The sequence below is a fragment of the Mustela nivalis genome (genome assembly GCF_964662115.1).
Source record: "Mustela nivalis genome assembly, chromosome: 10".
Lineage (NCBI taxonomy): Eukaryota > Metazoa > Chordata > Mammalia > Carnivora > Mustelidae > Mustela > Mustela nivalis.
In genome coordinates, this window is record NC_139029.1 from 45,408,333 (window position 1) to 45,552,511 (window position 144,179).

At 42.4% G+C, this 144,179-nt stretch overlaps 2 protein-coding genes and 3 long non-coding RNA genes across 8 annotated transcripts; 1 reads left to right on the top strand and 4 right to left on the bottom strand.

Annotated features, from left to right (window-relative positions):
- Nucleotides 1-18,725: 18,725 nt before the first annotated feature.
- Nucleotides 18,726-20,565, bottom strand: TACSTD2 (tumor associated calcium signal transducer 2). The gene has a single exon (XM_082688126.1). The coding sequence runs from the start codon at nucleotides 20,424-20,426 to the stop codon at nucleotides 19,455-19,457; it is 972 nt and encodes a 323-aa protein (XP_082544252.1). The 5' UTR covers nucleotides 20,427-20,565; the 3' UTR covers nucleotides 18,726-19,454.
- Nucleotides 20,566-36,488: 15,923 nt separating this feature from the next.
- Nucleotides 36,489-63,671, bottom strand: LOC309843027. The gene is made up of 3 exons (XR_014299907.1): nucleotides 63,586-63,671; nucleotides 41,503-41,645; nucleotides 36,489-37,104 (listed from the first exon to the last, which is right to left on the bottom strand). It is a non-coding gene; the product is annotated as an uncharacterized lncRNA (long non-coding RNA).
- A 3,765-nt stretch (nucleotides 63,672-67,436) lies between these two features.
- MYSM1 (Myb like, SWIRM and MPN domains 1) lies at nucleotides 67,437-108,241 on the bottom strand. 4 transcript variants are annotated; one of them, XM_082688128.1, is made up of 21 exons: nucleotides 108,022-108,241; nucleotides 103,297-103,372; nucleotides 101,706-101,776; nucleotides 99,822-99,899; nucleotides 99,706-99,729; nucleotides 98,535-98,613; nucleotides 95,777-95,875; nucleotides 92,701-93,461; nucleotides 87,888-88,018; nucleotides 86,677-86,780; nucleotides 85,050-85,127; nucleotides 83,137-83,222; nucleotides 79,962-80,016; nucleotides 79,570-79,620; nucleotides 78,785-78,859; nucleotides 77,979-78,167; nucleotides 76,915-77,047; nucleotides 71,916-72,021; nucleotides 71,681-71,735; nucleotides 70,516-70,679; nucleotides 67,437-67,928 (listed from the first exon to the last, which is right to left on the bottom strand). In XM_082688128.1, exons 1-21 carry the CDS (start codon nucleotides 108,156-108,158, stop codon nucleotides 67,784-67,786), a joined length of 2,697 nt encoding a protein of 898 aa, XP_082544254.1. In that variant the 5' UTR covers nucleotides 108,159-108,241; the 3' UTR covers nucleotides 67,437-67,783. The 4 variants fall into 4 exon arrangements, with proteins under 4 accessions (XP_082544254.1, XP_082544253.1, XP_082544255.1 ...); XM_082688127.1 differs by having other exon boundaries at nucleotides 71,681-71,738; nucleotides 108,022-108,240; XM_082688129.1 differs by lacking the exon at nucleotides 70,516-70,679 and having other exon boundaries at nucleotides 71,681-71,738; nucleotides 108,022-108,239.
- LOC309843029 lies at nucleotides 108,204-114,696 on the top strand. The gene is made up of 3 exons (XR_014299908.1): nucleotides 108,204-108,429; nucleotides 110,822-110,935; nucleotides 114,396-114,696. It is a non-coding gene; the product is annotated as an uncharacterized lncRNA (long non-coding RNA).
- Nucleotides 114,697-132,082: 17,386 nt separating this feature from the next.
- Nucleotides 132,083-140,525, bottom strand: LOC309843209. The gene is made up of 2 exons (XR_014300008.1): nucleotides 140,291-140,525; nucleotides 132,083-133,216 (listed from the first exon to the last, which is right to left on the bottom strand). It is a non-coding gene; the product is annotated as an uncharacterized lncRNA (long non-coding RNA).
- Nucleotides 140,526-144,179: the final 3,654 nt, after the last annotated feature.

Consider the following 144,179-nt stretch of genomic DNA (forward strand, 5'->3'; position numbering starts at 1 on the left):
AAAAAAATACTTATCCAGCACCAAGTGTGTTCTAGGTGCCAGGGGTGCAGCAGTGAACAAGAGAAGGACGTGACTTTCACGGAGCTTGTATACAGAGTGAGGAGATCTAGGCAGTGAGCAAGCGAACAAGGAAATAAACACGGTATGATTCTATATTTGTTAGATTGATATTCTGTGCACGATGAAAAACATCCTAAAAGATGTAAACACTAAGGACACCTTTAGAGGATTATAAGGTTTTACAAGATTATAGGCACTATTTTCTTTAGCCTTGCTTATTTGTGTTTTCTAATTTGCCTTTTACTTTGAAGGAACTATCCTGGCAGATCCCTGATCACTGATTCCCTGAAAACAGAAGTGGCAGGTCCCTGAATCTTCATGGGCTTTTCTGAAGGGCATGTGTCTGACCAAGGGTTGCAATGTGCTAGCTATCTCCGGCCCAACATGCCTGAGGAGCACACTGCTATCAGTGTAACAGATGGGGTGGGGCTCTCTGTGATGTCCAGGTGGTTCCTATCCTTTTGGACTGTATTATGACAGATCACCAAGATGGCACAGTGACTATCATCAGGTCAACTACATGGTTAAGTCCACAGTCAATAAACTGTTCTTTTGGTTTCTGAAGCGGCCAGACTGGCAAATTAAATGGAGATATAACAGGACAACTACTCTGTATACTTTAGGGTTATTTTTTCCTAAGATTTTATTTATTTATTTGACAGACAGAGATCACAAGTAGGCAGAGAGGCAGGCGGGGGGGTGGGCAGAAGCAGGTCCCCTGCCAAGCAGAGAGCCCAATGCAGGGCCCAATCCCAGGACCCCAGGATCACCGAAGGCAGAGGCTTTAACCCACTGAGCCACCCAGGCACCCCTCCTTTAGATCTTTAATGGTGGCATTAATCTCTACCATCATCCTCCTGTCCCCTTGGGTGAAATATTGGTTTTGCTTTATTAGCTCATCTTGGTAGGGAGGGGACAGTTTTAGTGGCTTTCCTTGGTCTTCCCCAGCATGAGTACTCAAGGCCAAGGACCTAATGTGGAGCTTGCTCTCAATATATCATCCCAATAATATACTCAGGGACTGAGGAAAGACCAGTGTATGGGTCTGTGCTCCCATGGACTCATCATAAGCTAGATATCATTCAGGACTCTGCTTACCACGGACCCCCGTAATTACAGAGGGACCATGATAACACTTCAGGTTTCTGGCTAATGAGATCCTTTCAGACCCTGCAAAATTTCTGGGTATTTTTCTTTCCCCAACATACAGCTAGCCATGAAAATGGTCACAGTCCACAGAGTAATCATTGTAGTAGATATTTGTTTCCGTGTTGTGGCGTCCTTCCTAAAGACCCAGCCACCTCTTCAGTTGATGGGTTCTGTGGTTTTGGTCTGAAGATTGACTCAGATCTGAGAACTGAGCAAGAAGCATGACTTTTTTTTATTAGGGCAACCACCTTCAGACTCCTGCTCCCCCATTCTTGCCTTCTTCTGATTATAGATATTAAGCAGCACCCTGCTAGCTGCCCATCTAGTTTTCCCCTAGGCCCACCTTATACTATTAAATACCTTCAGAGCCCCTGAGGATCTGATTCCCTGCGCAGCCTCTCTTAGCTTGGCAGTTTTTCTGGTAATTACAGCCTCCAGGCTTCTGGTGGTGAAGGCCATCACCTGGCTTCTGTGGCCCCAGGATGCTGTCATTACCAACCAAGATATTACCAACCCCGGCCCTATGACTAATTCTCTTCCCATCATCCCTGGCCTGCAGAAAAGAACCCCCTCTGAACTTCTTCGTAATGCTGGTACTTCTCTCACTAGTGCATTTCCCATTGCCATTGTGGATGGTCTGTCCTTTGGACCTCCCGTGGAGCATACCCATCTGTCTGGTCTTCTGGCTCCACAAGAAATCCTTCCAGCAGGCCCACTTCTCTCAGGACCTTCTTTTATTCCTCAACAGTCTGCTAGGACAATTCAGCAGCCTTCCTCCCTAGAGACTTCCCTTGGCAAAGACTGATATAATCTGCCTCATCCAAAATATGCTTTCTCCCCAGGAATAGCATGCATCCAGTGACTTGTTAATTTAGGGGATACAAAGGCCTAGCCCCTGTGCCTCAGTTGAGGACACCACTACAAGGTCACCGCGCTTCCAGAACTCTCCATAGGATTGGCTGAGAAGCACCATTTCTCCCTCTGCCCAGTCCTCTGCCCCTCAATTGTGGGTGTTGTCCCTGAGGACCCCTCCATCGCATCCCCAACAACTCTGCACACAGAGACTTATCTCAGAGGCTGCTTCCAGGGAACCCAACCCAGGATAACTCAGTTTTTTCCAGAGGTAGAAGCTGCCTGGATACAGAGAGACTTTCATCTACACCTCCCAGAGGAAGTACCAGAAGCTGAATCCTCAGTTAAAGAGAGAGTAACTGAAGAATTGTGAAGCTCAGCTCGGTTTAAAACCAGATGTAGACAGTAGCTCAATAGACTACGTAACTCTCTGCTGATCTTGATTCAGTTTGAGAGCCAAGCAAAGTGGCCATGGGATTTGATAAGGGTCACACACTTGATAGGCTGCAGTGACCTGGTGATACGTTGACTGAAGGGAACTTTCATTTTTCTTGAACATGGGCCAGGCGGGACTGTTCTAACTGTTGGAACAGACCGGTTCTGATTCTGAAATGACCCCAGTGAAGACAACTATGGCATCTCCATTTGCCTGTTCCACTTCAACAAACACTCGCTCAGCATTTTCTTCATCCACAGGCTTGAATGATTTCACTTTTTCTTCTGGTAACCCAGCCTTTCTTCCCACAGAACACAATCAGGCATTCAGGCAAGCCTTTAATTTTTTCCCTTTTTTTTTTTTTTTTTTTTTTTGGGTTTGAAGAGAGTAGTCACACCAAGTTCTAGTGTGTTATTTTCATAAATTGTCACCAGGACTGTTAGGCTCCCACTTGCTGAGTGGTCTCCGTGACTTGGTCTCATGCCGCTTGTCCAAAATAGCAGCCACCTAGCCCCGGGGTCCTGATGTTGGGGCCAAGATGATGCAATGTGGGTCAGCAACTGCAAGCCAGGCCCTAGAGGAAGCCCATCGCTTCGACATGTCCTTTGCTCCTTCCCCAGGAATGAGTTCTCCAGAGATTTCAGTGGAGCACTCTTTTAAGAGTCAGCACAAACTATTATTCCTTTATTATAAAAGTAAACTATTAATACCAAGAAAAATCAAAGAAGTGAAAAGTGCCCTTAATCCACTACCCACAGATAATTAATCACTGTCAACACTCTGATACGCAACTCTCTTGAAATGCAAGATTAAAATGACTTTAGATATTTGAAACTTTGATAGGATGAAAGGTTCCTCACTGTCCTTTTAATGTGCATTCCCTTGATTTTTCAACGATGTAAACATTTTCCTGCTTATATGCTGTTTGGATTTCTTCTTTGGCAAATAACCTTACCATTTGTAAGCATGTATCCCTTTGTATCCTTCTTGTATCCTTTTTTATCCATTTGTATCCTTACCAAATATCCTTATCCATTTGTCTATCAAACATTCCTTTTAATCTTACTGTCTTGTGAAAGCGCTTTATATATTTAAGAATTTTCTGTCATTTATGTAATAAACATTTCCCCTGCTTGGTATTTGTCTTTCAGCTTTGTTAATTTATATCCACAGATATGCAAACTTTAAAAAATTTTGATAGAAACAAATCTGTCTTTTCATCATGGTTTCTGCCTTTAAGATTATATTTATAGTCTATCTCAAGCCCAACATTATATATTTACCAATATTACCAACATTATATATTTACCAGTATTTCTTGCATTTAATGACTTTGTTCTTTTTTCTTTCATTAATTTAGCAGGAATTTATTTCATTACAAGGTCAGACAGAAAAATACAACCTAAACTATTTTCTGAATGGTCAGGCTAGTGAAACTTTTCTAGAAATGATATGTACAGGTGTCTTGCCCATGGGAAGGACCACCAAGGCAACTGCTATCCCAGCAGTTTATTGAATAACCCATCTTTTCCTGACTGACTTGAAGCATCACTTTGGTATATACTAAATTCTCTGCTTCTGGGGTTTTCTCTTTTGTTTCCTTTGTCTGTTCTAGCTCTAGTGTATGATGCTATTCTAACCTTACAATATGGATTTCATTTTCAAATACTTCCTAACTCTTCTTAATAATTTGAACTTCAGGATGAATTTTATAAGACTTTTTCAGGTCCTCCCGAACCAAAAATGCCCTGGGATATTAATTTTGTTATTGTTGTTTTTAAACTTGGATTAATTTTGAGGAATGTTCTATTTCTGCAAGGTTGACTCTATCAATCCACGACACTTGACATGTGTCTTCATTTAGCCAGGTCTCCTTTTATGTCCCTCCATAAAGTTTTACAGTTTTTTTATATGGGTCAAAGCAATATATTTTTTAAAGGAACTGTAAACTTTGACTTCATAGGATTACAGAATCGCAGAACTGGAAGGGACTGAAAAACCTTCTTGTCACCCCACCCAGTCTGTTGCTGAGCCCACCTCTCAAACAACCAAATATATAGTGGGTATTTTCCTTTTGTTTTAACATGATGACATTATACTATAAATATTTTCTGTGATTTCCAGTTTATTTTCCAGATTATCACTTGAACAACGGGGCCTGGAAAAATTTGGTATCAGTGTATATAAATCAATCCATTTTGATAACGGCATGGTGTTCTATGAAGATGATATCGCATAATTTAATTTATCATGCCCCTGCTGTGAACATTTAAGCTATTTCTGTCATTTTGCTGTTACAAATAACTCAATAACTTCCAACCTTGAACTTCCAAACTAAGTAAAATCAAAGTCCCCCAAATTCTGGACCACAAGACTAGTGCCTGCAAAGACCCTCCTCAAAATCACCACTAGGTGGCAAAATGCCAGCTCAAAAGAAGTCCGACTTTGCAACGTCCTTTAATTCTGTTCAATAAACATTTATTGAACATGCATTACATATTAGGCACTGGAATTTTTTATACACTAATTTAAATAAAATAAACAAGTTCACTAATTCAAAATCACTCATGGAATGCACACTACGTGTCCAACACGGCGTAGGTCTGAGGAATCCAGGGAAAATTAACAATCTCCTGGGGTTCTAAACTCCAACAGTTCCCAAAATAAAACAGGAGCCATTATAACGTGGTACACACTGATTTCTAAGCCTCAGATGAGTCCAAACAGTTGACCAAGAGACCAGGATAGCAGATTCTCAAATAATCTCTACAATCACTTTAAAGGTGTCATGAGATTTCCACGCTTATGTCCCCAGCTCTTGAACAACCCACTTTCTCTGTATGAGATACTGTCTAATTTGGTGTTCCCTCAGAGGGATACCCTGAGACAAGGATTTAAATGCAAGTCATTCAATGGGAAGTAATTCCAGGAAGTACCACATGGGGTGTAGGGACGTGAGACAGGGAAGGAAAGGAAGCCAATAAATGATGCATTAACAAACTAGTTACAATGGGGGCAGATGGAGGGGAATCCCTCTGATGAATGTGGGAAGACCACGTAACACACACCTCAGAGTTCCCAAACTGAAGGCTGAAATTGCTGGTTTATTTATCCACTAATTATAGCTAGTCATTGGTTGAGGGCTATCTTGGGGATGATTAATTCTCTAGCACATCCAGCCTCCTTTATGTGCTCCTGGGAGACCAGAAAAAGCCTCAAGCAAAGGAATTCAGATGCTGGCAGTTGCCAGTTGGACCCTCATGTATAGAAATATGGGCCAGGCACCAACATGCTGAGAGATAGGAGTGGGCACCAGTGGCATCTGCTATGAATGCCCTTTCTGCTGTCATCTGGCTGATTTATTCTTCAAAATGTGGGGCAGAAATCACCCACGTGGGGAAGTCTTGCATCTGCACCAAGCCTGGTGAATTGCCCCACTTTTCTGTGCACCAGGAGCACTCTGTGCTCATTTCATTCCTACTAAGAGATGGTAAGTGTTGGCTCTGAGGCCCAGGTTGGCCTCACTCCAAACGCCAGGACAAAATCACCAACATGCTTGCAGACCAGTGAGCTCCTTGGCTGGTAAAGGTATCCCTCCAATCTCTGCCTCTGCCTTCATATCACAGTCAGCTCTGTTTTTCTGGGTGTTCTCTCTTTTTAATAAGGACACCGGCCATTGTGTTGGGGGGGCCTACCCTAAGTCCAGGATGATCTCCGCTCAAGATCCTTAGCTTAATTAACATCTACAATGACTCTATTTCCAAAAGAAGGTTAAAGGAGATAACATTATTCAGTGGTCCTTAAATTAGGAGAATGTGGGCCTGGAACTGCTGGTGTCCATCTCGCCCACGATGAGGAGAAAGTTGGACTAAAGAACGACACCAAACCGAAAACAGAAAAAAAGATATGAAGAGAGGAATAGAAACTGACATTGTTTGAGCCCTTGGATCCAGCCATGCCTGAAGCCAATGTCTCCCTTTCACTTTCCACTTATCAGTTAACAAATTTCTTCTGCCTAAACTAGTTTGAGTTGAATTGTTAACACCTGAAATGGAAACAGTCCTCACTGACAGACTGAAGTGGTGCACACTTGCTTTCATCCTCAATCCATTTCCTCTTCCTCTTCTTTTCAACTTCTGGAAGCAGATCTTCCTTAAGCTGATACCCACCTCCTTATCAGATTTCATCAGTTCTCCCCAGCCGATGTTGTCAGAGCCCAGGACTCCCTCATTGTAATGATGAGGAAATAGAGTTTGGAGCTGATGCTAAGAAAGAATTCTTGAGACATCTTTGGAGCAAAAAGGTGGTTTTATTAAAGCACAGGGACAGGACCCGTGAGCAGAAAGACCAGCACTGGGGTCATGAGAAATGGCCGATTATATACTTTCAAGATGGGAGGGGATTACAGATAGATTAAGTTTCTAAGGTATTTTCGAAGCAAGGTTTCCAGGGACCTTGAGAAAGCTAGCTATTGTTGGGAAAAGGTCATTTCTTACTGTCTAATAAAACTTGAGTCGTGAGACTCTTCAGATGTGTATCAATGGGCCATATGCTTGGGGGATGATTGCTAACATATATCTTGGGGAAGGTAGAGATAAAGAAACTTTCCAAAGGGATTTTTATATGTGAAACTAGACTCAGAGGGTCCTGGCGTGGGGAGCAGGATCAGAATAATGTTAAGCCAAGATTACCTTTTGCCCTTAGCAAAGTGTGAACATCAAGGCAGCTGAGCTATGGGAGGAAGTTCACTCTACCTATTTCAAAGGCTTGTCAATAGGCTGTAGGCAGGAAGGAAATGTAATTTTTTATTTTTCCCCTGTCTCCCACATCAGTAACGCTTGCCCCACACTATCGCAATGACCTGTTTAATTGATCCTCCAATCCCAACACCACTGCTGCTTTGACATATAAGATCTTTGAGGGCAGAAGTTGCTTATTGCTCTATTCCTGTTTCTAGCATAGTGATACAACATAGTAAGTGGCTAAAGTCTACTCATTCACAATTTTGAATCTTCATTTGTTTTTCAGAAGTATAGTAAAATAAATGACGGCCAAGTGTTTTTGTATGGCTACTAGACAGTTATAACATGTGCTGATTAATTTTTAGCATAAAAGCTAGTAATGGCTTTTACTTAGGATTTCTTAATGAAATAATAATAATAATTTTTGTAAACTCCCCACGTTGATCAAAGAGAATAATTTGAATAAGATAATTATCCTCATGAAGGATGAAAAGTATTGCTTTAATAGTATTTAGGGGTCTGATTAGACTAAATGAAGAAGCCAGCTCGCCAGGTCTTCAAGCATTTTCTGGAGATCTGGATTAAAGTCTAAATAATACATCACCATGTACTGCTCTTCTTTTAAATAATTTTTGGGATTTTTTTCTTCCTGATTACTAAAATAAATTATAATCATTATAGGAAATATGTAAAAGCATCATCCAAAACAACAGAAAGCCCTATTCTCCCCCATCAATGAATCCTTGCATTTTATTTCTGTGTGCGTTCATAACCAGATACCAGCTCAGATCCCAACTCTCTCTCCCAGGGTATTCTCCTGCTCTTACCTTATGCCTCTTTGAGGTTCCTGATTTCACTTCTCATGGTTGTTCCCTTTTTATCTCACAGAAACAAAGAAATGCTTTTTCCTTGATTCCCACACTAACGACACTGCCCATATGGCACATTTGCATGGCCAACGTATACTGAAATTTTGGGGATTAAGGCAAGGAGGAAATTCACATTACAGGTCCATATACATCATTCATTCATTCAGCAGAAAGAGCCTTTAAAAAAAAATGGAGTACTGGGGGAGCCTGGTTGGCTCAGTCAGTTAAGCATCCAACTCTTGATTTAGACTCAGGTCATGCATGATCTCAGGGCTGTAAGATCCAGCTGACATAGGGCTCCGTGTTGGGTGTGGAACCTGCCTAACATTCTCTCTCTCCCTCTCACTCTACCCCTCCCCCAACCTCCTTCTCTGGAAAAAAAAAAAAAAAGGAATATTAGAATTCCTATCTCCGTCAAGTCCCACACTAGGGGACTGTACTGAATTGAACAATAACCCCCCCACACTGGCTCCAACAAATCCATATCCACCTGAAACTTGTAAATGTGACCTTATTTGGAAATAGGGTCTTTGCAGTCATGTTAAGATGAGGTTTTACTAGATTAACGTGGGTCCTAATCCAATGACTCTTGTCCTATAAGAAGATAGAAATTTAGACACAGACACACACTGACAAAGGACCACCTTTAGAAGAAGACAGAGATTGATATTACGCTGCCATAGGCCAGGGAAGACCAAGGACTGCTTCCCAAGCTCCATAAACTAGAGAATGCAAAGGATGCTTCCCCAGAGCCTTCTGGGAGTACATGGTTCTGCTGACACCTTGATTCTGAACATCTAACTTCCAGACTGTGAGAAATTGTTTTCTGATATTTCAAGCCACCAAATTTGGGGAGCTGGATCCTGAAAGCTCCAGGACACTAACAGACTCCAACACCCTGCTAAGTAATCCTTCCTTTCCCCCATCCCCCAGCTTCTGCCCCCCAAATTCCCTCCCATTTCTTCACACAAAGCAATTTAGGTTCTTTTGCTCCTTCTGCAAGCAAGGGCCCTCCCTCTGCCCATGCAAAGGCTCGTTCTCAGCATCACCAAATGGGAGGGAGGTGGCCAAGGAGGCCTTCCTTTCTGCAGCTTCCCTCAGCAGGCAGTGCAGAGAAAGCTGAGTGGGGCAAAGACTGATTCCTACCCTGATAAAAATTAAACCTTTCCACTGGAGATTTTAGGGAAAGGGAGAAGAGAAAAAGAGGGGAAAGAAAGCAGATACGGTCAGCTTAGATGGAAAACAGCAAATGGTGCATTCAGAGTAACAACTGTACTCCCATTTTTCTTTTTTGAAATGGAATAGGATCATTCTATAATTTTGTTACTCTTCCCCGGCCCCATATTAGAAAGTCTTCAAAAATTATACTGTAACTTACACAGATCCACGATCCCTTATGGACAAGTTCAAATTTCTCCGAAAACCAAAAGCTGTTTTGAAAGTTCAGGTACTGACCTGAAGTGGCCTAGGACAATTTCTGGTTTATTTATACCAATTAGTGTGACTTTAAATAAGTTTCATGGCAGAAACCTGGATGTGTGGACCATGCTGCCACAGACCCTCCTGAGGGAGCTAAATAACATGCCCCAAACTATCCTTCTAAAATTCCCAAATTCTGAATTCAGAAACATGCCCTTAAGAAGCCGTGGACATGTAGGACCATCTCCCTGTTGTTGCATATTTAGGTTCCTTTCGGGGTTTTGCTTACAAAATTGCTGCAGGGAACACGTGTTCTATGTGAACCTTTGTGTGCATCACTGTTTTATTTCCTTAACATAAGTTCTTTGACATGGAATTAGGAAAGCAAAGACAATAAACACTTCTAAGGGGCTTGGTAGATGTTTGTCAACTTGTTTACCAGAAAGTTAATACCAATGAATACCACCCCCCCCCCATCAGCACTGAATAATACCAGTTGTATTAATTTCACAAGGAGAATTTTTGTCCCACTTTGCTTTGAATGGCTATAACTACTGGAGACGTCAGGCACATTTTTTAAAAAATGTTTATTATCAGGGCCCCAGTTGGAGAAGCATGCCACACATGATCTTGGGGTCGTGAGTTCAAGCCCCACGTAGAGTGTAGAGATAACTTAAATAAATAAAACTTTTTAAAAAGATATTTACATGGTGCCTAGCTGGCTCAGTCAGTTAAACGGCTGCCTTCAGCTCAGGTCATGATCTCAGGGTCCTGGGATCAAGCCCTGTATTGGGCTCCCTGCTCAGTGGAGAGCCTGCTTCTCCCTCTCCCTTTCCCTGTGCCTGCTGCTCTGCCTACTTGTGCTCTCTATCTCTCTGTCAAATAAATAAATAAATCTTAAAATAAAAGGTATTTACTATCATTTCTAGCTCCTCTTCTGGAGTTGTCTATTTGTGACCTTTGCCCATTTTCTACTGACATCAAGACCACCTGAGAACCTTGTCCTCAGCTGAGGATAGGGCACATTTGTCTTCTTACAAAGCTACCTGCCGCCTGTGACCTTGGCAAGCCCTCACTGCTGCACTGGGTCCAACTACAAGGGTGCCTTTTTCTAATTTATCTGCCCAGAGGGGGCGCCCTTTCTAATTTGCACCAAGGTACCTAGCTAAGGCCTTAATTAGAGCATTGTTTTTCTAATCAATTTGTCTGGGTTCTGTATAGAATAAAGCTATTAACTTTCTGCATATCATTTCCTGCTGTATCTTCCTTGCTTATTGATTTGTGTTTGTTCCACTTATAAATTTTTAAATGCATTCTACATTGCTTTTCATTAACAAAACCTTCACGGAGTTCTAAGTGGCTTTCTTACATTCTTTCTTTCTCTTCCTTTTGCTTATGAATATTATTTTGAGTGAAGGACTATGAGCATACGAAATTTACCTCCTTAAATGGTTAACCCCAGTTGTCAAAGGGACACATTCGGCTCTGTTCAAACTCCCAGGCCAGAGCTAGCCATCTGCGGAGACACCTGTATCCACCTCATCTATCCAACCATTTAATCAGCATTAATTATCGAGCCCCTGCTATGTTCCAGGAACTGTGCTAGGTTTGAAAATGCAGAGGTGAATAGAAAAGAAACAGCCCATTCCTTCACTGGCTTGCACTGGACACTATGTATTCAAGTTTAATGTAGTAACATAGTAAAGTAGCTATTGGCAATAGCTGACATTTAGGAGCACCAGGCCCTGGTCTACGCACAAGTGTACCAACATACTTACTTACCTCACCAACCCTTTGAGGAGGTGGGTATACTATTGTCCTCATTAGATAAGTAAGGAAGCTGAGGCATGAAAAGGTTAAGTAACTGGACCCAAGATCACACGCTGACAAGAAGCTTTGCCAGAAGTTGCACCCAGACACTCTCAGACACCTGCCTTCCCACATCAATCACAGATTGGTCACTTGAGCTACGTATGCCAACCCTCTCCTTGTTCCCAGATGCTTGCCCCCAAATAGCAGGCAGTGGGCAGACAGTAATCATAAATGGCAGACATTTCCAGTCTCTCTTAGTCTGGGGCTTTGCTCCTACCAACACTCTCCTCCCGATCTGGTCGGTGACCCCCAACTTCTGACTTGGTCTTGTCTCCTGGTACCAATCTGGGCTTGTCCTTCTGTCTCTGTCCCTAGGTTCGACCCTTTCCGGTTTCCTTTTACAATTTCTTCTCCTCTTTCTGCCCCCGGAGTGCTGGAGCCTTTTGAAACACGGTGTAGGTTCTCTTCCCTTGTCAGTCCTTTACCTTTCCCTAGGCAATCACATCCCTGTTCGTGGTTTTGAAGTACTAGATGTACTTTTGAAGTACCCAGATGCCAGTGCCTCCCGAATTCCTAGCTCCAGCCCATAAAACACCAGATATCTATATCCAACTCCTGGATGAATCCAACATGTCTAAAAACCATACTGATCATTTCACTCTTACCAAAATGTTCTTACTCCTATGTTCTCTGCCAAAGGGAGAGAAAGGTACCCCCAACCAGTCATGAAAGCCAGATACCTAAGAGTCATTCTTGATACCTCTTTCCTCCTTACCACCCCCATACTGAATCCATCCCCAAGTCCTACTGATTTTATATCCTAAGTATCCCTCCCATACACCCACTTATCTCCATTGCTACCACTATCTTATACACCTATTCTCAGTCCAAACTACCTTTGTCTCTTACCTGAAATCTTTCTTCTGGTCTTCTACTGTTTCCTTTCCCCTCTTCTTGCTCTTTTTTGGTCTGTTCTCCATACTCCAGCCAGTGATTGTTTTGGAACACAATATAATTACATCATCCCCTGAAAAATAGGATACGTTTTCAATGATTTCTCTATGTTCTTGTCTGGTGTGGGTGTGAGGCTGTGTCATCAGGGAGGAAAAGGCCCCTTTTTCTTCACATAAAGGTCCTCACCAGCCCCCATGACAAACCCTGCATGGCAGGGTTAAGTCCAACTAGAAAGGATGCCTTTTTATGCTTGTCTGCACAGAGGGCATGTCTTTTGTGAATTTCCACAAAAGATCAAAACATGTAATAAGCTTGAAAGGTCTTCCATGGTCTGTCCTCAGTCCACTTATCCAGCCTCATGTAGTACCACCTTCCCATTATTATCTCTATTCTAGTCTTGCTGGTCTACTCTCAGGTCCTCAGAGAGACCACACTCCCTGAGCTTTAGGACCTTTGCACATGCCATTCTCCCTTACCAAAATGCTCCTCTTCGCGCATAAATAACATCTATTTGTAGCTTGCATCTCAGATTTAGTGTCAGTTCCTTATGGATGTGACTCCTGCTAAGACTAGGTCAGAATTCTAAATAGGCTCGTTTGGGGGCTAACAAGGGAGTTGAGGGTCATGGCACTACTAAGGAAACTGAATCACATCCAGGGTGGGAGCCCTGAGTGCATAAGGCTTCTGAGGGTTAGAATGAACTAGGCAAGGGATTCTTGTCCCTGTCCTTCCAAGGAGACATAACATGATACAGGGGTAAGCCGAACTGCCTGCTCCAAAACCACTGGTTAACGTGTTCAGACAGACCAGTCTAGATCATTTTCCTTTCCCTTCTCACCCATCTTGGTTTGGCCTGTTGCACAGTGTGGGCTTGAGAATTTCCCCTGAAACTGAGGACTTATGGCTGCGGTACCTGGGGGTACAACTCTCCTGCATTCAATGTATCCTAGCCCCTTACCCACTCCCACCCTCCCGACAATTCCTTCCTGAAGGTTGTCATTAAAAAAAAAAAAAAGACAATCAAGAAACTTCTGGTGGTATTTAGCTGTGAAAGAGAATGGTTTCAGGAGGGAAATGATGGTGAAAAGATGCCCACCAGGAAGTCCATTAAATTCCCAGGCAGTCCTTTGAGGGATTCTCTCTAGGTCCAGAAGAATAGGCCTTCCCATTGGCGTTTTCACCACTTAGCATGGGACATGGGTCTTTACCCTACAGTGTCAGAGAGTGTAGGGGTAAAAGCACAGACTCCGAGGAGGGTGGCCCTGGATGATTTCATTCCAGCTGTCCTCCTTACCAGCCATGTGATTTATGGCAAGTCATTTATTTCTGCTTTAGTTTCCTCATTAGTAAAACTAGAACAGCAGAACATACTTCATATTATGAGGTTGTTGTGAAATAAATGAGATAATGGGGATAAAGCTTGTAAGACAGTGTTTGGCATGTCCTATGTGCTTAGTAAACGGTAGCCATTGGCGATGAGGGAGCAGAAGGCTAGATGAGGACAAAGCACACACCCTACAACCTACCCCCACTCCCACTCCTGGGTGGGACATGTGCGACATTCTTCCAGGAAGCTCCCAACTGTCTTAATGTTGATGCCTTCCTAGAGGGAAAAATCACCTTAACCTGACAATGGCAAGGCCTCTGGTATCTTGTAGGTCCTCTTTAACATGTGTGAAAATCCTTTCAAAAGCCTCCTTCTTCCTTACCTCCCCAACCCCATAGTATACAGTCAGCCACCCCTCCCAACCCCAGGGCAGCAGCTCTTTCTGCCCACAGGTCCTGTCCCCGTGCTTTAATAAAACCACCATTTTGCACCAAAAGATGTGCCAAGAATTCTTTCTTGGTCATCGTCTCCTGACTCCACCCCACCGAACCTCACCTATGTTCCAAAACCCCATCAACTGGTACCCGTTTAAGTCAACACACTTTCCTGAGGGCTTACTAATTGGATCACCCAGTGTGGGCTATAGGATTAATTTTCCCAGGAATCCACTTTCCCCCTTGGAAAGTCTTTGTTCAAAAAGGGACAGAGGAGAGGGCCACGGGAGAAGGAGCTCTTCTGAACTAGACACAAAAATAACCCCCTGCCTTATAGTTTTCCAGAGGCAGGATGGTATATTGGTTAAGAGCATGGATTTGGTAGAGAGAATCCCCCCATCACCAAAGATGCCCACTCCTAATCTCCAGAATTTGTGAATATGTTACATTACAGGGCCAGAAAGGCCTTGCAGATCTGATTAAGGTGAAGAGACCTAGAGATGGGATAACCTTGTTCTGCACATTGTGGATAGACTCAGCCTGATCACAAGTCCTCTTGAGTGGGAAACCTTGCCCAGCTGTGGCTAGAAAGAGAAGAGACAGGGGAAGCATGGTCAGAAAGATGCCTTGCGAAGACTCAGCTGGCTTTCATTGGCCTCAAAGATGAAGGATGGGACTATGAGCTAAGGAAAGTGCTACAAACCCAGGACAGCTCTTAGCATCCATCCAGTAAGAAAGCAGACATCTTGGATTCCCAACAGAAAAGGAAGTGAATTCTGCCAGCAACCTGAATAAAAACAGGAAATAAAATTTCCCTTGGCACCCCCAGAAAGGAATGCAGCCCTGCAGGCTTCTTGGTTTTAGGCCTCGTGAGATTTGTATTGGACTTCTGACCTAGAGAATTGAAAAATAATGAATGCAGGCCAATATAATAAATGTGTAAAAATGAATATAGTCTGGCTTGCAAATTTATAAATTATAGGAGGCAGTACTGCAGTGGTTATGAACATGGATTTGAGAGTCAGTTTGTCTGGGTTCTAATCCCAGATGCACGACTTATTAGATCTCTGGCCAGAGGCAAGTAAGCTAATCTTTAGCGTCTTAATTTTTTCATCAGTTTTAGGAATAATAATATAGACACTTAAACTAGTTATAGTAAAAGAGTATGCTAACATAAAATAAAAGGCTATTACAGACCTAATAATAATATAATTTCAAAACAAAGACATCTATTTCTCACACCATAATGAAGGTGTCCCACTTGGTGTGGACAGCTATCTTATACAAACCAGATGGGCCATGCCTCTAGCCTTTGAAACAGGTGCCTTCCTAGGTTGCTCTGGTTTCCCTAATAACAGAAGTCTAGGGACACAGATGTTCCCTTAAGAAAATGCAGTGGACTGGGTGGTTCATTAGGTTAAAGCCTCTGCCTTCGGCTCAGGTCCTGACTCCCAGAGTCCTGAGATTGAGCCCCACATTGGCTCTCTGCTTGGTGGGGAGACTTCTTCCCTCTCTCTCTGTGCCTGTCACTCTGCCTACTTGTGATCTCTGTCTGTTAAATACATAAATAAATAAATCTCAAAAAAAAAAAAAAAAAAAGAAAGAAGGAAAATGCAATGAAAGTGCTATTCACCAAAATGCTGGAGAGAACCTAACCATTACCATTTATTTTTTTCCCCAGATTCTTGAAGATTTTGCTGTCATTCTAACAATAGTGATTATTTACAAAATAGTCAGTTTTTTTCCTAGCTTCCATAGTAATCTTTTCTTAATTTATTTTTATTTATTTGTTTATTTTAAGTAAAGTCGAACTTTACTTAAAAAAGTCGAACTTTTTATTTATTTGTTTATTTTAAGTAAAGTCGAACATTACTTGAACTCACGACCCCATGATCAAGGCCTGCATGTTCCAGCGACTGAGCCAGCCAAGCGCCTCTCTTCTAATGTAATCTCTAAAATCAGCATATTAGGTAAGACTCTACCTATTTTACAAGTAAGAAAACCAGAGTCTGAAAGTCCAGGTGACTTCAAAGCCCATACATTTTACATTTAAACAAAGTTTCTCTCCCTTGAATTTAAGTGATATTCAAAAGCTAAAGAAAAACAACACAATTTAGGAGTAGGAATGATGAAGGAAAAAATAAAAACAAGCAGAAGACTTATTAGGGAGACAAGCGCAACAAACATTAGACAAGACAGAAATCAGGGTATCGGTGGTTTGGAGTAAGGCTGCCACTCTCCGCCTGACTCGGGTAAATCCATTCTCTCCTCTGGGCCTCCATTCCTTCATGGGCAAAGTAGAGTCATAAACTCAATGATCTTTTTTCTACCTCTGACATTCTGTGACTCCGTTTGGAAAACAGTAAAGCCAAAGATATGGGAGCAGGGAGAAATCATATAATTTTTTTTTAATTGCTCCATTTAAGGAAATAGCAAGAGTGAGAAAGCCCCAGTGACTGAAACAAGGAAATCAGATGGGCCTCCCACAGGGCTCAGAAGACAAGCTGCGACCTGCTTGGTAAAGGCACACCTGCTCCTCACATTCCTCCCAAGGCTGGTCCCAGGCCTGTGCCCAAGGCAGTGAATGGGTGTTCTAGGGGAAACCCTGGAGGGAGAGGCTAAAACCCTGGCTAGAGCAAGGTCTGGATGATCCTGCCCTCAGCAGATGCGACCTGTTTCAAAGCACAAGTGTGAAGGGTTCTTCCTTGGAGGAAGTGACTAAGGATGGTGTTTTGACCTGATTGGTACATGGAATAGTGACCTGGGCTAGGAAGCCAAAGACCAATGTTCTAAACCCTGGCTTTGGCACCTGGAGGTTGTGTGATCCTGGGTTACCCCATCTCTTTGGACCTCAGTTTTCTGACATGTGAAATGGATCCAATCTAAAAGAGAGGAGGAAATTTAACATACCCTGAACTCTAAGTACGCAGATCATTCCATACACTCTTACCAGTTACTGCATTTAAACTTCGCATTGATGAGAGAGATCTGTAGGTTTCAGTCAACAGATGGGGAAACTGCACAGAGGGAAGTGACTTGTCTAGTGGAGCAGGATTTGGACTCGGGGTTGTCATCACTTGGGTTATTTCCAGTAAGCCCATGTCTCGAAGAAGATAAGTGTAAAAAGTGTTTTTGTGAAGTATCAAGGGTAATAAAGTGCAAAGACTCTCAGTCCCGAATTAACATAGGAATTTAGAAATTACCAGAAGTGATACTCTATGAAGAAACAGGCTTTTTCAGGGTTTTTCCCACTGCTCAGCTGCCTACTCAGTCCTTAATCTGTTTATTTTGTAGGCAGTCAAGTGCTGGTTTTTTGAAGTGACTCTTGAAACAATAGCAGCCTGGGGTCGTGAAAAAAATCCTGGACTAGGGAATGTGAGACTGTCTGGTTCCAGCTGTGGCCATGGGAACAATCACTTGCCTATGTCTTCAGTAAAATAAGGGACTGCGCTAGAGGTGATGGCCAAGATCCATGTAGCTAAGGCACTTTCAGGAACTCAGGGGAGCCGAAGGAGAGTGAAGTCTGACACTCCAACAGCTCCCATTCTGGCCTGGGGCAGAATGCACTTGGGGAAAGCCAGCCTACACCTTCCCACTCCCCTCCTTACGCCTCATTTGAACTAGAGGGGACTTTGGAGGATAGGTGGGGGCAGCTGAAGGGAGTGTGTGTTTATATACTTAGGGATGCACCTCAGGCTGGGAAGGCCACAGCTGAAAGCCACATCTCCAGTTCTTAACTGGTGTTTCAGTCTTTGAGTGGTAGGCATAAACCACAGAGTCGAGTAGGAGTAGGGAGGAGGAGAAAGAGGTGGGTTCCAGGGGAGGAAACAGTAGTCCTGCAGTTAGCCCTCGGGTGTACCAACCACTCCCTCCTTTGTGTACACCCACTGTTGAATCAATTTCCCAGTAATTGCTGAAACATGTTTACCTGTAGACTACCCAACAGTGACCTTCTAACACACTCCACATCCATGAACGGGAAGGAGTAAAAATGAGGACAGGAGCTTGAAGGAGACAGGTTGCTGGTTTTACACTTGAACTTAGCCAGGAGGCGGGAGCGACAGGTTGCCAGTTTTTACAGCTAATAGGAAGTAAAAATTTTAAAAGCATATTACTAGTGAAATTTTAGGAAAACAACTTGGGTGTGTGCTCCCCCCTACCTCCCCCCCCACACACGGGGTAGGACCCACTACAGACTAGCTGTAACTACATGGGAAAGTCCTTTAACCTGTCTGGCAAGCCAGGGTACTTTGACATGAAGTAAATCGCCAGGGGCTATATGGGAATAATACCACTACTTCCAAGCAGGGCTAGGAGTCAAAGAAGACACAGTTTCTGAAACAAAGGTGGTGCTTTTTTTCTCCACTGGAGAGCCTTTAGAGAACCAAAAGCTGGTCCCCTTTCCCTACAATAGCATCTAGTTCTAGCCTCCCCCACCCTCCCTCCCCCACTCTGGAGGAAGCTTCCAAACAATCCTACTTAGAAAGATCAGTATTTATACCAGCCTGTATAAGGCATCTCAGAAAACACCAGAGTGGCAAAATGAAATGCCTACTCCTGCAAGAAAAAAAAAAGAAAAAGTGTTAGAATTTGAAATAAGAAATCTTGAGTCTTGGGAACTGAGGAAACCCAAATGACAGAAATCTGGAGCGAGTTTTCACAAACTTCATCTTTTGGTTTGTGCCTTTTCCGTATTTTATTAAATTCGTGTTTTTTTAAAAAAAAATCACAGCAGCATTATCAAAGACAAAATATGTACAAACATTTTACAAAAGAAACATTACTAATACCAGCTATACCAAGGGCAGGCTGAGGAGCAAACTCTGGGTTTCCAGGGCACAGTCCGCCCTCAAACAAAGAATCTCAAATGTGTTCGGGCGGCTGAAACAGGCTTCTTTCCCGGTGACCAGCAGATGTGGTTGGTCGTACAAACCACGGCAACAGCGGGTACTACGCGGGCTCAGTGGGCAAACTCCTCTCCTCACCAGCACGGCCAGGATCCTGGTGGAGCTAACCACGTAACTTAACCCAAGACAGTAAAAAGCGCTGTCCTCCCTCCCCCCATCGAAGCGCTTGCAAGCCTCCACCGTCCATGGCAAAGCCGGCCGCAGCGTCACACCAACAGGTGATTCTCATACGTAACCCTGCGCCGAACTTCGCTGAACTCTTGAGTCAGGCTTCTTGTCGGACCGAAAGGGAAGGAATTTTAGAAATGCCTCCTCTGAAGCCAGAAGTCAGAAGGAGAGGTGACCCTGATTAAACCCAATGGGGGTGGGGAGAGGCAGGAATTTGGAAAGAGCAAGGTCCCCTCTGGGCCAAGAGTCAAGGCGAGCGGCTCTCTTCGGGCTGGGGCCGGGCTGCAATCCGGTGGCCCACCCCACCCCCCTGCCCCGCTGGGACCTACAAGCTCGGCTCCTTTCTCAGCTCCCCCAGCTCCTTGACCTCCACCTTCCTGTACTTCCCCGACTTCCTCCGGTTGGTGATCACCAGGACGGCCACGCCGGCGACGAGGGCCACCACGACCACCACGATGACGGCGATGAGGCCGGCCGTGAGGCGCTTCATGGAGAACTGGGGGGGCTTCTCGTCCAGGTAGTAGATGAGCGTGCGCTCCACCAGCAGCGGCTCGCCGCGCACGCGCACGTCCAGGCCGCCGGGGCCGGGGAACAGCGACTCGCCCTTGACGTCCCTCTCGAAGTAGTAGGCGGCGTCCGCGATGTCCACGTCGCCGGGGCCCTTCTCGGTGGCGTTCTGCCGCAGCTCGATCTGGATGGTGGGCCGCTCGTAGTGCACGGCAGCCACGAACCTGGGGTGCAGCCGGTAGCGCTCGCGGAAGAGCCGCCGCAGCTCGGCGTCCAAGTCCGAGTGGTTGAAGGCGCGGGCGGCCGGGCGGTGGCGCAGGTCGATGAGGATGTGGTGGGTGCGCACCAGCTCGTCGCAGCGCAGGCTCAGGTCGCCCTTGTCGGTGCGACGCACGCCCACCGAGTTCACGCACCAGCACACCGACGTCTGGTTGCACTGGCGGGCCTTGAAGCGGCCCTCGTGGTCGCAGTCGGGGTCGTACAGGCCGTCGTTGTCCAAGAGCGCGTGCTCGCTGGGCCGCACGAGTGCGCGGCCGCTCTTGGGGGCCCTCATGCGCGCCTTGAGCAGCAAGCACTTGGAGGTCAGCGTGGAGCAGTCCACCGGGAAGTCCAAGCCGAGCACGCGGCACTGGCAGCGGCCGCCGGGGCCGTCCGCGCGGCACAGGGTCATCTTATTGGTGGCGCACGTGCAGTTGTCCTTTGCGGCCGCAGGGCCGATCGCCGCCACCAGGAGCAGCAACAGCAGCGGCAGCGGGGGCGACGGCAGCGCGAGGCCCGAACCCCGGGCCATGGTGGGGCCGCGGAGCGCAGACGGGACGCGTGCGGACCAGGCGCTGGGGACTCTGCGGGGATCCAGCTCCGCACTGGGACGGTCTCGGGCTTCTGCCGCTGGCCGCTCCCTTCCGCTCTTATACTCCGCCGGACCTGCCGGGCTGGTTGGGCGGACTCACCCTCTGGTATTTGGGTGACACATCCCGCGGCCCCCGCCCCGTCACCGTCCCACGGAAGGCACAGCCCGCCCTGTGCCGCCCGCGATAGGATCGGAGGAGCGGAGGCTGCTCCCGCCTCCTCCAGACCGAAAGCCCGGGAGAGGAAAACCGATACTCACCTGCGGGCTGCGGGACCCCGCCCCGCCCCCGGCCCGCCCTGGCCTCACCTGGGGAGGAGCAGCCATCCCAGCCGCCCCCAGCCGGAGGACGGCGGGTGGCCTGGCTGCTCTCCTGAACAGGAATTCTTAAGAATTTGTTTAAAAAGTAAGGCGCAGGAGATCGCCAGCCTTTTGTCCCCTAACTCCTCCCTTCCCAACCCCTATTCATAACCTACCACCCAGTTCTCCCAGTAGCCGTCGGTTAGTTTAGAATTCACAGGCATTATCTCAGCCTCGCCTCAGTCCTGACAGGTATGTACAATCTTTCAGACCCATTTTATAGGCGATGCAGTTGAGGCTGAGACTTAAAGGCACCCAGCCATCAATATCCTCAAATTCTTCGGAGGAGTCTTTGGTATTCTGCCTAGTGATTGTGAAACCTTAAATCAGTGTTTATGGAAACAGAGTGGTGCAGAGTCGGAAGAAAGGGAGCAGTGTTACCATATCATGAGTAAAACCCAGGTGTCCCGGAATCCAGTGTGTCAGAAGTTCTGTTAAACACAGTTTTCCTCTACACACACACACACACAAACATAATATTCATACATGTAGTCAGAGTAGGGAGACAAAAAGGAACTAGTTCTTCAGAAGAACAAGTAACATTACAAGGGGTTCTTTGTATACGTTGATTCTGAAAGAGTAAGTCGCTTTTCTTTTTCTGTGCCCAGATAAGTAGCTGAACCACTGCAAAGAAGAAATGGATGGGCCTGTGGGAAATAGCTGGTCTGCCTCTTCGTGGCTACTTTAATGGGATGGCGGGGTTGCAATCTCTTTTTTGAATCATTGAGAAAGTCCTGGGTTTCAACGCTGTGGTAAAATTAACAATAATTAGCAAGCTATAATTATTCCCAGCTCCTTCGTTCAAAGCACATTTTATATGTTCAGCATTTAATGAACACCAGCAGTAGTACAAGGGTGTTGTTTAACACATGAAAGCCACCTAGCCTCTATCCCATTAATTTTCGAGTAATTCCTGAGGCGGGTAGGTGGAAATACATCATTCTCCCTTTACAGGTAGAGAAAGCAGAGTCATGTGAGGGCAATTTCTTCCCCACAAGCACCAGGTATTGTGGGCATGCTCCCCTGCTCTCTACTCCCGCTGTCTCTGTTCAGCTCCTTGAACCAAAAACCTAGTCAGATTCCAGTTTCTTTCCCCCTCTCCAACACCCAGTCTATCCTGTGTCAGAGAAGGCTTTCCTTCTTTCTTTCTTTCTTTTTTTTTTTTAAGCTTATTTATTTATTTATTTATTTGACAGTCAGAGATCACAAGTAGGTAAAGAGGCAGGCAGAGAGAGGAGGAAGCAGGCTCCCTGCTGAGTAGAGAGACCGAGGTAGGGCTGGATCCCAGGACCTGGGGATCATGACCTGAGCTGAAGGCAGAGGCTTTAACCCACTGAACCACCCAGGCACCCCCAGAGAAGGCTTTCTAAATCACAAATCTGTGTTGATCTCTGCTGAGAGCCTAGTGGGAGGTGCTTGTGGCGCTTGGAATAGAATTCACACTTTTTAAGTTAGCAAACAAGATGGTGTATGGCCTTGAGCAAGGTGCTTCTCTGTGCCTTAATGTCCTCATCTGTTAAATGGGGATAATAAAAGTACCTACTAACTAGGTAGGTGTGAGAATTAATGTAGATAAACAGCTTAGAAGAGTGTCTGTTCTAACAGTAGCTGCGCTTAGTAAACATGGATAGGTGTTAGCGGCTGTCCTGGTCCCCAACACCACCGTGGTTATATTCATCTTGCTCCTGCCAGTATCTCCAGTCTTCTCCACATTTTCAAGCCTTCGTGAAATCATGTACTGGGACTCTCCCCCTCATTTATTTAGTGCATTATTGTGCTATTTCTACTGAGCTCTTGGATCGCCCCCAGAAGCCTTACTTGATAGGCTCTGTCTATTGCACTGAGGGCTGTGCTCCTTCTCTGTGCTTTCCTAAATCCTGTAACATACCAGAACAGCAAAACTAACTTTTCTGGGCTTCTGTCCGCCCATCTGTAAAATGGAGATGATAGCATCTCTCTATTTCTTTTTTTTTTTTTTTAAGATTTTATTTATTTATTTGACAGACAAAGATCACAAGTAGGCAGAGAGGCAGGCAGAGAGAGAGAGAGAGGAGGAGGAAGCAGGCTCCCTGCTGAGCAGAAAGCCCTATGTGGGGCTCGATCCCAGGACTCTGAGATCATGACCTGAGCCAAAAGCAGAGACTTTAACCCACTGAACCCCCCAGGTGCCCTGCATCTCTCTATTTCATAAGGCATTCTGACAATCAAATCTAAAATAGATGAGACAGTAGATACCAAAGTTTTATAAACTGAAAGACACTGTAAAAATGTCAGGTTGCATTTTTATTTGTTAAAAACATATCCTGTCTTTTTAATTTTCCAGCTACTGACTAAGTAGCCCTAATCCTCTGCAAATGGCAGAGCTACCTGTCTGATATTCCAATGCATCGCAGGCTGACAGGAGGAAAGCTAATGGGGAAGGGTTCTCAGGGCTGGGGAATGTGTACAAAGGTGTCTTTGACTGCTTAGCTATTTAGGCTAGTGTTATGAAGTTTCCAAGCCTTGGCCTTTTTCAGCCATAGTAAGTGTTTGGGGGATGGGGATAAAGGGAGCCTATTCTCAATGTCCTCTGTGGAAGTCAGAGTGACCCCCCCCCCTTCTCTTTCTTAATTTCTGTGGTGAGCCAGGCTTTCCCCAACAGACACACAAACATGATGAGTTTTTTGTTTTGGTTTTTCTTTTTTATAGATTCTTTTGGGAGTTAGTTGGGAAATACTTTAATTATTTTTTCTAAGTAGGCTCTATGCCCAGTGTGGGACTTGAACTCCTAACCCCAAGATCAAGAGTCCCATGCTCTATTGACTGAGCCAATCAGGTGCCCTTATGGGTTTATTAACTAAGTACAGCCTCAGCTCTGATTCTCCCTTCTCGCTTCATCCTTTTCCTGACAAGGTCTGCAAAATACCACGCGTTAGCTTTAGCTCTTTGTATTTTTTTTTTTTAATTTAATTTTAACTTTCAAGTATTTAACAAAGGCATTCCATGAACTCAGGTTTGTCAAATGTCTATGGGGGACAGGAACCATATCTGAGCACTACTGAGCCCCAGCACCAGCATTTATTAGGGGCTCAGTAATGCTTATTGGGTTAATTAACTGTGGGATGTGCCGCGAATGTCAGAGGATCAATACACATTCCCAGGAGTGTTCATGGTGGCCATTTCAGTTCTTCTCTGCAAGTCCAATTCTCATCATCGACCCCTGCCACAAACCTCTATCCTACTGTACCCTAACCCAACCTCCAAACACCCAGTTTCAAGGAGGATTGAGTAATGCTAAACTGACTGTTACTTTTGCTTTTATGCACGATCCCGAACTTTTACCGGCCAGTAGCCATAGGGAGTCGGGATACAGGCTGATGGGTCTGTGAGCTGACAGGGATTCAGAGAAACATTGTCCAGTGCAGCTAAAGGAAAACGGGATCTAGTAAGACTTAGGCTCCCATCCTGGCTTCACGTCACTCACTGGCTGTGTGATTTTGAATAAGTTACTTCACCCCTCAATTTCTTTAATTATAAAATGGGGGGGGGGGTGTAATAATATCTACATTTCCCCAGAACCTGTGAAAAGGATGACTTCCTGCCTTGTTATTATGAACACATTCTTCCCCAACTGAACTTCAACTTCATGTCTCCTTGTGCCCTGTTTTCTTTTTCATTTTTTAAAAAAGATTTTATTTATTTACTTGACAGAGATCACAAGTAGGCAGAAAGGCAGGCAGAGAGAAAGGAGGAATCAGGCTCCCTGCTGAGCAGAGAGCCTGATGCAGGGCTTGATCCCAGCACCCTGGGATCATGACCTGAGCCAAAGGCAAAGGCTTTAACCCGCCGAGCCACCCACGTGCCCCTTGCACCCTGTTTTCTAAGCTGGTGTTGACAATCTGACTTTTCTCTGTGCAAGACCAATACCAGCTCATCAGTTTTCTATTTCAGGGTGTGATTTATAAAAACAAAACTGTATTTGATTAATAAAAAAAAATACTTACCATCTATAATTATTTTTAATGATTCGAGATAAAAAATGTAAAATGCCCAACACAGTGTATGGCATACACTAGGGAGAATTCATCTCAGTTATTATTATCAACTGTCTCAGGGGCGTGAGGATGCCTGGGGATCATTATAGGTTCCTGCGCAAAGCTGGTGATTGTGGGGATTGCTGAAGACCTGCCCCAGAGGCTGTGTGCAAGGGAGGGGAGCTGCCCCTGAGCCCTTGTCGTCCTGACCCCCAGGATGCAGGAACAAGGAGATTATCTAGTTGCAGATCAGGCTTTAGCATTTCTATGCTCATCATCTGCTGAAAGCCCTACAGCACCCTTGGAGAGTGGGCAGGGAAGACATTATCCCTATTTCACAGATGTGGAAACAGAGGCCTTGGGAGGACAAGGGAAGGAATGGCTCATGGTCACAAGCTTATAAGTGGTGAGGTCAGGCCTAGAATTCGGGTCTCCTGACACCACCTGTACATACAAATTAAAAAGGTGGAAGAGAATCAAAGGGGTCAAGAGGTTAGAGTCTCATCTGAGGTTCCTCGGATTTTCTTTTTCTTTCTTTCTCTTAGTTATACACATTTTTTTTTTTAGAAAGTTCAGGTTTTGTGAAAAGCAAAAAACCTAGCTACTTGCATAGGGCACAACAGTGATCCCACACCCGAAACCCTAAGACTCATGCCATTACCCACCAGTTCCTCCACATTGGAGTGGACACCTTCCTTGCTATCTGCCTTGCTGGGATGAAGCAGCCCGCATTTGCATTCTGCCCTGCCAGGCCACAGGCAGCACCTTCTGCTTGGTTTACTCTTGTAGAACGGAGATGATGTTGCCTATGAGCGACATGGTGGGGATTCTGCAGTGTAATGTCTGTGAAGCTGCTCAGGCCAGGTTAGGAAGACCGCTCAGTCCTCTTTTTGGCCTGACCACAATCAGCTCTGTTCTCTGTCAGGAGCGGCTACTGAGGCAAGGGGCAATTCCGGAAGGCCAGTCAGGGTTTCCCCTCCTTCTGAGAGACAGCTTGGAGGGCTGGAGGAAGCAGGTGATGCTTCAGTCAGAATGCAGAAAATGCAGACAGAGAAGTGGGCTGTGGTGATTGTTAGCTCAGGATGGGGGAAGAAAGCCCCAAGAAACCATAGGAAGAATGGGAAGTCAGTGCAGGGCTTAGGGAGCAGGGGTGCAGACCACAGAATAGATAAAACATACATGATTCTAGCTTTAATGTTTCATTTCTTTAAAAATGTTAAAAAAAAAAAAAAGCATTGCCAAGTAGTAGAATTCAAAAGAACCTGGAGATAAGGTACACCCTCTATATTTTCATGTTTATTGTTATTGAAATGTTGATTAATTTTTTTAAAATAAGTCAATCCCTCAAATTAAATTTTAGGAAAATATTTGAGGTAAAATTTCTGTTTTTGCTTCAAATTATCTTATTTTCCCATTTCCATAGTTTCTGTTATTAATATGAACTGCCATTTTTTGATCACCAACCTTGTGCCAGGCACTTTATAAATAAATTCCCTAAAATCCTTCCAGCATCTCTACAAAAATAATTATTCTTGTCCCCATTTGCCAGATGGGGAAGCTGAGGCTTAAGGTCACACTCCTAGGACTCAATGGAGGAGGGCCTTGAAGCCAGCTCTGGTGACAGGGGCATTTACACTTTCCTGACACAGTTTAGTGTCTTGATGAAGAGTCTTGAATGAGTAAGAGTAGAAGGAAGACATAAGAATGGTACACTGGGTGTGGTTTGGGCGGGGTTTGGGTCTGGGAGGCCTCAGGAATGGAATGTCTAATCTTTTCACTTTTCTGGAAAGACAATAGTTTCTCTGTTGTGTGGTCATTTGGGTGCGGCCTTACTGTGTTTATTCCAGAGGTTTGCTGTGACATCTGTGATGCTGATTGGCTTTTGTAGTCCATCAGGATTTGAAAAGTGACTGTGGGCGTCACCGGAAGAGTGTGTGTCATTGTTTCATTTCAGTATCTCCTACCTATGAACTTCCCTTCGTGATCTTGTCAGGGTCTCCTCAGGAGTTGTAAACCATTTAACTGGCTCCCTCCCCTCACATCTGGGCTCTTTGCCCTGAGGTAACTGGCTTCTTTTCCAAGGGTTTTACACTCAGGGTAAAAGCCGATAAAACACCCAAGAACTGTGTAGTTACTTTGTAGTTAATCTCACTGGCTCTTGGGAGCGTTGTTTCCGGAGAGATTTGGCAGCAAATGAGGAGAGATTGGGAAACCTTGTCACAACATTCCGGAGGCAGCCACGTTTCTCCAACCCCACATTTGTGAGTCATGGTGCTTCCTTTCCCAGAGTGAGCCAGCCGAGGTGTGAGGCTCCCATGAGGGGGTATGGAGGTGTTGCTGTTTCTGGGAGCTTCCAGTCCTTTCAAGGTGAGGACAGTGGTGACAGGCCTCAAATGTGCAGCTACCCCTTCCAGACCAGCCTGCCTGTTTTGGGCAGTCCTGGTCCAAGGGATGCACCTTAGGGGTATTGAGAAGGACATCACAGGTCATTGACCTCCCTCTCCCACCCAAAGAGTGGGTTCTGTCTCCAAGTCCCGTAACAGGGCCTTACGCACTGCTGCGGTGCTGAAACAACCATCTTCCCCACCAGACACTCTGGCCTAGTCCCAACCAACTCCGTAAGGCTCCTCAAAATATTCAGGGAAATTCTGGGCCTCTGTAATCTTCCCACACTCTGAATTTCCATCTGTAGAGCAACACCAAGGAAGCGATGTTCACCTTCCCCTCAGTGGCTCCTCAGGGATGGATCTGAAGCCAGCTCTCTGGTCCCCCAGCTCTCCTCTCCAGTCCTTCCCGCCTCTTTTCTTGCCTTTCTCTAGTGAAACCTCCCTTTGTCCTCATCCTTCCTCCTCTGCCAATCTCACACGCTGGGTTGTGGCGTTGTTTCTGTCAGTGACCCCATTCAACACATGATGTTACGGAACGAGGCAGTGTGGGGAGATCCTAGTCGAGGATCCTCCTGGAAGATCTGAAGGAGAGTTTGTTCCTGGTGTCCTGCTTCTCTTCTCTGCCTGGGAAGGTAGGTGTAACCCAAACCATCCCTTACCTGTCTACTCATTCCCTCTGTTCCCATCTGAGCAATATTCGTAATATCTACAAATTCTGGTCTCTAACAGAATTAGACAAGAGATAGCCTGTTTTCCTGTGTTTGTTTTTCTAAGCAAGCTTTTCAGAAGAGCTCTTTCGGGGCAGCTGGATGGCTCAGTGGGTTAAACCCTCTGCCTTCGGCTCAGGTCATGGTCTCAGGGTCCTGGGATCGAGCTCTGCATTGGGCTCTCTGCTCTGCGGGGAGCCTGCTTCCCCCTCTCCCTCTGCCTGCTTCTCTGCCTACTTGTGATCGCTCTCTCTCTCTGTCAAATAAATAAATAGATGTCTTAAAAAAGAAGAAAAGAAGAAAAGAAGGAGGAGGGGGGGAGGACGAGGGGGAGGAGAAAAATTTGCTGAGAGCCTGTTATGGCCCCGCTGCTCAACATGGCTTATCTTTCACCTTACATCATCCAAACGAGGGATGTTCTGTTATTCTTACCCTACAAATAAGAAACCCATGCAGAAGGACCCTTGCCCAGGAATGTTTGGCCAGTAAATGGCAGGGCTGGAATTCACACTCATTCCTGTCTGGCTCTGAGATTCTCTTCTTTCTGACACCGTGCTGCTACAGACCATGTTCATCTCCCCAGCCCAAATGTTTTAACCTCCACCACACCTTCCTACAAATTCACTCCTCTACAAGTTCAAACTACGCCGCAACTTCTTTTTCTTCTACAGATGCTGAATCAGAACATCAAAATAGTCTCTCAACTGAAGCCAAGTAAAGGTACGGCTTTGATTTTATAGGACAACTTACAGTTTTGCTCCCTGACATCTTGATTGAACTCACCCTTTCGGGGAAGCAGACGAGGCATGATATACACCATGTGGATGGAAAAAAAAAAAAAAAAACCCAGTTAAGTGCAGGGTAATGGCTCATCCAGCTTCAAAGCAGGTCAGAACCTTCCAGACTTCCCAGCAGTAGATGCTTTCCTCAGCTCCTGTGTTGCCCTTCCAGGGGCACGAGCATCTCAACCCTCTCCTGGGCTGTGATTTTCCCGCTGCTCTTCCCAGCCTCTGAGGCTGTTTATTTCTAGATGTTTCCAGACCCATCAGCCCAAGGAGCCGGCCATACAGAGGGGCTTGGATTCCTACCCTCAGTAGCTCTGAGTCACTAGACGGAAGTAGAAGCGAGAAGGAGTAGGAGAGAAGGAAAGTTCAGAAGTCTGGGGAGAACGGGAAGGAGGGAGAAAGAGGCTTCATTGTTCTCAAACGTGGGGATGTCTGGGTCCAAGACAGAGGGCCAGGAAGCCCCCGTTGTTCCTCTGGCCTCTGTGGGATGCAAGAGATGGGACTCATTCTTTGGATTCATGTGGGAAGTCCTGGCTCTGTCAGCGAAACGTCAGCTATAACCTTTCAAACCATGGCGATGGGAAAATGAAGACTGCCTTCTGAAACTTCTCCATGAACACAGAAGGCTGTCGACTGGAAAGCAAGGGAGAGCCAGCAGAACTAATCCGCTTGCCACTGTGTGCCTCCTCTCCCCACCCGCCCGACTGGGTTCTCTTACGCCCCTTCACCCTCCATTTGTCCAGCTACCAGGCATGACTTGTTCATTTTAAAAGCTCACAGAGGGTCTGCCTTGTGCCGGGCCTGGACCTGGCCACGGGACTACAGGGCCAATAGCACCTGACCCCTGACCCTGAGCAGCTCACAGCCCATGCAACGACGACCATCTAGTCGGGGCTCAGTACATATTTGTTGAACAGATAATTACAATGAAGAGTTATAAAGTACAGTTCCTGCCCTCCCCACTCACGTGGGTTATTCACCTCTTTACACAATACACCAGCAGAAAAACCTCACTGGTTCTTAAGTGTGTCTTTTTTTTTTTCCTTTCTCATTTTTCTCAGTGATGAGTACAAAGAGCTTTGGGGGTGAGGGTTGGGGAAAAACACAACCCAATAGGTAACATATACAGAAAATATGACTGAAATAAAGACCATTTGAGTAGGAAAAGATAGCCTAAGAAGATACCACTTGTTGGAAGAGATTATGCTGAGTGAAATAAGTCAAGCAGAGAGAGTCAATTATCATATGGTTTCACTTATTTGTGGAGCATAAGAAATAACACAGAGGACATTGGGAGATGGAGAGGAGAAGGGAGTTGGGACAAATTGGAGGGGGAGATGAACCATGAGAGACTATGGACTCTGAAAAACAATCTGAGGGTTTTGAAGGAGCAGGGGGGTGGGATGTTGGAGGAGCCAGGTGGTGGGTATTAAGGAGGGCACGGATTGCATGGAGCACTGGGTGTGGTGCATAAACAATTCTGTTACGCTATAAAGAAATTAAAAAAAAAAAAAAAAAAAGAAGATACCACTTGAGGGACAAAACTGACAGCCCAAATGGGAAACAGCAAAGCACATTACAGCTAGAAATGACTCTCCAAGAAAGCTAGCCCAGGAGTTCTGTGGTGTTCAAGTCATGGAATCCATTGCTGAGGGGTGGGGGGAGGGTGACTGGGATTCTCTCGAGTAAATGTGACTGTGTGGACACACGAACATTTACACGGAACTCATGAATCTTGACTGGGTTTCCAGGGGAGGCATCTGGGAGCCTCTGGAGTCTATTTATCTCAAGAACCCTCCCACCCCCAAGTTAGAATCTCTGATGCTGTTCAGTGCCTTCTCCTCATTCAGTGGAGACAGCGATGACTTCTTTGAGGTCACAAACTCAGTTCGTGAAAACATCTGCTTGGTTTTAAGGAGCTCAGAAGCCGGTTACTTGGGTTCAAATCCTGATCTTACCATTTATCAGCTACTGATTTTTAGGAAAACACTTAACTTCTCTAAGCCTCTTGTTTTCTCATCTGTAAAACGGAGGTAATAGTAACATACTTGTGAGGTTATTGTGAGGATTGGGAGTGCATCTATGTGAAGAACTTTGAGCAGAGGTAGGCAAGCTTTTTGTAGGTCGCAAGATAGTCAATAATTTTTTTTTTTAAGATTTTATTTATTTATTTGACAGACGGAGATCACAAGCAGGCACGCAGATAGAGAGAAGGAAGCAGGCTCCCTGCTGAGCAGAGAGCCCGATGCAGGGCTTGATCCCAGGACTCTGAGATCATGACCTGAGCCGAAGGCAGAGGCTTCAACCCACTGAGCCACCCAGGTGCCCCAAGATAGTCAATAATGTAAACTTTGTTGGGTAAGGAGCAAAATTCACAGCTATTGTGGCATCCTAAGAGAATTATTTAAAAATGTAAAATACATTCTTAATGCTCGACTGCATAAAAACAGGCAGTCATACAAAAATGGGATTTGGCCCTTGGTTCGTAGTTTCCAGACCCTTAGACTAGAGCAGCCTGTGGCCCGCCGTACATTTTCAGTAAGTGTTACTTTCTACTTTCCCAAACCAGGACTTTTTCAAATGCCCGATTTACCTTCAGGTGGCTTAAATCACAACAGGAAACAAGGTGCCGGCTGCCCAACTCAGCAAACCTGTTTGTTACAAATAAGTCGACGTTGCCAAGGTGCATGGAGCCTCCCTGGTGCAGAGGCCTTCCCATCCACGTCCGGCTTGAGTGGGCGAAGTGGCAAAAGCTCTAATTATGTTCGGGGAAGCTTCAAGTCCGAAGCAGCAAACATCACAGGTCAGAGACCGCTGGGAGGGGCTGGGATGGGGACCACAGGCCTTGGTTTCTGGGTCGGGACAGAGCCACAGGGAGGAGACAGGGCTGATCCCAGAGCTCCCTGTGTTCTGGGCTCCCGGGTATTGGGAAAGCTCTGACTCTTGTCCCTAGAGGAGGCCAGTTCTGCCGGTTCAGCCACTTTCTGCCCCTACCTACCCTACTTTAGAGGATCTCTGACAGTGGAAACTCCAGACACAAGTGCAGCCACATGTCTGAGGTAGAGGGGCCCCCACCATCTATTTGCCACCACTGAATTTTTTTTTTAAAGATTTTATTTATTTATTTGACAGAGAGAGATCACAGGTAGGCAGAGAGGCAGGCAGAGAGAGAGAGGAGGAAGCAGGCCCCCTGCTGAGAAGAGAGCCCGATGCGGGACTCGATCCCAGGACCCTGAGATCGTGACCTGAGCCGAAGGCAGCGGCTTAACCCACTGAGCCACCCAGGCGCCCCGCCACCACTGCATTTTACCGACGGACAAACAAAGGCCCAGGTTGGGGAAGTGACTTGCCAGAGATCAGATGGCAGACAGAGCTGCCCGGACATCAGACACCCAGGCTCCTGCCCTCCTGCCTTCCTGCTCGGTGCTTTTGCTTGAAATCATTCCTAAAATAAGTGAATTAATTAATAATGTGGTAAGTGTTTAAGGCACATACACAGCAAGCCTATCAGATAGAAACTACCACTGCTGGTGGAGAACCGAGGCCTGGAGAGGCGGAGGGCCTTACCCAGACTCACGTGGCAAGTGCACGCTGAGCACCTGCCTTCCAACCGCTTGTCTCCTCTACAGTCTGCATGTCTTCCACTGGAAAATGGGACGAACGTTAGACACAGCAACAGGGTTGTCATGTGGTATGGGGGAGATATCTCTTGCAGACACGCCACACTGTGCCTGGTACCTCGTAAGCACTCAATGCATGCTACCTCCCCTTCCCCTTCTCTCCCTTCACCCCTGCTCCATCCCAGAGAAATTGTCTTGAGTCATCCTTGAGCAGGAAAATAATAAGCAACATTTATTGAGCTCTCTGTGGTGTAGGCTAATGGAGTATCTAATTTAATCCTCACAAATACGCTCTGAATTAGGCACTATTATTAGCTCCACTTTACAGGTGAGGAAGTCAAGGCAGCAACTCGCTCAAGACCACACAGCTAGTAAGTGGTGGATTCAGGATCCAAAATCTGGTCTCTTTGAATCTCAAACCCATGCTCTTAAAGAGTCAAGGTTGCCTTGGCCCCGGAGTTGGCACTCCTATGCCAAGTGCATGGCTGGCAGACTGCCTGATGGAGCAGGACCAGGCAGGCCGCTTAATGAGGGGACTGACCTGGGGAAGGAATGAGGTCACATTCCAGGAGGCTGAGACAAGGCAGTCCACGCATCACTTCAAAAAACTTGTTCTCTTGGAAAAAAACTAGCAGGGTTGGATACCCATGCCAAATAAGAAAACTGGATGCACAAAAGAGATATCAGGACCTAGCAAAGGATTTAAATTTCCAGGACCATAGAACTAAAGGGAACCAGTCCTTTGAAATCCTGTGAGCCCAGACCCCCAAGCAGAAGCCATTGGCATCACCCTCCAAGGACACGTTCCTGCCCTGTCCCCTTCCCGTTGCCACTCCCAAACTCCAGAGAATCAAGTGGCCTTCCTTTCAGGCTTTCAGCCTTCTGTGTACGTGCCTTAAGCACTTAGCACATTATTAATTAATTCACTTATTTTAGGAATGTTTTTGAGCACCTACATTGTTCCGGGCGCTGTGCTAGGAGTAGTGCATAAGATCTGTCTATTCCCCCCATGGACTTGACTATCCATGAGGAAGCCAGACATGAAACTAAAAGTGAGTTTTACCGTAGGTGAAGCACAGGGTGTGACAGGGACTTACTTCCGGCTTTCCTTCCTTTCTTCCGCTGTCTTTCTCATCCTCCCTTCTTCCCTTCCTTTCACAGACATATATGAAGTGCCTCCTAGATAAAGCAATGAATAAGAAAGACAAGATCCCTGCCCTCTTGGAGGTTACATTCCACTGGTAGCTGGGGGAATTGACCCAGGAGAGGAAAAGCTTGTGAGCCATAGTGAAGACTTTGGATTGGATCCGGTTGTTAAATGAAAACCCAATATTGACTTTAAGCAAGAGAGTGGTCTGAGCAGATTTGTGTTTCAGAGAAACCACACTGGAAAACAATACAGAGGATGAATGGACCGCTCAAGGATGAGACTGGTGGCAGGAAGTTCAGAATGGAGGCTCCTGGGATACCCTGCAGATGTGTGTGATGGCGCCCTAGACCAAGCAGGGCTGATGAGAAGGAAAGATGGCCCCACAGCTCACCCAGGACCGGGCTAGCCAGTGACACTGGCACCCTGGGCTGTATGACAAAGCAGCACATCTTCAAACTGATATTTTAAAAATGGACACTTCCATTTAGTGGGCATGAAGGGAAACAAAGTGTCTATTAGTAGAAGTTGCATGCCTATTTCTTTATGCGCTTTATGTGTACTGAAGACAACATGTCAAATCATTTGGAATCACCTTCTATTTCACAATTTCTCGGTCCCTTATAGCAGGGTAGCAGACTGAGCTGGGAGAAGTCCAGCTCCTCTGTAGAAAGACCACCCAGTAAGGGGGAGGCATCCAGCTGAGCCCAGCCCCCAGCTGTCCCTAGGGTGCAAGTGATGACATCCTCGGACCCTCAGACCAGCCTAGTTACCAGCTGATATCAATCAGTGATCCCAGTCAAAGCTGTGTGAGGCTGGAGTATCTCCCAGCTGTGCCCTGCCTGAATTCATGACCCATAAATTGTGAGATACAAAATAGCTGTATCTTCAAATCTCTAAGTTTGGGGTCATTTGCTGTATAGCAATAGACAAACACACCACCCTCATTTGCTGACACTGGAGGTAAACCCTAGCACCACCTGAAAGCCTCTTCACATGGCATGTGATCTCTACAAAGGTCACAGGGACTGAACTCCAATCTGCACACCACCTCAGCTGATGGGTCTACAGAAACCATGGTATCACCATTCTTTCCAGGTAGATTTGGGAGGCCTCTGAGTCATGAGGAGAGCCTCCTGGAGACTCCAGTAAAGAATGTTTCAGGGTTATTTAGCCTTTTTTTCCTCCCTCACTGGATGGCAAAGAAGACGCATGTGTCATCGTTGTCATTGGCTGTCACCATATGAACACAAGGGGAGGCAGACTTAGGATGAGGTCACTGCTACAGAGGACAGAGGGGAGGGATGGAAAGAACAGGAACCTAGGACCAAAATGGCATCATCAAATCTCTGAATCAACCAACCCTGGAGGTCCCCACCCACCTAACCCCTGCCTACCACTGGATATCTACTATGTGAACTAATGTGTTTGTTTCTAGATTAAGCCAGTTTGTGCAGGATTTGTCTGCTTCCCAAGGCAACCCAATTAATGCTATAATTCTTTTCTCTGAAATTTGCACATTTGGTGAGTAAGCTTAATTTCTTCAGTTCCAGCTCATTCTGAGATCAACCCAAGCTCACTTGCTCTATTCAAAGTCCCAGAATGGAGAATGGAAGAGAAACACATTTGATCTAGCTGTCATTTAAACCATAAATTTGACTTACTACATAAAATTTATGAAATTTAAGCCTCCAAACAGTAAAGGAGTGCTACCCATAAATATTAATAACAGTAATTATAAGAAGGATAACGAATATCATTGAGAAGTTACAATATGCCAGGCATTATTTTAAATGCCATGTAGGTGACTTCATTGAATTCCCACAACAGTTCCGTGTGGTTAGAGATATTTTAATCTCCATTGTAGAGAGTAGAAGCTGAGACAGGGAGAAATTAGGTTAATTTTCCTAGGTCACAGAGCAGCAAGTGGTAGATTGGAATTTAAACTGAGAAAGTCTGAGTCCAGAGCTCTAACTTTCAATGACTATTCTAAACCAAGAAAGTAGTAAGAAAGAAAAGAGGACCACTGAAAGAAAACAAAAAATTAAATGTTTCCTAGATTTGTAAGCAAGGCAGGAGGATTCATGGGTGGAATGGATTGGGGATGAATGGATCAATAGTGAGACCACGTGAGAATGAGGCACAAGTGGGTCCTGAACATCTTAAATGACGCTGACCACTGTCCACTAATGTTTTGTAAATACCTATATTCCATATTTATGTACATATGTATACATATACATATACACATATTATAAGTTTCTAATTAATACCTCTTTTCTATGTGACCTTGACCTTGCAAAGTTTCATTTTGTTACCATATGAGTGTATCTTGGGGGAAGTGTGACTCCACATAACATATGTCAAAACCAAGCCCCAAAGTGTGACTCTCCTTTGATCAGCCCCAGTTTCTCCCCTAGGCTTTGCTGCCTCTGGGCTGTTACTAATTTCAACTGTAATCAGTTTTTTGGAGCGAGAGACAGCAGGGCTGAGAATCCCAAAATGGGCTCTGCATTCATTTGACTCAAGACCTTTGTCCAGCCTGTGTAACTGGTCCCTGTATTTAGAGGGAAGGAGCTTCTGATAGACTGATTTTGTGCCAGAGCCTAAGCATTACTGTGCTAACACATAGCTACCATTCAGGCTCTCTCTTCGGAGAAGTGAACTTTTCAATATTATGGCCAGGCTTCCACACAGGAGAACAAGTTATCAAGTCAAATCCTTGAAGAAGTGAGTCTGTATTCCAAACATTCCTGTCCCAGAACTATATGGGAAATGTTCCTTTTCTGAGATAGTCTGTTCTGGGGACCAGGCTGTGGGCAACCTCTGAACAAACCCCTTTCCTGCATCTTTTAGGCTCCTGAGCATCTCATGCCTCTCCGGACTCCTCAATGTCAAGTTGTCTGGGGACCAGGGTTTGGTGTTGGAGACAGACACACGTGAATAGGAAATCCCCTTCTCTTAGGCGAGTCTCATTCCATTCAAAGATGATGATGAAAATTATTTACAGTGTGACAGGTTTTTCCAGATGATATTCAGGTCCACCAGCCTTTATACTTATCATTGCTGCCAAACAATTCAGAGATGGAAATCCCCTCCCGTGTCAGAGGAACTGACCAATGTCTGTATTGGCCTCATGACCTGCTCTTCCAAAGTGCTTACCCCTATGCTCTCCTTTGTGCATCCATTGATTTACTCGTGCAACACGCTCACTCATTTCACACAGAGAGACTGTAATGTTGCACCCACTGGGCAAACTACCCAGGACACGGGGTGAGGAAGAGAGACCCATCTCTGCTATCATGGAGCTTAGCAAGGAAGACACGCTCTAAGAGCAGGAGTATATTGAATATGAGGTTTGTTATGGAAAATTGCAGGATGATATGGGGATTTTCAGCAAGGACATGAGGTGGGCCATCTAAATAGACCGGGGGGTCGGGTAATGCCTTCTCCAGCAGTTGAAGTCTAACCCCAAAACTGGAGGATAAGCAGTACTTGGTCAGGGGAAGATGGAGAACATATCTGTTCCAGGCTATGGTACATGTCATGCATGGCATTCAGTCTCTACTCCAACCTCCTTCTGGTGAGTGTAGACTGGAAACCTAAAAACAAAAACAAAAACAAAAACAAAAATGCATTTCCAGAGCTCCTTTGTGGTACGAGTTCTAAATATGAATTAGTCCAATCAGTCATATATTCTCAAGCAGGGTTTAGAAGATAGAGTGGCAAGGTGGCCTCACCTGCCTGCTTCTGGGGCTCTGCTGGCAAATGCCCAGGAGATCTGGCTTCCCAGAGACACTGCTTGACTATGGCGGCTTCTTGGTCATTTTCACTTCTAGACTGTGGCTTTTGCTGACTTGTGTGGTTTCCTGATCCTGCCAGAGAGCCACTGCAGAGGCCACTTCCCCATTTGGCTGCTAGTTCCATGAGGCAGAGAAGGCAGAATTTCTTCTGCTGGTCAGAGCCATCCATGGCTCTTGGGGTGGTACTTAGTTTCGTTTTCCAAGCTTACCAGTGCTTCTAAAACTGCTGACTAACATATCAGTTAAGACTTATATTAGGGGCGCCTGGGTGGCTCAGTGGGTTGGGCCTCTGCCTTCGGCTCAGGTCATGATCCCAGGGTCCTGGGATCGAGCCCTGCATTGGGCTTTCTGCTTGGTGGGGAGCCTGCTTCCCCCTCTCTCTCTGCCTGCCTCTCTGCCTACTTGTGGTCTCTCTCTCTCTCTGTCAAATAAATAAATAAAATATTTTTAAAAAAAAAGACATTAAATGCCATTTATGAAAAAAAAAAATCTCAGGCAAGTTTTACAGTTAGGAATTAAACACAAACATCTAGAGTCATTAATTCAGTGGCACAAAAATGGCAAGACCAAGGACTCCATAATTTTACAAGGTTGCAAGACGGCTACTATTGCTCCAGCCATTACACCCACATTCCAGATGAGAAATAGAAGGAAGAAAACAAGGAGGAAGTGGCAATACCCATTTCAGGAATGTGAACCTTCCCCCAAAATCACCATTTGTTTTTTTGCCTACATCTCATTGGCTACAACTGTTACATGGCCATCTGGATCTGAAAGAGAGGATAGGAAATGTATGTATATTTCTTACTTGTGCACCTTGCTGTCGTAAACAAAACTGCAGTTCTGAGAAGGGAACTTTGACTTTGGAGTGGCCGCCAGAAGTAGTCACTCTGTCGTTCTGTTCCCACAGCCTGGGATGCTCTTTTCTCCTGCCCACCTATTGAAATCTCATTCATCTTGTAAGAGTCCAGTGAAATGTCACTTCTCCCAAATTTTTCCAGGTATCTCAGAAGAAATTTTCTCGTTTAATTCTTCAGTTCAGGAAGCAATGTCTTGGATGCCTAGTAAATGTCAGGCCCCATTAGGAGTTGCAGATAGAGATGAGTAAGGCAAAATCGCTGTCTTGATGAAGCTCAGCTTATATTTGGGCCTAAAAAGCAGACTCAGGTTATTGTTTAAGGGGCGCGGAGCTTCTGTTTTGGCTGATGAACAAGTATTGGAAATGGCATGGGGACGGTTGCACAGCAGTGTGAATATAATTAAAGCCATTGAACTGTACGCTGCAAAAATGGTTAAGATGTCAGATTTTATGTTATGTATGTTTTGGCATGTGCACACGCACATGCACACACACCCCAGACTCAGAAACCAAAATGTCACTGCATATGGCAAGTGCAAAGACAGAAGGAGGGACAGGATAACGAGGGGTGCACAAAGAGTCATCTGTATTGCTCGGGCATCTATCCTAGCTCTGCCACTGTGTCCGTTGGGCATACTGGGAAGTAGTGGCTGAGCCACAGAGAGTAAGTAACTTCCCAAGAGTAGACTTAGGAAGGGAGTGAGCATGACTAGGCAGAGGAAGCTGCTAGAACTACAGAGGAAGCTGCTGGAACTACTCTTTGATAAAGTCTCTGCTTGCCCAAAGGAGAGTGCTGGAGGAGGGAGTCCTTTAGATGAATCCCACTTTGGGTGGAGAGGCTGAGCCCCTTCTGCCATTGTCTTGCTCAGGCATTGGCTGGGGCTGCATTGGGAAGGGACAAGCCTGCCAGGAAGAATGAACTACCGGAGGCTGTCCGCTCCCCGAGGACTTTTTTTCTTTTCTATCCTTTCCTTTCCTTTCCTTTCCTTTCCTTTCCTTTCCTTTCCTTTCCTTTCCTTTCCTTTCCTTTCCTTTCCTTTCCTTTCCTTTCCTTTCCTTTCCTTTCCTTTCCTTTCCTTTCCTTTCCTTTCCTTTCCTTTCCTTTTCTTTTCTTCCTTTCTTTCTTTCTTTTTTTTTTTTTTTTTTATGAGAATACACGTGAGTGGGGAAGGGGCAGAGGGAGAGAATCTCAAGCAGACACCCTACTGAGCTGGGAGCTGGATCTCACCACCCCAAGATCATGACCTGAGCCGAAATCCAGATTCCTATGCTTCAACCACTACACCACCCAGGTGCCCCTCATGCTGTCCTTTTGAGAGGCATAAATACAGCCCATCTCTGTGTCTGCCCAGGCACATGGTATTTTTAATTTCTGTGCTTCAGTTTTCCCCTTTGCAAAATCAGTTTTATGATAGTAATAGCAACCTCACCCGCTCATTGGGGCAATTGTATGAGCTGTTTAATGCATAGTACTTAGAAGAGGGTCCAGTTTCCAGTAGGTCTCATTAAGAGGTGGCTATTATTACGAGTATTGTCATACTAATGTGGATGTATATTATGAGATAAATACAAAAAAATAAGTTACGAGGATAGGATACAATAAATGTAAGTAGAAGTTCTGGTATTTTCTGGCTCATGTAACCCAACATTGCTCACCACACTGTCTGCATACTGTCCAGTTGGGAGGAAGCAATGGAGAAGGGGAAGGCACATACACCCCCTCTTTTTTTAACGGCATGGTGCACAAATCGTACCCACTTCCATTTATGGAATTGTTCGGAATATAGTCAAACAGCTGACTATTTGTCCTAGCTACCCGGGCGGCTGGGAACAGAGTGTGTTCTGCGCAACCAGGGGTCCAGCTAAAAATTGGGCTCTGCTGCTACAGAGAGAACATTGAGTGGATCTTGGCATGTCTGTCACCTATCCTTATGGTCCGCTTTCCCTACAGCCACCAAAAGGAACATCGTAAAGCAGCCATCCAGGCACGTCACTCAGCAAAGGACAGGATGGTACTCCATAAATATTTGCTTAGTGCTCCTTAAGAAATCCCAGTCAGGCCTGGAATCACAGTTGGTCCTAGCTAGAAGGAATCTCAGACAGTTTTCAGCACAAGGGTTTTCAAAATTATTTTAGGCCAGAAAATATATATGTTTATAGAATGTCTCCTGAGAAAGTTTGTGTGTAAAACAGATAAATGTCAGCTGTCCTGACTGAAACCAGGGGCAGCCAGGGGTCCCTTTGCTTTCTCTTTCCTGTCTCAGCCCAAACCAGGTACAGATCCAGCCTGATTCCCAAAGCTCTGTAGACCACAGTTTGAAAATTGATTCTAGCAGAACGCCTTCATTCCCTGGATGGGGAAACTGAGACCCAGGGATCAATCGGAAGTGCCTCTTCCTGTCTCCTTTGCTTGTGGCACTGAACTAAGTGCTTCTTTTTTTTTTTTTTTAAGATTTTATTTATTTATTTGTCAGAGAGAGAGAGAGCACAGGCAGACAGAGTGGAAGGCAGAGTCAGAAGGAGAGGGAGAAGCAGGCTCCCTGCGGAGCAAGGAGCCCGAAGTGGGACTCGATCCCAGGACGCTGGGATCATGACCTGAGCCGAAGGCAGCTGCTTAACCAACTGAGCCATCCAGGCGTCCCTGAACTAAGTGCTTCTTACATCAGAGCCAATTTTCACAAAGTCTCACGGCAAGTGAGTGACAGTGGAGGCTGGAGGCTAAGGCTACTGGTTTCTGGAATGATGAGATTGGCCAGCAGAGGAAGCACGCCTCAGGACGGGCCACTATCCCAGTGTCACGGGGGACTCGTGCAGGTCAGAGGGCATTCCAGAAGACTAATTCTTGTAGCAACCAGTATCGTCATTTAAAACAATACGTACTAGGGGTGCCTGAATGGCTCAGTCGGTTAAGTGTCTACCTTTGGCTCGGGTCATGATCCCAGGATCCTGGGATTAAGCCCCACATGGGGAAGCCTGCTTCTCCTCTCTCTGCCTCTCCCTGTGCTCATGTTCTCTCGTGGGCGCTCACTCGCTTCTCTCTCAAATAAGCAAATAAAATCTTAAAAACAAATAAAGAATACGTACTATGCCTGTGTTTCAGTATCTCCAAACTGGCAGTGAGATTTTCTTCTCACGGAGAGAGAGAAAGGAGCACTGAAGAGCCCTTCATCTGAACGAAACTAGCTCTGAAAACCTGGGCAAGTCTGTAATTTACTTTGATAAAGATCAGGATGAGATGAGGTCTGTAGATAGCGGTGGAGACGAGTAAGGAGCTAAGGAGCTGCTTTTGCTGTGTGGACAACATGCTATGCTGCACTCCTGTCCCCCAACGCACTCACCAGCTCACGGAGACGGACGAGAGTGGGAACCAAGAATCCCAGGTGCCTGGCAGAGAGCAGAGCACGCTGTGTGTGCTGCAGGGGGTCTGGGAGCCAAGGCTGTGAGAGAGAGAAACAGAGAGAGGTGACGGGGACGTGCCCACCTGTGATGGAAAAGTGAGAACCTGGGGGTTAGAAGGAACCTCAGGAAAACCTGTGTGTGGTGTAGGACAGGACTTCTCAGTGTGAATGGATGTTGGAATCACTTAGGGATCCAGGTAAGAGGCAAATTTTGGCCAGGAGGCTTGGGGCTGGCCCTGAGATTCCTTTTATAAAAAAAAAAAAAAAAAAAATCTCCAGGTGAGAATGAAGCTGTTGGTCCTGGTAACACTTTAAGCAAGGTATGGACGGGTACGAGAGACCCCATCAGTGCGAGAGCAGGACCAGCCTGAGTTCCAGGCTCTCCTCCACCATCTACCATCTGTGGCCCTCAGGCAGGGCCTCTGGCTTCTTACCTTATAAGTGGGCATCATAATACCACCTTTGCGCCCACACCTCCCCCATCCAGAGTTCACCTTTTCTCCCTAAGTGGGGCAGGAGACTGGGCATGCTGGTGTGGAACGCGCCACCTGCGAGAGAGGAAGAGATCTCCCCCGCTTCTCTCTCTGCTCGTTCTCCACCTGCCCCGCCACTCAGTTCCTCCTCCTGCCCATTTGTTCCATGTCAACTTCCTCAGTTTACTTTTCTGAAAAACGGAGATCACACTTGCCTCTCAGTTCTGTTGAGAGGATTTAGTGAACTATCCCATCTTCTTGGAAGCAGTTAGACCCCACGTCCAGCTACCCCATCGCCCTGCCCTGCCCCTCTCCCAGCCTAGGGTTTATCCCTTGCTCTCTATCACAGAACCCCAGAGTTGCCCCCGAACAGAGGGACCTTGAGCATCCCTTCCTGTCTGAGACATGGGCAAACACTGGAGAGCAGCCTCACTGGGTCAAAACAGACACCCGGAGAGGAGCCAGCCCTCTGCAGGCGAAGATAAACCATAAACCTGCTTCCTGCCTGAGAAGTGAGGGCTCACGTGACTTGATCCTTATCCCTGTGCCTGGGCGGAGCACACTCGCCAGTCTGGGGTTTACCTGCCTCTGCGATGGGGTAGCATCACCACCCCTTGGGAGGCGAGGAAGAGGCTGACAAATGGTGAGATTTAAACCCAGACCCTGGAGAGCTCATCTGTTTTAGAAATGAACTTTTTGTCTTAGTGGCATTATGTCCTGTGATTTGGGGCAAGTTCCTGATTTGCCTACATGTTTTGCCCGAGACCAGGATAATATGACAGTCTGGAGACAAACCAAGGCTTTGGAGGACAGGCTGTTCTTTGAATCTCCATCCTGAGCTGTGACCTTGGTCTAAATTACCTCGTCTGCAAAATAGAACAAAAACCAATATCTGCCTCATAGAATTGTTGTAAGGATTAAATGTATCCATGTCCATATCCCACAGCCCAGCAGAGAATAAGCACCTAAACAAATCTCAGCCATTATTAGTCATGCAATTGAATCTACTCTCGCTCTACCATTCCTTGGTTTATAATCTGGGATACGTGACTAAGCCCTTATGAACCTTGGCTTCTTCTCCTATAAAATGAGATCATGATACCTACCTCTGACTGCTTTTGTGAGCATTGGAAACTCTAATCTGGGTGACGGGGGGTCCCCTGCCATGTTCAATGTGTGTAGTTGATCACGGGGAACCTTCCTTGTCTGCTGCTTCCTTCCTGCCAAGGAACCAAATGAGTGTACCCCCTATGTTCTGGATCTCTCTCCCTTTTCTCACTCTCTGCCTCGGGGGAGACAGGTGATTTCTCTCCTAGTAAATTTGGGAGAATAGCGAGGCATACTGAGTTCAGCTCTGCCAGTCTCCTTCTTGGAGCAGGTCTGCCCACAGAGAGCACACACTGCTGTGACTCTCCTTCCCCACCCCCTTCTGCCCCTAGAGCCCCCTCATCTGGGTGGGCATCTGCCTAAAGCCATAGGTCCCTGGCTGACTCATTTGGCACTCAAGCGAAGCTATGTTGTCCAACAGAGGATCTCTCACTACTAAAGGTGATATTTCATCTGTGTCTTTATTTTTGATTTATTTCTCAAATTGTTCAGAAGTGTTATTTATTGACCCTCTCTTGAGAAGGACCCAAGTTCATGTTTATTCTATTGGCCTTTTACTTAGCATTTATTGGAATCTACAACGTACCAGGAATTGAGCTAGAGCTCAGGAAATGAGACAATACGTGCCCCTCAAAAGCCCACCATTTCCTGTAAGGAGGACAGGCGTGTCCATGGAGACAGCCTCCAGTGCAGGGCTATGGGAGAGAGAACTGGAGGTAAGTGGGGGTGCTGGTGTGATGTGCTCACCCCATTCCAAGTCTCTGGGTGGTATGGAGGATGAGCTCAGGGATAACAGGCGCAGGGAAGGACTGTGGTATTTTTGAGGTTAGGAAAGACTAGAGGATGAAGAGAGTCAGAATTCATGACATCAGCAGTATGGGGAGGGGACAGATGACATGATCTCATCTCTGGGGGCCTTGACAAGATAGTCTGGGAATGAGCCCGGGGAGAGCGGGCCACCATGGGTCCCCCTCCTCCAGCCTCTAGAGACGGAGAACATTGACTCGGAGAGCAGACTGAGATTTAAAATGAATAGGATTTCTCTGATTTTGTATGTGTTTGATAATTTCCACTTAAAAAGTTAAAAACAGAAGGACGTGCCTTTTGGAAGAACTTTGTTTTTTAAATAAACAGAGTTGAGTTTTTAAAAACAGAATTAGACTGTGCTTTTAGTCAAAAGTTGTTGAAAATTAAGTAATCTGGCCAAAATAGCATTAAGGGAGCCACTGCCTGGTGGGAAAGGGACGTCAACATAGCGTAACTTGGAAGCCACAGTGGGGAAAATCAAAACAATTTCATGTTTATACTCAGCAATTGGAGACTCCCCTACAAACCAGTTACAAATTGAACTTTTGTCAAACGAGAAATATATAAGCAAAGACAACAGCATAGTAAATAGAAATACAAAATAAGGCGTAAGAAAGACGTGCAATACTTGAGTATTCCAAAAAATGTGAATTGATCTAAATCCTCTGCTGAAAGAAGTGGAACTCGACACGGTGACCATCTTCGCTTTCTTAAAATTCTTTCTGTTCTTGGAGCCCACACCCCACCCTCTCCAGGTGTTCCTCCCACCTCACTGACTGCTGTTTCTCAGTCTCTTTTCTGGGTGTTTCCTCTCCTGCAGTTCTTGAATTATTATGGTCCTCCCACGGCCAATCATCCCATCTCTTCTGTCTCCCCTGCCGGCTCTCTAGCCCCTTGGCCTTGAATAACATCCATATCTCCAGATTCACCTTCCAGCCCACGCCTCTCCTCTCAGTTTAGACTTATGTACCCAACATCCATCCTTGATAGGCGTACCTGGTTATCAAATACGCACACTGAAACTGTACAGGAAACCGTACTCAGAAGTTTTACCCATCCCCACTCTTCCCAGCACTTGCCCACTCAGGAAATGACACCCCTGTTTTCTCAGTAGTTCAGGCCAAAAGTCACGCAGGCGTTCTCAAGCTCTCTCTTATTTTCATAGAATCCTGGCCCATGCTTATGCCTAAAGCCCCTTTTCTACCATCTCTCCCCTTATTTACCCCATTCCAGTCACATTGGTCTTTCCCAATTCCTAGGACATACCAAGCGTGTCTATACCTCAGGACCTTTGCATGCATTTCCCCCTTCTGATCTTCATATAACCTACCCCCTTAATTCGTTAAGTTCCTACAAATACAATTATGCCCCAGAGGGTTCTTGTCTGACTCCCTTCATTAAAATACAGCTCTCCGCCCATACTCTGTTCCCTCACTCTATTTTATTTCTCTTGATAACACTTTCCTTTACATCAGTTGATATTTTATATGTATTTGTTAACTCGTCTTTTGACTATTTGTCCTGACTACAGTGTCAGCCTAATGAAGGCTGGGACTTTTTCTTGTTCACCAGTCACTAGAACAATTCCTGGCACAAAGAAGATACTAAAGTCAATGTTTTTAGTCCAACAGATGGATGGATGCTTGGATGGATGGATTCTTGGATGGATGGATGCTTGGATGGATGGATGCTTGGATGGATGCTTGGATGGATGGATGCTTGGATGGATGCTTGGATGGATGGATGCTTGGATGGATGGATGGATGGATGGATGGATGGATGGATGGATAGGTGGGTGGGTGGGTGGGTGGGTGGATTAGTGAATGCAAGGAGACAGACCTGTTAGGAGTGAGAGAAATGGTCCAGGTGAGAAATAATGAGGGGTTGCATCAGGTCAGTATAATGGGGTAGGGGAAATTAAGGTAGACTGGGAGGAATCAACAAATCAAGCTATCTGGTTTGAGTGACTGGGGTTTGTTGGTGCCACATCCTAAGACAAAAAACCAGATGTCCCCCCAGGTGTCTTACAGAGAGCTGGGTTCATTCATTCATTCATTTATACTTTCATCTGGTCCTATTCTACATATAAGGTACCTGAGAGACAAGGGGATGGAAGGATTTTCCTGGATTCATACAGTAAGTTGCTTAGAGGGGCGCCTGGGTGGCTCAGTGGGTTAAAGCCTCAGCCTGTGGCTCAGGTCATGATCTCAGGGTCCTGGGATCGAGCCCCATGTTGGGCTCTCTGCTCAGCAGGGAGCCTGCTTCCCCTTCTCTCTCTGCCTGCTTTCCTGCCTACTTGTGATCACTGTCAAATAAATAAATAAAATCTTTATTTAAAAAAAGAAAAAAGTTGCTTAGATTTGAGAGTTCTTTTTTATTTTTTCCATTATACCTGTGATAGGGAACCCAGTTTTCTGGATTTTGCCATTGCCCCCAATAGTTATGTTTTTAAAAGACCCAGCATGTGAACGCCAGTTAAGAAACTGCCTAGAAAGTCCCCAAATGCCTGGTTATGGCTTTTCTCTGTTACTTTCCAGAAACTCTGCCCTTGTCATCCCTATGGAAGTCAGACCAAGCTTTCTTGTTCTGGCTTTGCTGCTGTTACCTGAGCTGGGTTTCTTCCCCAGCAGCAAATGGGCTAGGGAGGCTGTGGGTGTGTTACGATGTGTATCTAAATAATGATAGCCCGGGACTTTGGAAAAGCAAAAGGCTCCGTGAATTACTGTTATTAGTCCTTCTTCAGAAGTCAGAGGAAAGGGATGTTATCTCACTGGAGAAGTGTGGGCTGTGCCAGGAAGATGGTCAGAGATGATGAGGAAGAGCTCTTCAACAAATGAAAAGTTTGACCTTTCGCAGATTGTGAAGTGATGTAAATAAAATCCACGGGGCATGGGAGCCCCACAGCTGTGCTCTGAAGCACATCTTTAATCCTCAATTTCACAGAGCAAGATCCTGAAACTCAGAGATATGAAATGGCTTCCCCAAATGCCATACCTAATAATTTACAGAACAGAATTCAAACCCACATCTTCTGATTTTTAATCTTAGGCACTTTTCTCTAGGCAGCAGGTTCCAAACATCAGAGCAAGACTGTCTCCATAAGAATCTCTTGTGGGGTTTATTAAAAGTAGTGGTTTCTCATCTCTACCCTGAAAAGGTTCTGAATCAACAGATTTTGGAAGCCCCTGAAACAGTCTATTTATCTAACACCTGTTTGAGTCAGATTGAGCCACTATAACAAAACACCATTGGGTGGGTGGCTTAAACAACGGACATTTATTTCTTCTAGTTCTGGAGGCTGGGGAGTCCAGGAGCAAGGTGCTGGCAGATCCTGTTCCTGGAGAGGTCCAGCTTCCTGGCTTGCAAATGCAGCCTTTCCTCTGTTGCAGGTGCCTGGAGGGAGAGAGACCTGTTTTCCTCCTCTTAAAGGGCACTAATCCCATCACGGGGATCCCACCCTCTTAACTTTGTCTAAACCCGGTCACCTTCCAAAGACGTGCGCCCTTTCCAGGGAAGTTTTATCGATGCCATTTGGAAAAGGTTTTTCCCATCAGCCCCCACAGTTTTGCCTTCCCTCTGTGAGAAGGCAGGTGTTCTCTGGGCCTGGTCCCCCGGGCAATGGCACAGCTGGTCTGCTGCGGCTGCAACACGTGTGTGACACTGTGGTATGAGTCCATGTGCAAGTCCGTGTCCAGCCCTGGAGAGCGGGGCAGGGGGTGGGGTGGGGTGGGGACAGCAGGAGAGGGTGAGGAGAGCCAGGTCCAGGTGTGGAAGCTAAGCAGGACCCTGGATGGCTGGCCGGCCATGGAGATGTGTGGGTACAGTGACCAAGCCCTGTGTGCACCTCAGCTCCGGGGCCCACTGTGGCTAAAGCTCAGGGCTGGGGATGGTACAGTCAGGGATCTAGAGAGAGAAGCTCTGAGGCCAAAGAAGGGTGTGGACCAGCCAAGGGCAGGAGCCCAGGGGGATTTCAGAAGGGACAGTGAGTGTGTAGTCAGTCCCCAGTTTAACATGCAACGGGCAGACACCTTTAGTAAGTATGTGGCTCTGTCTTCCTTCCTTTGGGGATCTGCCCGCGGGAGTCCCTGTTCTCCTGAAGCTAAGGCAACACACCTAGGGTGGTGATCCCTAGTGAGAGGAGGTGAGGAAGGAGACTTAGCTGGAAGTGGTTTGGGGCCCAGGGCTCCTGTGGGAGAGGCTGTCGAGTGACCAGGCTGTCTGTCACAGTCCTCACCGGGCTCCTAGAGTGACAGTCCTTTAGGGGCAGAGATGGTTGGGTCATCCAGGAGGGGGGATCAGTCCTGGCAGATCCCTGGTCGAGGGCCATCCCCACCCCATCCTCCTCCCTGGTAGCAGTCGGGAACAAAATTGACAATTTCTACATTTTCAGTCTTTTAGGTGAGGTAAACACATTATTATTTTTTTAAAGATTTTATTTATTTATTTGACAGAGAGAAATTACAAGTACACTGAGAGGCAGGCAGAGAGAGAGAGAGAAGGAAACAGGCTCCCTGCTGAGCAGAGAGCCCGATGCAGGACTCGATCCCAGGACCCTGAGATCATGACCTGAGCCGAAGGCAGCGGCTTAACCCACTGAGCCACCCAGGCGCCCAGGTAAACACATTATAAGCATAAAAATAAACAAGGTATTTTAAAATCGATAAACATTAGAAGGAATAAAAGATGATTCGAAATTTCAACTATGTGATTTAGATAAGGTCCACAGGGAAAGTTCCTACAATGAGATGACATTTAAGAAGAGACCCAAAAGCGTGAAATGGCTTAGTCTGGTCAAAAGGGAGGTAGGGACTGCTCAAGGCGGAGAGACGAGCATGTGCCCATGGCCTGAGGTAGGAAGAATTTAATGAGTTACAGAAACTGAAAAAAGGCCAGTGTGGCTGAAAGCTGACGAGCCAGGGGAATGGGACAGAGGTAACCACGGTGGCTGAAGACCAAGTAACCCAGGGCCTCATGGATCAGGGGAAGAGACTGAGAGTTTTAAGCAGGATGGGAAGCCAACTAAGAATTTCATGTAGGAAAACATAAATAAAATGTACATTTTTTAAAGATCTGGGTCAAGAATGAGGAAGTTGGGAAGGGGAAGTGGGGATTCAGGGAGGTTTATTATGTAGTTACAGCGGAAACCCAGGTGAGAGACAATGATGGTTTAGACCAATGTGGTTAAGGCAGTGGAAGGAAGTGCGGGGATTTCCGAAGTGTTTTAGTGGGAGAATGAACGTGGTTTGGGCAGTAAGGGGAAGGGGAATTCTCCAGAATGGCCCTGAGTTTTTATCATGAGTAAGTGGAGTGCGGGAAAGGGTTGAAAAACACTTGTTGAGCGGAGCCGTGGTGGAGAAGTTTATTCAGGGACATAGGAAGCTGGAGAGTAGGTCCTGACATACTACGTTTGAGGCATCCATTGAACAGGATATCAGGTTTTGGCTGGAGACACAACTGGAGTTGCCCCCACAGAGAAGGCAGTCATGGCCATGGAAGTGGATGAGATCACTTGGGGAGACAGCGCATGGTGAGGACAAGGGAGCCATGACAGAATCCTGAGGAATGGACTCTTGAAGGATGCCAACAGGTGGCTCCCCGGGGAGCGGGGGCAATGTTGCTTCTTAATCCAAGGAGGCCAAAGTAAAGAGAGCTGGGACAGCACTTGGCACCCTACCGTTAGCTGTTTATTTGTCTTAAGTTGTCCAATAGGCTTTAAGCCCTTCAAGGGCGAAGGATAGGAGCATGGGGTTTTAATGCTGAAAACCCCAACACCTCGCACACTTGGCACCTAAAGTGAGCCACACGCTCTGCTAAGGGCTTTACATTTATCATATAATGCAAGGCTCTGAAATGATCTTAATTTCATTTTACAGAAATGGAAACTTGAATTTAGAGAAGATAAAACACTCAATCACACTACCATACCCAATAAATGGCAAGGCCACACTTAGAATCAGTCTATCAGAGTGACCAACATAACTTTCAGAGTCCAGGAGAAGAGAATCTTGCACAGTACCCTGTGCTAAGTGTCTTCTGTGTTACGGAAAATTTGCCTCGATACTGCCTACTTTATCAGTCTTCATGCTGAGCTTCCTGCATTCTGTCCTATTTAATTCACCCTCTCCTACTCTAATGTCATACAGATATTCTCTTGTGTTGTCCTCAAAAAATTTTTAAAGATTTTTTATCTTTAGTGCATCTGGAATTTATTTTTGTAAATTGGATGAAGCAAGCAACTCGTTTATTTTCTTGTGTGTTTCAGTACTAAGCTGTCCCAGGACCATTTATTAGATGTTCTTTTTTAAAGGACTCTCTTCCCCCAACATATTAAAATGCCACATCTGGGGCACCTGAGTGGCTCAGTGGGTTAAGCCTCTGCCTTCAGCTCAGGTCATGGTCTCGGGATCCTGGGATCGAGCCCAGTGTCGGGCTCTCTGCTCAGCGGGGAGCCTGCTTCTCCTTCTCTCTCTGCCTGCCTCTCTGCCTACTTGTGATCTCTGTCTGTCAAAGAAATAAATAAAATGTTTTAAAAAAATAAAATAAAACGCCGCATCTGACACTCATTCATTCAGTAATTGTGTGTTGAGAGCCTACTATATGCCAGGTACCATTCAAATGCTTGGGGAAAATGTTGAAATGCATAAAACAACAGAGATCTAGAAACAGTTGTAGAAACTGGAAAGAGTTCAGTACACCAGGACAGTTATAAATATTTTGTAAAATAGCTAGATCCAATTTTTCAATTATATAGTATGTAAGTGAATAAACATGCATTCTCATTGTTTAGGCTCCCTCTTAGGCAGACCAATTCAAGGAAGCCTTCTAAGAGCTCCTCACACTAGGTTAAATCCTCTTTGGGAGGAGTGGGAATGTTCTTTTTGCACCATATCAAGTTCCTGCTATAATATAAATCACATTACATCACTGCCTGTTTACTTATTTTCCCCAGCAAAAATCATGTGGAGAACAGAGCCCCCGTTTTACTGAGTCAAATCCTTGCACAGGGCCTTGCTTCCAGTCCACGTTTGTTAGGTAAATGGGTTCATATCTAGTACTTTGGATATACCTGTTTGAACTCAAGGCTATGAAGTTCCTTACCAGGAAGAAAGCCATCTGGCTATTGGCCAATCACAAAATATGGAGTCCAGGGTAGAAAACAAAGCGTACACACTTCTCTGCCAAGTTCCTTTTTTAAGGATGTGCCCCAACAAAACTAGGGAGAGAGAAACAGAGGGTTCTGTCCAGAAGAGCAACATAGAGCATTCCCCCAATGGTAGCTGTGCAGCAGGCCCAGAGAGCAGTCCTTCTAGCTTGGAGCAGGAGGACAGAAGCTTCTGGAAAGAGGTTTCCATGTTGGAACAAAGAGAGGAGGTAATGAGACCAGTGAAGTACCCAGTAGGAGAGTATGAAAACAACAGTCAAAGGATAGACAGACAGAAGATCTGCTGAGGAGTTTGAAAAAAAATTCAAAGAATCGGATTACACAGTCATTATAATGTAAACCCTGTATTTTTGATATAACAAAAACTATGGGACAAATTGGGGGTGGGAGGCTGGAATAAGGAAGGCTAAATGTTTAGATCAGGAGAGTCAATAGATAATGTCTTCATTTGGTAAAATGCGAGATAGTAAAATAAGCGTATTATTTAGGAATCCGGAGGTAACTGTCCGGTGGGTGAGACAGCTCCTTGGGACAAACGATGCTGCCCTTGGAATGGGTCACCCGATATGGTGAAGGGCTTGCTACATTTCTTTAGAAGCCTTAGGCTACTTTTTTTTTTTTTTTTTTAACTACATGCCTGTATTAGTTGGATGAAATATCTTAAAAAACTAAGTGAACCCCTGGTTTACAAGCAGAGTTTCAGTGAATCAGCTTTGCATCTGGCCGCCTGGCAGCACACTGACAGAAGACTCGCTCATTTGGAGAGCTGGCTTCTCCTGGCCTGTTTATTTTGGCCCAGGGAACTCCTTGCTCTGACTCCCTGCTTCTTGTTTAGAAGTGGAGGGAATGTCAAGTGACCACTTTGGCTAATGACAGTGGCCCCCGTGAATGAGTGTTGGACTGACTCGTGTCTAATCTCGACAACAGCTCTGCAAGGTGGGTATTATTATTATTCCCCTTTCGCAGAGGAAGAGACAGATTCAGAGGCACTGCCTCGCCCCGGGTCAGTATGTCAGTGAGAGGTGGGGTGGGGAGGTTCGCTGACTGCAGAGCACAAGCAACTCTAGAGAGCAAGCTCTCTCTAAGGTCACATCCAAGTGTGTCCCCTGCAGTGCCATCTGCCCCAGCAAATCGCCTTCAATCCTTCTCTGCCCATCTTGGCCCTTAGAGACAAGGCCAGTTCTAGACCTCTCTCTGCTCCAGCCCTGCCTGGCCTCCACCACCCCTGCTGACCCCTGCCTTCACCGTCACTGCTTGGATGCAGTGTCCAGATCACCTTCCACTCACCTTCTGTCCAGATGCAAACAGATGTCTTTTAAAATTGGCGAAATCACGTGATACGCATTGTCCTGCCCTGTGTTGTTTCTCTCATATGTCTCGTCTCTCTGCCTCTGTTCAGATTGCTCCGGATCATTTCTTTTTCACACACAGTTCACAATATTCCACAGTATAGAGAAACTTAATTCACTTAATCCCCCTCTGCATGTCTCTAGGGTCATGTATCACCATTTTTTCATTCTGATTCTTACAGCAACACTTTAGGCACAGAAATTACCATCCTGGCTTGTAAAAATGCAGAAGGTAGGCTTAGGCAGCTAATTCTTTGGTCTCAGCCACTGACTTGACAAGAGAGGCTTGACGGGAAATACCCGCGGTCCAGAAACAGAGCCAAGACTCCAAAAAGTGCCCCTCACGGGGCATTGCCCGTTCGCTGCCCAGAGCTGCTTCCCTCCTTCCCAGTGGTAGCCAAGGGCCATTGCCTGGTGGATGCAGGGATACAAGGGTTCAGTCCCCTTTGCCTCAGTTTGGACGACCTTGAAGGGTTGCCCTGGAGTGTCTGCTGGGGGCTCAGACGTAATCAAACTATGGCTCAGCCTCCTCTCTGCCCAGTCCTGCTGTCCTCATGTTCCCACGGGTGTATTTCCTGAGAGCACCTCCCAACCAACCTTGTGCCTTCAGTCTCAAGCGCCGAGTGTGTCTCCGGGGCACTGAGACCAAGACACCGCTGTTTTGGAATTTAGATGCGTCCATTCTTTAAATACTTCTTTCTACACACGCCCTTTTCTCTTGTTCATATCATTTATCGATATCTGATATGTTATATATTTATTCCTTATTTGCTTTCCTCTGGGAGCATATGCTCCATGCAGACAAAGACTTTATTTTGGTCTCTTTTGTATTTCCAGTAGCTTTTAAAACAGGCCTGGCACTATTTAACAATAAAGGATTTCTGAGGCACCTGGGTGGCTCAGTTGGCTAAGCGACGGACCCTTGATTTCAGCTCAGATCATGATCTCAGGGTTGTGAGATCGACTCCGTGTTGGGCTCCATGCTGAGTATGGAGCCGCTTGAGATTCTCTCTCTCCCTCTCTCTGGCCCCTGCCCCAGCTCACAAGTATGCATGCCCTCTCTCTCTAAAACAAGACAAAACAAAACACACACCCCCAAAAAGCAATAAAGGATTTCTAAATTAACTGAATAATTGATTCTTTGAGAGCTGCGGAGGCAACATAGAGAAATGGGTTGAGTTCAGTAGCAGAGAGACTGCTCGATTTCAACCCTGCGACCAAGGGTAACTGGGCAAGATTCTCAGCCTGTCTTAGGCTCAGTTTCCTCACCTGCAAAGTACGGTAAGTAGGAGCTACATCATAGTGTTTTGAGATAAACAAAGGAGATAACTTACACAAAGCCTATAAGTGCCAAATTCAAAGTTAGCTCTGAAGCCTGTGAAGTGATAATTATAATTCTGAACAGATTTCTCAAAAGATGGTAATTATAAAAATCACAATTCTAAATTATTTTTCTAGACCATTGTGTTAAAATACTGGGGGAAAAAACAATTAGGCCGTCATTATCTCTCCAACCTGCTGCAGGAATATTTTCCCTAATTACAATGTAGATTTCATTAGCTGGTTCTGCAACATTCAGTCCAGGACACAAAAACCCACCAGACAAATTACCACCTAGTACTCCCTGGGCGCAGGGCCCCTCATCTGAGCAACCGGGGCTCTCCAGGTATATTATCATCATTTGTAGCAGCCTGCAATGGTAGGTGTATTTAGGAAATCTGGTAGCTTGGAGAACTGGTTTCAAAGCTGGGTAATACAGAAGTACGAATATGGAAAGAAGGTTTGACTTTGAGTCCTTGTTCCTTCTTCTGAAAGCCATGCTGACTTGAACAAGAGACCTATCCATCCGTCCATCCATTCATCCATCCATCATCCACCTGACTCTTACTAAGCATCTATACATGACAGCCACTGTGCTAGACCCTGGGATAGGAATGAGCAATTTCAGCTCTCAAGGAGCACAGCCTCTAGTGAGAAAGAGAGTACACAACTTCACACCCAGGGAGTAGGCACTGGAGTTAAGTGGAATGTGCCATGATGGAACCTCGTCCTGTGCTGGGACCAGGGGAGTCAGCTGAAGCTTGCCGGAGAAACTGATGTAAGTCGGTCGAAACTCCAGGCAGAGAGAATGACACACGAGCAGGGAAGGAATCTTGAGAAATGAGGTCCAGTAGCGAACTCTGACTAGTTGAGTACGAGTGGGACATAGAACACCAGTCAGGGAATGAGGGGGGGCGGATCCAGAAAGAAGAGCTGAGTTACAGACAGAAGGGGACGCGATCAGCTAGGGGATTTGAAATGTGTGTTAATGATACGGGGATATAGCATGGTGTGAAGGAGAACTAGGATGCCATGCAGTCGGTGTTTATAAGGATCGTGCTGTCAGCACTGGGATGTGGGGTCTGGAAGGGAGGGGACCTAGAGCCGGGGTTGGAGAGGACTGAGGGTGGCAACACAGGAGGTCCAAACAGCATCCAGGCCACACATAAGCCAGAGGAGGTGGTCAGGACCTACGCCAACGCAGGAAGGGTCGTCTGGAGCAGCGGTACTCTGCAGACCTGGGTGCACGGGACGGGAGGGGCAGAGGCTGTCTTGCAAATTTCTGGCTGGGTGATGAGGAGGGCGGTGGTGCTGGGATCCGAGGTGGGCAGTCCTAGAGGTGAGCAGGGTCTGGTTTGGATCCGTGGGGACGGGGGGCTCGCTGAATCCCTTTCTGGACATGTAGGTTGTCGGGATCCCGCGTGGGTCGTTGGAGGAGATGCTCTACAGTCGTGGGAAACACAGAATGGAGCTCAGAGGAGCAGCTGGGTGCGAAAGTGCCCTCCTCGACAAAGAGGAGCAACAGCACTTTCCTTGACGATTCAACAGCACCCGGGATGTGAAGGCACACTGTAACGTGAAAGGCACCATTTTCTGAGATTGAATAACGGGTCACTCAGTGTTCGGGTCTCCAGCCTTATACTTCCTTTACAGAGTGTAACTGGGATCTACAAGTCATGAGAACGACTGTGCTTTGTCCTCTACAAGGTGGACACTAAGTCCCTGTCCTGGTTCTCTCCCTGGGGGAGAAATCACTCTTCGCGGTGACATTTTCTCAGGTTCCCTGAAGGACCGAGGGAGTCAAGGCACACGCCCACTTCTTGCCCTCCCTGTCCAGGGTTGGCCTTCACCTCTGCAGGGCTCCCACTGCCATGACCCCTCGTCCACCTCCTAGCACTCAAGGCTTGTGGGGTGGCACATGGGTACTGGGACGCTACCACACTGGGGGTTTTGCCCCCCCCCCCCCCGCACGACTGTCATCTCCCAGACCCTCACCCTTGATTCTCCCTGGGTAAGAAGGAGAGGTTCTCAGCTCCTGCGTGGGGGATGTTCCTGCCCTCGGTTTTGTCAGGCCCCACACGCATTGGACTGTGTAAGGGTGCCTTGACCTGCCGTTCGTTCTCTTCTGAGCACCAGGCTCTCTTACAGGTGCCTTGGCTGCTTCCGCCCCACGGCCCCGCAGGCCCTGGGCATGACCGCCAGCGTGGCTGGGTTCCGGGCACGTGACTCGGGCAAGGGCCCATGCACACCGAGTCATGGGTCAGGCCAGGATCTTTTTCTTTTCCTCTGCAACCAAGCTCTCCAGATCTGCAAGGGCCTGTTTGGGTTTTGCTATTCTGTTTTTGTCCTTCCTGTCGCTCTCTTTCCAGAGGCGGGGAGGCTGACTCCCTCTGGGTCCAGAGCGCCTGGTCCGTCCACACAGGCGTGCGCCCCGTGCGCCGAGGGCCAGAGAAGCTGGGCTGGGGGGATGCCCTGGAGGTAAAGCTCCTTGTGCAAGGGCATCGTTCACAGCGCAGAAGGGGTTTGGAAGGGAGCAGAGGCTGCCTCTCCCGGTCTGCCCGGCTAGCTGGGAGGATGCTGCACTCCTTGCTCCCCGTTTGCCCCACCTGCTGGAAGAAGGCAGAGCCCATTTCCCTGTTTGACCTCAGGTGATGGATATACCTTTGTCATCTTAAAAATGGTGCTACCTCATTGCCTGCTTTTCAATTCAAGTTGTCTCTATGAGGAGGTGCAGGAGAAGGAAAGCAAGGCAGTGGGCGAACAAGTTGGAGCAGCTCCCTCCCCCAGCTTGCAGGGATAAAAAGACCCAAGAAGGAGAGTGGTAACACCACTAGAGCCTCAGAGTTACCCAGCTGACGGTGCACTTTTGATTAGAAAACGTGATCCTGCCATAGGGTTTCCACGCCACCTGCCTTTGTGGTTTTGAGGAACCCATCTTTAGCGAGCTACCAGGTTCACTGTTGACTGACGTACCAGAAGCTCTCACGGCTCTTTGGCTAATGAAGAGGTGCTGCTTCTCCAAGGCTTTTCCGCTTTTGCCCTAACTAGAAAATCTGACAACTGAGTGTGATACAACTGGTTTTCGCCCAAAGGATCTGTCTTCTGTTCTTTTTGTTTTCCATCATTCATTCAATGATCAAATGTCTTCTTAATCTATGCTACGTATTCTATTAGGCATTGGTGATACACAGTTTAAAACAGCAGGATCCGTGCTATTCAGAAGCTCCCAGTCTGGTGGAGGCCCCAGAAATACACAGAGACAAGGAAAAGCCAGGGTGACCAGGGACATGACAGAGGGCTCAGCTGAAGAGTTCTAATCCATTCTGACCTTGGAGAGGCAAGGCAGGCTTCTAGGTTGAAGGGATGTTTGAATTTTGAAGGTGACACAGAAGACAAGGGTGAAACTAGGGGACATGTTCCATGCAAAAGCAGAAGAGTGTATTGGCCTGCTGGATGGAGCTATGAGTGTTAAGGTTCACCAAATAGTTTGCTATGATTAGAGCAAAGTGTGTGTGTGCGTGTGTGTGTGCGTGAGTGTGCGTCTGTGTGCGTGCGTGAATGGGGGGAGGACTGGCAAGAGGTGAGACTAGAGAATGGATGAGTCTTCTAAGCATCTGCGCTGGACCAGGCGCAGGGAGCCTGGTGAGCCTTTGGAGAATCTAAGGAAGAGTGCCTAACTGCTCAGAGCTGTGCTCCACAGAACAAACAAAACAAAGCACCAAACCCCCGTCTGGCTGCAGTGTAGAGGGTGCAGGGAGAACCTCTGGAAGCAGAGAGATGACTTTTGAAAATGCAAGGTGTTCTGCCCGTGAATTCCCTTCTCCCAGGCTTGGCCATAATGGGGAAGTCAGAGAACCATGTTGAAGCAAAATTTCCATCCGTAAGGTCCATTTCTTCTGTACAGGTAATAGACTAATAATCCCATGGCTTCGCTTGCTGTGTAGGGGTATAGCATGGTGCAGGATTTTTTGGGTTTCCCAGAGAAGGCAGGGATTCCCATGAGGTGGGATCCAGGATCATGGGCGATGGGGAGGAAGTGATCTCCCGTTTCTGGCCTTGACTGAGTCGAATGACTTGGACAGGTCACTTCTCATCTCTGAGTATCAGTTCTCTCATCCCAAACTGAGGAGATTTGAACTAAATTGTTTCTTAAGTTCCTTCCAGCTTTGAAACCAATACCATGGTAGTTTGGTGAGCTGATTTTAGAATCCGAGATTTGAACTAAATTGTTTCTTAAGTTCCTTCCAGCTTTGAAACCAATACCATGGTAGTTTGGTGAGCTGATTTTAGAATCCGATGGGCCTCAGTCTGAATTCTGTGTCTGCCACTGCTGGCTTACATAACACTCTAAGGCTAAGTTTAAAACGGGGATGATACAACTTCTTGTAAGGCTCTTGAGGGGGGATCAAATGTAACATTGTACATAAAGTATTTAGCACGTATCTATCTATAAATGGGTGGATGCTATTGTGATAAAACACCTTCATGAATGAAAATGGCTGATCTGGAGAGACCATGAAACAAGGAAACTCACCCATAGACCACATGATGTCAAGGAACTAGACAAAAGAATGCTTCACAACCGGCACAAATTCATCTATCTGCGCGGTGTTTTCTGATGGGCGGGCTGGTCCCTGTTACAGGGTTGAAATCATTGTGCTCATCTGCTGTGGGAGGGCGCCCTCTGGTGGCCTCAGAGATAACATTTTCATTAAGATGATTGAAGAGCAGATATAGCTTTGGGGATTTATAAAGCAAACAGCGAGGATTTGGGGGTTCGTTAATCTTAGATCGAGCTAATATAGCTAATCTTAGATAAAGCTAGTAAAGTACCATTAATTATATCACTTCTAATAGTAATTCTTTAGTCAACTTTTCCATAAAAGTCATGTTCCTGGCATTTATTAGATCTTGCAGATCTAAAAGACAAAATTACATTTTAAATTAAAACATAAATTATATGGAACATTTGAATCGCACATAAAATCTTCACAGTAGTTCTTTGTGCCATGAAATTGAAAATAATTTGGCATCACTCAAAAGGACGGTGCTAGAGCAAAGCTGGGGTTTGCTTGGGGTATCCTTGCTACAAAAGGGGCTGTGTGACTTTGGACAAGGTGATTCATTTTTGGGGACCTGTTTCCTTCTATTAGGATATAGGACTCTAAGCCCAAACAGTTCCAAGGTCCTTTCCAGCTCTCAGATTCCTTGATTTGAGAGAAATATGTTTTCCATTTTCTTTTAATATTAGGGCTCTGGCTTCAAAGAAACTTGATGTCAGTTTTTCTTTATGAACGGGTGTGGTCTGAAGCACAGTAGTGCAAGGCCCATTTGAAGATGAGTTTGTAACATTGTATAGAATCAGCTCTAGCTGTCTGTAGCAGAATCTTGGTCATTAGCCGAGATTCATGTGCTCCTTCCATCAGGTAGAATTCTTTGCAGAAGCAGCTGCCCCATCAGCAGCCCCATGAGTGAGATTTTACCAGGTTGAGTTAGGGGCGGTTTGGTAGAGCATACTTTAATGATCTCAACATATTCTCCAACTGCCTGATGCTGAAATCTCATTTGAGACATTGTATCTAAGCAAACTGAGCTCATAAAAGCTCCCTCTCTTTCTCTCTCTTAGGAGAGACATAGAACTACTCAATGTTAGTCACAGCTCTGTTCTGAACAAGATCTTTCCAAGATTTCCTTTGAACTATTTAATTTTATTACACAAAATGAGCCCGACTTAGACATTCTTCTGGTTCTGGATGGGTCTAGACGCTGCAATTACTGCTGAGTCATACCTGTCAGGTGTTTGGGAATAAAACAAAGTCCAGCAATCCCTGATGTGGAAAAAATTGCCTAAGCTGCTAAACTGTTTTCTGAAACTTTCTAGTTCTTCTGCATTTTGAAGTGAAAGGAATCACTGATTCTACCCAGTAACAGGTATCAGAGTTATTAACTGGTAAGTCTTATACTTGATAAGAGGAAAGATATGGGAATAAAAGCAAGATTTTTGTTTGTTTGTTTGTTTTTTGTTGTTGTTGTTTTAGCAAGGGTTTAAAAAAAATTTTTTTTAATTTTTTTTTTTTTTTTAAGTAGGCTCCACACCTACTTAAAAAGGTGGAGCCCAACACAGGACTCAAAATATAAGATCAAAACTCTTGATCTCAACGCAATTGAGAGTCAAACGCTCAACTGACAGAGCCACCGAGAAGACCCCAAAGCAAGTTTTTTACTTAGCTCTATCTTTCTGCAAACTGACAATATTTTGTTTAAGCCAGCACCCTATGAAAAAGAAATTGAGAATCAGTAATGTAGAAACACATCAGCAAGAGTAAGAAAAACCACTACAGTACAAATAGGATTGGGGGACAATGTTGGTCTGGAGCTATTGGCTGAACATGATGCTGGTCACAATCAGACAATTACAGCAAATGTTTAATTAGCAAGCATCGATAACAGCTGCACGAAGGAATGAACTTCCAATGAAATAGATGTCTCATGGAATTAAAACTCTTAGGATTTTATTGTACTTTGCCACCTAAATTATATCATTGAGGATCCTTGAGTTCAAACTGGTTCTGTAAACAACATGATACACGTGGCTGTATTGCTATGAGGAAAATGAGCTTATAGAAATGGAAGATTTTTCTGCAGATACTAACAACATTTAAAGGACCCATAGATCTTGATCTGGCATCTTAGCTGCTAGGAATCTAGTCCGGGAAATATTAAGTGTGCAAAAAAAAAAAAAAAAAAGAGAATTACTTTTCCTAGAAAAATGAAAACCACCTAAAGTTCATCTGTTAAGAACTGATTAGATCAAGGATGGCAAATCTGTGCCATAGAATGCTCTGTATGCCTTATAGAGAGCAAATAGATATTTATGTGCTGTTGTAGGAAGAAGTCCTCAATGAAAGGACAGAAGCTGAAGACACATAGTATGACCCTGCTGGTCCTTGTTGTTTTTCAAATTGGTGGTGTCACTGGGGTCCAAGAGGGCAAGAGCCCCTGGCTTGGGGACCGAAAATGCGTCAGGTTTGTTTGCCTACTCACCACTGGCCAAATCCAAAGGCAGAGACATAGGTGGTGGTGAAATAAGAACGGAACTTATTTCTGTGAGGCCAACACTGGAAAGACAGTGGACTAAAGTCTCAAAGACTGTTTCCAAAGTGCTGTGAAGACTTCTAGGTTTATATAAGGAAAACTGGGATGAAAGCAGGGGGGTATGTGCAGCTGGGGCCTAAAGGTCAGGTTGATCACTGCCTCAGGGTCAATCACGTGGGGTCCTGCTGGTGTCAGGGCAGTCCCTATTATTTGAGGGGTCATTTCAGTCCCATCATGGGATGCTTTGCCCACAAGGTCTTTTGCCTGAGTTAAGAAATGAGCAGGAATGGGGCACCTGGGTGAATCAGTGGGTTAAAGCCTCTGCCTTCAGCTCAGGTCATGATCCCAGGGTCCTGGAATCGAGCCCTACATCGGGAATCTCTGCTCAGCAGGGAGCCTGCTTCCCTTCCTCTCTCTGCCTGCCTCTCTGCCTACTTGTGATCGGTCACAGACCACATAAACAAGCTTCGTTAGTCAAAAAGACTCCAGTTAGAATTTGAATCTTGGGGAGTTTGTTAAAAACCTCAGAAGGTTATAAAGAACATGCTTAAATAGGATTCAGATAATTATAACACTCAATATGTAATTATTTAACCAAGTTGGCAGTAAGAAAGAGATTCTACAGGCAAGTATAGAAGGTTACACAGCCTTAGTAAAACTTAGCTCTTTCAATATGGAGAAGTTTTAACTTTTTTTAAGGAATCAACAAACTGATAAGACAACATAGAAATTTTGGTTTTCTAGGCAGATAAAGAAAACTTTGCTTATAATTTCTTATCAAGAGCAGACCAACAATTCAAGAGAACTTTGTCGTTTTAGCGGAGAAAAAACCCCAAATCCCAGTCTCATACTAGTATATTTTAAAAAATTCATTCATTTCCATTTCAGTCCTGGCCACACATTAAATTCTTTTCCAAATATTCCCCTTCACAAACCTCGACAACTTTCTTTTTCATTCAGATTTTGTCCTAAGCGTTCTCTCTCTAAATAATCAGTCTCATTTTAGGACAAAATTACTTTCTTTTCCACAAAAATGTATTCCCATTCCTCATCCCATTCTTACCAAATCATGGCTTACTTTCCTTGTATATAAAGTTGCTTTCTTTATCATTTCCTGACAGTCTTAATTATGTTTATCAGAACTTTTACTTAGAAGTCTTAGTTTCCAGTGAGAACGATGTCATGACTGACTATGCACTATTACACCAGAATTCTTTAGATCAGAAGTTTTTGAATATGTTTCCTAATTTCCAGAAACATGCTTCTCCATAATAAATTCTTTCAATTAAGCATAAAGCTGAATGCAGTGTCTTTGGTTTTTCTGTAATAAGAAGCCAAAAGCAGATGAAGTTGTGTTTAGTAATGAATGTTTCAGTATTTTATCTCATTTGGAAAAAATTTAGCCACCCACTGAGTTATTACTTAACCTAGCAAAACTTCAAAGTCTGAGGTTACCAAAGATGCTGAAAACTATAAACCTTTTAGTCAACCTACTTGCTCTTAACAATTACCCATTCAGCTTTAAGAAACAGACAGAAGTAACCATTATTTTAAGTCAAATTGCAACAGATAAAATATGAATTTAGTTCAGGTAGAAGAGAAGTTGATTCTCTGTATTATATTCGATGTTGGTAACTCCAAAAGACATGCCTATTTTAATTAAGCCAGCAAACTTAAGTTAATGTTAATGCTGATACATTACACCTGTGTCCAGTGTGTGTTAATCTATTCCCCAATCTATTCTAAAATAGACCAAATGTCTATTTTACCTGGGGCTCCTGTGGGGAAATCTGAGGTGGGCACTCTGAGTCCTTGGGCCCTTTCATGCTGATTGGGAGGTGCTCCAGCTTGAACCTCATAACGAGATGGATGCTTTTGCTCCCCAGTAGTGATGGTAGGAGGAGCAGGAGCAATGGTAGGAGCCAGCTACGAGGTAGGGGTGAGGGTGCAGACATGGGGGGGGGCAGGGAGAGGGGAGGGGCAAGGGCGCCACTGACAAGGCTGGAGGTGGGTTCAAAGTTTGGACTGATACTCCTTAGTCTCTGTCTCTTGTTTCTCCCTCCTGCTAAACAGGCTGTTTGGGTGATTTTCAGCCCTTTGCACCAATTATTCAAAATATGCTCTAATGCACTTTCTTTGGGAACAGAAGGAGTATTCCCCATCTTCCTAGGCAAAAGTTCAGAAAGGACAGGGAAGAAACACAAAATCTGACCCCGAAAGTCAGAGCTTCACCGACAGAACCCAAGGGCTTCCTATTCAAACTAAGAAAGCCAAACCAACCCTCCCCACCCACCCATGTGGAGGCAACTGAATGAGAGGAAGGAATACCAGAGAGCTATGCAGTGGCCATGCTTCACATGTACGGGTCAGGCAGTGTTGCAGTAAAGAAACCATCTCCTTAGTCACAGGGTTCTAACCAAACGTAGACCAGTTAGCCAGTACTCTCTCCAGAGGACTTTGGGAGGGGGTAGTTAGCATCCCCCATCTTGTACACACACACACACACACACACATACTACCAACAGAGATCTCCCCAAATGCATACCCTGGCTTCCTTCACGTCCACTCCTTTTCTCAAGGATACCTTCACAAATTAGATCAGCTCCTGCCACAACTCAAGCGAGGCCAGCCTGAACAAATGGTTCAGAAGAAACCAACAGCAGGGAACCAAGGAACAATGGGTTCCAGTGTGCACTCCTGGGGAACTTACCAGGAGCCAATGTCTAGGACCCACTGATTCTTCAACTCATTTCTCTGCTTCACCAAATGCACTGAAGGCAGTCGATACAGCTCAGGGCAAGCAGGAACGTCCTGCAACAAAACAGGTTTCAGCAGCTGCCCAGGACTTCCTGTCCTCACATCCTGGTGGAGTCACCATGAGCAGCTGATTCTGACCTACCACAGCCACTGGCTCGGGAAACAGCACAGCCCCTGGTGCTGCCCAGACCCACTGCTCCAATGGGGAGTGCCCAGGGGGGTGGGCAAACTGAAAATACAGCTCCTGGATGGCTTGCCAAGAATTGCAGCTGGGGGGCACCCGGGTAGCTCAATTCAGCGTCTGCCTTTGGCTCAGGACCTGATTGCAGTCCTTGAATCAAGCCCCACATGCTGCTCCCTGCTCAGCGGGGAGTCTGCTTCTCCACCCCCGCCCCCCCAACTTGTGCCCTCTCCCGTTCATTCTCTCTCAAAAAACATAAAATCTTTTAAAAAATTGCAACTGGGGTGCAGGGGTGCAAGAGCCCTGGCTCCCAGGGTCCCAGACAGACCAGTTTCAGCCACTCACTGCTGACAAAATCCAAAGCAGAGAGACGAATGGTGGTGAAACCAGAAAGGAGTTATTTCAGTGAGGCCAACACCGGGAGACTTCGCACTAGTGGCTCCAAGTCTGTCTCCAAAGTGCTGAAAATACTTCTAGGTGCCCATCAGGAAAACATGGGGCAAAGTGGATGGGTACGAGCAGGTGGGCAGTAAGGGTGACATCGATCATTATCTTGAGGTCAATCAAATGGGGTCTTGTTGGTGTCAGGGCAGCCCCTGTTATTTGAGGCGTAGTTTCTGTCCCCACATGGGATGCTTTGACCACAGGGTCTTTCGCCTGCGTTAACAGATAAGTAGGGAAGAACAACTTCATCAATTAGATAGTACAGACAAGTCGGAATAGAAGAAAAGTCCTCCTTCAAGTTTTGTATATGCTAAGAAAAGACTAGGAAGGACAGTGAGTGAGTTAATTCTGATTTTAAGGTGAGATTTTCCTCTTTATACCTTTTGCCTCCTTAGTTGACTCAGTGTGAATTACCTATTGAGTGTCTACATATACTCTACCCTCTGGCCAAAACTTACCATTCTCAAGTACTTCCCACTCCTCATCCCCACACCTGTGCTAAAGTCACTTCCCTCTAGAACATCTCTCCCCAGATGTCACTTAACCAAATCCTGTTAGGATGTTTAAAGGTAGATCTCTTCCAAGAAATCAGTCTCACCCCTCACATTCTAGAGAATGATTTCTCATTTGTCTTAACACCTATTACCGGGGTGCCTGGATAGCTTAGCCGGCTAGGTGTCTGCCTTTGGCTCAGGTCATGATCCCGGAGTCCTGGGATCGTTCTCTCGCTCTCAAATAAATAGAAAATAAAATCTTTTAAGAGAAAAACAATAACAACAAAAACAAACACCTATTACCTTCGAAGTCTTTTACAGGCATTTATAATCAATTTCAATTTGCATCTTAGTGTCTTACCTGGGTTGGGTTTTATGGATCTCCCACTTACTTACTAGGCAATGGGTTTCTTATGGGACGAAATCAAGATTTACTCAACTTTGTGCCCCCTACAATGCTCCACATAATAGACACTCAACCAATGTTTGAATTAATGAGGCATATTTGCATTTCAATGTGTATGCTGCTAAAACTTTAGAAAGAGACCAAACGGTTCACTTTTTTTCCAAAATTTTATTTATATAGAATCTTCAGAATGTTTTCTTTTAATTGTCACCACAAGCTAAAATCTCAAAGCTTAAAATCAGATATTTTATGTCATTGTTTAGTACAGGGAGAAGAGTTCAACCATTTCAAGGAAAAGGTTTCAAAGCTGTATAAACATTAATATTTACAATATTCTTTAATACAGATTTGACAATGTGGTATCATATTTAAATGTACAAAATAGTTTAAGTCATTATATTCCATTACAGAACATTCCAAAATTCAAAGTAATAAAAGAAATCCATAAACACTAATAACATTTGGGGAAAACAGCAGCACAACAGGTTTATCAATAATCATAGTAAACTTATATGATACTTATACATAATACACAATTTACAATTTACATATTAAATCCATAAATTTAAAGATCTATGACCAGTCTATTTAATCATGCTGGATTCTAAATACTATTTTATAATTCATAGCTCAAAACAAATGTTCTATGGCAAAACTATGAAACAGGAGTACAATCTATGAAATCATATTTAACATTCCTCTTAAAGCCTAAGAGACTACTCTAGGAAACCTCAAAGATAGCACATAAGGCATTTTTCCCTGAAATTAAAGTTCTTATGAATATATTCATAAATATATTCAAAAGAAGAAAATACAAACAACCCAGATACCATGAGTTAATTTTACCTTCTCGAATTTAGTTTGGTATACAGCATCTAGTATAATCACAGCTTATCTGGGAAATTTTTATTTTCTCCTGATTTAGGGGGTTAACATATTTATTCTCTGCCTTGTTCCAGAAAGAATTTAAGGTAGCCTACAAGATTCAGAAAATGCTGGAAAGCACAAATTACAGGGCAAATGTCAAAACAGAGAAAAGAGAGTTTTAAAGAACAGCACACATAAAACCATTTGAGAAAAGGTCAGGATTTGAGTAAGTTAAAAGTATATGACATTATTTTCCACAGTGATTTTCTGGAAATATTGCAAAATAGGATATTAATCTGTAAGAAAATTCTTAACTGCTGGTAAGCTGGGAATACTGATCAAGTTTGTTAAAATTGTATTAATCCTGATAGAGAGATGATAAAAATGTGCTTTCTCCTTTGTGCTTGGGTGAAGTGAAGTTTTCCCAAATGCCACGATGTAGGAATCTGGACTTACAGTGTCTTGTTATTGGTAGAGGGCCGTGTAGGTGAAAAAATTCAAAATTGGGGTACCCTTACTTAATTCCTACTAAGAAACTCATCCACTGAATGCCTGTTGATGACCCGAGGCTAGGGAGCTGTATGTCGGGTGGTCAGGTGTCCACAGGTCCCCTTGTCCCTGTGCGAAGAATCAGTCTGGAGCATCCTGCCTACAGCACTTCCCCCAAGTCCTCCAGGCACCTCATCAGGCCCCAGCAAGACAAACAGAGCAAACCGAAGAGCAGGAGGCCTGCTCAGGCTGGCTTGTCGAGACAGCCACCGCCCTGCTGCCCAGACAGCTGCAGAGGTTCTGACCCTGCTCGGTGCCCACATCACCGACCTCACCCCACTCCTGTGGGGGAAGTGAGTTTTGGAGAGAAGGCTGGGGCAGCACTAATCAGCTTCCATGAAATACGAATGGATCTGTTCAACTCTATCCTTCCGGCCTTGCTGTCACCAAATGCTCAATGAGCCATCCTGTACCTGTATTCTGAGAGGTAAGTAGAGGGAGTGGGGGAAAAACGGGGAGTGGGGCTTGAGGGAAATGAAGAAAGAAAAGGAGTGGTAGTATATGTGGCATGAGTTTCAAAACTATAAATTACAGGTCAGAACAAAAATATCTACCTGAAAGCTAAAACTAATCACTGCCTCCTATCTTCTTCGTGATGATGATTACTTCTAAGCAACACTCCTAAATTCTCTAAGTCTAGAGCTCAACAAGGTCATGACTGCCGGCTTTCCAGAGCTACCCTTCAGAATAACAGGCAGGGCCACCATTAGATACCAGGCAGGCGGTCACCAGTACTTTTAAGGCCAATAAAAATGTTTTCATTTTTTTTCAATTCAGAAGGAAAAAAACAATCTTTTAGGTTTAGGACATGTTAATGTACAATATTAGACTCATTTTATACAAATGCAGTTGTAATGAATTAATTTTTAATTTTTTCTGGAGGAAGACAAAGAAGGCAAAAGTGTCTAAGTCCTACCTAATGTGGCTTTGGAAATAGTTCAAGAATAAAATACTGAAGGGGTAAGGACAGTCTGATCTTGATGATTTTATTCACTGGTTTTTCTTTTTTGAATGTTACTTTGGGATTAGATTTTTAAAAGAGCTAAGTCTGATATCAGAGAAGTACTAATGTAAAATTCCACCAGCCAAGCAGGAAAAGAAAAAAAAAATTAAGTTTATTATTTTATTATCATTGTGCAATCTTAAGAATCAAATCAGGATTAAGAGATCTGGATGCATCCAGGTCCTGTCTCCACTCCTGTAAACATTATCAAAGGTAGGTTTTTCTTTGGGTCTCTGCCTCCTGAACCTCCCATGTTATACTGCCTCTCAGTTCCAGACTTCTGTGCTTCTCCAAGGTCCTGGCTCTGACTACCCTAAGTAGCCCAAGTTGGCAGTGACAGGAATGTGGGCACCTGCAGTGGCAAAAATGTTTTAAGAATATGTTAAGAGAAAAGAGAAACAGGGAGAATGAACAAGGGAGGAGAGGAAGAAAATACCACAAATTTTAACATTCTAAAATTGCCGGGTCCAGAGGCACCTGGGTGGTTCAGTTGGTTAAGCGACTTCCTTGGGTTCAGGTCATGATCTCAGCACTCCCCAGCAGGGAGTCCGCTTCTCCCTCTACACCCCCACCCCCCCGTTCATGCTCTCGAGTGTGCTGTCTCTCAAATAAGCAAATAAAATCTTTAAAATGACACGGCCCAAGGGAAAAAAGGGGGAAGAATTTATACTAAAATATTACCTGTGGTTTTCCAGATAATAGGGTTTATATTTTTATGTTTCTGCTTTTTAAAAAAATATTTTGAGATAAACATACTCTAGCATCAGAAAAAAAATTCTCAGTTAGTATTACTTATAAAATTGTGCTCTCCAAACTGTAACCTCTGAGGATTACCATCTTTGAGTTCCTCACGGTATGGCTTAGGTTAGTAAATATCTTAACTACTGGCATGCAGGGGACCCAAGATTGGAAAACAGAATTTTTAGCAATTTCCATTATTTTCCATCACTGAAATTAATCAAAATTGCAGGGAAATGTCAATCAGGAGAGCTATTTCATACCAACTTCTAGGATGTGTGCCACACATACAATGAGAAAAACGTGTCAAAAGGAAGAGTACCAAGGAATCAATTACTACCTTTCACAGAACTGCAGACTTTCTGTATTTGGAAGGAAAAACAAAGCCATAAAATGTAGACCTATGGATTATATAGGCGAGGAGCCTGGGGCCCAGACAGATTATATGACATTATCTCTGCCACAGAGGGAAGTTGGTAATAGAATTAGGATGAAGACTCAGGTTTCCTGGTGTTTGGTCTGCAGCTCTTACCTCCCCCAGTCGTAAAGGTAACTGTGTTATAAGTTATGTTTCATTATTTATCCTACCTACATATAGAGAAATGCATTTTAGACCTGGAAGATTGTCAGGAAGATAACTTAACCCTCAGGTGCACAAGAATTTAGATAGAAGTCAGTTTATATTCCCTACGCCCCCAACTCCACCACCATGAAGTCACAGGGTTGAGTCAAGACATAGGCAAGCCATCTAGAACTGGTTCCCTGCTCCCTCAAACACTGCCATATTCTTCCATGGCTAATGATTACAACCAAAAAAGGTAAAAATACAGAACCATATCCAGATAAGGTGTAAACTGTTTACTAGTAAGAGTGCTTGGAGGTTGGGTATAAATCGCTCTATGGCTCACAGAAATAAACTCAAATCTATCTGTGCAAATGAGGCAGTAAGATTGCTAATTTTACTTGAAAATATATTTAAATGTAAATCATAATTCTAAGTTTTGTTGTTGTTTGAAGATGACGTAAATAAGGCCTTTCAGTGTCTCAGGTTCACATACCTGAAAATAAATTACAAATGTTTGTAATTCTCTAGAGCGGGGACTGGAAGATAAAGGCCAGCAACCCATTCTCTGTGAGGCTCATGAAGTAATAAGAATGACTTTACATTTTTTAGGGACTGTAAAAAAAAAATAAAAAAGAATGTCTGATAGAGACAGTATGTGACCTGAAAAGCCTAAGTTTTTGTCTAACTGTCCCTTCACATAAAAAGTTTTGCTGACATCTGTTCTAGATTTAGAAAATATATGAAACCGGACTAGATATGTAGTATGTCCTAGAAGGTTTTCTTCTTTTTAAAATTAAGTCTCCGATTTAATATTTAAGCATTATTAAAATCTGCCTCTTTCTCCTGATAGTAGGTAGTAGAAAAAAAATCTAGTTTGAGAATTATGATTATCTGTGTTCTGATTAAATGAGGTTTTATCACACATACCAAGTGGACATAGAGTTGAAGTTAATTATTTTATGTATCTGAAATCCATATTAAATGTTTCAGCTAGCTGAGACAATGGCACAGCCTCTATTATTATTGCTATAAAGTAAAATGGAAACAAAGATCTATAACCGAAAAACCGGCAATCTGATTCTCTCCGTTGGTCTCTTCTCTATGTTTAAGACTTTGGCCGTAGGCCTCCCCTGGCCTCCTGCAGCGTGTTGTTAGATTTACTGCGCCCCTAGTTCTCATCCATGTTCATTACCTCAGTGACCATCCATCCACATTTCATTTGCAACCAGAGACAAAATCTCACCAGAAGACACGGCAAAAATGGAGGTGCTCCTAATGAGACACAGACACGAGGTACCAAAAGTGGAATGACTAGTTTGGGGAGAAATAAATACTAGAGATACATTGCATTTATCAACCTGAATACACCAGAAAAACAGACAGCCCTTCAGAGTCCCCAGCAGCGCCTGCCGGCCATGGTGGGACTGCAGACTGCGGCACACCCTGCTTCACACGGCACTCTGATAACTGCTGTGTGAAAAAAAGTGTCACAGGATTTATGTAGGAAAGTTTGGATTTTGATGACGAGAGAAAAAATACTAAAGTTGTGCCACCATTAGCTGAGTTACAATACTTTCAAGGTTATTACTTGCAAAGAAGGAGTCGAAATCAGAAGATCTTCCTTAAAAATAATTACATTAACAATTCCTTTGGACCCACAGCACAGTTCTCTTCAGTCCCTCCATTCTCTTCCTTGCTTTTATAATTGGAAAGGAATAAATTTTCTATTTGAGTTAAGAATTCTTCAGCAATGAAGCAATTAGTCACTTTGCTCAGAGTTTTCCTCAGACACTCCAAAAGCTAGTTAAAAAGAAAATTTTATATTTAAAACACAAAAAAAGCATAAGAGGGTTTGCATTACTATCATTGTTGTATCTCTTTCCAGATCTCACATTTTCTAATGCGCAAATGAGAAATAGTCTCTTCAAGCATGGTTGGTGATAAATTTATGATCAATAATCATACAGCCAGAGTGTAGGAGTGTAGGAGAAATGCTTAGGCTAGTTCCTTTATGATTTCATAAAAGGAGACAAACCTGAGATTTTAAGTGTGATGCCTTCTACTTTGGACAAATTTGTGACCTTTTTTTTTTTTTTTAGTAGTTACATTTACCAAGGGAAATAATCCTGTAGAATAAAAATCTGTGTGCATACAAAGGACTCTACAATTTCAAAATTAGGGTACTAGAGGCTGTTTCCTAAAAAAATATGCATATTAATCTTCCAACAGAACAAAGTGGACTTAATAGAAGGGTTGTAAAAAATATTAAAAAGAAACTTAGTATGTTTAAGTTTTCTCTTCTTAAATTGCTACCAAGAAAAAAAAAGGTGTTGCCATACTGATCTTTAATTCTATACATATGGAAACAAAAAGCGAAACGAAAGAATTAAGGACTCTTACTTCTTACCAGAAAGTTAAATAAAATGACCACCTAAATGTAATTATTAGATTTATATTACTATTACTGAAAATGATCAATTGTTAAACCTAAATGGAAACGTGGTGCTTTTGAATTTAATGAAATGAGAAAAATGTTCTCCACCGTGTACATTAATCTGCTAAGAAATTAATCGGCTAGTACAGACAAATTTATTCTAAAATAGTATTATTTCTATATGCAAGTGTGTGCAACAAAACGCATTACTAATTATCTCTTAGAAATTAATTTCTGAAAGGAAAAAGCCATAAAAAAAACAGAGAAAATGTATCCACAAAGCATTTGGCATCATGGGAAAACACATCAAGATGAATAGCTTTAGAATCTATGAACAATAGAACCAATTAAAACGAAGGCAGCTTACTTTCTGCAAACAAGTCAGGTCAGAATCCCGGCGAAAGATTTTATCCATAGGGACACTGCTGTTGGAAGAAATATGAAGACAGACTGATGAAACAAATACCATAAACTAATCAGTTTTGTAATAAACTGTCACTGATGCCATATATCATAATTTTATATTTAACTTGGGCTTTCTCTGAAACCTAATTTAATGAGAAACACTGCAGATGTGCAACATCTCAAACCACAGTACATACCTATGGGAGAGCCGATATTTTTCTATTATCCATCTTGTCTTTTCAAACACTAATCCCCACTGAGGTTCTTCCAGCATCTGCTGTACTTCAAATTTGTAAGGTAACCCTAGAAAAGCATAAAGAAGCAGACTGTCATCAACTATTTCTTAAATCCCCAATCTCCTTTTAATTACCTAAAATCCTCACCCTCGCAACTTGGCACACCGGCTGAACAGCACTTTAAACATAGTGGGCATTCATTAAATATTTACTGCCTGGCTGAACCTGGTCCATCAAGCACATTAATGCCAAGCAATTAATAATAATAAAGAAAAGTAAAAGTACCATTTGCATGACAATTATATGTAAGGAACTGAGAGGCAGGATGATCACATAATTTATATCCAAGCCAGGAGACCTTCTGAGTGAAAGGTGGCATTGTTAAAAACTGTGCCAGAATCATGAGCTTAAAATGACATTTAGCTAAGCTAAACAAGACATGTTCCATCCCAGTGATTTGTATTTTTACACAGGTTAAGCCTACAGCAATACTATAAGGTAGGCAGCATTACTCCTATTTAACAGACAAAGAAGCTGAGGCTGAGACCAGTGAAACAACCTGTGTAGGCTGGTGAAGTGGAAGAGGCTGGATTTTAAGCCCCTGAAAGGAAAATATCAGCAAGTCTGCCTGGCTTCTGAGTCCACATTCACTTCACCTCCCTATAAATGCTCATCTAACACGAGCCAGGGAATAGGGCTAACTCTGGAGAAGCAGCAATTGCACTTCTCTGCCAAGCTAAACTCTGGAGGAGAGGAGCCCAAGGGGTGGATACGATGCACACAGCTAGAAAAGACAAGTATCACGGATGAGCCTACTTGGAAATTTCTCACATAACCTTCAAAATCCCCCAGTAACTTTATTTGCTGTGTATTAAAAGAAAAGCTCAGCTGATACATTACCAGAAGTCAATACCATAAAAACAATGGTAAAACTTACATAATGCTTACTACATGACAGGCTTAAGGTGGTTCACATATATAAGGCCACTTAAGAGAACCAGCTACCAGTACTATTCCTAAAATAAGAACATAACCTGTTCATTAGCATATATATTATCACAAAGAAGCAGAGTCAGGATCTAAACCCAGACAGTGTGGCTCGAGTTTCTCTTATTAACTTTACAATATACTGCCTCTCAACTAAGTTTCTGTCAGTATAAGGTTTTTTGAGTAAATACAATGCCAGCAAATTAGAAGGCATGAAAAAAAATGAAAGGAAAAAACATCACGACTGTACTTCCTTACAATATAAGCGTACTTTGTCAGTATTTCTAAAAAGGCCTTTACCCAATTTTTTTTCAGGTGGATTTTTTTTTTTTTCACATTTCAATTCTCCTCCATTTTACTTTTTCCCTCCAAAAACTTAGGAGAGTGACACATCACAGAACACAAGCTATTAAGCAAACTCCTTTTGGTGATGCCTATAATTTACTTGATATGCTCAATTACTTAATAAGCATCGACAACAATATAATCACAACTACCTATTGAAGATCTATTATTTGCTAAGCACCTGACATATATTACCAGCAGTTTTTACAACTCCCCTGTAAGCAAGGTAGTAATTTTTTTAAAGATGGCAGAAGCAGACTTCTGCTGAGTGTGGTGATGATGACACAGGCCTCAGTCCCAGGACTCTGAGATCCTGACCTGAGCTGAAGTCAGATGCTTAACTGACTAAGCCACCCAGGTGCGCCAGCAATGTAGTAATTTTTTCTCATTTTAGAGATGTGGCGAAAGGGAATGAGATAGGCTAAGTGTTCTGCCCAAAATAAAATAACCAGTAAATGTCAGAGCTGGGGTATGAATCCAGGCAAGCAATTCCTATTCTTAATGAAAGTCAAATATAAGAATAAAAAATAATGTGTTTTCAGTCTGTACTGGTGGAAAACCATGAAAACATATACACACACGCAAGTGCGCGTGTACCATACAGCTCTGTTTTGCAGTAAGAATACTTTTCTAAGTTAAAAAGGTGGCACTAAAAGCAGTACAAATTTCCTTTTGTACTGAATATTTTTTTTTAAAGATTTTATTTATTTATTTGACAGACAGAGATCACAAGTAGGCAGAGAGGCAGGCATAGAGAGAGAGAAGGAAGCAGGCTCCCTGCTGAGCAGAGAGCCCGATGAGGGACTTGGATCCCAGGACCCTGAGATCATGACCTGAGCCAAAGGCAGCGGCTCAACCCACTGAGCCACCCAGGCGCCCTGTACTGAATATTTTTAAGTCATTAAAATATCAGAACACTAATCATTAAGTATATTGCCTGCCTATTACAAGTACAGAAAATGCTTATCCATTAGAGACATTTTAAAGATAGAATTTGGGTATATACCTAAAAGGAAAAAAGAAAGGACAAGACAGGACAGGCAAGGAAGAGAGAACCTAAGTAAAAAGTAAACTTAAAAGTAACACAAGGTATCCTATGGCTTCTAGAAACCTTTAATTTGTGAACCAGAATGTTTCCAAGAAGAGCAAAGTGAAGAACCTAGGATTAAGACCTACTAAGCAGTGTTAAGAGGCATTTAAGAGACAGTTCTGCCCAAAAGAACTTTCCTGCGATAATGATAATGTTGAATACTGTTTGTTGTGCAATGGCAGCTTGTGAGAGCATCAAGTACTGTCCCCCTCTCATCCTTTCAAGTGTTCCCTGCCCCTGCCTGGGGTACTTTCTTCCTCACATGCACTGGTCTGTATTTCTCTCAAATACTAAATCTGTACCTTCTACAAATCTCTAGAGTTGGGCTCTCCATGTAGGTTTCCACTCTCTGGTACAGTTTAGCTGCATTTGTCTGCCCTCTGTCACCTCACCTCAGTCTGCAGCCTCTCAGTAGGGTTCTCCTCCTGTGTCATATCTGGAAATTCTGTTAAGTTGGTACGCGAATTCAGGGCTCCCCTCATTTGTTTTCCATCTCTCAGCGATCATAACCCCTCACTGCCTGATGTTATGACCTAAACATCACTGTCTTACACATTTGTCCAGTTTTGTGGCTATTTCAGATAGGTCTTTTGTTACTTCCTTTGGGCCAGAAGCAAATTTCTAGGAACTGAATTTTAAATTTCACTGAATTCTAAATAATTTGTAGTCTTATGTAGCTCGTAGTTATTTGTATTCTCTGTATACTCTGAGAGCATCAGAATATAGGCTCACTCCCTAAATCCAGCAGGCCGTGAGATGAAAAAAATGATGTAAATTGAGAATGAGCTAATTGTGATTACTCCTTTTATAACTTTTTATAAAATTAAATTTTTATAAAATTTTATAAATTGGGCTAAAGAATGTTATATACATGTGCTATTTGGACTGAAGTTAGTGTCAGTACTATTTGTTCAATTAAAAACCAGCAGAGCTAAAAACCAGCTGACCACTTCCTAGATGCAAGGCAATTGATTACATGCTGGTGGGGTTACAGAGATGAAGGCAGAGTGGGCTGTTTGAGGTTCACATTTTAGAGAGACATGCTAAATAGATACATTAAAAGGCAAAAGCACCATGGAGGCAGGAAATAAGTGTTACAGTTGTGCAGGTGTACAAAGAACAGAGCAACTAATTGCAATGACGTGAGGGTCTTTGCCAAAGAGATGGCATCTAAGTGACAACATGAAAAACAGTGACATTAATTTGTTAAACATTCACTCAGTACCTGCTTTATGCCAGGCCTTGTGCTAGAGACAGAGGATAGAAAAACGAGTGTAATATCACATCTACCTTTAAGGAGCTCATGAGCTAATGGGAACCCGAGTACAATGTACAGTGACAGCATCTAGAGGACAGTGAACTCTCAGAGCAGCAGTGGTAAGGATAGAGAATAGAGAGTAAGCATCCTACAGATGTCACTGTCTCTTCCAGTCTTTTCCTTTCCGTACACACTTGCTTCTTCCATTCCCCTCCTTTACCCAGTCTGCCACACCAACTCCCTGTCCAGCCAGAGCTGACTGGACCACAAGTGAACACAATTCCCAAAGGAATTTTAATTTTAATCCATCATGTGATGGATTAAGCCCAGCACATTCTTTTTTGGGACAGAATGGAAACTAAGAGAAGGAAACCAGTTGGCACTGTTAAGCCTAAAACTGGGAGGCCATGGAGAGCAGGTGACAGTGTGGTCATTTCTCTTTGTTTTTCCCATTCAAATGCCATTGCAGAGAAAGCCAGTCTGCGTTCATAAGAAATTTCCCGAGAACAGAGACTTTGTGTATTTTCCTTACAGCAGTATCTCTAGTACAGGCATACCTCAGGCTATTATGCTTCGTTTTACTGCACTTCATTTCATAGTTACTGTGTTTTTCAGGAACTGAAGGTCTGTGGCAAACCTATGGTCAAGCACGTCTATCAGCAACATTTTTCCAATAGCATTTGCTGACTTCATGTCTGTGTGTCACATTTGGTAATTCTTGCAATATCAAAATATTTTTATTATATTTGTTATGGTGATTTGTGATTCCTGACTGACCCCTTGAAAGATCAGACACTGGTTAGTGTTTTTTAGTAAAAGTACTTTTTCAGTAAAGTATGTATGTCATTTTTTAGACATGATGTTACCTCACACTTAATAAACCATAGTACAAAGTAAACATAACTTTTATATGCACTAGAAAAACAAAAAATTCATCTAACTTTACTGTAATATTTACTCTAGTGGTGGTCTGGAGCCAAACCTGCAATATCTCGGAGGTAGGCCTGTACTTAACATGGACATTGCTTGGCCCAAGCTCTTCTCCACATTGTAATACTTTTGCCCAGCGGTCATGGTAATACAGTAGGGGCTTGAATCTAGAAGGAAGTCACCAAAGGTAAGAGGATAACTGCACTACATGGTGTGCAAACACTGATTCCCGATTTGAGGGTACAAAGTTTTCCGTCACATAGTTTCACATAGTTGTAAATTCTTTGGTATATAAGATTCAAAGAAATCAAGGTAGGAACAGGGTGAAGTTGTCTTAGTTGAAAACTTACGGTAAGAGCCATCTGAGCTAATTTCGTCACTTATAACCAGGCAGGTAATCTGGGAATAAGGTAAAGGATTGTTTTGATTATAAGGACTAACGATCATTCCAATGAATTTTGCACCGCCTCTGGAGAAGTAACTCTACAATAAAAAGAAAAATATAATTAGTCTTGACTGTATAAATTTAAAAATCAGTATTTACCCATACCAACATCTTAAACACCTAATGGAGGAAAAAGGAACAAAAAGTGTGTTAAAAACCTCACATCCAAACAGCAACTAAATGAAATATGTATCATTCCACACTTGAAATTTTTCAGGTCAAAATGTGCTCAACCCAAGCAGAAATGACCCTTATACAGATCACATGGCCTGCAAAATCTGTATCATGAACATGTTTACAAATTATTTTCACTACGCTTCAACTATAATCTTTATCAATATGGTAATAATTTATTAACAGCAGCCTACAGCAAAAGCATTCACCCATTTAACATAAACTATCAGAATAAAACAAAACTTCATTTTTTTCCAGAGATGCAAAATTCACTCGTATACCCAGTCCCTATCCTAGTTGTTCCCATCAATTTTTTTTTTAAGATATTATTTTTATTTGAGAGAGAGCATGAGCAGAAAAGGGGTAGGGGCAGCAAGAGGGAAAGAATCTCAAGCAGACTCCACGCTGAGTGTGGAGCCTGACGTGGGGCTCAATCTCATGACCTTGAGATCATGACCTGAGCCAAAATGAAAAGCCAGACGCTTAACCAATTGAGTCACTCAGGTGCCCTGTTCCCACCAGTTTTTAAAAGCTCTCAGAGTACTTATTACTGTTACTTAGAGGGTTTGTCTGGGCTAAACAAAATAGCTGATTTCCCAGATGTTTAAATAAACACGTATTATTCTTCTGATCAGAAAAAATGCAGTTATTTCAAAACTCCAGATGTAAATAATATTAGAAATGCCAACACTCTGCTAGAAATGTTAAAAATACATTTATTTAGTAGAAAGCAATGAGGGAGGAGAAAAAGTACAATTATTTACACACAACATCACATAAGACCTAGAGGCCCACCTGGTATTTGGCTTGAGTGTCAATATCTCGTAAGGAAGGATTTGGATCAAAGGCAGGATGGGAATGATACCATCCAATAACACTATAGCCTCTCACAGCCAAGGTCTCTGAGGCCTGTGTTTGCGAGACAGGATCCATCTCACACTGTAGTCCTGTACTCAGACTGTTACAGGGCTCTGCTGCACAGACCTATAAAAGATTAATCCTCATACAGTTATCCTGAAATCCTGTTAATTCTCTTAAAGTTTTAGTTCTTCATATGTAGATACAGAAACTTTTTTAAGCCAATGAAAGTAATTAACAGTATCACAGGTAGCCTTTAACTTGCAAATAAATGACACCAAAAGTATGGTTGTATGCAGGAACTCAGAATCCATTTTTCTACTCAAACAAGGCCTAATAATAATTGTTAGTTTTCCAAGTTAGTCCATATAATATCTGACAAATACAGTCTTTCAATGACTCCCATTATTTATGATAATAATTGCAACAGAATCATGCACACCAAGTTTAAACAATAGGGTTGGTGCATGTTTCCTGGCCTTTTAAAGTAGTTGTAGCTTTTTATTGGTGAAAGCAATGAGGAGGCCTGGCTGGCAGTGCGCCCTTTCTCGATGGTAAAAGGAAACAAGTGGTCAATAAACAGAACGTTAGTTTACTCCTGGGAATATCTAACCTACATTTGCATAGTCTCATTTCCATCACAGGTAAAAGTCTATATTTTAATTATATCCATTGAAATCGTTAAAAATATTTGGTATGGTAGCAGTACTAAATAATTAAATTTTTTTACAGAGAGAACTTACTTCAACTATTTTATCAACTTCTGAGTATCTTCCTCCTAGCAGACCAATCACTTCTGCCATAGAAACATGAGCATGCTAAAAAGAAATACAAAACAGGCTTAGCCCAAACATACAAGTCCATCTGACAAAAAAATCAGAGTAAAACTCACTTATTACAAGAGACTCATTTACAAGTATGGTAACTATGCTTTTCAAATACAGTAGCATAGCATAGGAATCAGATGCTAGGCTCAGTGCAAAGAAATTTAGGATTTCAGATTTATCTTCACTGCCAGCTGAGAAGCTTTGAACCAAATATTCAAACACTCCAAGATGCTGTTTTTAAATTTACAAAATAAAGATACCATTTGTTTTCCTTACTCAGAAAAGGTATCATAAGGACACAAAGTAAAAAAATCACTCTGGGTCCTCCTACAGAAAAACGCCCGAAACAAACACAACTATTGGAGGTCTCTGGAATTTAGTGCCAACAGAGCCTCCACACTGTAGGAGTTGTGGTTTGTTGCAGTTATCTAGAAGGCCGCAGACAAAGGATACCAGAAAATGAATATAGGGTTAATGATGATAAACAGTCTGCAAAACTCACATTAATTTATTTTCTCTAAAATATGGAAACATGCAATTGTTTGGCTTTTCTCCAAAAGAAAAGACTTATTTTTTAGATTCCTTGTAAAAGAGGATAGTTAAGATCCAAAATACACGTCTTCCATACTCTCTCTTAAGCCTGCAATAAAAATACACAAGAATAGAAATCAGAGTAAGTAAACACAATAGATTATCCTTACCAAATCCATTATTAAAAGTGCTTCTGAAGCCACTTTCACCTGAAATGGCTCCTGAAATATAAAAAAAAAAAAAAAAAAAAATGGGGGAGCATAAAAATAGAGATTTTATTCTTCCTCTGGAATGTCCACCCTTTCCTCCTTCACATGTCACACCAAGTTCTCATTCTCAACCAAGGCTCAGCACAGAACAGAGATTTTTAAAATATTATCATTCAAAATCCTAGCATGAAGAAATACTCTTTCATTTCCCATCTGTATCACTCTTTTGACCCTTAATGCACCTTGCCTTGTCCAATCTTTCATATGCATATATATCTTGCACACACAGAAAAATAAATACTTCATGTCTAACGGGGCATTATTTATGACTATTCACTGATGCATAATAGTACCTGCTTTTCTTCACTGAAAAAATTACAAGGTATCAGTTGGAAGGGATCAAATGAGCTACAAAAGAAAAAAAAAATCACAATCTCAATAACATAGACCAAGAATCACATTCATTTAAATTAGAAAATGTGCATCAATAATCTAAACCCCAATTATCAGAAAAACACTAAACTAGGAGAATTTCTTAAGGACAATTAATTCCATACAACCCTTTTGAAAGAAGAACTGGTTTTTTTTTTTTCAGACTCAATAAAAAAGATGGGAAATGACAAGACCTTTAAGAGAAAGTATTCTGTCGCCTTAATTTCTTTTAATACCCAAAGAAAAGAAATAGTAAAGTACCCACACCCTGACCTACTGAAAGCAGGTTTCAAAAAGTTTGAAGAAAATGTAACTAACTCCCTGACAAGACATGGGTAAGAAAGTTCAAGAAGGAAGTTTCTCAAAAACACTTGTAAGTACAGTATCAGCAGAGTAGGGACTCAACAAATCTTTGCTGAATGAATAAAGAACAAGCAGTTCTGCTAAAGAAATTAATGTATATAAAAAGCCCTATGATAAACCTTTTTTTAAAATGAAAGAGTTAAAAAAAAAAAGACAAAAAGAGGGGCACATATGGGTATAATACAAAAGCATGTGTAAATCTGAGAGAAATGTCAGAAAGGCTTTTACCAGTAAAGAACTGAGATTTGAGAAAGATATTAAGATCAATTAATAAGGTTTCTTTAGGCTATGTCCAGAGAAAGAAAGAAAAAAAAACACCCAAACAAGGAATATGTTCATGTTATTCGACTGGAAAAGAGCAGGACTATTTAGTTCCTATTTTACCAGAGACTGTTAGTGCCAGAAAAACAGACACTTCATATCCCAAGTGCCTAGAACAGTGCCTGATACATAGCAAGCATTCAGAAATACTTGTTGAATGAAGGGGAAAGATACTCAAATTAAACAAGTGCTTCATCAACATGAATAAAAAGAACAGGAAGACAGTGTATGCATCCCAGAGGACTAAAGAAGCATGATGTGAAACCCCACTATCTTGTTGGAGGAAATGTACAGAATGGAAAAATTTACTAGAGTGCTATGAAGAGGCAATTATTGCAATGGCTTGTTTTCATTTTATTTATTTTCTGAGAGAGAGAGCAAGAGAATGTGTGCATATCTGAGGGTAGAGGGGAGAATCCCAAGCCAGCTCCAAGCCTCGCACCAAGCCCAACGTTGGGGCTCCGACCTGGGGTTTGATCTCATGACCCTGAAATCACGACCTGCTACCAGGTGCCCCGGGCTTATTTTCAAAACACAAAAAAAGCAGAATTTATTTTTTAAAGATTTTATTTATTTGACAGAGAGAGAGCACAAGAAGGCAGAGTGGCAGGCAGAGGGAGAGGGAGAAGCAGGTTCTCTACTGAGAAGGGAGCCAGATGTGGGGCTTGATCCCAGGACCCTGGGATCATGACTTGAGATGAAGGCAGCCATTTAACTGACTGAGTCACCCAGGTGTCCCAAAAGCAGACTTTAGAAGCAGAGAAATTAGATGTATATATTGGGAAATTCTGGAAAAGATTATTAAACAGCTGATTTTGAGCCTTTAGCAAGTGCAGAGGTGACTACTAAGAATAATAATAATGGATCCAGGAAAATATAAGTCATGATAAGTAAATCTAAATTTCATTTTTTAAAAAAGATTTTATTTATTCATTTGACAGAGATCACAAGTAGGCAGAGAGGCAGGCAGAGAGAGAAAGAGGAAAGCAGGCTCCCTACTGAGCAGAGCGCCCCGATGTGGGGCTCAATCCCAGGACCCTGAGATCATGACCTGAGCCGAAGGCAGAGGCTTTACCCACTGAGTCACTCAGGTGCCCCTAAATTTCATTTTTGAAAGAACTGATTTGCTAGTAACTAGCAGACTCAGAGATTCAAATATATTTTATCTGAACATAAGCAAGATATCTGTTATGCTTTTTCTTTTGCGTAAGATGAAAAAACACAGGTTAACCATAGCAATGTGGAGCTGACTGAACAATGAATAATGTCTAAGGCTTATATTTATCTTAGTTAAACATTTTAATCAGTAGTCAATGACAGAAGAGATAAGCCTACTGAAATGTTTTTAATTCAAAGCTATGAAGGCTAAATGAGAAAAGTGGATGTGAATTCAGAAAGATCCTGACAAACTGGAACAAGGGCCTGGAAATGACAATAAATATGCCTCACATTTAAATTCAGAAAATCAAATGTCTGGATACTGGATGAGGAGTCCTAGCTTATGGATGCCTATCTTTTTTACTTAGTTTATCTCATTTAACTCACTCTCAAAACAACTGTAAGTTTTAATTTTTATTTTAGAGAAGTGATGTGTAATGTAATGGTTAGCAGTATGGATTCTTAAACTCAACTGACTGGATTTAAATCACAGCCTTACCACTAACAAGCACAGGCAAGTTTCTCAAGCTCTTTGTGCCTCAGGTTCCTCACCTATAAAATGGGAATGATATTAACTACTGCACTGAGTAGTTATGCGGATTAAATGAATTGATATACATAGAGTGCTTAAAACATAGCTAACTAACAGTGTTAGCTATTATAATCACTGCTTTGTAAGTGAGGACTGAAGGCTTAAGCTTTATGTAACTTACCTAGGGACATACCCCTGGTTAATCATCAGGGGCTCTTTCCACTGAAAATGACTTAGTGCCATTCCTAGATATCTTGTTTTAAAAGAGACACTGACAAAACTATAGTCTATTCAGTGGGGCATCTGCAGAAAGTAAGGGTCTAGAAAATCAAGACATTTAACTTACTTGGTGACCTTAACTGTTACAAGTTACAAATACCAGATTATTCAAAACAAGAAACCTTGCTAATAATCGGCACCAACCAAAGAAAAGTCATTCATGAGGTTATCTGTTTATAATGTCTAAGAAGATGAATGACTACCTGTCATAATTAAGGCCCCTTTACAACATATGTTGGATCCTATAGTCACTAAACCCAAACAAATTTAAAACTTTTGCTTAAGATCTTCTAAACTGATAATCAGGGAAATAAAAAATTTCAAAAATTTTAGTATTTTTTGAGTTAATATGAATATAACGTTGTTATATCAGATATTTTTCCGCATGCATTTCCTAATCATTGTGGTAAGTTAAAAAAAATTGTACTTATATAACACTATACCTTTTTGTTGGTCTTGGTACTTTTGAGGATTTAACAGGTTTACATTTTTCCTCTTTTTTTCTTGCCAATTCCTCAGCAGAGAGATGCTAAAACATAAAACACACGTTGATCAAAAAGTCCACCAGCCAATGAGAGGCAGAATTAAAACAAAAATCAAACAACTCTTTAAACCATATTTAGGTTTAGGCATGGTGAGACTAAGATCAACTACATTGACATAGATGTGTCTCACCTTTCTACTAGCAAACTGCAATGCTGGATCATATATAAAAAAATTGTTCCAGGGGCACCTGGGTGGCTCAGAGGGTTGAGCCTCTGCCTTCGGCTCAGGTCATGATCTCAGGGTCCTGGGATCGAGCCCCACATCGGGGTCTCTGCTCAGCAGGGAGCCTGCTTCCCACTCTCTCTTTACCTGCCTCTCTGCCTACTTGTGATCTCTGTCTGTTAAATAAATTAAAAAAAAAAAAAAAAAAATGTTCCAAAGTTTACAGCCACACCAAGCTTAAAACTTATTCCTTCTCTTGTTTTGCCTGTTTTAATTAATGGCACCAGTCACCCAGGTTAAAAAATCTCAGAACCACTTGAGTCCCTCCTCTTACTTACTCCCTATTTCTAGTCACCAAGTCCTACTGTGTTGAGTTCTCTTTCCCAACCAGAAGACACTGAAACATAATGATAAAAAGCACAGATTCTGGAGACAGAATGCCTGGCTCTGCTACTTACTGGGTGGCCCTGGACAAGTTACTGAAGCTTTCTGTGCTTTAGTTTCCTTACTTTTAACATGGAAACACATATAGTAGTAACAATAATACCATGGTATTACTGTGATGACTGATTTGATTAATGTTTATAAAATCCTGATAAAATTAAGTACAGAACACATCCCACTTCTACCACCACTCTTATACTCTAGCCCAAATGAACAATGCATCTTTTTTAGAACTTGGTATTTTCCCTGTCTATACCTTTGTTTATACTGCTCCCTTGGCCTGGAATGTCCTCATGTACTAATTTTCCTACTAATCCTTTATGTCACAGTTGAAATATCACATTTTCTGTGATACTCCCTATGACCACACCCTTTGGGGAAGACCTGATATTTCTTAAGACCAATCTTATGGAACTTATCAGACATCATCTTTCCTTAATCTAGAAATTAAGTTCCTTCTAGGCAGGAACCCTGCATTGACTAATGCCATGCCTGGACTGGCGCTTGGGTGTGAGGCTGGGGGCAGGGAATGGGGAAGAGAGAAAGAACATCTGGGGGAGGGGCGCGGGGGCACTTAAATCCAGGAAGAAAAAATAACATTTACTAACTGGTATATGCAAGGCTTATTAAGTGCTTGTGGGACAATATTTTAAATGATGTATCAGAACATCATTCTATAAACGTTTACTGAGGGGCGCCTCGGTGTCTCAGTGGGTTAAGCCTCTGCCTTCGGCTCAGGTCATGATCTCAGGGTCCTGGGATCGAGCCCCTGTCATGCTCACTGCTCAGCAGGGAGTCTGCTTCTCCCCCTCTCTCTGCCTGCCTCTCTGCCTACTCGTGATCTCTGCCTGTCAAATAAATAAATAAAATCTTTAAAAAAATAAAAATAAAAATAAAATAAATAAATAAATGTTTACTGAAATGAATTAGGCATACCAACTTACTGGAAAACCAGCAGATACTGTTGAACTAGAGACCAGAATGCAGAATGGATAATTAAAATACAGAAAATGAACCAAACTCCTAGTTAAGTGTACTGATGCCTTTATTTTGTTATTTCTTGGTGACCTTTGGACAATAAAATTAACACAGGGAGGATACACACACACACACAAACGAGTATAACACAGGTGGCATTAAGATATATAAATACTACTGCCAGAACAACTTTCACTGATAAGCTATTTGTAAAGGTCAAACTTACCTCAAAAGTTTGTCCTTCTAAGTCTTTTGCATCACACCAATTTCCCCATGGGTCTCGGACCCTACGTCTCCTTGTGCGCTGGGGTAAGCATTAAAATAAAGCAAAAGGTTAACAAGGTTAAGTTGGAGAAATTAGAGCACACTAATATATAACACCAAAATGGTATTTTTCTAAAAATCAGTTAATTTCTTCATTGAAATATAATCTCTGATCAGCAATGCCTGAATAAATTTTATTTTATTAATTTATGCTTAATAGCACTCTGTTCAAAAATAAGTCAGTAGTGATTTTCTGAATTTTACTTGGATTTCTTCTTGAATTTTCATTTCTCTTCACCTTTAGGAGCTAAAACGCTAGGACAAAAGGTATTTTTAAGACCAAAAGAACCACCAAGAAAATGACTTCCCTTTCAACCACTTGTGATAGAAAACTTGCAAGAACCCACAGCAAGAGTTAGAATATTGAAAACTAGGAGCAAAATAATTATTTCTCAGTCTTAGAAAAGGAAAGATTGCCTAGTGGATACAAAGAGAAAGAAGTACAAAGTTAGCTGACTGAATTACTAATACCCAGCTTTGTAAACCTCAATACTGAAGCCTTTAAAATGCACTGGCTCAGAACCCAGCATATGAAAAGCACCATTTCCAGCAACTACCATTTCCAGGATCTAAAAACATTCTTTCTTACTAGAGTAAATCTAGATAGAAATGGTTTACAGCCTAAACACCCTACAAAAAATACCCACTCTATTAGTGGCACTTTTCTTCATTTGCCTCACCTATTACCAATTTAACCTACTTCATTAGTAAAACCAGTAAGAATCCAATATGACTCTGCCTTTTAGAGGACTTGCAGGATCACCCATTTTAAAAATAAGATTCATGAATTGTGAGATACTGTAAAAATTCACTAACCTCAAGAATTAAGGAAAGGCTACAAGAGTTTGGATAGCTATTCTAAAAAGCTGAATCTTAGAAATAAAAAGTTTAAAAAAACTCTTATGCTGAAAAGAAATAAAAAATTTAAAAAAATAAATAAAAATAAAAAGCTGAATCTTAAAAGTAAGACTTAAATAAAGTAACTGAAAGAGAAAAATGAGCCTGACTGGATGGCAGTAGAAGACACTCTAGATACAGAAACCAGAACCAAGCAGTCTAAGAGCACGCAAGCAAAGCACAATGCTTTCGTGTCAAGTCTGCCAGTGAGCTGTGGGTATTTCTCATTTTTGCCCTTTCAAAAGCTAACGTGGGGGCGCCTGAGTGGCTCAGTGGGTTAAACCCTCTGCCTTCTGCACCGGTCATGATCCCAGGATCCTGGGATCGAGTCCTGCATCAGGCTCTCTGCTCAGCAGGGAGCCTGCTTCTTCCTCCTCTCTCTCTGCCTGCCTCTGCCTACTTGTGATCTTTGTCTGTCAAATAAATAAATAAAATCTTAAAAAAAAAGTGAATAAATAAAAAAAATAAAAAGCTAACATGGAACTGAATGGGAACCAGGAAAGTGAATGCCTAAGGTGAAATAAGAGAGAGAACACGTTCCTTTGTTAAATAGCAGGCGAGAAGGCAGCACACCTGACTAACAGGGCCAGGAGCAACCTGGAGAGATTTCTTAGCGAGGGGTGGCTGCTTACCACAGACTGCAGACGCTGTGCAAGCTGGTATGCTTCCACTGTATCTTTTCGGTCTCTGACTCGTACTTTGTCAACCGGTGGTGGCCTGTTGTATACAGCCTGTTCTACCGGAATTCAGGAGAAACAAAACAATCTATTATTTTCTGAAACTCATTTGTTAACTAGGAAGACACATCTACACTGACTGTAAGTTGTAAGCCAATGTCTAAGTTCTGTTATACCTGAGCTTCTATCTTTCTCTACAATCACTTGGAAGTTCTCAGTAAAAGTAAGGCTCTTAAGGAAATCCCAGTAAAACAGGGTATTCGTGAGATGGGTAACGGAATTTCTAACTAAATGAGCGCTAAGCCCACTTCGCTGAATTCAAATATCTAATACAGAAAACATGATTTTGCTTTTGTGGCTGAAGAAGCTGTGACACTAGTTTTCTTGACTAGCCAGTCTCATATACAGTGCTTGGGGTAACAAACACACTGAAATGAAGGACAGACCACAGGGCAGACTGTGAATTTTCTCTCCTACAAAATAAAATAATCTCTGAAAGGAAACTTTCTGGTTAGCTGTGTTCTCTTATACATACAATATAGAATATACTTTTCTGAAACTATGGGTTACAAAATTCTAATTAACTTATCACTTTGCAACTATGGTTATTATCGTTTTTAAAAATGTTTGTGTCACGTTAATTCAATAAAAGTGAAGAATACATTTAAAGTCATGCATATTCATTGACTTTAAATTTGAGAAAAACTAGGATGAAAGAAACTTTCTTCCATGAAAAATATTTTGACACTTTTATTACACTTAAGTGTAGAGGCTCATAAATTATTTCCTTTATTTAAACACTGCTAGACAGTATTTCTAGCATTAATACAGATTTTACAAATTAAATGGGCCATTACTAGATTTTTCTTAAAATGGCTTTACTTTTACGTGACAAAGAGCTGCATTGTTAAATTATTTCTACTACTTTGACTACTTTTCCTTTTCATACCACCACTTTCACAGCAAGTTATAGGAAAATACAGTTTGATCAACAGAAATCTGTTTTAAAGAAACAACTCAATGATACATTTACTTCATAATGTTGTAATATCCTCCTGAATTCTCTATCTATACTAAATCTGCTTGAATTTTAACAAAGAAGTTAATGGGTGCTCTAAGGATAAAAAAATGTTGTGTAAAAGATGTTGTTGGGTTTTTATTTTTACCACATCCAAAATTGATTGCTCCTATCAACTCGAGGTATGTATGAATCCGTCCAATACAATTAACATCCCCACAGTTCTTCAGGCCAGGACGTACTGAGGTCTTATTTAAGTATTTCGGTTTGCATATCTCCCTAATTAAGAGATGGAAGTACAGTTATTTTGGATAAATAAAAACATGAAAAAAAGATTTCTGGGGAAAACTTCTGATATTTGAAATATCTTAAAAATTTACCCCCTCTCAATCTGTAAATATGTAGTAAAAACAATGCTAATACATAATACCCAAGTGTACTTTTTCCTGAAATATCTTTAAATTATACAAAATCATATGAGTATAATGTAATTTTTATTAAGTATTATTTCTTTCCCATATGAAATGTAAGAGATTCCAGTTATCCCAAGATTTTAAAGTTAGAAGCTTTGTCAACAGATCCAAATTCAAACTTCAATGTTTGAATAAAAAGGGCACTCTGATAATAAATCTACAGTATTTACTATTAGGCTTTTCTTATTTTTAATATATTACTTAGCTTCATCTACTTTTACTTTGCTGGACAGTATATTTTAATTATAAGCTAACTTACAAATGCTTAAAAGTTTTATATTGGTTTTTAAACATTACACCAATAAATATCAAGAGCTTACTCTCCCTGGAAAACAGAAAGAGATATGGGTATTTCAAAGGAATCAAGAAATGCCCAAAGACTATGAAAAAATTAAAAAGTTTACATAATAAAATGAATATTTACTGAATATACTTACTATACCATAGTAGATACAGGTTAAGAGTAATGGAGTACTAATAATAGCAAAAATGCTTATGCCAGTACTAATAGTTCTCAACCTTAATTCTCATAACTCTACAAAGTAGCATTTATTATTCTTATTCTTATTTTAGAGAGCAGAAAACTAAAAATTAGGGGGATTAAAGTACTTGCTTATGGAGGTTAAAGTGGAGATTTATATACAGACATCATAAACCAAGTATTCAGATATATCATATAACAGGTATTTCTTATTTAATCTTTATTTTATTCTACAAATATTTACTTTGCATCCTACACACCAGGCACTGTTTTAGGCACTAAGGATCCAGAGATGAATATAAAGTTCCTGAACTTACATGCTAACAGAATATATACAATGAATAATATCTATTATATATGTATATATATATATAAATACATACATATATAGAAATAAATATATATATAAAATACATAATGACAGGCAGCAACAAGTTCTAGGAAGAAAAAGTAAGAAGGATAAGGGATAGAATGAGAAAACTAGGTGCAGACTATTTTAGATAGGGTATTTAAAGAAGGCCTATGCAGAAACCAAATTTAAAATCATGAGTTCAGGGCACCTGGGTGGCTCAGTGGGTTAAAGCCTCTGCCTTCAGCTCTGGTCATGATCCCAGGGTCCTGGGATCGAGCCCCAGATCGGGCTCTCTGCTTGGTAGGGAGCTTGCTTCCCACCCCCACCCCTCTCTGCCTACTTGTGATCTCTGCCTGTCAAATAAACAAATAAAATCTTAAAAAATTTCTTTTTCTCCTAACAAAAATTACTATTAAAAAAATAAATAAAACCATTATTTCTACAGACATTCAGGGAAGGCAAAAAGTAACTTGTGATGTAGAGGGTATTGGAAATTCCACTGAGGGGCACCTGGTGGCTCAATGAGTTATGCACCTGACTCTTGGTTTTGGCTCAAGTCACCAAAATCTAAGGGTTGTGAGACAGTCTCACAGTGGCCGGTGCTCAGCAGGCTGTCAGCCTGGGATTCTCTCCCTCTGCCTCTGCCCCTTCCCCCACTTGCATGGACTCTCAAAAAAAAATGAATATAACCATGGTCGGGGGGGGGGGAGTGGAATTCCACTAAAAAGTTTGAGATACCAGTGTGTTTTTACTTCACTTCAATCAAAGGAAACCAACTGCACAAATGAAGCCAAGAGAGCAGGAATAAGCAGTGTAACCAGCTTCCAAAAATCTATAGGAAATCTAAAAACTGTCTTGACTTAAAGATTGCCCAAATCAAGTCTTTAAAAAGAGCTCAGCACTAGCAACATGATGCTAAACAAATGGAAGGCTCCTAGGGGCACCTGGGTGGTTCAGTAGATTAAGCGCCTGCCTTAAACTCATGTTATAATCCCAAGGTACTGGGGGATTAAGCCCCTCATAGGGCCCACTACTCATCAGGGAGTCTTGTTTTTCCCCTCACCTGTGCACCTGCTAATAAATAAATGAAATCATTAAAAAAAAGGGGGAAGGCCTCTAAAGATACTTATTCATGATTCATTTGCACCATCTTTCTCCCTCAACAAATAGAGTGCCTCTGGATTTGCTTAGAACAAGTATTGTCCTAAGAATTAGGAGTGTAACAATGAAAAAAACAGACAAAACTCTGCCCATGTTTTGGGCAGAAGCCTGTATTATCATGGGGAAGGAGGAGGGAGGAAGAGGAGATAATACACAAATAAAAATATAATATCCAGTAGTAATAAGTTCTATGAAGCAAGAGAGAGGGAGGCAGAAGAGCTGGGAACTATTTTAGATAGGGTGGTCATGAAGTCCTCTAGGTCTTTTGGAGCAGACCTGAAGGATTTGACGAAGCACAGTTCATTAAGACCTGGGGGGAAGAGTAGGGGGAGCATCCAAGGCAGAAAGAAAAGTCCGGGGAAAGGATCTGAGATGAAGTGTGAAAATAAGGAGTAAGACTGCAAGACCCTGAAAGACCCCCTAAATGTGACCTGGAACAAGTTCCTTTTTCTCTCTGAACCTCATTTTTCTCATCTGTAAAATAAGGACAAGGTTGCCAAGAAGACTGGGGATGATTTAAATACCTTTAAATGCATTCGGTAGGCATTTATAATGGTATTGGTTACTATCTTGGTAAAACATACCCCTAAACAGGAAGTGAGTTGTGTTTTTATGGAAAGGAATTTTTAGCTACAAACAAATCTAGCAGGTCTGTTTTATTTCAAAACTTTACTCTTTTTAAATTTTTTTTTAACACCACCTCTAGTTCCCTCTTCTATTTCCGAAGAGAATAGTTTTGAGTTCCTGTTCCAAAACATTTCTTTCTGCTTTAACACTGTTTGCTAAATCACTATATTGAAATAACATTTAAGTGGTTTTATGAACTAAGGCAAATGTCGTTAGGAAACTACTGCCATATAATTTATATCATCTATATAATTTATTCTGCCTCATTGAGGCAAAATTCAAATAAATGAATTTATTCAAATTCAAATAAATGAAATTGATGAAAGCACCATTAAGTCACTCATTGATGATTCATTCAGATAAAGAGTTTTTGAGGTATTATTTTTAAGTCCTTCAATTTTGGCCATTCATCCTCTTATTTCCAAAAAAAAATTAGATACCCATTGAGATCTAATTTGATTGGTCCTCTTCAATAGTGTGAATCAATCAGGCAATGTGAAATAATGGGGAAACTGATGGCCAGGGTTGAGACCTGCACATAGGTCCTTCTGTCCGTAGCTGGTTGTATAATAAAAGGCAGAACCCCAAACCTCTCCTGACCGCAGAATCTATCAAACACTTTAGAAAACACCACCTGCCTATTTTTAGGCCAGTTGTGAGGAATCAAAACATAGAAAAGCTTTCTGTAAACTGTAAAGCACTGTGCAACTATCAGTTGTTCCTTATCATTCTTCTTTCATTTGATACCACCCTAACCCAGAAATTTTACTTTTAGTCACCTCAACCATCAGTCAAGAACAAGAGCAAAAATACTTCATTTAGAATAGAGCTATCTTTGAAAACCAAATTAATATTGTACAGCAATAAAGGTTACCGATGTAGTAAGCCTGGTTATTTGTTTTCCTTTGGCAACCTTCCTAACTTATAGCATAACTTCTCTGTAAAGATGGCCCTACATAATTCAGTAACTCCTGAAGCAAAAATAGTAATTATGAATGTTTGATAAAGTCTTAAGCTGGTAGGAAAAATTCAAATTATTTGCAGAACACTTGGGCTAATAAGGTGGGAAGTTTTTTGGTTTGTGCCCCATCCAATGCTAAATAATTCAAATTCTGACAATTTAGAAGATAAACTTCATATATTAGAGAATTCCTGGATCCTGATGAAGCTGGATGAAGAGATTATTAACATATTACGTTAGAAGATCAAAGCTGAAAGCATTTATAGCAATTTAGAATGGTTTCTGTAATCTAGCCACACTTGATGACAGAAATATCCTCTGTCACCAAAATTTTTTTTTTACTTACAAGTACATGATAAACTAGGAAAGACATTCTCCCCCTTTTCCAGTGCAGTAATGTTTTTATAACTTCCTAATACTGTCCTAAAACTGTTTGTTATGTTTTTAAATGTTTTATTTATTTATTTGAGAGGGAGAATGAAAGAGCATGAGTGGAGAACGTCAGAGGGAGAAGCAGACTTCCCATGGAGCTGGGAGCCCAATGCGGAACTTGATCCCAAGACTCCATGATCATGACCTGAGCCAAAGGCAGTTGCTCAACCAACTGAGTCACCCAGGCGCCCAAGAAACTGCTTCTTAAAGCAAATTATCTCTTTTTTCCAGGACCAAATATTCTTAATGAAAGACAGATGGATTGAGATAGCTAGAGACAACAATATTTACCAAAGCTTTCAAAGAAAATTTCACTATGAGAAATTTTAAGTTTTGCCTATTAAAATACATTCATATGTTTAAGCTCTCCACATCACTACTGATGTAAAATACTAAATTCTGCATAGGCCTAATTAAAATACTCTAGAGCATCATACATTTTACAACAGTATCTAAACTATAAGTCTTCCTTACCACTGATCCAAAATGTAATTTCTAATTTTCAAATAGCGTTCTGGTGTTTTAGCTTGCCGCCCCTCAAAAAACTCAGGAATTGCTTGTTTTTCTTCTTCTTGAATGGTATTTCTATCTATTTCTACTTCTTGTTCTGGTGGCTTAAGCTCTTCTTCCTCATGGCTCTCCTCTTCCATTTGACAGGAAGAATAAAAAAGCATTTCATTATCACACAAGTCTTTCTGAATTTCACAAGGCTCTGGAGAAGGCAATGGCCTGGCATCATCTATTATTCCATTTCCATCATGTTTTTCAGAGATTTTCATCAGTTTATTACATTTCTGATCATTTAATTCAACTGATTTTTTGTCACTAATGCTCTGTTTTTCAGTCCAAAATTTACTTCCTGAACTTGGAAGTGCTTCCATCTCGCCTTGCTTTATATTCTGAAAATATTCCTTGGAAGATTCCGATACCTGATTGTAAGCAATAAATTCCCCTTGACTGGTTTCATGACTTTTACTATTAGAAATGTTTAATAAGACATCATTGCTAGGATTCTTTTGAGGATCTTGAGAAGTCAACTCATCTGCTTCATCTGTGATGTCTACTTCTTCATCATCAGATAACTTTTCAATTTTTATAGCATTCAAGTTGGGATCAGCACGTCCCCTTAAACTTGATGGTATCCATGCCTTTGTGCCTTCATCTTCATTTTTAGTCTGAAGATCACTGCCGCTCTTCTGATTAGGTATTTCCCTCTCTGGACCATCTAATTTTACCTTATTAAAAATCAAGATAAAAATCCCCATATTAACATTTAAAAATTTATCAACTGGCACATATATAATAAATACAGTATTATTAAACTGACACGTCAATGGTATATTATACCTTTATTGTGCTTTTAAGGGTTTACAACTGCATTTTAAATGTAAAATATCATCATTTCAAATTTCTATCATTATATTTGACTCATTTGTGGCCAGCTGATTTTATTTATCAAATAATCATGACCTATGACCTTGTACAACTATTACCTGTTTTTCAATATTAAATTTAAAACAGGACTCTGTCTCAAATCAACCACAGAATGAACCAACAACTGTTATACTAAGGTATTCTTTAAGATATTAAAATATTTTCAACAGCTAATACCTTAGAATGTCAGATACCTCAGCTGAGGATTGTTTATAATGCTGAACAGCCCATTACTTAAAGGAATCTATGTCACATATCTTTATTTAGTAAATTAAATTCATCTTTCATTTAAATACAGATATAATAGAAACAAACTATTTTTCAAAGGTTCATTTAATGTAGCTCCAATGTTATACAGCTTATAATTTAAGGCATGAAATTATCTTCCATATGGACTATTGCAGACATAAATATCTAGTCGATGGAGAAAAAAATGACTATCAATGAATATAAATGATTTGAAAAAAATCTTCCCACACAGTCTTCAAAAAATTTTGTACATGACTGGCATACCCAAGGGATTTCAGCCCCTAAAAAGAGCTTACTTACAGATCCTGTATCACAACAGAATCCTAGTATCTAGTATTTGAGATTAATTGGCTTATTATGTAAAGAAGAATAAAAGGGTAGCAGGAGAGAAAAGGAAATTTGGACATATGGCCTGGAATAGCCTTTAACAACCCTGTTATTTACTTCAAGCCTCCTGTTTTAACCTTAAAAATTCAGATATGATTTCATATTATATTTTTTATGAATGTCTCTTTTAACATCACAATATATCCTTTCGTCCCAAGTCTTTGAGTAAAACTGACATTCTAAGATGTTCTGCATGTTCTAGTCTGAGAAGCATGGGGACTGGAATAACCGAGTTAAACTTTATTCTCTTCCAGAATACCTTTACCTTGCCAAGCTGCCTTGAATATGCATTGCTTGGTTAAAAAAGGAGCAGATGACTGATATATAATGAATCCATTCCACTCTTTACTTCCCATGCTTAAATGACATTAAGTTATATAAATCTTGTATACAGGATAAAATCCATTATTTGCATTAAAAGAAAACAGCAAATTTCACTTAAGACCTTGTCAAATTCTATATAAGTATTTCCCAGAACTCAAGCAGAGAAGACATTAAAATTTTCTAAATATCAAACTACATGACTGAACATAGCACAGATTACTTAAAAGATTAAAGAACTACACCAAAACTATGCTTTTCTGAACACTTCAATTTACTGAAGTTTTCATATAATTCTTCAAAAAAAATTATAAGTTGCATTGTTATTAAACAGATTTTAGTTTCATGTTAGCATTTATGGTCCCTAAGCTCTAATCATTCCTAAAAGCTACAAGGCAAATCTTCAGACAGAGGTTCTGAGGCTCCTACGATGTCCCGGGTGCCTGCAGGAGGAGGCCCAGCAGAGAAATAGGCTGAAGTCACAGACCGTGGAGTCCTGAGAATATAGTAGAAGCTGTCGCCATGAGGATGGAGTAGGAACAAAACATTCAGAGCAGGAGCAAGGTCAAGCTTTTGGAACATCCAGTGTCAATTTTGCTAGGAGCTCTTAAACCTCCAAGTAAAATCCAGAAACTTTCCCAGCCTCTCTTGCAGCCAGGACAGAGGTAAGCTCTGTGCCCAATATGGGGCTTGAACTCACAACCTCAGAGATCAGGAGTAGCATGCTCTGCCAAATGAGCAGCCGGGCACCTCTAACAGCTTGTATTTTCAAACACCATTCTAGAGCTTGTGGGCTGGTTCTTCTGGACTGGGTGTTGTACTCATATATTGAAAAGACTGGTTTTTAAATCAAACTCTTCTCAGAACTTACAAGTAGGCATCTTGCCAATAAAACAGCAACAAAAACAAAAAAAAGCTACAATGCATATCTTTAAAAAGAAAAGGTATTTTTCAGGAGCACTTAATACTCAAAGCACTTAAGATACACTTTGAGATTTCTGAACATAAACATGTGTTGAGTACTTTATGAATATAAAATACTTTCACTACAAAAACTTAGAATATTGACATTAATGCCCAAATTAAAGCACTACTTATGCTTCCTAATTTCATTCATTGCAAATACTATTACTAAGTTGGATATTTATATCCTGCTTACCTTATTTTTAAAATACTGCCTGGCATAACTCTTAACTTGTAAAACAGTGCGACTTCCAATTAGCTTTGCAATTTTGGTCCACCTTCGGCCAAATTTAGCCTATGTTATCAAAATGGAAAAGAAATTGATTTTGATTAACTTACTTGTTAATATTCCAAGCAACTGCACATTTAAAAAAAAAAACTTAAAAGAACAACCCATCTTTATTTATTTTCTAAAGCACACAACAAGCCTGATACATAAGCTAAGACTCTTGAAAGTAAAGCCCACACTCTTGGAATCTAGACTTCTGAAAACTGACCAAAATGATTTAGAAATTAGTTTTCTTTTTACAGCTATCTAAATGAAGATTCTCCACTTTTATGTATTCCTAACAGTATGTATTCATATTGAACATTACAATGTTCCAAATCTAAAAAAACAAGTGCCTGAAAAAGAGGCAGGTTACATTTTCCATTTATAGAATCAACTGATTATGTTCTGGAACTAATTTCAAAATATCTTTTTTTACCCACATTCCATCTGGCACAATATCTATTACCTGTCCCATAGCAGATACCTTCACTCTACCCAGGTATCACAGAAAACGGACTTCGAAAAACGAATGAATCACAAATGAAGTGACCTGTAGCCAGCACCTCCCTACACCCCAGTACTGTTAAAGGCTTATGCCCGCTAATGATAAAGTTGTGCTGGGGAAAAAACTGAGACGCTGAGAGAGCTCTGCTGTTTTCTGAAGTACAGAAAGGAATGAAATACAATTTTAAAGCTAAAAGGAATTTTTAGGTATCAAGTCTATTATTTGATACATAAATCTTCACAGTTATCTCCACAACTCAGGGAAGCTGATCCCAGGGCCAGATTTATATAACATTTATAGGTCATGACTTATGGTGGCAAATCATCTTTAAAACCTGACCCAATGATAAGTTAATTATATATTTATTTCTGATATTCATGAGAAAATATGACATGTGAACAATTTCTTAAAACTGAAAGTATTTCTAGGAAAATTCTTAGTAAATATAAATTAAGATTGTTATTAACTAACACTAGCTAAGATCAAATTACTGAACAATTAGTTAAATTTTGTGGGATGAAAGCAAATGAGTAACTTCATAGGATGGAGCACTTTTGGACAGATCAAAGATCTGGACAGAGTATAGCCAGTTGGGATTGTAGGGGCTTGAGCATTATGAAAATTGGAGAGGGTATGTGAACAAGAGGAACAAAGAAAACACCAATTTCAAAATAGAGCAGAGACAATTCTATACTCAAAAGGGAGGAAAAATTTTCCTTTCAGTACCACATAATTCCCTTCTCTAAAGCCTGAGAAAATTCAGTGTATAAGCAAACTATATCAACGGGTTAAAAAGGCTGTGAATACAACCAACAGTTCCGTGTAGTTTTGTGGGAAAACATTCTAGGTTTAAAATATCTGTTTATGTATATAGACAGATACCTACATATGTATATAAATAAATACATATTGGCATATATAGGGACAAATATCTCTGGAAGGACATGCAGAGAACAGGTAACAATGGTTACCTAAGGTGAAGAGAACTGAAGGTACACACAGGAGTGATAGGGAGACTTAACACCTATAACTTTATATACCCTTTGAAGTTTGACTCATGCAGACATAGCCCCTATCATCACCACCTAAAAACACACAAGCCATTTTTGTGTATGTGTATACAAACACATACACACATATATATAGCCTTTGGTGAGGGGCAAAACACCAAAGTAGTTAGCAATCTTAAATAAGTGACTGGTTAATTAAAGTTAGGTATAAAAATGATAATCATGCAACAGAACGAAATACCAATATTAAAAACATCAACAGTATAGGAGAAAACCTCAGGAGGAGATAAAACCTTCAAGATAGTTTATTTATATAAAGACATCACAGAACATACAGAAGTCATGGCGATGTCTATAAAAATACAAACATATTTTATTTCCCATCATCTGTAGAAATGTTAATAATGACATTTCAATTTATATTCATAAAACCCACATAAATATTATACTAATATCCTATATATAATATATAAATCTATGTAATTTCAAAATTAGTTAAATATATGTACCTTAAAGGAAAAGATATAACCTACTCCTAATAATTAGAAAAAAAATTTTTTGAATATTTACTTAAAAGTTTCTTTCTATTCATAGGGAGAATCTTCGGAATTACAAATGGGCACACATTTTTTTCTATTATGTAATTTGTGGATATTTAAATAGATTTCAGAACATTCATGCAAAAGATATGTTTCTGGTCTTCCAACTGTATACACTAAAAGAATATTCAGACTGTGTGCATAATGCCAAGTATCTGAATAAATAAGAACTCAGCTGATTATGCAGACAGTTCCAAATATCAAGGGTTTTTTGTTATTATTGTTTGAGTTTTTTTTTTCCCCAAGAGAAGACATCAGATAAGTAATTTTATCCTTTAATCCAGGTAGTCAATGTATACAGAGCTCAGTATCTTGGGTTTTATTATTACCAAAAAAAAGGAGAGGGGATGAAAATTATCTTAAAATATTGATCTTAGTATATTTTAATATTTTAGTGACTTAGCTGTAAGTTAAAAGGAAGTCTCCTGTACTACAAACATCATCACTACAGAAAAATTAAAGATGTGATCACTGAAAGAAATTTCTGGTCTCCCCAAATTAACCTTATAATTCTATCAATACTGGCTTCTAGAATTATTTTACTATAAATTAAAAATTGCTCTATTTACCAGCCCTTGTTCAAACAGCTCTTTTTCTTCTATCGTCCACTTTACTGAGTAACTGGCTGGTTTTGTAGGAGAGTGTGCCCTGAGGGGAAAAAAAGGAATTGCAAAAAAAAAGTCTGAAATGGAACATTCCATATTTATGCAGCTAAAGGTTATAGATAGCCAAAGGCTAAATTCAATACTGTGTGAGTCTAAGAGTTAAAAAAGAAGAGAAGAAAAGGCTGCAGCCTCTACCTGGGGGACAGATTTACCCTGTCTTGTATACTTATCTAGCTCAGGATGATAGGAGCCCCAAGAGACATAATCCTTGGGTCTGAGTGAAGATAACACTAAAAGACATCAAAGGAAGTCAATGTGGTAACAAACACATACGCTTCCTTAGACTGGACACAAAGCAGCAGGTATTAGTACATTTCCAAATCCTGAAAGGCATGTAAGTGTTTAAGTTGGCTCCAGAAATATTATCTCTTGATTCTTCCATATAAATCTATATAAATACCAAGCCAAAAAAAAAAAAGAAACTATGGCATTGTTTATTACTTTTGAAATGCAGTCCTTAAGAAATTAAATGGTGATGAAACTCATTAATTTAATTCAAGCAATCCATTCATCTTGTCATTAACTTCTTTGTTGTTGTCTAACAAAATGCAAAAGCCAAAGTGTGCTCACTGCTCAAACCCTTGGCAGTGCTAAATCTGTAAGTCTACCCTTTGAGGAATCATAAACATGAAAGTTTATAAACACTAAATAACATCAAATTTTCTTCTATTATAGGGAAAGGATATTTGTAAAACAGTTAATACTTAATTTCTCTAGATAATTTTTGAAAGCCATAAATTTAAATTAAATTTTTGTTCAACATGAAAACTAACTGACAAGGTAATAGAAATCAAGTCAAATCCTATTAAATTAGATAGCAGCTTTAAAAAACTTCCCCACAAATCCCTAGGAAACTACCTTTTCCATAATCTAATGGAATAGCTTATATAGGCCCATAAAAGAAATTCTGACATATAAATAATGTCATAAAATTATCTTGTGGCATTCTAACAACTGTATACGAAATTTTGATTTTATATTTTTGTACAACCCAAGGTCAAGAGTTTTTCCACAAGCCAACTATAATTTTTTAATTCTCCTATAATTTTAAAATATAAAATGTATAAGTACATACATGATTTTTGCTGTTTTCTGTAGACTGCACCACATGAAAAAGAAAATAAGGAAGCTTGTGAACAAGTTTTTAAAAATATAAGTTCAGACTTTCAAAGTGTTAAAAATTGATTTTACCTCTTCATGTATTTTTTATCATCTTCCTTTTGATCGAGCCAGAATTTTTCTGGAAGTGATTTTTTAGATAAGTAATACCTGTGTAATTATTAAAGAAACTTTTAAAACAATAACAAAATCATAACATTTTTATGTGACTTATATTAAGTAGGTACTCACATCCATGAAAATCATACTTGAATCTTAGCTAAATTAATTCTTAAAACCTTTTCCAGATCTGCAAAAACTACAATAAAAATATCTACACTTCACAAGGCTGTTATAGATTAAATACCACATGTGAAATCACATGAACACAGCACCTACATAAAATGTGTACTACATAAATGTTAGCTTCTCCTATATGCCCTATTAGAAGTGGTTAAGAGAAGAAACAGTCTGTGTTTCATTTAATTTTTTCATTCATTTTTCCTAAAGCCTGGGGAATGTAATAGATGAATCTGAATGGCTGTCCAGGATTAACAGGGGAATTTGTTTTCCTAGTTCTAAAGATAACAGAAAGAGTTCAGGGTGTTCTCTACATTAATACTAGTAACAGGTCAAATCGACCATGGAGCTTCCCTGTCTGACTCCTTAAAACTGGCTTGGTGCAATACTCTTCAATAAGTTTGACATGTTCTTCCCTTAACAAATATTGACTATATATCATGTATGTCAGGTAATACACTAGGTACCAGGAGCTGAGGACAAAGATATAAGAAAACATCCCTGTCCTCTAAGAGCTCACAAACCTCTTCATTATTTCTGCTTCTAAATCTGGAAGTGAACCCATGACTACTTAAGTATTAATTAATTGAGACTTGTACTTTTCAATGTATCAGCTAATACCACATATAAACAAAGAATGTAAAATACCTCAATAATATGTTTCTATTAAATGTTGAAAATATTATTTTAAATATAATGGGTTAAATAAAATATCTTATTAAAATTAATTCTATTTGTTTTAAATGTGGCTACCAGAAAATTTTAAATGATATATGAGTCTTGCACTATTTTTTTACTGAAAAGCAGTGATGTAGGCTATAGCTGTGATATTTGGGGAAAGAAAGAGAATAAGAAATCCTAAAAAGGGTTAACCCATGACAATTAAAGGTAAACAGAAACTCTGAAATCAACATAGCAGTAACAGGGAATAAAGGGAACAGAGAAATTCTGGCTTAAAAGGAGGTAGATACCCATAAAATACAGATGAGAGTTAAAAATAAACCACTATGTATTAGACTATTAATAATCTTTACAAAATCATAAAATCAGAAATCATTTTGTTCAACCCTTTCATTTTATATATAAGAAAATGGAATCCCAAAGAAGTTGCCATCATCAAACAGATGAAAGAAACAAGGACAAGAAGCTAGTGACTAAACTGTGGATAAAGTCCTACAACTTCTGAGGGAAAATCTTCATCCTGCAGTATTTGTTTTGTGCTTTTTACTTAGATTCCTCCCACATAACACCTGTAAACTGGCGGAGTGAGAAGTGAGAACTTTTACATATTCTAAGTGTATCTCTGGGTAAATTAACATCTCTGGGTTTTAGCTTCTACAACTGTAGATGGAGGCTCAGACTAAGTGATCTTGGACATGGACTAAAGGTTCTCACTGATTTAAAATGTTTTCTAATTTCTACTCAACATTCAGACAGTATAGACGTGGCTGAGAAAAGAAACTCAAGCATATTGAGTTAGATCCTACACTTTGCAGTAAAACAGAAAACAGAGGAATAAAATGCTGCTTTTTTCATAGGTAGCTAACACATTATATAATTGCAGTCTGGGGCCAAATAAGGTCCATCTAGTAATAATAGTGGTCTCTTTGGTAAGTCTCGCACTTACAGATTTTTAACCCTAAAATCTTTACTTTCCTCATAATCATTAAAGGATACTCTTCTTCCAACAACATCTTCTCAATGACAGCTCTGTTCTCTTCACTGATGGTGCTATCCAGAGTCCAAGGCTATTAAAAAAGAATATATTTTTCTTTTTACTTACTGCATTTTGAAATTATCTTCTATGTTTCCATTAAATGAAATACATGATATAATGATTACAAGTAATAAACTCCCATTTACTGTGCACAGACATATCTGATTCCCCCGATAACACTGAGAGACAGGTGTTACTACTTCACTGATGCATCTGGACCACCGCAAGTATTTCAAGTGGAGGAGTAGAGACCTGACACACAAGACTGCTGGATTCCAAGGCTCAGGCTCCTACCTATGGTAAAGTCATAATGGCTATCAAGTATGAGACATATCAGGTAGCAAACATGTTTCCAAAAGTCACCACAGTTCTTTTTTCCTTTAAGCCACAATCTTTCCTTAAACGATCATACTCATTTTCAACTCTCAAAAATGTTCAGCTCAGTTCTCTTCTCTAAAGTCTATCTAGACTGTTATATCCAACTGCCCACTCCCCAATGTCCACCTGGATATCTAGTGGGCTTCCCAAAGTTAACATGTTCAAAACTCACTAACACATACCTTCACCTGTTTCTCCTTGTGCTTCCAACTTTTTAAACAGCATTATGAGTTACCCAGTTATTCCACATAGAAACCTAGGAATCATACTGGATTCTTCCCCTTTTTCTCAATCCTGTATCTAATCTACCAAGCAGTTCTATGTCCAAAATATAATTAAAATCTACCCAACTCTGCCAAAACCTCAGGCCACTCTACCACCAACTCTTGCTTAGATGACCACAAATGTTTCCTAATTGGTCTCTGTGATTCTACTCTCGCTTCATATAAGCATGACAGAGCTCAGGTCTGCCTCTCCAACCGTCACAGCTGCCACTCCCCGCTTTCCCACTATATTCTAGGCACTGGCTTTCGAGCAGAGTCTCTGTGCTGCTATTCTTTCTGCCTAGAATGTTTTTCCTCAACTCTTCACATACCTATCCTCTCTATTACCTTTCAATTAAACTATCACCTTTCGTTTCCTTCAATGACAACTTTATCTAAAATGGGTTCCCCACCCTGTTACTCTCAGCCAGCATCTTGTGTTCTTCATGGTTTCTACTTAATTTGTGTACTTGTTTATCACCTGACTCCCTTTTAGCATACAGGAAACTTGAGAGCAAGACTATGTCTGTCTCGATTATAGCTGTATCCCCCAAATCTGGTCTAAGAATTCAACAACAAATCTGTTGTAAGAATTCAACGGATAACTGCTACATGAAAGAAATGAACCCTGCAATGATCCCCATCTTTTAACGAAGAAGCAAAAATACACAAATCTGATAAGTTGTAGAGCAAGGATTTATACCTAAATCTAGCTGGCTCCAAAGTAGTTTCCCAACACACCATTTCAAAGTCAAAAGAAGTAAGAATAAGGTTCTGTCATTTTTAAAGTAAAAAAAATGTTTCCAGTATACTACCTCTGTAACTGCTGAGAACTAGCACCAAGTAAAAAAGAGGTAATCCAGGCAATGAGTAATAGCTTATGCACTGCATATTTTCATGAAATACTTACAATAAGACCATTCTCAGTTCTCCATGATGAATCAAGATAGTGATCTTGTAAAACAGATGCTGTACGTTCATCACTTCTGTAATAATTAAGAAAATGGGTAAAAAGGTGACATTATACCAATTAATAAATACTACTCACGTAGCACAGGAACTGGCAGGACACAGATGTTAAGCAAATATTTTATTCCCTTCTTCCCTTAACAAACAGACTTATTGCAGAAATGCCTACTCGATTTCTTTAACCTTTGGAATATAGAGTGGCTTTAAGCAACCACTTCACCACCGCAACCAGAGTCTGTTCACTTCTTTTGTTTCCCAAGAATACACAACTTCATGAAGAAAAAAAAAAACCCCGAAAACAGCAACCACAACATACTCTGTGACCATGAACCAACACTTCAGAGGTCTTTGATGACACCCACATGTATATAAGAATTCCACTTTACAATCAATTCTCTTAGTTATATCTAAAGCATAAAAGTCACCAATAACAGCACTGCCCTCAAAATGAAAAAAAAAAAAATTGACGAGCCAAAATAGAAAATACTCAAGTACAAAGAAAATTTGATGTTTTTTTTTTTTTTTTTTTTAAGATTTTATTTATTTATTTGACAGACAGAGATCACAAGTAGGCAGAGAGGCAGGCAGAGAGAGAGAGAGAGGAGGAAGCAGGCTCCCTGGGATCATGACCCGAGCCGAAGGCAGAGGCTTTAACCCACTGAGCCACCCAGGTGCCTCAAGAAAATTTGATGTTTTAATAACAATTTATATAATAAAAAAATTAACTTGGGTTATTTGGGGTCTTTTCTATGTTCTGGAGGGATTAAAACTTTGTTAATTCTCATTCCTTTCCCTGAACTAATAAAAACTCTCTAAAGTCACACCTGTTCACTACTTACACAAAAAACCTGAATAGTTAAGTTTTGGAAAGCCCAATCTATGATATAATTAAGTCCAATATTTATGTCTTGAAGTTACAAGTTTCCTAGAAAACTACTGACTTCTCCCAGACCTAGTCTAGTGGTAAGAATTCTGTACCTCTTAGACTGTAAAAAGGTTTAGACTTTTGAATCGTCAGTTAGTTCTACAGTGGTTATTATAAATTGTGGGACTAACAGATTAGCTACAATAAACTAAAAGCAGTAATTTCTCTCAGCTGTTGGTGGCAAAAAGGTTTTAATTCAGGTTTTAACTCTGATTTTGTAGAGGCTGACAAGAATACTAAATAAAGGATTCTGAGACTTGTATCAGCAGAAGGAAACCTCTGCTTATGGAGGTCTGCCAAGGTACAGGAGGGGGACTAGTATCACTTCCGGTGGGTTTTCTGTTTGTTTGTTTTAAGATTTTATTTATGTACTTGAGAGAGAGAGAGAGACAGAGAGAGAAGGGAGCACAGAGGGAGAGGAAGAAGCAGACTCCCCACTGAGCAGAGAGCCTGACATGGGTCTTGATTCCAGAAATCCCAAGACCTAAGCAGAAGGCAGACACTTAACTGACTGAGCCACCTGGGTGCCTCTCAATTCAGGATTAATGTCTTTTTACAGTGTTCCTCAATAAGGATTAGCAATTTCCATACTTCTGGTGTATGCCTCTGGACACCTGAGTCTCCATAGGTAGCTTAAATTAACATGCTTAAACCTTAGCTGAGAAACTCCTCTCAAATCTGTTACTCTTCCATGGCTCCCTATCTCAGACAAAGGATATGCATCCCCCTAGTTTCCCAAGTCAGAAATCTGAGCCTGCCCTTATTTTCTTCACAGTGTATTCAATTGGTTGCCCAATCTGTGGGCTCCTACCTTTTCAAATCCAGTCCTTCCACTATATCCATGCTGACCTTTGAAGTCCTGTAGTTTCAGAGCCAGTTTTCCTGCGTAAGTGTATAAGATAAAGCTAACATGCCATTCATCTTCCCTTCTTTATCTTTTTCCACTTATCCCCATTTGGCCCATCTGTAAGTTTTACTGTTTCTTACCCAATTAGAATGTTAGTTCTATGGGAACAAGGAGTTAGTTTGATAACTGCTATATACCCAGGCCTTGGCAGAGAAGAGGTGCTCAATCAATATTTGTTGAATGATTAAAGGAACAAAGTACGTGGAGCATGAATCATCCAGGTCTGTAGGAGTTAAGGAATGAGGATTTTCTCATCAAGCAAGTTAGGGATTGAAGGAAGTAACATGAGATCTGGATGTAAGAAAGACTGGTCTAACTTCAGTAAATAGAAGGGGGCCAAAGAGATAGGGAGCAGTTAAGAGGAAGTGATTATATAAACACTAGAGCGGTGACAGTAATTCAGACCCAGGGAATAAGCAGTGTGAACACGAAGAAGTGAATACATTTGAGAGGATACTTAGAATCAATAGGACTTTAACAACTAATAGGATAGAAGAGGTGGAAGGAGAGAGGTAAGGAAAAGGGATAAAGTCTCCATCTGTGCCCTGAGTTACTGGGCGGATGGTGCCATTTTTTGAACTAGCGAACTTGGAGGAAGATGGCAGGTGTGGTAGGAAAAGTTTATAAGCTGAAACTGAGGTGCTTGTGGAACATCCAAGAACAGAGATTCAGAGAATTAGATAAATGGATCTAAAGCTCAGGAGAAAGATTTGGGTTGGACAGATATGGAAAACATCAGCATGTATTAAGCGCAATTTTAGGAAATTCCATTTTTCTTATGGTCAAAATGGTTGAACATTGGCAAATTTTGTATGATCCAACCTAACAGAAATTTCAGGCTTGAGAGATCGTGTAACCAGGGACTATGTGGTTTGTTTTGTCTTATGACAAAACCCCTTAAAAACACTGATTTAAAGCACGACCAGGAGAAAAGGAAAATGAGGAGGAAAGGTAGAAGTGAAAGGGAAACCAAGGTTTCAATGCTACCTTCTAACTTTGGTACCTAGAACTTAGCATGTAATTAAAAGTGTGTTTTCAATTAATCCTCAGGAGTTCCACAGATGTTATCACTAGCTGTACCTACACACTTCAGGGGGCACCATTCACCAGAATATAATATTAATGAGGCTCCTTGGAGTTGGAGAAGACAAAGGCTCTGACCATCAGGAACCAATAACCTTTGTAATCCAGCTTGCATGAGTCTAAGATGATTGTAAGTGTCACCAGTAGACCTAAGGCTGAGCACAATAGCAAGAGAAAGGAAAGAAAAAGAGAAGGCAAAAAAAATTAAACATGATCAGAAAAATAAAGAAGAACCTACGGAAAAAGGGTAGAGCCAATGCTCTGAGATGATCTTCTGTGTTTCCAAGGCTAACTCACTTCTCTCTGGACTGCAGTTAACCATCCCTGCCCACTTAATCACACAGACCTACTGAAAAGTAAATTAAATCATGCATGCAAGAGCACTTAGTCAAGATTAACTTGATAACCTGATCTACACAAATGTGGACAGTGACTATTAATAAAAGTTCCCTACTAATCTGAATAGCATTGGACTGCTTTTCCTACAGATCCGGGAGAGAATGGCTATACGAATTTAATTACTCCTCACATTTTTATAGTGTTTTAGAGTTCAGCAGAATTTTAAATCCACTATCTTAATCCCTCAGGGAAGGGTGGGTACTGTTCTCCATAATTTACAGTCCCTAATATTAGGTTGGACTGTATGAAATTATCATTTTTTAGGTTAAAAATGGTCTAAGATTGGCCATTCCACATGGTTCATTCAACCTAAGAGACTTATAAGGAGGTTGTTCATATGTATAAGCAACATAACTGGCTGAGTTTAGATCTGAGGTATTTTGATTTCTGACCAGTCTAGGCCTCTTCCAATTCTAAAAGGTGACTGGGGAAGCGCATTTTAAAAATAGTATGTATCAATTTCTTACTTGGAAAGCAAGCAAAGGGCTAGATCTCTCACGCTGGATAATGCTTCTTGAAATCACACTGGCCTGTTCTGCAGAAATCTGTATTAAGTAAACTGTGACCCTCACTAAGTCTTCACCATAATCTCCATGACGGTAAAGAGATGGTGAAGAACATTTATCTAGCTCCTACCGTATGCTATAGTACATTCCATAATTACTTTATCTGATGTTCACAATAACCATATGAGGCACAAACCATGACAGTCTCACATGAGCTGTCTGAAGCTCAGGCAAGTTACACGTCTGATCCAAGGTCACAGTGCTAGGAAGTGACAAGGCCGGCCAATGCCGGAGAACCCAGAGCTGTCCAACTCGAAAGTCCTGCCCCTTTCCTTTAAGTCAAGCTGCATACAGGAAGTTTTTCACAACTAACCCCATGTGGAATAGGAAACCTGTCAGTAGAGATGAAACGACACGCCCAAGGTCACACCGCTTACAAGCGATGAACAAGGATCCCTGAGCTCAGGTCCGGTTCAGAGGCCGCCCTTGTTCTAGTTACTACTGTCCGGAGGGAGCAAAGGGCCGGATTCTGGGGTGGACACCATGGAAGAAGGAATCTAATTGCTGGATAGACTGCAATGTGCTAGGCGAAGTCGGCGCCCTCAGGATATCCCGGTAAAAGGTGCAGCAACCATCCCACACGAGCCTCGGGTACCTACGCCCGCTGGGCTCAAGAGTAGCTTACAAGCCGGATGGGCGCGGCACCTCCCCGGCCGCCGGGAGACCCTGGCCCAGCGGATGGTCCTCTTCTCCCCTGTTCCTTGCTGAACCCGCAGCCTGGCCAGCGTACTCTCCTTGCACCCGTGCTCCTCCCCATCCCTGCGAGACCCGGTCTCTACGCCTCACCCTGGCTGTGCCGCGGCTGGCACCACGTCCCCTTCGATATCCACATCCGCCTCTTCAGCCGCCATGATGGGACCTAACCCCATCCGTCCTCCCGAGAGATCCCGCGAGAGGTGGAAGACTTGGGGGCGGAGTCTCATGAGTCACGGGGCGGGGCGGAAGCCTTGTCCAGCCCCTTACGCAAAGGAGAGGAGGGACCTTCAGAGAAAAGTTGCGCAGTTTTCCGGAGGTTTGGTCCTTTGGACTTCTGTTGGTTTGTAAAAGACCTTGGGAAGTTGCCCAGGCTTGGGCTTTGAAGAGATAGTGCTCTTGGACAAGTTCTTGGCTCTTCACTTCTCTTATTGATAAAATGGGGATATCTACCTGGAGTGCTGAAAAGATCAAAGCCAGACCTGCTTTGAACTGTGACAGGTGCCTGGGTTTCTATCTTTTTCTTTCTTTTCTTTTTGTCTTTCTTTCGGAAAAGGGTCACTCAGCGATTATGTGAAGTACTAAACAACTTCTATTTTAAAATTGGAAAAAACATTTAAGAATGTAACTGACTTTATTGAGATCATTACAATTAATTAAAGATTCACTCTCATGACCATTGATCTTTACAATAACCCAGTGAGGACTGGTGTCATCAGTCACACTTTACAGATGAGGAAATTGAGGCTCAGAAAACTGAAATGACTATCAAAGGATGTATAGCTACTCAAAGAAGGAGCTTGGACCAGAATCCGGGTCTTTTGACCCTATACTGAGGGCTCACCCTCTACAAATCATATTGGCAGGATAAACACCATTTCTCTCAAAGAATTTATGACTTCTCAAGAAATTAGATATTGGCCTTGAGTAGCCTCTACGAGCATTTATGCTCACATTGTTGCAACTGTTCATTCACTTGTCTGCCTCCACCATGAGACTGAATTCTTTAAGGAAAAAAGCTCTGTCTGCTAGTCCTTGTACTAGTCCTTATACTGGCAACATTCAAAATGGTGCCTGACATGTCTTAGGAGCTCAGGATTTATTTAACTGGTGAATGAATGAAACAATTTAAGTATGCTCATACAGCTTTCTAAGTGTTTCAGGCACCTTTCCACTGTTATACATCCTCATATCACTTTTTGCTAAATTTGTGCAAAGAACAGAGGACACAATGACTAAATTTAACTGAGATATCTCTACAGTTTCATAGTATGTTCAAAGGAGTTTTCAAGTGATCATATGTTTAGATTTTTTTCCCAACAAAATGAACTTTCCTAATTATTCCTATTTTCCATCATAATTATCCCTTTAAATTTAGTTCTTTATAATACCTAACAAAAATTTTAACTCATTATGATGCTCTGCTTTCCATAAACTGAAACTGAATGAATGTCAGAATAATTTTAGAGCAATAAGGGCAGAAGATGAATTACAAACAGAGAGGATGGGTCAAGGCAGATGTGATCTCCTGTTGTATCCCACATATTGCATAGGGTGGAATCACTCTTGGACCTCCCAAGAATCATGCAAATCATGCAAATTAATTATTATCACCCCACCCCATCCCCCATTGTAGAGGTGAGGAAACCAAAGTTCAGAAAGTTACAGTTAGATTCCTGAGTCCTAGAGGTGGAATTCCAACCCAAGTCTTTCATATATACACATATATATATTAAATGTATATAATATAATAATATAACATAAAATATGTTGTGAATTAAAATATATAGTATGTGTGTATATATATACATATGTACATACATATATATATTAAAATATGGAGTATGTATATATGTATATTTATCTATTTTAATATATTTATCTATTTTATATATATTATATTTTATTTATATATTTATATATATTTCTATTTATATATACGTATGTATGTACGTATATATACATACATACTCTATTTTTAATTAAATAATCAATTTTAACTTAATTTTAATGCATATATATGTATATATACACACATACATGCTCTATATTTTAATTCAAAACAAAAGCAATAGGGTCTTTCACAACACTACATGAATTGGTTTAAGAGTAAATCATAATCGGGTAATTTTCTGATTTCTTTGAGGCATGTAAATCTAGAAATGAGTAGAAAGTGTATTTTGAAGGTTAGAAACTTATCTTGGGTATATAGAATCCTTCTCAGTCCACTATTAGACCTTTATTTTCTTCATTGATCCTAAAATAGATTTGTCAAGAGGTACCATACCTGTAAATCCTCACAAATATAGTTAGAGGAACATTCAGTCAAGAAAGTGTCTGGCTCATATTTTAACTGCACTGCGTTCAAAGACATTAGAGACACAGTTTATTCATTTAATTTCTCCCTATTTCTGGTGAAAAAAGATCACTGCATTTTTATTGAGAAAGCAAAGTATAATTGCAATATTAATTCATAAAAAGCTGGCATGTTAGCGATCATGCTAATTAGCTGAGATTTGTAAAGTGCTTTAAAAGCAGGAACTGTCACACAACTGCTCACTAATGTTATTGTTACATTATGATCCAAACTGTCAGCTAAATAATTGCCAGGAATTCAAGAGTTCCCATTTTAAATAGAAAATGGCCAGTGAGCAGGGAGGAAAACTACTTTATCTATGCAGAGGTGAGATAATAGATGAATGCAGACATAGACTTAAGGGCTACGCTTGGCAGGCATTGGAAATGGCTTGAATTGTTCCAGGAAAACAAGCTGCATTTTATTTTATTTTCCCTCCCCAGTTCCCTGAAATCACATAAGGTAGCTACTGAAAAAGCTGTTCTCAGTATGTTGTAAGGAGCGTCTGCCAATGTACTTCTTACATTTTAATTACAGTAATGCTACATCCATCTGACATTATGCGGAAGGGAAAGAAAAGATGCCAACATTAATGAGCTCCTACTGTGTGCCAGGCATTTTACAGACATTATTTCTTTATAGCCCTTTGAGGTAAGGAATTGTTATTTTCACTTACAGATGTGGTAACTGAGGTTCAGAACAGTTAAGTGATTTACCCAGGGAACTGTAGCTTATCGTTGTTTTCCTTACAGCATGCTGTCTTAGGTTAGTTTCTAATAGCATCATTCAGAATTGCATTGTTTCTTCTCAGCAACCCCCAGTGGAAGAATTATGCCTCTTTCTCAAAAGCTCCAGGAGGATGGGTGTTGGTGGGCGGGCTTGGGTCTCAGTCCATCTCAGAAGCCAGATGGACTCAGTTCCACCTGCACCACATTCAATAAGGAGGCGTGGTGGCTCCCCGGAGCAAAATAAGGGTACCGTTTCCAGAGGGAGGAAGAATGGATGCTGGGTAAGGAAAACAACAGATGCCAGCTATACTGTTCTATATTGCCATTCCCCTCTGTTCCCTCAGGCCTTTGGTACAGTCTGTTAACAGTTACTGGCTTCTGTTAGCATTGTACCAGGCAAGTTACTCAACCCCTCTAGACGGCCACGTCTTCATTTGGAAAATGACCTATGAAATAATCTCCTCCAGAAGTAAAATTCTTTGATCTTGTTCTTGTTCATTTCACAGACATTTCTGAACACTGTCACAGGGAAAGCAGGGATGGAATTGTCGAAGTCTGCATGGGTTTGGATGTGGTTGGCTGCTTAGTTAAGTACGGACTGTAAACAAAATATTCCCTCTGCCTGGAATGCGTGACACTCCCCACCTGTCTTCCAGAACCCTCCATGTGCAGGGGCACTCTGCCTTCCTTTCCCCATCTCCTTCCCCCTGAAAGGGCTGGTTCTGGCTCAGCTTTGGTCCACTGTTGCCGTTTTGGAACTCGGGCTCAGAGTTGTCAGGTCTTTTGATTCTTTTCTTTGAAGACAAGCCAGAAATCAAGATTAATTTGTGAAAAACCATTCAAAGTTTTGAAAAACGCTATGGAACCAAACAAACACTTACGTGGGCTGCATCTGACCTGCAGTTTGTGACTCTTGCCCTAAATCCTTCTCTCCTACCACATGTAACATTTCCATGTTCTTATTTTCTCACCGTCTGCCTGTGGTGCTACTAAAGTCTTCTTCAGGGCGGGGAGCATGTTTCTGTTCCTCTTTGTATCCACAGCCTCTAGCTACAATGCCTGGTACATTATAACCATTTAATAACTATCCTTCTAATCAATGAGTGAATCAACTAGAAAAAAATAAAGCCAGAGTTTTTTTTTAAATTGAATATAGAAAACTTATTTTGTAAACACATAATCAATGGATATTTTAAATGAGAGCTATATAAATATATATATTTACATATATATGTATATTTCTATATAGGTATATATACATAGTATATATGTATATATGTATACATATATATGTATATAACAATATGTATATAACAATTGCATTATGATCCTGACAAAAAATACAGAACGCAGTAGACAAAGGAACTATGATAAACCTAAACAGAGTCCCAGAGTCCCTTCTCATGAGTGAATGAGAGACTTGTGTAGTTTTCTTGCCTGCCTCTTTATTGTGTATGCTGCCTGTACTTTGGAGGGGATTGAGGGGAGGCATAAGGCAAATCTCCAACTTGAGGGGGAAATTCAGTCTGTGCTGATGCTGAAGGGCTGCGTAAAATGAAATGTAAACCTGTGCTGACTCAGTTCTAGAGCTCGCACATGGTCGAGTCTGTGAGCACAAAACCCAGTCCAGGGTCCTTCCCCTTGGCTGTCTAGGTAACTCCCTTTCTAGCTGTAAAGTCAGCTTCAGCATTGTGCTTTTGCTTATCTTCCTGCCCATTCACACAAACTCGCTTCTCTGCGACCCCAGATCCACAGTGCATGCTTGTGTCAGGGGCCCAGCACTCTGGCAGGTAGCTGCCTCCACACTAGCCTGGGACCTCCTTGAGGACAGGAATCATGTCCATGTTATCCACACGCAGCACACAGTAAGGGCCCTACCAGTGTTTGAATGAACAATATGCCTTCTATGTTAGAAAGCACATTGTTATCTCAAAGCTTCAAGAGCTTTCATTCAATTCAATAAGTGTTTACTGAGTACCTGCTATGTGCCAAGCACTGTTCTCATGCTTGGGATATACTGATAAATAAAAAAGACAGTTTTCTACCCTGATAGAAGTCACTTCCTAGTAAAGGGGGAGAGAAAATAAACACTAGACATAATATTAATCAATCAATCAATCAATTAATATCAATGAATTATTGTATATCAATCACCATATTAATATATTATATTAATACATTATATATTAACTAATATATTATATTAATATATTACATATTAATAAATTATTATAAATTAATTATATATTGGTTAGAGGTGATTGAGTATTATGGATAATGGGGTAAAAAGGTAGAGCAGGATATGGATCCTGAGAGTTCAGAGTGGTGAAGGGGTACAGGTTTTAAAAAAGGGGTTCAGGGGCGGGGGCGGGAAGTTGGGTGAGCCTGGTGGTGGGTATTATGGAGGGCACGTATTGCATGGAGCACTGGGTGTGGTGCATAAACAATGAATTCTGGAGCACTGAAAGGAAATTTAAAAAATAATTAAACAAATAAAAAAATTTAAAAACATTTAAAAAAGGGGTTCAGCCTAGGCCTTGTTGGGAAGGTGGCATTTGAGCAGAGTCTTGCCAAGCTGATGTCAGGAGAAAGTGTTTAGGTGGAAGGAACAGCCACTGCAAAGGCCCTGGGTGGGAGTGTGCCTGGGGGGGGGGCCAGGATGGTGGAGGAAAGTGAGCAAAGGGAGAGCAGGAGGGGAGGAGGCCAGCCAGACACCTGGCCACAGGTCCGTGTCTGTCCGTGTCATTCTAAGGACATTCTGAGTGAATCAGGGAGTCATTGTTGGGGTCCACCGAGATTAAACCTAGATATTAGCAATACAAGTTCACTGAAATTTTTTTAAGATTATATGCCAAGTGGTTGATAACATGCACTATTTGATGTTTCTTTTGTCAGGTTTCCTGAGGAAAAAAATATCCTACAAAATAGAACTGATACTTTTATTAAAATAATTCCTCTTTCCCAGGATCAAGGATGAGTCCCTCTTTGTCTACGCTGGTTTTTGTGTTGAGTCACTTGACTTATTTCTCCTTTTTTCACACCACATCCCAAGTTCTCATTTGAACAGTCATACCGACTACCTGAGAAATAAACCGACTGTCTTAACATTTCCCATTCATTTAACATGGGTGCTTTTACCACATTGAGGGGCCCCAAGTCCATATGCTGCTTGCTGTTGTCGCTGCTGGGTTCAGTAGCCTCTGATGTGAACAAGATCTGGTCACCACCGATAAGAAATCCATACTCAATAAATATATAAATGGATCATTACGAAGAAACAGAACAAAGGCCATGAAGCAGAGGTCCGTGCCCGGAACCATGGAGATCTGATGCGGCGAGGCTAATTCTGTGCCTTCTTATGCTCTGCCTCTCATCCTCTCTAGGTCACTTTTTACTCCAGTGATTTCCATGGCAACCAGCTTCACACAGGTGTAACCTGACGGCACCATACATCTACTTTCTGCAGCAGAAAGTGCACACATGCACAATCCGGAAAAGCAGGGGTGTCAATACCCCATGAGACAGTGGATGACCGATGGGGAGAAAATCCCTGTAGGATGGAGCCCCTTTGTTCACAAAGCAATAACTTACTCTTGAATTGACTTTCCCTCCTTAACTGGCATGTTCTTTCCAGTCCTCCTTCATAATCCTTTGGACTACTTCCCAAATAAATTAGTCTCTGAAGCCCTGGTCTCAGATTCTTCTTTCCTGGGGAAGCCTAAGAGAAAACAGTAAGGTCAATCTTGGGTTTTGAAAGTTGAGCGAGAGTTTTCCAAGTGTAGAGAGAGGGAAAGTACTTGCATTCCAGGGGGAAGGGGAAAAAAAAAGGCATGAGCAAAGAATATGAGGCGAGGACAACACAAGGCAGGGCTAGGGATTTGCAGTGACCTGCTGTGACTGAAGCATAGGCTATCTGGACGATATGAGGAGGGGAAAACTAGTGGGATGATTTGATCATTGAGAAATACCCCTCAGATACACTAAGCTGAAGATATTGAAAAAAATGTTCCCCTGATGTTTTGTTTGTTGTTTGTTTCTCATTATAACATTCACACTGTTCTAGGGACACCTGGTTGGCTCAGCCAGTAAAGCATGCGAGTCTCGATCTCCCGATCATGAGTTCGAGCCCTTACATTGGGCATGGAGCCTACTTAAAATAAAGTGCTATTAAAAAAAATAAGCATTCACATTGTTCTTCATTTCTGGGAAATCAATGGCCCATGGACTGAGTAGTAACTGTGAGCCATGCACTCAGGATGAAATAGAATATTTGAGTGACACACCAAATTCTGGAAAATAAAACTGCTCTTTGTATGCATATTATCAACAGGTATGTAAAACAGATTTTATTGTGACCAGAAAAGAGGAGATCCTGAAAAATTTCAAGGAAGCAAACAGAAATGAACTGTAGAATACCAATTACTATTAATTAAAGTTCTATAAAATAGCTGTGCATTTTCATTGTTTTATTATGATGAACAAAACAATTTTTAAGTGTTTTTGTATAATCATTCCTACCTTATTTACCATTAAGGACTTAAGTTTTTGAACTACCCTCTTCCAGGGAGGGAAGGTACATTTAGGTTTGAAAGGAAAATTTAGACCTCTTTGTTTTAGCACTATGTTCTGTCTTATGCAATAATTACCATATTTCACTGAATCTAAGCTTCATTGTCATAGATAGTAAGTTCTTCCATTATTTTATGTGCCATAAAGAAAGAAAAATTGCTGCCAATTACATTTTGACATTCTGTTGATGGCAAGATGCATCCTGTTTTCAGGGATTTGAGAAAATATATCACTTGAAAATGTTGCCTGCAATTTCAACCCCCACCCCCAATTGGGAGCTCTGGTGGGGGCAGGTGTGGGGATAGTGACTTGACTTGTTCAACTTTGACTCTTTCTAATACTTGAGAGAGTTCCTGGTACACCTATGGCAGATGTGTGTTCTGCAAATGTTTATTGAATCAAACTGAACAGATTTTGATGTATCTTTACCTGTTTTGACATAGGCTATTTCATGGGATAAGAATTTCATCATCTCAGAAGCCTGCAAAGTATCATGAAATAGACCCACTACAGTTCTGTATCAACAAAAATATCATATTGCTGTTTTTTGTTCATACTGACTGGAGAACTTATTGTGTGTGATTTTCCACAGTATGTTTCATATATGTTTGTTTCCATGCCATGGATTACTTTCTATCACATTCATAAGAAAACCAAGGACCTCTTTAAAAAAAATTGTTTAGTTAAATGTAGTTGTAAAAATAATTTTGACAGTACAGATACTGTGTTAATTATTTACATGTGAGGGTATGCTTGAAAGGCCACATGCTGTCTGTAACTCTTCTAACCCTTTGAAAGGATTTACATTGATAGAAAAAAATTGGACATCAAGGAATTATTCATATACATTCGCTGTGGTTTTCATTTAAGACAGGAAGGGGTTTTTCAAGGTTTTCCACGCTTTTATTTGATTTAATTTCATGCTCACTAGAGCCCATTTCCATCACAGTCACCGACACCTTGAACTTGCTGTGATTTTCCTCTATTAAGCAGCCCAGATGATACTCAGTAAGATTCTTGGACTCTAAGCCCCATGTCTTGGAAACAGACCTCACTGAATTAGTGAAGATTCCAGGGCATTCTTCTTACTGAGCTGGTTAAGCCTTTGAAAATATACTATGGACGCTAGGATTTGCAGGCTTAGTGGACCTGCCATAAAAGGTTCCAGAGACCTTGGATGGCTCCAGTGCCTGGAGTGCAGTGGTCACACCTCATTAGTCCCAGAGCAGGGGCTGCCTTCCCCACATTCTCCTGTGGTCTGCATTTTCCCATTCTGGCTGCGGGGCCTCAGGAAGGCAGCCGAGAGTCACTGAGGTACTTCCTGGGAGAGTCCGGACAGGAACACGCCCACGCTAGGTTCCCCTCCATGGGGATTTTGTCTGTATTTCTCCTTTGTCTGATCACTGAAGACTTTAGGTAGATTCTCAGAAAGGCAGAGGTGATGTTTGCTGGAGTAGCCAGTGAACAGTGGGGTAGAAAATGAACAGGAGGGAATTGCAGTTTTGCATTTACTAGCAGGGAGCATCTGAAAGGTACTTGTTACTGGGTCCCTATTTCACCATCTGTAGTGGTGGTTAACGATCCCTACCTCTGAGGGCTGCTGGAAGGATGATATGATCTGAAATAAAATGAAATAAAGATAAAGGAAGTGGACCCAGGGTCTGGCGCAGGGTCTGGCGCAGGGTAACAAATCTTGCTGCCTCAGGCTACAGCTGGTCAAGGTTACCATGCACTCGATACATATCGGAGTGGTTTTGACCCTAGCATCTGCTTTAGGTCTGTGTTCAAAACAGCCCCTCCTTCAAAAGGCACTAGCCGGCCTGCAAAATGTGGCTAAGACCACCAGGGACCAGCCTTTGCCCCTGGCCAGGGGAGGAGGTTTCTGTGATTTCTGGCCATCATGGCTCTGTGCTGTCAGTTGCAGCCTGAGATGAATATCATGGTCTTGTTCCTTGCTTTACATCATGTGGCCCTGCCCACATCCTTCCCACTAAATAAGTAAGGCTGGCAAACTTTAAAGCTGCAGAATGATTAAAAAGAATAATCTGGGGTCTAATAGTTCCCTTTCAGGTTGTGCAAGCAGGAAGGTTTTAAATCGCACAAGAACAATTTAAGGGAAAAGGCACACTCGTTTCTATTCCCAGCAAACATAAGCAGCTAGTGGGTCTGGTTTTCTTAAATGATCTTTACTTACAGAAGGATCCATCACCCAGAGAGAGTATCTGTGTCCAGAATCTGACAGCAGGAAAGTGACTCAGAGCAGCTCTGGGGTTCAGAGAGCTGAGGCTGGCTTTTGATGTGCCTTTCACATCTCCTGGGGACCACCCTAGGCCAAGTGAGGAAATCCCTAGCTCCTTTGTTTTCTTCCCTTCAGGCAGTATGTCCCCCATCAGTGGGTAAGGTCTCCGCCTATACCCCTTCTTCTCCCTTTCTCTCTTTTCCCTTAGCTCTTGCTTCCCTTTCTCCATATTTCTCCTGCCTCCTCTCTTCTTTGGATAAAATCTGAAGGAAAGTGTTGACTCAGAAGACAGAGCTTTCGACTTTCTCTCTTATGAAATAGAGCAAGTCTTGGTATGTTCTTAAATATCTTGAAAATGGGGGAATCCATCCTATTTTTCACATATCCAAGCATTTGCAAATGCATTTATTTTTTTTAAATTTTTGAAATATTTTATGTATTTCTTTGAGACAGAATGAGAGAGCAAAAGCAGGAGGAGGGGCAGAGGGAGAGGGAGAAATAGCCTCTCCGCTGAGCAGAGAGCCCAAAGCGAGACTCGATCCCAGGGCACTGAGATCATGACATGAACCAAAGGCAGACAATTAAACCAACTGAACCACTCAGGTGCTCTACAAATGCATAGGTTGGCAGGGGAAGTATTCCAGGATGGTGGGTGATGAGAACCCCAAGGCAGGCAGGAACAAAAGCTGTCTGTTGACACTGAACTATGAGGAATGCAGTGAAGAGTGGTGTGAGATGAAACCAAGAGGTGTCTGGGGCCATCATAGGGGCCATAGAAGTAGCACAGAGGATTTTTAATGATATTATGAGGGCAATGGAAAACCATTTATGGATTTTAAGCAGGAGAGTGATATGACCTAGCATCCTTTCTAAAAGATCACTTTGGGTATTGGATGGTTAATGGATTGTGGGGTGTTTGTGTGTGTGTGTGTGTGTGTGTGTGTGTTTGGGGGGAGTATTGTGAAAGTGGGGGAGATCAGGGGTCCAGATGGGAAATGATAGTTGTTTGGACAGGAGTAGATGATAGAAGTAGATGAAATTGTGATATATTTTGGAGGTATAATCAACAGGATTTGGTGACAGATTGTCTGTGGGGGTGAGGAAGAAGGAGGCAACAAGAATAACTCCTAGGTTTCTGGCTTGAGCAATGCTAGGAGGCAGGTCTCGTTTGCCGAGATGTGGAGGACTGGAGCAGGAGCCGACCGAGGAAGAATCCTGTGGTCAGAGGCAGCCGGGCTTGATGCTAGATGCTTCTTGGCTGAGTATCAGCAACATTCTCTGCCATAGCTAGATGCTAATATGTCTTCAGTGTGCTGGACCAGCAGTTTACTCCGGCGCATTAAAATCGTTTTTCCATGAGAGCGAAGTAAGGACAGCCTTGTATTTGCTTTATTTTTCTCTGCAGATAATGAGGTTGTTGTCAATTCCCTCAAAGTGAAAGCACAGTCCCAGAGGAGAGGGGGATGCTGGTGTTAATGGCAGCATCCTCCTGGAGATGCGTTCAAGGGCTAGTTAGAGTACCCCTTGCTGGGGAGGTTAAAAAAGGCCTTCAGCCTCACAGAGGGCATTTGGCCAGATGGACTCTCTGGTCCTTCCAACCTTGGGGTCCTGGGGTTTGACAGGTCAGCCAATGAGAAGGTTCACAGAAAGCAAAAGCTAGAAAGCATGAAGGAGGCCCCAGGGATGAAAGAAGTTACTAAGTGGTCTTTAAGAATTCATCCATGTCCTCAAAGCAGAGTTTACTCCCTTGGGTGGTCTGGACTCTGGAACCCCCCTCTTTAGGCTTACTAGTTTCCCAGTATCAAAACATGAATACACAAGTCCTTTACCAGACATGTGATCTTCAACGAATGAATTAACTCCTCTTGTCCTCACTTTTCCCTCACGTAAAATTGAGGAATTCATACATCTTGTGATTGTTGTGAGGACCAATTGAAATTACGGATCCTGGCATAGAGTTAAGGGCTCAGTAAACATTACCCTACGAGCCATCAGAGATCATAGGAGGGGTTTTATAAACATTTTAGAAAATATAGAAAAGTTTGAAAAAAGTATTTTTATCAGTTAGAGAGAACAGGGTTAACATCTTTTTTTTTTTTTTTAAGATTTTATTTATTTATTTGTCAGAGCAAGCACAGGCAGACAGAATGGCAGGCAGAGGCAGACGGAGAAGCAGGCTCCCGCTGAGCAAGGAGCCCGATGTGGGACTTGATCCCAGGACGCTGGAATCATGACCTGAGCTGAAGGCAGCGGCTTAACCCTATTTTTTAAGGCTTTTCCCCCTATTTTTTGCTTTGTTTTGTACGTTTGTGCTGCGTAGTTATGATAGTATTGAATTCCATCTTCTGCCGTCATGGTCTGCTTGGGCTGTTATAACAAAATACTACAGACTGATTGGCTTAAACAACACACATTTATTTCTCACGGTTCTAGAGGCTGGGAAGTCCAAGATCAAGGTGCTGGTGGATTTGTTGACTGGGAGAGCCATTTCCTGGCTTGTAGACAGCCACCTTCTCCTGCTGTCCTCATATGGCCTTTCTTTGGTGCATATTCCTGGAGAGAGAGAGAGAGAGAGAGAGAGAGAGAGAGAGATCCATCTTTCTCCCTTCCTTATCTCATAGAAGTACTAATCCCATCATGAGGGTCCCACTCTTCTGACCTCATATAAACCTAATCACCCTCTAAAGTCTCCACCTCAAATACCATCATATTGGGGGCTAGGACTTCAACTTGAGAATTTTGGGGGGAGGGACACAAACATTCAGCCCATAACACCTGCTTTTTGCCTCTTAATATTATTAGACCACTAACATTCTTCCTATCGCATTTTTGTCATTGTTTCCCCAATAAGGATTTTATTATTTTTTAATGACAAAATGTGAGGGGTGGAGTTGCTCTTTCTGTAGACATTTTTCTATTGCACAATACAATAGAGAGAATATGGAATTGGACTCAGACAAGCCTGTTTTTGTAGTTTGTTTCTGCTGTTCATCGGCTGTGTCATCATATGCAAGTTACTTAACTGTAACTTGTAACCTGAGGTCTCTGTACAGCAGAGATGATAGGCCTCTTCACAGGGTTGTGGTGGGGCTTAACTAAGATAATGTATATTGCAATCACTACGTTAATAATATTCCTTTCATTAGATGCTGATTTTCCATCTCCAGCAATTCTGTCACCTAAGATTTTGTAAATGAGGTGCGTGAAGGATGCAAAATGCAATGGTGAAATTCATTCATGGCCTGAGTCACAAAAAATGTCAAATTTTGTACTTAAACATCATTCCTCAAAGGTGATGGGTATCAGAGGATGGTGTCCTCAGTGCCCCTGCTTTCTATCTTCAGAAGGATGTGTATATGTGTATGTATTTCCTTGTTGGGACACTCATTACACATCATTGCAATTGTCTACTGACTTGCTCCATCACTAGATTGCACTCCCTTTGAAGAAGGGGCCTGCAAGTTTCTCACTTACGCTTAAATGTCCAGGATTCAGCTCAGGTCTTAGTTCAGAGATGGCTCCCAATAAAGCCATGCTGAGCTGAATGTATGCCTGGATGGTTGGATGAATGGATGAGTTAACATCGTCTTGGACGGAGGGCAGAAAAATGCAGTATTTGTCACCTTAACAGGATTACCATTCTCTTTCTATGTCCTGAGCAAGAAGAATGATTGGAAGTAATAAAAAATAACTAAGAAAATATAATGAAGGTCCAACAGAATTTAATAAAGCAGATGCGCACTGTCATCTTCCCAGGGGCTGAGGAAATTAGAAGTCGTGTTTGAGTCATGTACAGGATATGATGGCAGTCTCCAGAGCTCTGTTTATCAGCTTGGCTTGGGTAGAAAGTTTCTGTCATGATCTTTGTGAGAAGTCATGTAGCCAAACCATCAAAAGTGTCAAGAGACAACCAGAAACTTACTAACCACGATTATAATTGCTTTAGCTTGTTTGTAAGTTTGAGGAGATTAAACATTATTAGCAATGTATGCAGGAGTTCCACATCAGCAAGGGGACGGGGCAAGTTAAGAACCTGTCTAGTACCTGACCACTTGCTTTCCAGAACGTCTGAAATGTAAGGGAGATTCGGGTCTCTCTGAGGTGCCAGTCCCAACAAATCCCAGTTGAACTGAACCAGTTGAAGAGAAGGACACCAAAATCTCAGATCTAGACTGGAAAAAGTCACCTCAACATGAAGCCAAACTGGCTTCCTCCCACTTACCTACCCAGTCACAGGCAAGATCAATGAAGCAAGCAGCCTCCTCCTCACCTACCCTGGGAAGAGTCACCCTGTCACAAGGAGGAGGAGGAGGAGGAGAATGCTTACAGATCGCAAAACAGGAAACAAATGCAGGCCATGTGGGAACAACAACCTTGAATACCTTACTCCTGGCCAGGACAGGATTGTGAACTATTGGCAAACCATCAGTCACTTGTATGTTAGTAAGGGATTGAAAGACCAGAAATTTTGCTCTAGCAGAATGTTCTGGCTATCTCCTGCTGCTTAACAAACCCCTCCACAATGCAGTATTTTTTCCTTACCATTCTGTCTGTTGACAATCTCAGTTGGGTGGTTCTTTCTTAGGGTCCTTTAGGTGGCTATTGTCAGAGATAGTTGCTGGTGTTGGAATCATCTGGGGAATTCTTCATGTCTGGCCTCTGGGCCGGATGACTGGCCAGCTGGAAACTGGCTGGGACATCTATTCTCCACGGCCTTCTCTACTGTTGTGGCTTGGGCTTCCTCAAAGCATGGAGGAGAGTAACTAGATACTTACAGTGCATGTGGTTGTCCTCATGGTAAATTTTCCAAGAAGCCTTGGTGAAAACTGCAGGGTTTCCTATGACCTAGCTTTGCAAGTCCTAGAACATGACTTCTGCTACATTCTATGGTCATACAGGTGATGAAGCCCAAGTCAGATTCAAGGGAAGGAGAACTAGAGTCTGCCTCTCAGTGAGAAGAAGAGCCACATCTCTAAGTCAGGGCATCACTGCTCATTCTCACAAAAACCCTATATGGTAAGTGTTTACGATCCCCCTTTTACCAGTGAGGAAGTTGAGGCCCAGAGATATTAAGTGGCTTGGTGATCAATGGATGGCATAGTGAGAGATCAAACCCAGTTATGTCTGATTCTGAAGTTTTTCTCCGTCTGCTACATTATATTATCATGCATCTATATTGAATCTCTCATTTTATGGAGGAGAAAATGGAGGGCACCTTAAATGCCTGTGAACTGGTAGATTCTCTTTTCTCTTTTCTTTTTTTCAAGATTTATTTATTTACTTTTAGAGAGAGACCAAGAGAGCATGTGAGCAGGGGGAGAGGAAGAGGGAAAAGGAGAGAATTCTCAAGCAGACCTCCCACTGAGTGTAGAGACTGACTCAGGGCTCGATGGCATAACCCTGAGATCATGACCTAAGTTGAAATTCAAAGTCAGACGCTCAACCAACTGAGCCACCCAGGCACTGCGAACTGGTAGATATTTACAATAATCACTTTTATGACAGTTTCTCTGGCCCTGTATTTGCTCTTGTCTAAAATTAACAAGATGATATTGAGCAAGGCCCATATTCTACCTTATGAAATGTGCTAGAAGATGCGAAAGACTTCTTTCAACCCTGAGCTCATCAAGAGGGCTTTTCCAACAGCAGAACCAAGGAGGAGGGCCTATCCTGGTACCTCACTGCTGGAGGATGAGATTTCAAAGAAGCCCCTCCATTACCGTGTTGCTGGTGTTCCCACTTAGAACCCTCAGTCTCTCTCACTCTGTCTTGGAATCAATTCCAAAGTCCTTTTGTTTACTAAAGTTCTCCATCAGCAGTTCTTAACTCTACAACACCCACTTTTAATCATAAACATTTTAAATATCTTTCTAAAGATCCTGAAATGGAAGTCATACTACCGACCCACAAAACTCAAAGATAAGCACAGAGGAGAAGTCCAAGGAAGGTACTTGTAACAAAATGGTATGGACTTTAATAAGTAGATACGGCAACACATCTTTGTTTTAAGATGTACACGATTAGTGGTTCTCAAACTGTGATGAAGAGACAGTTAAAAAAAAAAAAAGTTTTACTTTCGTAAAATACAATAAAACTGTTGCTATAAAGAGCCACTGGGATAAAGGTTCCTGGAAGGTTACTCTTCATTTTTGCACTTAACTGACAAAGGACCTGTAAGTGTGTAGATGAGCTCTGGAAGGTGGATCCCACTTTGACTAGCACTGCTTTAGAGGAGTTAACGCTTACAGTCCTAGTAGGTAGGTACTAGTTAGATTCCCTGTATTCCAGGTTAGGGACTGAGGGCCTGAGGGGTTCTGGAGCCGCCCAGAGCTCCGATCCAGATCCAGGCATTTTGGCACAACTAATGTGGCCCTCTTGGCTGTGGTGGCTACAGAATAAGATTCCAGAACCCCTAGAACATGCACAGCCCATTGGAAGAAACAGATAAATAACAGGTTAATTATTTTTGATAAAATTTTTATCATTGAGTAAAAATTTAGGGACAAGACTCTCACCCCACTGGAACCGTGCTCAGCTCCAAAACTCCTCTCCAGCCAGCTTTTCAGGAATTCTCTCATTTTACCTCCATGTGAGCACAAGTCTTGAAACTGCCCAAACCTCCAGTGTCCCATTCTGAGCCTTCACCAGCCCTCATTGTGAAGAGGCCTGGGCGATGGCGGGTGATGACATCTCTTATGCCCAAGTTCAACATCTTTTCGAGCAACACGTGTGCCCCTCCTGAGGGAGGGAGGAGAGGACATGATGAGGACTTAATTGGCGCATCTGTTCCCACGTCTGCTCGTGAGCAGCCTGTGATCACAAACAACTCATTTAGGGGCATGTCAGTCTTTCCCCAAGAGGTACCACCCCCACACCATTTGTGGACCACACACTCAGGCATGTGAATCACCTCCCAGGATGAGTGACTATTGACTCACTGCTTCAGAGAGCTTCCTATTGAAGCAGCAGTTGCCCTACAGCCTTGGAAAGAGAGCAAAACAGCTTCTGAAGGAAATGAACACCGTCCCCTTGTTAGCTGTGAGGCCATCGCAGCTGCAAATGGGCCTCTCTTCCCATCGGCAACAGCATCCAAGTTTCTGCAGGCTCCTGAGGCCCTGGCCTTCCACAGATCAAGGGGCAGCTTCCTTAGTCTCTGCAGCCGTGCCTCTTAGGGACTCTGAGACTAATTATTTAAGAGGGACATTTACTGAGCACTCAGTATATGCAGGGCACTGTATGAAACAATTTACATATTTTATTTTATTCTCAAAACAAACAATAATAAGAGGTTGGTGCTATTATGATTTCTACTTTACAGTGGATTTGAACTGAGGCACAGAGTGGTTAAGAACCTGTCAAAAGGCAGAGAGCTGGAAAGTGGAAGAACCAAGGCAATTTGCCCCCAGGGTGCTTGCTGTCAAGTGCTGAGCCTTAGGGAACATTCACTTTTGGGCAGGGGCCCCATCATCCACAGGAACATTCTTCCACATTTATTGAATGTCTGCCTGGGCTTCACTCAAGCTAAAGAGTGAGGCAAAGAGCGTGGCATCACACCTGGTCTAAGGGTTTTGACCTTCATACCATCACATCAGTATTCTCACTTGTGTTGGGATCCAACATCTCCTTACAGATCCTGGGGAAAGAACCAAGAAGATAGCATATCAAAAACACCCCAGACAGGCTTGCCCTGTGGTAGAGACCCAACATGTATTAGTTACCCATCCTCCCCTAAGATACACAAGAAACTCAAAGAATGTGTAGTTGTATTAACAACACAGATGTGTAATGAAGACTTATGAAATGATTGGAATTCTAATGGAAGCACATTTGATTTAAGGATAATGCAAATGGTAATCGTGATGAGATTGTAATTTTATGTGTCTTATCTAATGTAGCCCTAACAATCCTATGAATTTGGTATCATTCTGCTCACTTAATAGGTAAGAACATTCTGTATACATGGTACCAAAGAAGAAAGTATACTCTGCAAAGGGTAGAATTTTGCAATGTGTAATTGTAGACATTGTTTACTGAGCTTCTACTATGTGCCAAGTATGTGAATCCACCCTACTGAGGTCTCACAGTAGGAATTATTACTCACAATTTATAATGAGGAAACTGAAGCTAAGAACGCTTAGGAAGCTTGCCTAAGGACAGAAATCTAATGCATCTCAAAAATTGTTTTGTAGTATAGGATGATCTTATTGATGCTGACTTTGCCATGTGGAAGTCAAATTGGATATAAGCTGGTTTAGTATCATTCTGAAGTTTGTTTCAAGGTGCCCTGTAGTTTTCCGCCCTTTAAACACATTTTATTTTATTTAGTCCTCCAGATGTGCCATGACAAAAATAACATTCAAATATGTTTGGGTTTCTTCTGGAAAACAGGCTTGAGAGCACGATGGCAGCTGAACACATCTGTGAACTCAAAGGCAAAGAGATGGACAATGAGTGAAATGTACCATGAGGCACATTTGGTGCATCAACCAGACCGATTCAGGCACAAGGAGATTGGGTTGGTGGAATGATGAGAAGTTCCACTCTTTCAATTGGTTCTCCAGTCTTGGTATGGATTCCTCACTCATCTCTGAACAATGGAATGGGAATATTGAGGGTTCCAACTTTCTGAGTCTCACTGTCCAGCTTTGGTCCATCCTAAGTACGGACCCCTCCAGCACGGTGATATACAAGTTTGGTAGACATGTTTGACCCAGACAAAATTCAGAAATTGGTTGGAGTTGAAGTTCTGGTAAATCCGTATATGGCTGAGATTTTGTGACACCAAATATATTTGCTAACCAGCCTATGACATGTTCTCACGTGGGCAGCAGTTTGAGACATCCAGCAAAGCTAAACATGAGACTTGGTACTTACTAGGTTGGATTGCCTGCTGAAAAATGGCTCCTAGCCATGGAAAAGGGTGGCTGGATTTGGTGAAATAATTTTTCTTTCTTGTTTTACTTATCTAGTAGAGCAAACATTTATGAAAGGGACTCTTGGGATACCTTAACACTGTATGTATGAGAGTCTGGATTTGAACCCAGTTCTGTTGGGCTCTAAATGCTTATGTTCATCTTAAATGGATATGCTCTCTCTGGTAATGTGACATTTAAGCCAAATTGTGACAAATGAAAAGACATTTTTTTTTCCCCCAGATGGATTAAGAGGCAAAGGACATTATAAACCAAGGGACCAGTACATGCATGAACAAGGCCCTGGGCTGTGGGCTGAACTGCCAAGACAATGTAAGTTTACACAGATAATGTAAGGGAAGACTTGTTATCAGAAGAGTTTGAATGCGTTGAAATATGTCACTTGCCATTTATTCATTTGGTAATTCAACAAATGTGTATTGAGTGCCTCCTGTATGCCAGGTAACATTAGAATCAGAATTGAATTAGAATTGGAAATCACTAGACATCTTTGTCAAAATATCACTGCTCCTTATATCTAGAATTTCGTCTCCTGTAAAACAGACAAGTCTACAAAATTTTGTCTCAGTGGCAAAGTAGCAGCAAAAGTCTTCTTTGAATGAAGCCAGTCTTTGAGTGAAATAAGCCATGAATATTTATGGTAGATTAAAGGCAAGCACATACAATAAAGATAAATGGAAAGAAATCACAATACCAGCCAAAGCGTAGGCTCTGCCTCCCTGGGTCCCAGGCCAGTTGCCTCTCCATAGCCACAGAAGTAGTGGAGTCAAGAAGATGTCAGGGGTGGGTGGTACCATCCTTGAGATTTCCCTGTGAGCCGTGGGCACCTCCCTTCCCCCATGCCTCTGCATCTGCACCTCCACCTCTGGGCTGGAAAGGATCTTGTTGATTCTGCTGAAGCCCAGAGATGAAAGTGACCACTCAAGTTCTTTTAGTCATCTGTATTGGCTCCTATCTTTACATTCTCATTGCCATGATCTTACTTCAATGTCTCATCATTTTTTACCTGGGTTATTCTAATAGCCTTCTAACATCTTGCCCTGCCTATATGCTTGTCTCCTTCCCCCTTCCATGCTGCAGCCTGCAGACCATTCAGATAATCGCTGATAAAAAAAAGAATGGCTGCAACTGCCTTATTTTACTTTGTTCTTCAAAACCATTCAGTGTTTCCATATTGCTTTGGGTTCTGCTTCTCAAACTGTGATTTGTAACCGGGTCCAGACGGTGCTCAAACCATAGGACAAACAACATTGCTCTAGAATGTTGACTTTACTTGATGACTAATAATTACAAATATTACCTTACATGAAAACAAATGAATATATTATAGATAAGAAATTTGGGTGACTTTAAAACATTGCAAAGAATCTTCTTGTAGTAGCTGTTGTCAGGACCCATGAGAGTAGAAGCGTATTCTTTTCTGCCATTGAGGGATGTTTTAGTGGGAAAAGTCCATAATGTCTTAGACCACAGGATAAATTCTAAGTATCCTATCCTTGATTTCTCCAGGATCTTTTCATTAGTGCCTTGCCACCCTGCTCTCTTCAATGGGTCTCTTGCAACTCAACTCACCAACCATCCCACATCACCACACATAATAGTTACCGCAGACTTCAGGATTCAGTCAGAATCAAAAACCACTGTAGGGAATCTCAAACAGGAGTGGGTATTACACAGGAAATTAGATGTTTGCAAAGCTCTTAGAAGATCTGGGAGAAAAACGTTAGGAAAACCCCTGCCAGTGTTCAGGGAAGTGGGAAGTACAGGAATCATAGGAAAACCATCCCTAGTGAATCTAGCTTGTCTATATCAGCCAAGTGGGTGATCTTCAAGAGGGTGTCTGGAAGCTGCAGATACTAGAAAGACCTTGTGTCTATCACTTGCCAAGGACCAAGACAATGGCTTTTGCTTCTCTTCTACCTTTCAATTATTGTATATATGGCTCTAATCCAGACTCTGTGTTATGGACTAAACTCTGACACCCACCCAATTCTCATGTTGAGGTCCTAACCTCCCGTACATCAGAATACAGCTCTATTTGGAGATAGGGTCTTTTTTTTTTTTTTTTTGCAAAGATTTTTATTTATTTATTTGACAGACAGATCACAAGTAGGGAGAGAGGCAGGCAGAGAGAGAGAGAGGAGGAAGCAGGCTCCCCACTGAGCAGAGAGCCCGATGAGGGGCTTGATCCCAGGACCCTGAGATCATGACCTGAGCCGAAGGCAGAGGCTTTAACCCACTGAACCACCCAGGCGCCCCTGGAGATAGGGTCTTTTAAGGAGAACTATAATAAACATAAAATGAGGTCTCAAGGGGGCTAACTTAGTGCAGTATGATTGGTGTCCTTTTATAACAAGAGATTAGGATGTAGACCCACAAAGGAAGGCCATGTAAAAACATAGGAGGAAGGTAGCCAACCACAAACAAGCTGAGAGCCTCAGAAGAAGCCACCTCTGCTACCTGAGGTTCAGAATTCCAGCTTCCAGGACTGTGAGGAAATGAATTTCTCTTGTTTAAAGCACCCAGCTTGGGGTCAATTGTTAGGGCAGCCCTAGTAAACTAACATACTCCAGGAGTAGGAACTTTCTAAGATACAGTTGCTGAGCTTCCAACTGCCATGTAATAAGGAGAACTTAGAAGGGCAAAAATGGCCCTGAGTTGCCAAGAGACAATCTGGCACAGCTGGCGTGTGTTGGGCACATGCTGGGAATCAGGCATGGATGGAAGCACTTTGCACATGTTGTCTCAATTTGATCCTCCTTTCTACCAATTTAAAGTAATTCTGTCAGCCACACTGTGATATACAGGTAGGAAAACGAGACTCAAAGACGTTTCTTTTCCATGGTCACCCAGTTGGTCTCTGGTAATGGGGAGCTGACATTGACCCCTGCAGAGGACCTCTCAGTCACTGCAAATGTGCTTTCCTCACTGGTCTACCCAGGAAAAACCTGCAGATCTTTAAGTCTATATTACTTCCTTGGTTCCTTTTTTATCAACGACCATACCTGCACCCTGCCCCAACCCAGGACCAACCTCCCTCCTCCCCACAGAGTACACCATTTCCTCCTTTATTCCCTCCACACTGCTATCATGTGTGGACTTCTCCCTTGTACCAAATGGTATCAAAGATTGGGAATGGCCAGTAATGGGAGAATGAACAAGTCAACTATGCTTCATTTACTCAATATCATGTTATATAATAATAATATAACTATATAAGTCAAGACAGGATTGTAGCGAAGAGGTTATAATAATTTTAAAAACAGATTAGTTTTAAATAATCCTAAGTAAAAAAGCAGGATTTGGTGTGATTATATGTACTTAAAAAATAAAATAAAATCCTAAACAAGTTGAAAATGGAGGAAAATTGTCTTAGCCATGATTATCTTGGGGTGATTTTTATTCCCTTAGCTTTGTTGTTTATATTTTGCTTCAGAATTAGCAATGAAGGAAATGATTTTTTTTTATAATGGACTTTTGAAAAATCTGCATCCTGTACTAAAGAATTTTTCTGCCAATCCCCTTATGTTCTGCTGAGGGACACTGTTCAGAAGAATTCTCTGTGATGGGGAGAGAGCGGGCCACCGTAAAACTGAAGCATCAAGAACATGGAGGCTCAAGAAAGGTCCTTGTTTTTCTCCTCCTCAGTATAAGTGGCATCTCCTGAGGGCCTTCCCAGATCAGCCTGGGCAATGTTGATACATCCATGGTGCCTAGGCTCGGAGGGAACTAATGCAGCTCCACCCTGACCCAACCTGGCTCCTTCTCGAATCCCCTCTGAAAACCTCCCAGTAGGCTTCTGGACTTAAAAGACACCTAGCAGGAAAGAGTTCACATGTCTGAGCCAGCCATCCTGCCACCTCGCCTGCAACCAATTAAAGAGTTCTACCAAAATGTATTCTTCTTCTGGCCCTGGTCCTGGTTCACCCAAAATAAGGTTAATTCTTCTCATGACATCCTCTATTACTTCACGTGAATCCTCTCTAGATCTGGTTCATAAGCCCAGAAATTCTGTGTGTTTGGCTGCTGGCTATATTGGTAATGTGTCACAAGGAGTCAGTACTCAGTAAATGTAAAACGAATGAACACTTGAATGAGTAAATGAATGAATGAATGAATGAATATGGTCCATGAATCTTATCTTCTCCAGGCCAGGTATCCTCAGTTCCTTCTACAAGTCTCCTCTGATGTGGTTCCTGGACCCCCTGGGACGCTCATCACTTTCTTTTGGATATCATCTGACACGGCAATGTTCCTATTCCAGCGTAGAACTCAGCGATCTGTATCACAGCCCCAGGACTGTGTGAATGGTGCATAAGTTACAGGAACCGTAACTTCCCTCATTTAGAATAATCTGTCTACGATGTAGCTCAAGATCTTAATAAATGTTGACAAAGCCACTTCTGCTAAAAAACAAAAAACAAAAACAAAAACTTAAAAAAAATTGGAGTTTTTAGGGTTTAGGGCCATGATTATAAATCCCAGCAGCACTGGGGTCCCTATTTTGATGATTCAAAACACCATGCAAGGTAGTGGAAAAGGCAGAGGCCAGGAGTTGAAAGACCTGGACTCTGATCATTGAAGTAGTTCTAGCTAATGCTGGGTACCAGGCTCACTCTGGGCCAGGCGTGGTGTAACAGGTCTCACACGTGGATTCCCAATTCTATCCCTGTTGAAAACATAGATGCTATTTTTAAAAAAGATTTTATTTATTTATTTGACAGAGAGAGATCACAAGTAGGCAGAGCAGCAGGCAGAAGCAGGCTCCCCACTGAGCAGAGAGCCCCATGTGGGGCTCTATCCCAGGACCCTGACATCATGACCTGAGCCGAAGGCAGAGGCTTAACCTATGAGCCACCCAGACGCACCCATAGATGCTATTTTCATCCATGTTTTACAAAGGGGAATTGAGGCTTAGGGAAGCCAAGCTACTTGCCTAAGCCTGTCTCCATCCTTTAATTGCCAAGGAATCTTGAGCTGGCCACTCAGGCTCTGTGCTTCATTTTCTTTATCGGTCAAATGAAAATAAAACCTACCTTGGAGTGTTATTGGGAGGATTTATTGAAAGGATGCAGTGAAAGTAACTATTAAAACCCACAGATTTGCAATACATTATTATAAAGGCTCTGACTTTCCAGCACACAGTCTGGAGACCTAGACTCCAATTTCCTCTCCTTGTCTGTGCATTCTACATTGCTGTCAGTTGAGGTAACAAATGTTTTCTTCCTTTCTTGAATCCTGGCCTTTCTGTAGATTAAGAGTAATTACTCCCAAATGGATACATGAAAGTCCAATTTATGCCTAACATACATCAAGCCATCCATAAATATGCGTTTATATTTTATTTATTATTCTTCATGAAATCTACTTCAAGTGAAAACAAACAAATCCACTTTTCCCCTTTTAAATGATCTCAGCCCGAAAGGCGTCTTTTTGCATTACTCTTCCAGCAGAGGGCACTGTTTCTCTATAAAGCAGGTGATCTTTCAAACAGGATCATCAGATTTTGGAGGGGGTACAGTTTCCCAGAAACCCCAGAAACTGATGCATAGCAAAGTACTAGGAAGGAAAAATAGGAAAGATGCCATTTGGGTTTACTTCCCAAAGAGAATTTTCAGTTAGTGCAGGAATGCCGGTGCTTGTGTTTCTTAATATTGTGTCGATTTTCATTTAGAAATCACAGAATGTGATTAGAGCCTTACAGACCATTTAGCTCACAGATCACAAAGAAATAGCCTGTGAGCTCCATTCAGCCCACATTCATGTTTTCTTCCCTTGCATCATCATCAGCATCATCATATCATTAGATTAATATTAGCTTAAGCAGGGGATTGAACATAAAGATTTCTTAGTATTTCTTTGAAAGCGAATCAGAAGCTCTCATAACCCTGAGCCCATAGGCCACCATGATGGCAACTGGCTGGAATTCAATAAATTCCACTGTTTTGGACAGGGCAGGTTTTGCTTCCTCCCTTTAGTCCCCATCCAGCCTGCCTCATGGGTTTACATCAGCTATTTAGACCCAAAAGTACTTGAGTTTACAACCTGCAGATTCTGGTCCAAGTTCTTCATGTTACAGATGAGGACTATGAAGCCCAGAAACAGGAAGACCCATGCTCAAGGTCACACCACAAGGAGGCGCGAAGACCAGGCTAGATACCAGGCTTCCCAATGGGGTTTCTTCAAAATGAAGATTGGTCTTGGCATTTGCTTATGCCTTGGTAGGCAGGAAGCTTCAGCCCTTGACTCCTCTTGCAGGAGGCTGGTGCTCCCTAGCAGGTCGGAGGGACCACGACAAGGGTCCAGACGGTGTAAGATGCAAACTGGAGGAGGGCAGAAAGAGAGAGGGGAGGCTCGGTTTTGTTTCTCAGACTTTTGATTTCTTCTATGGATGGGACAGGATTTGCAGAACGGAGTCAAAAAGCCTTAGTTCTTCAAAATGGCTGGGCTTTTGTTGCCTTGTCTGTAAAATGGAAAGCACAATTACTTTGTGGAGGTTGCATGAAAATTATTCATTCTATGAGTAAAGTGTCTGTGATCCCTCCAACCCTTCAATTATTACCTGCCTACTAGATGGCAAATACTGAGGGCACAGCCATGCCTGGAACGGGGTGGGGTTGGGGGGGGGGGGGTTAGCCCTCAGGAAATGGGAACAATTATTGAGGAGAAACAGGAGAGACAGGATCTCTGTTACTCAGTGCAGACTCTATGCCTTTAGCCTCAAGCCCTCCATGGCCCATCAGCTCTTTTCCTAAACCTGTGGTTCTCACCTTGGTTGCGTATTAAAATGTCCTGGGATGCTTTTACAAACCTTGATAGCCAAGCTTCCTCCCAGACCAAGTGAGTCAGAATCCCTCCGGGTGGGATCCAGTCATCACAGCTGTTTAAAGTGACTCGTGTCACTGCAGTGTGCAGCACAGTTGAGGACCACTGTCTTAAATCCTCTCCCTACCCTGCCACAGCTCCAACCCTCTTCCTGACCTAAGAACCACCATAGGTATGCACATCCCTTCCCCCAGCCCTACCCTTGTCCCTGGACTCTGGGCAGATTCGTTAAACCCCTCTGAGCCTTCTTTTTCTTATCAGAATAACAGGGCTATTGAGGAGACAGTTGGTAGCCTACCAACATCCAGGATCTCCTTGTCCTCTCCAAGAAGAAGGCTGATTTTGGAAGCGGACAAGCTCTGGGGGTAGGTCTGGCTGGCCTCAGGGTTATTCAGTCATCCTTGTTTTGCAATGATGGGTTTAGAGATGAGACTGTGGACCTAAATCTGTTAGATGAGACCTGAGAGGAGGTTTCTAGGAAAAGCTTTTATGCTCTTGAAAAGAACAACTAGGGTGCTGGGTGGTATCTTGATTTGACACTGGAAGCTGCTGCCACCATCTCGTGACCCGGTGGGAGCAGCACTGGGGCACAACATTTAATGATGAATTTTAACAGGAGTTTTTAGAAGATTAAGTCAGAAAGATGATGAATGGAGAGCTAATATCTGCTGAGTCCCTCTCATGTTCCAGATTGCCTATTGGGTCCAGTATGAGCTCATGTTTAAGTCTGACAGCCATGGTCAGGTCTGCTGATGGAGTTAGATCTGTCGATTTTAATTTCAGCTCTATTTTTTAGGTAAATAATTTTTTTAAAGGATTTTATTTATTTATTTGATAGACAGAGATCACAAGTAGGCAGAGAGGTAGGCAGAGAGAGAGAGGGAAGTAGGCTTCCTGCTGAGCAGAGAGCCCAATGCTGGGCTCAATCCCAGGACCCTGAGATCATGACCTGAGCCACCCAGGTGCCCCAGGTAAATAATTTAAACTCACCAAACCTCAGTTTTCTTATCTGTGAAATGGAAATAATGGAATCTACACATCACGTGATTTTTGGCAGGATTACATCAATGAATTAAATACAGAAAAAAATGCATGTAAATAATCTAGCACACCATTAAGACTCCACAAAACCATGCATTACATTTTTTAAAAAATAAACTCTTGAAACCATGTTATTACTGTTATTACGGTTCTCATCATCTGTTCTCACTCTTTACATAGGAATAAAATGAGAACCACAAAGCCCATTGACTTGCTTAAGATACCACAGTTTTTAAGTGGCAAAGCTGAGGTTTAAACCCCAGAACTCTTACTCTGAATCTGTTGCTTGCACCTTTCCTCTGATCTCTGCTTGTCATGCTTGCTTGAGGAAATCCCCAAATTCTCCTGCAGCAGCTGAGAAGTGCCTGGGGGATCCTTCCATTAAGGTTTGGGAGCAAACCAGGTGAAAAGGAGAAGCTGAGCCCAAGGCATGCCCGTGACTAACTGTGAAAGGCAAGGAGCCCTTCAGTAGGACACTTACTAGGTTTGCAAATATCCAAGGATGGGAGGGCCACAAACTATCAGGGTTCGAAGAATCCTTTCGAGATCAAATAACCCAACCTCATCCCATGTTGAAATTCTTAGTGGCTCACCCCTTGAAATGGGGGCTTCCTACTTTCCAGAGCAGGGCCGTTTTAATTCTTAAAGTATTCTACCATTTGTTGAGACAACTCTTTCCTCTCTTGAACTTCCATCGATTATTTTAAAACTCATTCTTTTGCTGCATGGCAGACCACCCTTTAGAAAGGCGGTGATGACAGCTCATTCACCTGAGTCTTCTCCTCACCTCCAAGCTCCCCTCCCTCAGCTTTCCCAACTGATCCTCTAACTGTTCCAGTTCTTTCCAGTCCCACTACCATCCTGACACCTCATTTTTTAAAAAAAATTTTATTTAAGAGAGAGAGAGAACAGCACAAAGGGGATGGGAGAAGGAGAAGCAGACTCCCCACTGAACCAGGGAGCCCAATGCCGGGCCCGATCCAAGGACACTGGGATCATGACCTGAGCTGAAGGCAGACGCTTAACCGACTGAGCCACCCAGGGATCTGCTGGCCCCTCTTTTGACACAGGGAGACAGAAATGGAATCAACACCCATTGGATGATTACCTAACAGTTAGAGCTGTTCAGCAATGGATCAGTGGCTGATATGCAACATTATTGCTTTATGTAAATTAGACCTTAAGAATCACTGGGTAAGGGGGAAACAATCGCCTTATGGGGTGGGCATCTATTGTTTGTTTGTCCAACATCCCTACCACCTCTTATGGAGCTGGGATTAAAATTCACTTGGGTGAATGATCAAAGTCCTCCAGTACAGTCTGGCTACAACAGTTAGCAAGGTGCGCCACTTCTCTCTAGCTGAAGCAAAATACGGCCCTTGCTGGGTTGACCAGAACTCCCCTTCCTAATTGCGCGTGTGAGTGGCTAGAGCCACTGGTTGTCACAGGGGCTCTTGGACAAGCTGGTGCGTATTTCCTGCAAAACCCCTGGAGTAGCTAGCTTCCTCTTCCTGTCTTACTAAGCCCATTTCCCCACTTTTCTTTTGAAAATTTGAATTCCTTTGTATTTTCCAGAAAACTTCTTCCTGGCATATATTAGCTAGATACAGTTTCTGTTGCTTACATGTAAAGACCCCCGGTTCACGTGGTAATAGAATAGCAGGACAAATAATACTATGGAATACTAATTAAAAAGTCTCAAAACATAGATAAAGAGAAAAATAAAGATAACATTTACTTTATATTATTATACTTGCTGTATTTATTCTATATCGTATATAGAATATTTTTTATTTTAATTTTTTTAAATTAAGTTTTTATGGTAGGATAACATGTGCCCACTGTGGAAAATTGGGGGGGGGGGACAGAAAATCGCACGTTACATATTACCTATATAAAATCATTGCTTGGCTGCCAAAAGTGTGAGTCTATGCCTGAGGGCAGAACTTAGGCCATTCCACACCAGCCTGATTTCTTGGTTACCTTTGGGTGTGTTTTTATTTCACTGGGAATGTGGGCCAGTGCTTATTTTCACAGCCAAATTAATTAATGAGAAAATCCTCAGACTTTCCATCGATCATTTCCAAACACCCACTTTTGATGAGTCAGTTGCCATTTGAACAATATAGGATAATTTTCAAATTAATTAAAGCGAGACAACAATACGGCCCATTTCTTACTCAAGTATCTCCAAGGGATTCTGACTTCATTAATCTTGGGACTAGCACTCTCAAACAGAGGAAGGACATTAATCATGTCTCTCTGGTGGGGGAGGGGCCGGACCCAGAGAGTGAGCGGCTTGTCGGGTATAGGGAAATGCTAGGGTAATTGGGACTCTCTCCAGCTTGGAGTCTTTCTCATTTTTTTTTTTTTTCTCCACCAGACAATCAATCAGCGATATCTGTATATTTAGTGGATAGCTATTATGTGCTAATTGTTTTGCCAGTACATAGGAGAATGTGAAACACAGATGACGTTGGGATCTAGTTCCCACCCCTCTTAGCCCAAGGAGCAAGAAGAGACAGATGTGTAAGGTGCAGCGAGATAAGACCATGGTGTCCATTAAGTGTAAAGCAGCTGCTATTTTCTTTTCTGAATACGGTGTAAAATCAAGTTTCTTAGCATTTGTACCTTTCCTTTGCTTCTGTAAGTATTTTTAGGATATGCTAGGCACATTGCTGGGGTAGAACCACTAGCCAAGCTCTCTTCCACATGCTATCCCTTCTCTCAAGGGCTTGCCACCACCCCATGAAGGAGGCACTTCCATTTGCATCCTGCAGGTAAGGCCGTGGAAGGCAGGGGAGCCCTCTCCCTCTGTGCAAGCTCTCCCTATGTGATTCCATGTCCTAACCTCCAGCATGCTCAGGTGTTCCGGACCTCTTTCTCAGGCCAGCTCTGTCTCCCTCTCCTGAACTCGAGGGTCATACCCAAGTCCCAGCAGGCCTCTCCACCTAGAGGTCCTGCAGGCAGGGGGATCTCACTATGCCTCAGAGCAAAGCTGTCTCATTTCGTCCCCCAAACCTGTTCTACCTCTTTCCTTTCTAAGTCCCAGCAAACCGTGTGTCCACTAATATCCTGGCAGGAGTTCTAAGAGTCAGCCTAGATGCCCCCTCTCCTGCATGCCCTTCTCTGGTTCAATCATCCATAATTGCTACTTCTTTCAACTATTTCAAAATCTTCGCTGTCTCCCTCTCTATGACTGTGGTTCAGGCATTCCTCCTTCATCTGCTACTTACTAGCCAGCCAGCCTGTCTCTTCTTCCCATCCCTCTTGGTGCCATCTCCCATGCTTCAGCCAACAGGATTTTCATAAATGCTTATGGTCATGCTATTCGCCTCCTTAAAAATCATTCAATGGCTCTCCAGTGCCTGGGCTACAGAAGCCAAACTTCTCTGCATATCATAAAGGTCTCTCAGAATCTGTTTTCGGTCCACTTCCCACCTTCTTGACTTGTCCCCTCCCTTTATCACCCAAAAAAACTCCCATTCATCTGTCAAAATGTAGCTCAGATACTATCTTTACTACAGGAAGACTTCCCTGACCCGTGAGATGGAAAAAAAAAATCTTGGGAAGGAGGAAAATGAGATTAGGTATTTATGTTTCTGACACCTTCCCTATAGGGTCATCCCAGCTGTGACTTCCAGATGTCCACAGAACACCTTTCAAAGTGATCATCCCCAGACAACTCTTCCCTTACAGGTTCCTATAGCCAATATCCTCCCCTATTGTTTTGGACCTGGGTTGGTAACAGCCCTGCTACAGCTAGTCTTGGGTTCCTGCATAGTCCCTATGAGTCCCCAACATTCTGCCACATCCCTGCACACGAAGGACCCATTGGTAGATAAAACTCTCCTTGAATTACCCGACTTTGGGCATCCCACCTGTTTCCCATGGCAGCCCTGGATCCACCAATAGTCTGCAAATTTCAGAATCACGTTTCCCCCTGTTCTCATTTCCAACCATATTATCTTCACTTCTGACTGATCTCTTATTGGACTTGGTTTGTAACTCTTTGGCTTAATTCTGGGGGCAAAGCAGCTTTTCTATCCTATTTGTCAAGAGAATGAAAAGACTATATAAGTTCCCAACTTTCATTTCCAATATATAGAACTTATCACAGGAATAACAACAAACCATGTTTCTCTCTCTCTCTCTCTGTTAGACTGTGAGCTCCTTTCCCAAGGCATAACTCTGTGTCAGAATATAGTAGACACTCAGTAAATAGTCAGTTAATGAATAAGCTGCTAGCAGGCACTTAATAAATATTTGTGGAATAGATGAATGGGATAAGAATTGGTGCCCTAAATTTGAGAGCCTTAGGGGCTGCTCTTGTTAATAAGTGAGACCCCTTTCCTCTTTTGTCCCCACGCCAGGATACTGGATTGTTATCTTGCCAGACCTGGGAATTTCCTGAAAGGAGTTAAAAACATCTCTTGTCCCCAGAGCACCTCAGGACCACGTACTCAGAGAAGGCACGCTTGAACCGCTAGCCAAACCCTCGTCCCCATCTTCTCTCCCATCCCCCTCATGCCCCCCCCTTCAGATCTGACAACTCTGCAGGAAACCAATTTGCTGTTAATCACCAGGGAGTTTTATTTACTTTGTTGAAAGAATTGAAAAGCAGTCATTTTTATTAGTGCCACAGCTGGTTCTCCCATCATGGAAGAAATACAATTACCCGTCTTGGTATGGCTGAATGCAGACAGCTACAACCCCATTATTCATTCTGGTAGGAAGCAGGCCTTTATAATGAGCAGGGAGGGAAAAATGCCCTGACCCCTCATTTATAAAGGGAACAAATCTTAGTTTCTGGAGTGACATCGCCACTGCCACCATAGAAAGAAAAGTTTATTTATTTATTTATTTATTGGTTACATAATAGGAATAGCTTTAGAGGCCTCATTGAGGGGGAGGGGAAAGAGTGTAGGCTCTGGCTTCCGGCCAGCTGGGGTTCGAACCCTGGACCTGTGTCTTGTCAGCTCTGGAGAGAGGGCCTGGTAATTCTCCTGAGCCTCTTTTTTCTTACCTGTGAATTAGAAATACAGGTCTCCCCTGCTTTTCCGAAGTGTGTGTTATGCCACATTTTCTTCATGAAGAACCTACACTGGTGCTTGTTTTTGCTCACCGGAAGAAACCTGAAGAGGCACTGAACATAGTCAGTCAATCAATCGATCAACCAATCTTAAAAAAAAGAAAAAAAGGGGCACGTGGGTGGCTCAGTGGGTTAAAGCCTCTGCCTTTGGCTCAGGTCATGATCCCAGGGTCCTGGGATCGAGCCCCGCATTGGGCTCTCTGCTCTGCAGGAAGCCTGCTTCCTCCTCTCTCTCTCTGCCTACTTGTGATCTCTGTCTGTCAAATAAATAAATAAAATTAAAAAAAGAAAAAGAAAAAGAAAAAGAGGCAAAAAGCAAACAGAGCCTTCATCATGGGTCTTGCAGGAGCACCTCCTCTGGCTGGCCGTGGCCCACCAAGCGCCCCCCCTGGGAACTCCACTCAGGACCGCAGCAGCCGGCTGCCAGAGCGCGATGGCCGGTGCCCGGGAACACCATCAGCCGCAGAAACCTGCAGTACTAGAACAGCTGCCCAGGGTGGGTGGATCCAGCCCCGGCCTCCCTCTCCTGCTGCATCTCCCACCCCACAAAGCCCGCATCTCCGCTGCGGTCGCACTGACCTGTGACCAGTTCCCCAGACCGTGCCATCCTTCCCTGTGCTTCTCTGACTTGGCACGTATGTCCTCTCCGCCTCAGTCACATGCCTTCACTTCCCTTGTTCCTCTGGCAAACTTCTTTCCTTAAAAGTGCCGGTTTCTCTGTGAATCCCGTGCCTCGGTTCCTCCCCTAGACAGACGCGGTGTCCTCCTCTGGAGGGTCTTGCCACACGCCGCGATGGACCCGTCTGCTCTCGGTGTTTGTTCCAAGTCCCCGTCTGTAAGCTCCTTGAAGAGCAGGAACCATGGGCTTCCACTCCTGGGTGCCTGGAGCTGGCGCAGGGCCCGCCAGAAGTCAGGGTCCATGAATGACCGACTGATCACAGGAAGGCTTAAGTACAGCACTTTTCGCTTTGCCTGGATACGGCAGACACGGCTGATGGGTTAAATTTATACCATGTTGGACCTCCCCCACTTTCCCGCTTCCACCATAGAGACACCCCAGTCATTAGGGAATGGGGGAGAGCCCTGTCACCCAGTTTTACCCAAAGAGAAATCGGAGGAGGTCTTCGGGGGGTACTTGTTCCTTGCTCTTCGACATCCTAACGAGATCTTGGGACAGAGTATTCAACTCTCAAAGCTCATTTGCCTTCGGGTAGCCTCATCATGTGACGTGTGAGCAAAAGACCGCCTTTGGAATCAGAGAAACGAGTTCCATCTGCAGGGCTTTGTATCCGACAACCAGTGGGACACGAGGGCTCCAGACGCTGACCTGGGCGGCAGAGAGCCGGGGTTCAAGGGCTCTCACAGTGTTTGGGCAAGAGCTTCAATCTGCCAGCCCCCAGAGCTCAGCACTGTCTCTCCCTTGGGCAAGTTATCCAATCATCCTGTTTCTCAGTTTCTTCATCTGTGAAGTCAGGGTAGTAACAGCGCCCGCCACACAGGGGTCAGTAGGTTAATGAATATAAAGTGCTCAGAATAAAGACTGACACAGACTTCGGGCTGTATTCGTGTCAGCACTATATCGACTACTAATACTGGTTGTGCAACCTTCGGCAATTTCATGTGCTTTCTTAGATTCGGTGGGGGGAATCTATAAAACGGGGGTGTTAGAAATGCCCGCCTTGCAGGTTGTGGTGAGGATGGCAATTCACGTGCGTGGAGCACCGGAGGCAGTCCTTGGCCCGAGGCCACCGCTGTGCTCCGGGGAGAGACAGTGCTGAGCTCTGGGGGCTGGCAGATTGAAGCTCTTTCCTCTGCTCCTTGGTACCCTCCTCGCTTCCTGAGGCCCATCGCTCCCTCCCCCTCCCCTTCTCAGAGAGCCCCTGCTAGTGCTTTGCCACCCCCCAACCCAGACCCTTCAGCCATTTCCTTGTTTCCTTTCCTTTCTTCTGGCTTCTGCCCAAAAGCATGTAAATGGGCTTCAGTCTCTTCCTTAGAATAAACTTGATTCCACATACACGGGCACGCTCACACAATCAGCTTAAGCCCCAGCTGTCCCCTTAGTGCCTTTCCTTCTCTTTCCATCCCCCCCCCCCCCCCCCCCGCCATCCCGGCAAACTCCTTGCAGCATTTCTCTGTACGACCTGGCTCTGCTGCCTCGCCCCCCCCACCCCCCCACCCCTGACTCACTACTGCTGGTGGTGCAGCCTGGTAAGGAGGAGGGTGACTATCAGAGTCTGGAGGAAGCAAGGTCAGACATGAGGTCGGGAGTTGTTTTCATCCTGAAAAGGGGGCCTAGAGAGAGGGTAGAGAGGGACGGGGAGGAGATAGGAACTCTGGTGAACTGAGAATGCAATCGTCCTGGCCCCCGTCGGCCTTGCGGGCCTCGTGTGCATGCATGTGGGACGTGCACATGCCTGGGGGGCTCATGCATGTGGGGCGAACCCACAGTCCTCGAGGTTCCTGACGCTCGCGGTGCAGCTGCCTCCCACACTCTGAGCCCTCTACCTGGTGGAACCTGACTTCTAATCTAGCCTGGCCCACCCTCTGCCAGTTCCTCTGGGACCTTCTGCCTGATAGTCTTCCTCGCCTGATGGCTTCCGTGAGGTTGAAGCTGTGCCAAGGAGAGAAGAAGGTCAAGAAAGTATGTGGATGCAAGTTTTAATATTTTCTCCTGTGCTTTTTTTTCTCTTTCTCTTGTTTCCTGATTATTCATAATCATAAGAGACCGGGGCAGGTGCTTCTGATCGTATTCTAATGCTGCCCATCTCGGAAATCATGCAGGAACGTGAAATGCCCTACCCAACCCCCAAAGATTAGAGCTCGTGTTGGGGAAGCAAGCACTACAATGCTCTGCCACATCCCGGAGCTCAGTGGAATTTCTTCCCAAAGGTATGAGTTAAGGACCCTTGCCAACCCCATTTACTGATAAAGAGACTGAGGTTCCAAGAGGATCCAGGTCAACAGCAGCTACATGTACTGGGTGTGGCCAGGCAAAGCACTTTGAGGATAGTATATTTAGGCCTTAGAGCCATTGGCTCATACATGCTAGGATGCCTCCCACAGATTAAAAGCACAGAATTTGCTAGCGATAAGGCAGGCTCTGGTACATACTGATAAGATGGGTGAATGTGGGCGACTATCTTAAACAATCTGGGCTTCAGTTCATCATCTATAAACTATCAGGGCTAGATCAAATGAGCCAGAAGTCCCATTCTAACCTGAACTCTCTTTGGCCTAATTGCTGGGCATCTCCCTCAGTAGGCTCAACTTTTACTCAGCTCTTTATATTGGAACAACAGAAAATAAGTTATTTCAGTTTTAGGAGTGGAAATAAAGTGGGTGGAGAAAGGACTAGGTGGACTGGAACTGCCATTCTGTTCTCTCCTTGCTAGATGGTTCTTGTGGGCTAACCCTTTCCAGATTATTCTCAGTTGTAAAGCCTGAGATTTGAGAATCAGAGAGCAGACCCAGACCCAGTCTTGGTAGCAGACTTTACCAGTTGTATGACCCTGAGCAGTGCATCCACATTTCTGAGCCTCCGTTCCCTCATCTGTAAAAGTGGGTGCTCCCCAGACTTTTGGGAAGACAAAGAAGGGAAGGGTTGGGAAGTTGCTTGATGCATAGTAGATGCTCCATAAATGGTGGTCATTATCATCTCTTTTAATTTTTTTTTCTTTTGGTTTAATCCATTGCACAATAAAGTGACAAATGGAAGACCCTAGAAACATGTGTATGGGTTTCAGGCCTGGCATTAGAAAGTCTTGCTAAGTATTTACCTTACTTCCCTGTGTTCTTGCGCTCCTGTTAAACTACATTGTTCTGTCAAGTTTTCTGGTGTCGCGAACAATTGCACAAATGAGCCCAGCGGAGGTGGGCGGAATCAGGGTGTGTTTTCAGCAACAAGTGAGGCGAGGTGCTGAGCGGGTGGTTTTGAGCAGGAGGCCCGGGGAGTGACAGCGGAGGGGGAGCAACGCCGAAATGGTAATATTAGAGTACACAGAATAATTCACAGCTGCCAGGTCACGCAACTTGAGAAGTGCTTCAGAACAGTCAACCCTTCCATGTTGTTGCTAAGAGACGGGGAGGTGGGGAGGTAATCATGCTTCTAACGAGAGAGAAGGGAAAAAATGAACAGAGACGAACTTCAGATTTTGGAAATGATTTTATGGACTCCTCTTCAGTGAATGCTGGTGACTTTGAAGATATTTCTCTTCTAAAAGAAGCATGGGTACCTGTGTTAGGGGCCGTAATCAAAGGAGTGAGATGGATACGAAGTGAAGGTCAAGCAAAGCTTTATTTCACACCAAGCCTCGAGAATCAAACCGACTGGTCGGGGTCACCTCTTAAGAGATGCTTGGCAACAAATAAAGCTTTGCTTGACCTTCATTTCATATCTGTCTCTCTCCTTTGATTACGGACCCTAACACCTGGGTTGTTCAGTGGGTTAAGCCTCTGCCTTCGGCTCAGG

Excerpts from the sequence above, each read along its gene's own strand:
- TACSTD2 (XM_082688126.1), bottom strand. The coding sequence starts at position 20,426 with ATGGCCCGGGGTTCGGGCCTCGCGCTGCCGTCGCCCCCGCTGCCGCTG.
- MYSM1 (XM_082688127.1), bottom strand. The coding sequence starts at position 108,158 with ATGAGACTCCGCCCCCAAGTCTTCCACCTCTCGCGGGATCTCTCGGGA. Across the intron at positions 79,621-79,961 it reads TTTTCAGTGAAGAAAAGCAG|GAGCCATTTCAGGTGAAAGT; the intron begins GTACTATTATGC and ends TTTATATTTCAG. Across the intron at positions 78,860-79,569 it reads CACTTTTAATAATGGATTTG|CATGCTCATGTTTCTATGGC; the intron begins GTAAGGATAATC and ends ATTTCTTTTTAG.